The sequence below is a fragment of the Sinohyriopsis cumingii genome, unplaced genomic scaffold, assembly GCF_028554795.1.
Source record: "Sinohyriopsis cumingii isolate HCF-2022 unplaced genomic scaffold, ASM2855479v2 utg002411l, whole genome shotgun sequence".
In the NCBI taxonomy this organism is placed as follows: domain Eukaryota; kingdom Metazoa; phylum Mollusca; class Bivalvia; order Unionida; family Unionidae; genus Sinohyriopsis; species Sinohyriopsis cumingii.
Genome location: NW_028316201.1, coordinates 173,023 through 317,201, shown reverse-complemented (window position 1 = coordinate 317,201; position 144,179 = coordinate 173,023). Strand labels below are relative to the sequence as shown.

The 144,179-nt window shown below is 36.3% G+C and overlaps 3 protein-coding genes across 5 annotated transcripts; 1 reads left to right on the top strand and 2 right to left on the bottom strand.

The window, feature by feature from the left end:
- Positions 1–43,017: 43,017 nt before the first annotated feature.
- Positions 43,018–48,854, bottom strand: LOC149770761 (uncharacterized). The gene is made up of 5 exons (XM_089949159.1): positions 48,772–48,854; positions 48,060–48,221; positions 47,202–47,528; positions 45,269–45,577; positions 43,018–44,820 (listed from the first exon to the last, which is right to left on the bottom strand). The coding sequence occupies exons 2-5, from the start codon at positions 48,118–48,120 to the stop codon at positions 44,525–44,527; spliced, it is 993 nt and encodes a 330-aa protein (XP_089805285.1). The 5' UTR covers positions 48,121–48,221; positions 48,772–48,854; the 3' UTR covers positions 43,018–44,524.
- Positions 48,855–58,336: 9,482 nt separating this feature from the next.
- On the top strand, positions 58,337–107,363 carry LOC149770760 (uncharacterized). Its single transcript, XM_089949158.1, has 6 exons — positions 58,337–58,408; positions 60,574–60,733; positions 70,938–71,025; positions 76,472–76,544; positions 79,630–79,735; positions 105,923–107,363. Exons 3-6 carry the CDS (start codon positions 70,964–70,966, stop codon positions 106,132–106,134), a joined length of 453 nt encoding a protein of 150 aa, XP_089805284.1. The 5' UTR covers positions 58,337–58,408; positions 60,574–60,733; positions 70,938–70,963; the 3' UTR covers positions 106,135–107,363.
- Positions 103,114–110,084, bottom strand: LOC149770759 (uncharacterized). Of its 3 annotated transcripts, XR_016418475.1 has the most exons (4): positions 109,195–110,084; positions 107,395–107,783; positions 104,996–105,670; positions 103,114–104,242 (listed from the first exon to the last, which is right to left on the bottom strand). XR_016418475.1 is itself a non-coding variant. In XM_089949157.1 (2 exons), the coding sequence occupies exons 1-2, from the start codon at positions 109,583–109,585 to the stop codon at positions 105,153–105,155; spliced, it is 909 nt and encodes a 302-aa protein (XP_089805283.1). In that variant the 5' UTR covers positions 109,586–110,084; the 3' UTR covers positions 104,904–105,152. The 3 variants fall into 3 exon arrangements, 1 of the variants encoding a protein (XP_089805283.1); XR_016418474.1 differs by lacking the exon at positions 107,395–107,783; XM_089949157.1 differs by lacking the exons at positions 103,114–104,242; positions 107,395–107,783 and having other exon boundaries at positions 104,904–105,670.
- Positions 110,085–144,179: the final 34,095 nt, after the last annotated feature.

Sequence of the window (144,179 nt, the reverse complement as noted above, 5' to 3'; positions counted from 1 at the left end):
TAAATTAGTTCTAATGATCTTTTCTGTATGCGCGGACCAATAATAACACGATCGAAACCAAAACAAAACGTCACCACAGCCACTAGCAGTAGCCTAACTTGTAGCAAATGAAAATGAAACCCATTTATTACTGAGGAAGACAATTATCACACAAAGATAATCCAGACAATGCATTTTCTACGTCCACTCAACCCAATTAATGAAACTATTATTATAATGAAAGTAAAACCTACATTGAAAATGTATCTTAGACGTAGAAGGAAGTATGAAGTGTGGTGGTTATTTTTGGGAAACAATATTTGTGTCGTAGTGTTACTTTGATAACAGATAAATGAAATAATATCTGTTTTAGTCTTAAATAATTGTTCTATTAACGCTGTCAAAATCACCTAGAGATTATCAGTGTTACACACACACACACACACACACAGATATATATATATATATATATATATATATATATATATATATATATATATATATATATATATATATATATATATACACACACGGCGGATGGCGAAAAGTGAGCTTTTAGTGAACATAGTTAGGTTGATATACATTTGCAGAGCCATGCCTTTAAACTCGCGCAACCATTTATTTGTACTAAAAGTGTGAGGAAGTTGGGGGGGGGGAGGTAAATGTCTACCGTATTGAACAATAACTCAAAATATTAATCTTCTAAAAACTTTATTATTGATATTGGCTCCTATTTCCCTAAACAGACCGACGACAGTTTCATTTTTTTATTTGATCATAAGATTACTTTTACTGTCACGGTGTTCATTGTAAGGAACGTGTTTTCGGGAATCGTCCTAATTCACTTTGGTGAATATATCATTTGCACGTCCTTCATATAAAACGAAATTATGCATGCTTAATAATATATTGTAAATAAGTATTGAATTTATGTTATCCTAAATTTGCAGAACCAGACAAGTATGAGCTATGTAAACTTCTCAAATGTGTTACTAGAGCATTCGCACACCCCGCCGTTTATTTGTATCCCTAACCGATTTTCAAAATGTAAAGCATCTAGTATATACTAAAATACAAAAACTTAATCATTTCATTAATCAATTTATAAGTTATAACCTGAGTGTCGCCAGAGAGTACCTAACACTGTTTGTAAACAAGCAAACAGACTGGTAATGGTCCCTTCTGGAGTCCAGTAAAGTATTAAAAAAATCAGTCAGTAAAAACTGTCTTCTGCGACTAATATTTGCCGTGTCTATTTTTGTTTGTTTGTTTGTTTCTAAAACAAATATGGCCACTATGTTACTAAAGAAACTCCCGTTTGGTTCAATATGCCAACAACCTGACAGTGTCTGGGACCCACAGGCGACAACCTGGTTAAAACTTATAAATTGATGAATAATATGACTAAGTTGTGTGCATTTGTATTTCCTTGATCCTTTTCACTTTCAACAACCAAACGAGATAGTATCCGAATAATATAAAAGCTGCATTAAATGTCTCTAAGACCCTGTAGAGGAAAGGAAGGCGGCTTTCGATGCAACCTGCGTGACTTATTGAAATATTTAATGCCGAAATGCAGTGCGCCTGTCCCAGCAGCGATAGATAATCAAGTAAACGTTTCCGAAATGAGTTTTCAACTAAGCAAAAAAAGACTCGATATGAATAGGGCTAATTCTTCAGTCTGACTGAAGTTTTCTAGTGCCATTGGCCATCGTCACACTTAAGATATGTCTCAATTCAAAATTTGAACATATGATTTGTCAGTGATTGGACGTTTGCCATTGATGTGCTAGGGGAAGATAAAACGCTTGCAAGCGTTGTTGAGAGAATTTCTCTCGGGTTTCAAGGTATAAGTAAATGAGGATGTAGACAACATTGTGGTAAATATATGTATTCGCCTACTGCGGTGTGTCTTAACCATGTACTTTAAGAAACAGTATATATATATATATATATATATATATATATATATATATATATATATATATATATATATATATATATATAAATCTCGTCCAAATGACCACTCCACATATTGAATAATGTCATCCATTCTCCGAAGGAGCCAACCGGCTGCAAAATTATTCCGACATCCATGTTACAGATATGAAGTGTTAAATGATATCCCCGATAGTGAAATGGACGAAACCATCATATCACAGATTTTCTTTGAAGCTATTGAGTTTTAAAAGACCATATCAATACATATCATCATGAATCTATCCTACCTTTAAACGTTAGTGTCTTTTCTTTTTGCTTCTTCCTACCCGCCCCCACCCATGATAGATTTAGAATAAATCTGTGACACAATGTCATTTAAACTCTAGCAATTGTAGTCAACCCTTAGTTCAAATCTTTTTACAGACTTCGCCAATTGTATTAAATATTTTAACAAATGATTTGAGCGGTTGTAGATGGTGCCACTGTGATAATTAGTAACTATTTCTAAACTGTACAGCCTCAAGTGAACGTCGTAATAGTTACGATCTCAAACGGACGATACCGGGCAAAGAGGTGCAAATGTAACGTATGACAGACTGTACTACGTACGTTAGTATTGCATACTGTACTATTCATTTCTGTATTACCTACTGCACTATCTTGTATGTATTACATGCTCTACTATATGTGTATTACCTACTGCATTATCTATGTGTGTTTTACATACTGTTCTATGTGTGTATTACATACTGTACTATATTTGTATTACTTATTGTACTATTTGTGTACTACCTACTGCATTATATGTGTGTATTGCATACTGTGCTATGTGTGTACAACCTACTGTGCCATCTAGGTTAATACTACATACTCTATTAAATAGAGTGTAATACCCAATGTACGATATATGTGCGTATTATTTACTGTGATATGAACTTGCGTACTACCTATTGTACTATACATGGAGAACCACATGTTATACTGTCTACGTGCTTAATAGCTACACATTAATACTGTCATCAAAATTATAAACCACCATTTCTAAATATTTGTTATCCGTACCTATTTACAGCATTACAATCAGGTTTCAGCTGCTGAAAACAAACTCCATGTTTTTATTCAATAATTTAATTTAGTTTTTCCTTATACTTAATCGTAGATGATTTTTTAATGGAACTAGGGTAGAATCGATCAGACTCTAATTCGGCGGGACTCTCTCTCTCTCTCTCTCTCTCTCAAAAAGAAATTAAGAGAAATGGATCAGAAATATTTGAAATTCGAACAAAGAAAAACGATGTAGAGTAATTTTACTTCTTCCGACTGAATAATGAATATATCGAGTTGGAAATTTATAGTTTTCGTTCACAAGATGAAATATGTCACTAAGAACAAGCAAATGTTATTTTCAATGTATGCTCTGACGTGTTGGTTATCCAAAGTGTAACAGCATTCTAACATCAAGCAGTGACATCACTAGGGTTGGTGTCACCCAGTCCTAACACTAGCCTCCTAATATTGAGCGCCAAGCTAGTACCATTTTTAAAAGTCTTTGGTATTAGTTTGAACCCGCAACGGCCTGCATCCAAAGGGATGACTTTTCCTTAAAGTGGCTTCAAATTTTGTACTTGTTTTATTTAGCAAGGAATAAATTGTTAGTAGTGAAGTGGGACACTATAAGGTCTATGGGACTTACCATTAAAAACACCCCTGGGACACAATAGGGTATATGTAAATTTAACATGGACAAAACCTCTGGGACACTATAGGGCCTATGGGAATTAACATGGACAAAAACCCCTGGGACTGTATAGGGTCTACGTAAATTTAACATGGACAAAAACCCCTGGGCCTGTATAGGGTCTATGTAAATTTAACATGGAGAAAAAACCCTGGGCCTGTATAGGGTCTATGAGGAATTAGCATTACAGACCTTCTTGGGCCGGTATAGGGTCTATGTAAATTTAACATTAACACCCTGGGCCTGTATAGGGTCTATGTAAAATTGAAACAGGGAGGGGTTTCTATTTTTTTTTAAACAAAATAAAAAAATAAAATATAAAAAGGGGTAGGCAGTGAAAAGTGGCTCTCTTTTCGAGAAATGTGGGTGGCCCTGAAAAGAGCCTTTGGGTTTATATATGCCCTTAACATGAAGGGCATCTGTGACTTCTTCTTGTCCTTAGGCTTCGTCTCACTGTAGGACCGTAAATCAGGACTCTTTTGAGGCATCCTTGCCTCTCCACGTAATTCCTACGTATCCATAGGTTGCTGACGGTCCTATGGACAACTGTCCATTCGGATCGGACATACATCGGTATGTCCGTCCTGAACATCATCGTTGACACAAGGCTGGAAGATTCAACGTCAGTCCACATGCTGAGGCGACAAGAACAGGTAAATCAGTGCAGTGAAATGCGCTTAGTTATAGGTAGAGGAAGGATTGAAACGGATTGAGTTCATTGACCAATCCAAACACGCGTTACAAAATTCAGTCAGCTCGCATCCAATCCAAGAGAACAGTCTGTGACGTCATGTGGTCTATATAGATTCGCTAGTGCCTGTGTGCAGTCAATCTATGCGAAAGTGATTCAACATGACGGAAACTCAGAAAACGATCCATTGGGGTGCACCAGCAGTGGAGACCACCCAAGGGAACCCGGACTTACTTTCAGAAGAGGTACATTGGGATTTTGTGGATTTTCTTACCTTGCAAGAATTTGTTCCGGAACCTTCATTACCACACGTGGAGAATTTTAGACAGAGACAGAAAGAAGAATTGGAGAAATTTATACAACGACAAAAAGGAAGCTGAACAAGCTTTTCTTTTACAGCAACAACAGCAAGAAGAGGTAAGAAAAAAACAGCAACAACAAGAAGAAGCAGCAGCAAAGAAACGAGAGGGTGAAAATCAAACGGTCACGGTACTGTTAGACATTTTAGCGGAGTTAAGAAGTCTGAAACAAATGTATCAGACTTCTTTATCACGACCGAAGAGAATAAGACCTTCCCGAGCTAAACACGCCAACCCTGTGACTAAGCCTACCGTACCACCCTTAGTGATTTCAACCCAATCATCATCATCAGAAGTAGGCCTCGGCCGTGGCAAAGGCTTAAGGCAGTTAAAGTTGATTGCTTAAACTCACCCCTACACCAAAACCCAAAGGCCCTTTTCAGGGCCACCCACTTCTCTTGAAAAAAGGTAGACTTTCAATTGCCAATAACTCAAAAAAAAAAACAAAAAAAAAAAACATTTTACACCTATAGTACGTGTATATGAGTGCGTGAGTGCAGTTTCTTATATAAAATCTAAACTCAAAGACACTTATCTTTTTATACCTAATTTATTCTTTAATCAATAGTTACAATCCAATTCACAATTCATAACAGAGCACTTTAAAAAGTACATTCACTTCTTCTGTCTCACTGTTTAGTCTCTCTGTTTTTTAAATTTCTTCACCGTCAGTCTTTTCCTCCTCTTCCTCCTCACTTTCTTCCCTTCTTCTTTTCTTCTCCTATTTCTTTTTCTTCACCTGGCTGCTTTCTTCCTCCTCTTCTTCCTCTGAAGAATTCCTCTCTTCTTCTGACTCCTCTTGTTTCTTTTTTGGGCAATCTGGAGACCAATGTCCTTTTTCTTGACAATAATAACAGGTATCTTGACTTTTGTCTCTTTTAACCCCTGTTTTTCTTTCTTGACGGTCTGGACACTCTGAAGACCAATGCCCTTTCTTTTGACAGATATAGCAAGTATCTTGACTTTTATCTCGAAAAGAAGGAGAGTAGTCCGTCGGCTGGTCTAAAGAGAATTTTCTAATGACCCCTCGCAAAGCTCTGATGAAACGTTCCATCTGGGTAGTCTCTTCCATCGTTGTGCTCGGTTTGAGAGTGAAATGAATAGTGAAAGGACAAGACAAACACCCTTTTATATACGCTGGTGTGCCATGACTATAAATTAGTCCATGGTGTTTAAACTTGAGTCATTTGACGTTTTTCAGTCAAGATGAAACGATCCAATTCACTTGAGAAGAAAGAAGAAGAAAGTAAGAGGCAGAAACGTGATCTATCGCCTCGTACCAGGGCTGAAGTCTTGGCACAAATTAATGCCAGTGATTTTGAAGAGGACATGAGTGAACCAGAATCTGAACCCTCTAAACAAAGTTCACCACCCTCACGGAAAAGCGCTCCTCTAGAAAATTTAGAACCACGGCTTACAAATACACGGTGAAGTTTAAAGATTTCAAGGCTGAAGTACCGTTAGAGAAAGCAGAAGGGTTCATCACCGGGGTGTGGGATTCTTTGCTCACCACACTCAAGCGACAATGTCAACCCAAAGAAGACGATCGCTTGAGACTTTCCATACAACACGACGGTTTGAAATCCCCTGTTTGGATAGAGTTTAGCAGCCCTGCAGAATTGACTGCTTCCAAAGTCATGGACAAGATTCAACACGTACAACAATCCAATGACCAGTTTGACATCACCGATGGAAAAGCCACACTCGACATGACCCACGTCCCTCCTCCTCAAGGGACTGGCCGCAAAAAAAAGTCTTATTGGTGAACGACCTTCGCAGCACCAAAAAAAGTCTCGTCCGAATTCACAACCCTCAAGACCAGATGTGTTTAGCCAGCGCCATCGTGGGGGGACGAACCTATGCCAACAAGAATGACACGACAGAATGGAAAAGAGCCTGGGAGAACATTCGACAATCGGACCGAGCCAAACAACGAAGTGAAGCAGAATTCCTGTTACAACAAGCTGGCCTGTCCAAAGACACACCCTGCGGCATTCCTGAAATGCAAACATTGCAAGATGCCCTAGCTCCATTCTACACCTTCAAAGTGCACCCTCAAGAAGTGCGCGGACCTTTGTTGTTTCGAGGGAAAGACTTTAAGGATGGAAAATACATTCACGTCTATCATCACGATGACCATTTCGATACCATTACCAGTATCACCGGATTCCTGGGATACAAATATTACTGTGAGAAATGTGACCATGGTTATAATAATCGAGAGCAACACAAACATTGCGGATTGAAATGCTCAGGATGTTTTGCCTCTCAACCCTGTCTGAGCGAAGGACAAAAACCATTGCATTGTCCTGCTTGTCTGCGCACGTTTGTCAGCCCTGCCTGTTACCAACAACATCTGAAGACACAAGATTCACAGCAGAAATGTGCTTGTCAACTGCTGAGATTGTGCCCTACGTGTGGACAAGGCATACGTACCAATAATGACAAGGCACAGTTCAGGAAAGAAAAACTGTCACATTTGTCGCCACATCGTGGACTTGGAACACCAATGCTACGTGCAAAAATACCAACCCCCACCAGAGAAAGAGGACGGTCACAAGAAGAAAGGCAATTTCATCTTTTTCGATTTCGAATGCATGCAAGAGACCGGTATTCACATTCCTAATTTCTGCGTGGCTCATCGTGCGTGCGAGAAGTGCATTCAAGAACCTATCTTCAGTCATTGCCCTCACTGCAGCAAGATTCCTGGAGGACGTGAAAAAATCTTTCGGGGCCCGAACACGCTAGCCGATTTTGCCCAATGGGTCTTAGACCCCATCGACAAGACGTGGAGCCAAGAGGACATCGAACGTTACGGAGATTGGCATCGTCATGCCACGGTGATGGCTCACAATTTCTCCGGATACGATGGACAGTTTCTTTTGAGATACTATACGGAACAAGGCACCGAGCGTCCTAAAGTCACTTTGAACGGAGCCAAAATCATTTTCATGCAAGTGGGACAAGTACAGTTTAAAGATTCGATGAGTTACTTGGCCATGCCTTTGAGCCGAATGCCTAAATCGTTTGGAATGACAGAAATGGCTAAAGGGTACTTTCCACACTTTTTCAATACGGAAGCCAATCAACACGCCGTTCTACCCCATTTACCTGAGGCTCACTATTACGACCCTGACAACATGCGTACCGAACAACGAGAAGCTTTCTACGCTTGGTACCAGGTTCACGCCTCCGACCCTTTCGACTTTCAGGAAGAAATGTTAAAGTATTGTCGTTCCGACGTGGACATTTTACGACGTTGCTGTGGAAAATTTCGAGAACTGTTCATGGAACACGGAGGGGTCGATCCTTTGAAAGAAGCTTGCAGCATTGCCAAAGCGTTTTCCTTAGTGTACCGGCAACGATTCATGCCTGAAAACACTGTGGCTGTCATCAGTCCTCAAACGACCAACTATGTCAAACGTCAATACTCGGTCAAAACCCTACGCTGGTTACATTACTTGTGCGACAAGGAAGACAAATGGGTTCAGCATGCCCGCAACGGAGGAGGCGAAAAGACCATCGGAACGCATTCGGTCGATGGCTGGGACTTAGAAAACCCCAAGATCGTGTACGAGTTTAACGGTTACTTATTTCACAGATGTCCGTTCGGTTACCCTGACCGTGGCACTAAAAATCAGTTTTTACAACGAACCATGGAAGACTTGTACCAGGCCACTTGTCAGCGACGCCTAAAGTTAGAACAGGAAGGATACCAAGTGGTGGAAATGTGGGAACACGAGTACGATCACCGTTTGAAAACCGATCCCGAATTCAAACGCCTCGTGGAAAGTTACCAGTTCATGGACCTGCTGAACCCGAGGGAGAGTGTGTACGGAGGAAGGACCAATGCCACCTGTTTGCTGTACCAAGCCGACGAAGAGAAAGGAGAAGAATTCAAATACTTGGACGTGTGTTCGCTGTATCCCTACGTGTGCAAATATTGTCGCTTTCCTGCAGGGCACCCACAATGGTTCACCGAACACATCGACCTGAAAAACATTCGACAATACGAAGGCTTGATCAAGTGCAAAGTTTTGCCTCCCACGGACTTGTACCATCCCGTGTTACCTCACCATTGTCAAGGCAAACTGATGTTTCCTTTGTGCCGTACTTGTGCCGAAACGTGCAACCAAGATCAACCTTGCCAGCACACCCAGGAAGAACGCGCCTTGACGGGGACGTGGGTCAGCGTAGAATTGTTCAAAGCTCTGGACATGGGATATCAACTGTTAGAAGTGTACGAAATTTGTCACTTTCCCAAGACACAACAATACCACAAGGGTGACCCCACGCAGAAAGGCATTTTCGCAGACTACGTGGATGCCTTTTTGAAACTGAAACAAGAAGCCAGTGGCTATCCTCCCTGGTGTCACACTCCCGAAGACCAAAAGACATTCAAAGAGAAATACTGGGCACAAGAAGGCATTACTTTAGATCACATCGAGAAAAACGAAGGCAGGCGATCGTTTGCCAAAGTGATGTTAAATTGCTTGTGGGGTAACATGGCACAACGTCCGTGTTTACCCAAGACGGAGTATTTGACAGAAGCTTCCCGCTACTTTCACATGATTCACGACAAAACCAAATTCATGAAACACGTGGACGTCGTTCGAGAGGATTTGATCTTGGTCAATTACGAAGAAGATCTGGACTTTGTACAAGACGACCCTTTTGGAAATGTCATCATTGCGGCTTACGTGACAGCTCATGCTCGCTTAAAATTGTACGAAGCTTTAGAACTGTTAGGGGAACGTGTCCTGTACTTTGACACGGACAGTTGCATTTACATCGATCACCCGAGTCAACAGCACCCTGACATCGAAGGAGACCGTTTAGGAGCCTGGACAGACGAGCATCCCGATGACAAGATTCTAAGTTTCGTCAGTGGCGGTCCAAAAAAGTTCGGCTACGAATACCGGGACAAACAAGGAGAAGTGCACACGACGTGTAAAGTGAAAGGATTGACTCTGAATTATCGTACCAGTCCTGTGGTCAACTTTGGGGTATTGAAAGAAGCCTTGCAATCTGGAGAAGATGAACACTTTAAAGTGACCACCTATCTACCCAACAAGATTGTACGTTTACCCACTCACCACATCGTCAGTCGACCCTTGGAAAAAGTCTATCAAATCGTGTACCAGAAGCGAGTGCGACTTCCCAATCATTTCACCTTACCGTATGGACACGTATTGGTCTGTATATAAAAAGGAACCCTAGGCAAGATCGACAGTTCATTGTGACTACCAAGACCAAGTGAACACGATGAATACTTTCAGAGAAACACAAAACAAGTTTAGAAAGGCACAATTCAAGTGTGGGGCTTCTGATGTGGAATGCGATTGTGAGCCTTGCGACTTTTCAACCTGTGTTAGTGACAGTACCAGAAGAACCCGTCACCCAGGACAGGACTGTCGTGGACATCCCAGAAAGACCCTTTCGGGAGGACACTTGTGCGACCTTACCCCCTATAGAACTGGTCAGAACATTACCCAAAACACGTTGTACAGACACTTGTTTTTCTTCCACGTTGATGGTTATCATGTGCCTTTTATCGTTGTACTTAAGCCTTTGGCTTTTATGTATTTTTGTCATTCGTATTCATGTTTAAAACATTCAATAAACGTGTCCTGAAAAAAGTATATAAACTCTCATCTTGTTTCTTTTCGTGTCACAAGTGACATTCCTCACACTATGGCTACCTCTGCTGTCTCTGCTCCCTCTTCCTCCACTGTTAAAGTCATCGACGAACACTTAGATCGTGCCAGTTGGGAGGCTTTGTATCTTCGCCATCCCTTTAACATGCTCATTGCTGGACCTAGCGGTTCAGGCAAACCCGAATTCGTCAAACGCTTGATCGAACATAAACATCATTTGATCGATCGTCCACCTCAACGCATCTTGTGGTGTTACAAAGAGTGGCAATCGGCGTACAGCCTCTTGCGAGAAAGTCAAGGCGATTCCATCGTGTTTGTGGAAGGCATTCCTAAAGAAGACGACGGCATCGTCTCTGACTCCCGTCAAACCCATTTGGTCATTCTCGACGACATGTTAGGAGAAGACGAAGAAGAAATTAAACTGTGGTTCACGCGCAAAGGGCATCATCGTAATGCCAGTGTCGTTTACATCACTCAAAATTTGTTTCAACAAAGTAAAACCCATCGCACCATCAGTCTCAATGCGCATTACGTGGTCTTGTTTAAAACCCCTCGAGATAAATCGCAAGTGCAAGTCTTAGCCAAACAGTTAGGGACACCTTGGCTGACTCAGGCGTACGACGATGCCACTCAAACTCCACACGCCTATTTACTTGTCGATTTGAAACCTACGACCCCCGATGATTTGCGATTTCGTACCCACTTGTTTCACCACTGGTGCCAAGACGGAGGGCCTGTCCTGTACACGTCTCCGTCCTCGACTTAACTTCATTCCACAAACAAATCTATAAAAACCTCAGACCCTTTTCGTCTGTTTCACACATATTTTGAACATGACGTCCATTCAATCGCATCTTCCCGTCAAATTGATTCGTGCCTTGTATGGCATCAGTCGAGAAAAAAATCCACAAACACGAACTCGTGTCTTAGAAGCTAGTCTCAAAGAAGTCTTACGATGGTTCACGGTGACGGCACGTCAATTACTCCAAGGGATCATCCAGATTCCTCATCAATCCAAACGCTTTTTTGATCGAAACAAAGTCGCTTTGACCCAAGTGGCCGATCCCCGCATCAACACTCAAACCAAAAAACAAATCATTTTGAAACCTGGAGGGAGCGGTACTCTAGGAGGGGTCATCATTCGCTCTCTCTTAAGATGGGATCCTAATGCCCCTAAAGTTCTCCCCAAGAAAAAAGTCAAACGATGCTCCAAGAAGAAGAAAAAGACCAGGTCCCCAAGGAGAACTTCTCCAGTGGCGGGACCCTCCTCTTACCAGACACCACCCCGGAAAAAGAAAAGAAGCCCCCAGAAAAAGAAACAGAGAAAAAGTCCCCAGAAAAAGAAAAGTCCACAGAAGAAAACTAGTCGCAAGAGAGGCACTTCGGCCAGGACGCAACCTTACACTCGCAAACCACGACCTGCCACGGCGGTGACCGCGTCTCCGGCAGCCTCAGGTTCATCCACTTCTCTGTTGATGACACCAAGAATTGAAGAGTACTTGGAGACGTTGATCACACCAAGAACTTCTCTGTTGATGACCCCAAGAACTTCCCCTGTGGCAGGACCCTCCAATTTAGCGGCAGTGGCTACTGCTCACAAAATACCTTCTCCCAAAATCAAAGTCCAAGAAAGATCGGGCATGTTACAAAGTTTATTGGATTTGTCCAAGCAAGAACTGGCTCGATTTAGTCCGTTGCGTACCCCTGCACGACGTGACATGCCTGTCCTGAAGTTGATACGACGTAAAGACAATCAGTGGCGACGCGTTCCAGTATAAAAAAGGTGTGTGACCAAGTCGGGGTATCAGTGTTTTGGTGCTCCTGAAGATTCAAAGATGTCACCTTCCAAAAAGCATCCCTCTTCTAAACAACCCCAAGGAAAGAAAAGGAAAGGACTGCCTCCACGTTTAGTCAAACATGGGGACATGTTATCTGTCCTGTCCAAAGCTTCTCCACCCCTACGAAAAAAACTCATTCAATCAGCTTCCAAAGAGGTCATCGATACCGTGTGCGAATGTTGTTTGAACGTCTTGAAAGGTATGATCCCTTTGTCCAAACACCAGAAACAATGCTTAGGCAAACATCGTCACGTTCTTCGCCAAATGGTTCAAAAGAAAATCCCCCTTCGTCAAAAGAAGAAGATGTTGGTCCAACGTGGAGGCATTTTACCCCTCTTGTTAGGCCCCTTGCTGAAAGGAGTCTTGGGAACCATGTTGGGAGGACTCATCGGAGCAAGATAAAAAGGCCCTCTGAAGTCCCAAGATCTCAGAATCGACCCTTGACAACCCCATGGAAGGACGAAAACTAGCTTTAGTGTCTTTCAAACTATGGATGGAATACCATCGTTGGCAAGAACAACGCACCCCGCATTTACCTCCCAATCCCAATTTGAGCGAAATGTCCCAGTTACAACACGAATTGCAGTCCTTGATGGATCGCCAAGATTTGTCCGAAACAGAAAAATCGCAAAAGTACGGTCAACTCTTGCAACGACTACAACTCTTTTACCAGAAAGCTTTAGATGAAACAGCTCTACCCACTCTGAAAGATTTTAAGACCTTGATGAAAAGTTCAGCACCATCACCAGTATAACCACCACCACTACCAGAGACCAAGACAGAAAAAGAAGAACAAGAAGAAGTGCTTCAAACTCCACCAGAAAAAGTACGCAAGTTAACAACACCACCTACCTCCAGAATTGGATGGATTAAAAAGATGATGACCACCCCTTCTTCATCACAAGAGAAAAAGAAAGTGAAGACAGAAGTGAAACAAGAACCGATATCCCCTGTTCCGACATCCTCCTCTGCGACACCTATTGCTGGTCGCACACGCAAAGCATTGCAATCCAAGAAAGTACCCCAAGAGAAAAAGAGTAGCATCTTCCAAGAGTGGGTGCCTTATTAACACACAAACACAAAATGGAAAAAGTGTTAGCCAGCATTTACTACGATCCCTCGCATCCTGCAGGTTACGCAGGAGTTCAAAAATTGTATCGTGCTGCCAAAACGCGACTGAAAAGTCTCCGTTTACCTCAAGTGCAACGATGGTTACAAGAACAAGCTACCTACACTTTACACAAACCCATTCGACGCAAGTTTGCCAGAAGTCGCACCCGAGTGGAAGGCATCGATCATCAATGGCAAGCCGATTTAGCCGATGTCTCTCATTTGGCCAGCTACAATCGCGGCTACAAATATTTGTTTTGTGTCATCGACGTCTTTTCCAAATTTGCCTGGGTCGTACCCTTGACTTCCAAATCGAGCAGCGAGTTAGTGCGAGCCCTGCAACGAGTGTTGAAACAAAGCGGTCGTCACCCTCTTCGATGGCAAACGGACAAAGGCACCGAATTTCTGAACCAAGCTTTCCAAAAAGAATTAAAGAAACGTGACATTCATTTTTTTACCACCGAGAATCCCGAAACCAAAGCCAGCATCGTGGAACGTTTTCAACGCACTTTAAAAGAACGTATGTGGAAATATTTTACGCATCACCACACTCTGAAGTACATCGACATCTTACCGTTCCTGGTGCAAGCGTACAACCAATCTTACCATCGAAGCATCGGACGTGCCCCGCAAGAAGTGACTCCCGAGAACGAAGTGCTGGTATTTGAGCGCCTGTTTGGTACGTCCCCGACGAGGGCTGTCCCCAAGAAAAGTGGAGTGTTGACCGTAGGAGATTGGGTGCGCATTGGCAAAACCAAACGCACTTTCGACAAAGGTTACTTACCTAACTGGACGACCGAAATGTTTCGTGTCACTGAACAAGTGCATGGCCGTCATCCTGCCGTCTATAAATTGGAAGACATGAACGGAGAAGTGCTCAAAGGAACGTTTTACTTACCCGAGTTACAACGAGCAGCAGGGAAGTTGTACAGACCAGTCCGTTCCACCAAAATAAACCCTCCTACGAGAACTTTTCACGTAGAAGCCTCAGAAAGCAGAAATAAAGCCTCCTACGAAAAATAATTTGCCTAAATTCCCCCCCCCCCCCGAGTGCGATTTTTTGTATGCAAAATCGAACGAAAAAAGGACGATTTTCCGGGGGGGGGGGGGTCGGGATATTATTTTTGTGTAATTGCGATTTTGCAACGCGGGGCTGCCTTTTTCCAATTTTACCTCGCATTAAAATAATATACTTGAAAATAATATGAGTCGGAAAACTAGCATAGTTGGAGAGCCTCATTCTGCCAGATTAGCGCGAGAAGAATTAGCGGCAGTAAAGAAACTTATCCCGCCAAAACAATTATTTAAGAAAAAAGTTCGCGATTACGAGGATACGCAATATGGAATTACCGAGATATCGTCGAAATGGCTGAAGCCAGTCACTGGAGCAATCGAGCAGGTCGCATACGGTGACAAAAAGGAAGATAAGGAACTTAGGAAGCGCGGGCTTATTCCCATGACGAGAGACATCGAGGAACACACTCGAGTAGTGCCGGATAGACTGGATCAAATTCGTCAAGAACAAACACAAGCGCGGCAAGAACAAGCACAAGAACGAGTGCGAGCACAAACACAAGCGCTACAGGGACAATTGAGGCAAGCACAAACACGAGCACAAGTGCGAGCACAAACACAAGCGCTGCGAGAACAATTGCAGCAAGCACAAGCACAATTGCCTCAAGAACAACCACAGCAAGAAGAAGAAGAAGAAGAGGAGGAGAAAGGTGATAGAGAACCTCGGGAAGTAATAAAAGATAAATTTACCGATAGTGGTTGGAAAACATTGGAAAATCAATTCGAAATATCTGGCAAAAACATTGATATGCTTGCAGCATTTGCCGAAGATTATTTTAACGCTAGATCAAGTTTTTTAACGGAAGATGGATTAAAAAAAATTAAATCGCGAGATACTTGGCTCAGGAATATATATCGAGCTAGATTTAATATGCCCAGGATAGCTAAGGGCGACGCGATTTTTCATCGATTTCAACAATCTGCACGGGATAGATTTACATATAATATAAGCCAACCTCGGGTGAAAGGAAAACCTGAATCTCCGATGACACCACTATCTTTGAAACCAAAGAAAACACCCCAAATCATATCTCCCGACACACCTCCGGTATTTTCCCCAATAGAGAAAGTAACCAATATCTCAGGAAAATTTCCTCACCAGCATTTTGAAAAAGATGCCATCAATTTTTTCAACGAAGACGAGGATAACTTGATCAACGTTGCTAGAGTTGGCTTCGATGAAAGAGACAAATATATGAAATCCGGACGTACCGATAAATTTACTAGAGAAAATTGGATTCCCGCGGTATATTTTGCTTCAAAAAAACAATCAGTCAATCTTGACGACCCGGATTACCAAAAATTTATTGAAAAAATAATACAAAAAAGAAGGGGGGAAGAGGAGGAAGAGGGCGATATATTAGATTGGATTAGTCCATCGTCATCGCCAAAGACAGGAAGCGGATATACCATTTGCCCTGACAGCGTTGTCAACGACGTGTCTCGCCTCGAAGTATTAATCGGAGGAAAACGAGCCGGAAATAACTCTCATGAAATAATCAACGAGGCCTCAGATATTTGTCAGCGATTATTCCGCGGCGGTGTCATCGATTCTCACATTTACAAGGAACTCGTCGATGAGCTCATCGATTAAAACAATACAGTTGAAATAACAATGATTGTTCACAAACATCAACGCAGACCTAAGCAGGTCCGCATAGTAAACTCTCGATTGCCTGTATACAAATATATCCACGGCAATGGATTCGGCGACATCATTGGAAGTCTCGTTACGCGAATAATACCTAAAATCGGACCCACGATCAAACAATTCGCGTCAAAAGCAATAGGAAAGATCGGTGAGACTGCTATCTCTGGTATCGGCAATTTGGCAACTAAAGGCTTCGATGTTGTCAAAAGCAAAATATCAAATTTAATGCGTAAAAAACAGCCCGTCAAATTACCTAGCACCAGAGAAATGCCCCCCGAAATCAGCAAAGCCATAAACGACGCAGCAAATAAAAAAATAAACGACCTAGCGCAGGAAGTTGCTAAGACAAATCTAGCACAGGAAGTTGCTAACACAAATCTAGCAAATGAAATTGCCAATACAAGCTTCATTTCAGGCAGCGGTCTTCGTTTTAGATGATATTCTTAATAATAAATGTTCGCACAGGTGTCAAATGAAGTGTTCGACATGGACGAGCCTGTAGGCAGGGACACATCCGTGCGAGATTTCCAGTATTTTTCGTACGACGCAGTAACACCAAATACAATTGGTCGCTTGGAAATTCAAGTCCACGATACAACGAGATATTTTCTCCCATCTGAGGCGTATATCGAAGTTGTTGGCAAAATTAAGAAAGACGATAATACCGATTATGGCGCGAATTTTAAAGTCGGATTTGTCAACAACGGTATCATGGCTTTATTCAATAGCGCCACTTACATGATCGACGGAAGAGAAATCGAGTCAATCACGAACAACGTTGATGTAGCAACGACGATTATAGGCCTAGCTAGATACTCGGATGATTTTACCAGGTCGGCCGGTCCAAGTATGATGTTCGCCAAGGATAACTCTGATCACGCTGATCATGTCCAGTATAATATCGGTGTACCGAGAAATGCCGCTAATACAGCTAACGTTGATACTGCACCTATAATGCTCAGCACCAACAACAATTACAACCTTGGATTTGCTACGCGAAATGCCATGCTAAATGGAGATGAACGAAAATTTTCTTGCGCAATTCCACTATCTCACATTTTTGGATTTTGCAGACATTTCAGAAAAGTTATTTACGGAGCGAAACATACGATTGTTTTTATTCGAGACACCGAAGGTAATAACAGAGCCATCTGGAGAGAGGCAGGTGTGGCAGCTGATGCCGGTAAAATATTACTAACTAAATTTACTTTGTGGATGCCAGCGATAGTTCCATCGATGCTCGAGGAAGAAAAATTATTATCATTTATGAATCAAGGCGGAAAGTCCGTCATGTCTTGGCTGACAACGACCACCGACTCCTTCGACGTTAATATCAACGGAATATTTACCTGGCGAATTGCATCACAGCAGGGTTTCTCGGCACCTAGACACATCTTTGTAGTTCTTCAAAACGCAAACAGATACGATCAAACTCACAGTCATATGATATTCGATCAATTTGCGGCAACAAATGTTTCACTGCGAATAAATGGCCAACAAGAACCATCCGAGGAAATATCAATTGATTTTGCCGGCTATTCGACGGCTCGTGCATATCATCGATTACTAAGTTTCATGGGCCGCGATCAAAATATCGATACGGGATTGCAAATATCGCAGCTAGATTTTAATACTCGCTATCCTATCTATTACTTTTCACTGGAGCATCTCGACTTGGTAAAACAATCCGTTGTCGATATTCATTTCAAAGCTAGAATTAACACAGCCGGACCAGCAAGAGCCATCGCGGTGATTCTCAGCGATAGAACAATGATCTTGGAAGGCATCAGTGGCAGAATGAGAATCATCGACGCTCCTGTCGAGAAAATGTGACCGGATTTTTCCAAATTTAGATTAAGCGATTATTAATATGACTTACGAACATGTCAGCGTAACTCTCACCCCGGGTCAGATGAAAAAACTCCAATCAGCGATATCAAAGCGATGCGGTATGAAATTGACCCTGAAAAATGATCAAATTCAGGGCGGACCTAACAAACTATCGCTAACTAAGAGTCAACGTGATCGATTTACCAAAGCCAAATCAGTAAATTCCGGCGTTCATGTGAGTCTTTCCATAGGCGTCATCAGAGACATGGTCAAAACAGGCGGCATTTTCCCTCTATTTGCCGCTCTCCCAGGGCTATTAGCTGGGGCTATTCCGGCAATTGCAAAAGCAGTAGGATTAGGCGCGCTTGGAGGTGTAGGTTCCAAATTAGCACAAAAAGTGATGGGAGGAAGATACGGTAAAAAAAAGGGAAACGGCCTCTATCTAAAACGACCCCATTACGGATCCGGCCTAAGATTATCACGCCCTATTCAAATTTAGATCTACTCAGCGAAGCAAAGAAAAAAAAATAAGATTTTTCAGAGGCGTATTTATGCGAGACCAACTACCAGAAAAACCGAACCCTACCGAGACAGGAATAATTAATCTTGATGCAAATACCGGTCCTGGCACACACTGGGTTGCCTACGCGATTAATCCTCGCGAAGTTGTTTATTTTGACTCGTATGGACTAGCACCATCAAAGGAATTTATCAACTATGTGTCTTCGTTGAATATTCCGATTTGGTATTCAACTCTTCCAACGCAGACACTAGCTGATCCACCAATATGCGGCCCAGAGTCAATTAACGTCCTTGATGCAATTTCAAAATCATCCGGTCCGTATCATAAAATTGTATTTGAATACGCCGTAGATAAATATCATGGTTGACATTTATGGTAGATCCCTCTTTAGGAAGGAGAAAACAGAAGCAACCGACATCGATCTATCAAATTTCGCAACCAAGAGTGATATTAATAATCTTCTATCGCTGTCAGAAGTGGATCCTGGCGAAGTTGCTGTTTTTCAAAATACCGAAGGAAGATTACAAACAAGCAACGTGAAAATAGCTGATATAATCAAGCGAGACGAATATAACGATCACATCAGTCAATTTACCCGTCAATCGGAGATGGTAACAAAATCCATCGCTGATATTACTGATCTATTAGCGGTATTACCACTAAAGGCCAATATCGCGGATGTGGAAAAATCCGACAAAGAATTATCAGCGGCGTTGCTCCTGAAATCCGATAAAACATCACACGAAGATCTTCAGGATAGAATAACAAAAAGATTTAACAATCTAACTCGGGATCTTAAAAAACTCGAGGATGCATCAAATAAACTTAGCAAGAAAATCGACGAGGATATAAAAAAGTTCATCGATGCTTCCTCAACTACACACGACAATCTCAACGAGAGAATAAAAAAAATCAGCGATGAAATTACCAAAATAAATACCGCAATGGGTCAGAAAATCGATAAAAAATCAATCGACGATATCAACGAGAGAATAAAATCCATCAACGAGGAAATTAGCGAAGTAAATACCGCAATGGGTCAGAAAACATCAATCGACGATCTCAACAAAAAAATCAGCGAGGAAATTAATAAACTCGGCGATGTTGTTGTTCCCGAATTTACCAAGAGGGTTAACGCGTTACGTGGATCAACAGATGAAAAAATGAAAAAAATCAACGATGATGTTACTAAAATCAACGGTGAAATTAACATGGTACGTGAATTAGCGCGTCAAAAGATAGATGCATCGGCGTATGATGGAGAAATTTACAATTTTAACGCAAAAATTAACGATATTAACACAAAAATATCATCAATGAATCTTCCAAGATTAGCGCGTATTTCGATACCATCCGATGTAGAAACAAAAGATCTTCCCTGCCATGTGTCATTTGTGGTAGAAACACAAAAAGGCATCTGGACACCCGAGAATGACACATTTGAATTTACTTCGGCAATTACTGGCGTATATCGAGTATATATTATCTCCGATATAAAATTCAACGTGACGGCTGTTATTCATAAAATTCATGAATATTATCCTGGATTTTTCGTTTTTTCCATGAATGAAAATACCAAGGAAGTATATACGCTATCACCACCGGACAGAACCGTCACAGGACCAATCATTTATTATGTGATTTTCGAATTTTTATCCACGCCGACTGTAGTTGGTCAACACGAGAAGATCATAATCGGCGACCCCTAACCAGCTGCTACATGGCCAACCTAAATACAGATTCCAATTCCAATTCCAATTCCAATTGTTGAGATAATTAACTAATAATGACCGCATCTGACTACCGTTACAATCAGGCTCGGTCATGGCAAGATTCGCTAAAAAAACTCCTCGACGAGTATCAGATAAAAATAAAAAAATACCAGCGTAGATTAATTACCATTGACGTTGCCGTGTACGCGGTATCTGCGGTAGTCGCCGGTGCGGGAATAATATTATCCGCGGTAACAACAATCGCGCCAATTGCAGCAACGATAATAATCTCGTCAACAACGACAATCGCTGGTGTTCTCAATATCATCGCGAAAAAAATATCCTCGTGTACGAGTGAGAAATTATCTTTGTACAAGAACAAGCTATCAAAGGTCAACGGCGCGTATTCGAAATTATCATCGCTGCTTTCTGAGAGTCTCAACGACGGCGTTATCTCCGATCTAGAATTTTCCTCGATGATAAGCATCTACTCGGAGATTGAACAAATGAATATTAATAATGTCCGAGCTAACCCAGATCGTGACAAACACGACTCCGCCGACAACAACGCTAATATCGTTAAGCTCAACCAAGCCAGAATTTAGTATTGATTTTCCAACGCCAATTAGCGTCAAGGAAATTGCGTTAACACAATTGCGTGTCTACAACAGCTGGCCCAATGTTAGGTCGAAATCATTTGGTAGATTATTATCAAACAACTCGCTTGTTATCGCTAACAAAAACAAACCTGACGGATCCCCTGATTGGATACATGTCGGTATACCAACAGGCAGTTACGAAATTGATCAGCTAGATAAAGAATTTACCAACAGAATATCGAATATAACCGGCGATGCTACCCCGGGGATAAAGATATCCGCGCATGAGCCAACGCTGTCATCGATCATCGAGGTAAAATCACCATATATGGTAGATATTTACCAATCATCGATTAGGACCATATTAGGTTGGCCCGAAATTCCACCTCTGGAAACATCAGATGATACAACTCCAGGATTTGCCTCGAAGGATTCATCAAGGCAACCCGAACCAAAAAAAATCTGACTTTACCACGGACGAGGTATCATACGAAGTTCTCTCATTTCACTTGGATCGAGTCAGTGCAGCTATTGATTTCATTAATCAACATAAACCTGGTAAAATAATAATCACCTTTACTTACATTGATGAGGAATCTATTATGTTTGTGTCCGTTCCCTCCACACCCTCGGATACACAAGTCGTCTATATAGATGCAAATAAGCACGCGATCATAATAAAAGGCGATTGTATAAAAAAAACTATCAGTGAATTTAATGCGGAACATAAAATGTATCTATCTCACGTGCGAACATTATTCAATGAGTGTATCATAAACAAATTGAGTTCATGTGAATTAATTTCCAAATACGTGAAATATTTGAATGGGCTTGCGAACGACCTTGAATATTATCATGGTATGTTCATTAAGGCTATCATCGACGATATATCAGCTGGGTTTAACTCGTACGGACACACATTGATCAAAAACTCAGGCAATAAAAAAAAATTCATGACATTACATAAATTAACCGAGGAGACATTGATAAATTTCAAATTTCCCGGTTATGACGTCGATGCGATGAGAAAATCCGTCACTGATATCATCGATGAGTTATTTCCGAAATTACACGCCTCATGGGCAGAAAAAACACAACTAACGCCGTTTCTCAGACACAATAACGATCCGACCAAAGGAGGACGGCATATATCGCCGGGTATCGTTAATATAACAGGAGTTATCGCGATTTATCTTCACGCGGATGTTGTCGAGGGTAGCTACAATGTGGATTCGTCAGTGTCAAATCAAGCGCAGCGGGGATTCATCCTGTATTCATTTTCACCTAGCGTCTCTCCGGGTTATTTGATAATAAAAGAACCAGTGAATCCGTATTATCTGCGATGTCATAATCGATTATTGTCGAGGATAAATTTCAAACTAACGGATCAAAATGGAAATTTGATTGATATACGCGGAGAAACGCTAAGTCTCAGCCTGTTGGTGAGATCGTGAAATAATCTAAGATTCTTAAGATTTTTAAAATCTGTCCACGGGAAAAAACAGGCCAAAAAAAATAAATAAAACCCAAGGAAATTTTCAAAATTGGAAGATTTTTTTAATTTTAATGGGGTAAATACCCGTCAAATTGCGCAATTTATATAATTTCGTAAATCTGCTGGAGTAAATACCCGTCAAATTGTGCAATTTATATAATTTCGTGAATCCGCTGGGGTAAATGGTAGTCAGAAATAAGAAAATTGTGCAATTTCAGTAAAATATTAAAAAAATAATAAAAATCAGAAATTTTTGTTTTTTTTTGTGATAAAATCTTCAGAATCTTTGACGCTAATTTTGAGAATCTTAATAATCTTTGATTCTGCTTTCATCGACTAGCTTTTTCAACTGCCTGACACGCGAGCTTGTAATTTTTCTCGATTCGTATGCGTCAGATAAAATCAATCTAGCTTTTTCTACCAGCGTCGATAATTTAACGAAATCCTCGATTTGATCATCGTTAACTGTCGCAAGTGATTGATACATCGCGATTTGTATCTTTTTTATTAACTTGTATTCGGACGGCAGTGTGTATTTGTATTCGAGTTTTCCTTGAACAATCGTCTCGAATTCGGATCGAATTTTATTCGTGTCCAACTCCGATGGAAGATTTATTTTTTTTCTCAGATCATCGATGGCTTCGATGATGTTATTTATGTTTTCTTCGTTCATTATACAAATTTGTGAATCTTCAATTATTTTTTAAAAATCTTCGTCGCGCTCCGAATCGAATATTATCGGAATATAAGAAAATTTGATCCACGCATCTAATTTATATGAGAACGTCGCATTTTGAATTTTTTCTGCTGTAAGTCGCACGGAATTCGAATGAATACCAAAAAACCTTGCGGCGGCGTTCATTGACTCAAATGCAAGCTCATTGCCTGTTTTTTGATTTACCGATTTGACCCCTTTAGCAGCTGATCGTCCGCCGTTACCTTTAGAGTTTTCACCCTGAGTTACCGCTCGAAGATTAAATAATTTATTATTAGCTTTATTTCCGTCGATATGATCGATGACAAGTCCAATCTCTATTGGTCCGTTAAAACACTCGAATACGAATCTGTGACTAAGATAACTCGTCAATCTTCTCTTACTCAAATTGACGGTAAATCTGAGATAGCCAAATCTATTAAAATGGCCAACACGTTTCTTCGTTTTGATATGTCTGACAACACCATCCGATGATGCTTCGTATCCACTGATTGTAGGATGAGATTTAAACTCGTGTGTGATTGTTGTTGTAGGAATCGTTGATTCTGGATTCATATATGATAATTTATTTGTTTAAATCGTAATTTGCCTTGAATCGATTAATATAATCTTCTTCGCAAGCTATCACCGACGAGGATCTTTTTTCGTAATATCGGCGTAATTCTCGATAATTTTTCCCTCCACAGGATAAACACAACCGTGTCTTTCCTCGAGTGCCAACTTGGCAAACTAAGCAACGTTGTGGTCCTTTACTGCCACGTCGAATCGCATATATGTGAGCGCCACAATAATCACCTCTGCATGATTTGTTGCATGATTTTGTTGATCCGATTGTTATCCACGCGCATTGATTCATTATAATTTAAACATTTGTCTAAAATATAATAATGGATGCATTTGATCTTGATGAGGCAGAATATATAATTCCTGAGGTTGATCGTGCCAAGAAAGAATTTTTCGATGATGGAGCGATTCACACTTGGTCGACATGGAAAACAAATTCTGTTGATGCTAAGATGAATTTGGAACGGGCCAAGAAAATAATCGAGCATATAAAATTCGAACACTCCGAGGAGCGATTTATCTTTGGAATAAAATTTATCGCACAAATGCCTGACGATACTTGGATTATTCGCGATAAACGAGATCCCGTGCGTGGCGGTAAGAAAAATGTCACCCTCGATAAAAACTCTAAGCATGGATTGTTACTGGGGATCGATGGTCCTTATTATGCTAGGGCGTATCCATCTAGCGCTGTTGTTTACGGAATTTATCGGCTGAATAATAATCCTGACGCGAAAAATCTACCCGCGATGAAAGAATCGCCGATGATAAATTGCGTGGCTGAGCGCGTTATCGAGCACATGAAAAACGCCCGGCGTGGATCTGGTCTGACCCAGTTGAGGTTGGATAAAATTAACGCGTGGGCGAGGACGGTTGTTGATGGTGCATCGATTGACGATGTAGCAGCGTTGAGTAAGAAACTTAAATTTCCTATCACGGTGAAAACACTATCGGGAGAAATATTATATTCGTCGCCGTACAAATCTCGAGGAGTACCAATCGAGATTGTTGATCATAATTCACATGCGTGGTCGCAATCGGTAATGATATTTCCGCGGGATCGTGTTGTTAAATTTTATCCCACAGATAGTAAATCTGCGGAAAATTCTGTGGAATTTTCTAAGGATAATTCCGATGCCATGTTCAGATATATCAAAATATTATCCGCGTCTGATCCGATATCGGTTTGGTTATTCTCGAGCGAAGAAAAGTACGATCAGTTTATATTGCCGCGGTGAGATATTTACCGTGATGAAAAATTACACGAATCGATGAGAAATCTCGCGGTGAAATATTCGTCGAATCCCGATCAGCTATTGACGAATTGCTTTACGGTTCCATCTGTTGCTGCTCACGCTGCCAGAGAGAGAAACTCGTGGAAACCTACGAGGAATGAATATCTCGCTGATATTCAACTTAGCTGTATCGAGTACGGCCATGGAGGATTGTGGAATACCAAGTATTATTTCGAAGATATGATTTCCGTTGACATGAGCGCGTGTTATCCTGGAAGTTTCCTCGGATATGGCGATTGTGCAGATTATTTTGCTAAATTCGGTCATCCCACCAACGAGATGACAAGGGTAGCAATTAACGGACCGTTGCCTGATTTTGTCATGACCGGATTCGCTTGCGTCACGTCGTTCGAGTTTGCTGAAAATTTACATAAAATCTGCTATATTTGGTTCGGCAAGCATTTATCGCAGCGTCGTTGGGTTCCCACGGTGTTGTTAAGATATATGCTGGATTCGTCGATGTTAGTATCGTTGACAGTGAGTGAGGCAATTATATCATATAGGAAACAAACTAAGGTGTGGCTACCGACAGATTGTGACAACGCGAAAGATATCGGAAGAAGAATAATTGGCAAATTTACTCAAGGAGGATCCGTTGATCATAAGCACCGACACGCTAGGTTGTTTATTAATGACGCCGAGATGGATTTTATTATCGCCGATACGGTATCGCGTGGAATATTCTGCAACAGAGAGAATATTATCATTGACGGAGCAAAGTTAGGTACCGTAATTAGCTACCTTGACGGAGAATCAGCGCAGTATACGCATTTGAGGTCGTCGATGCTCCCTTATGTTAGTATAAATTTGCTGTCGATGATAAATAAATTTTCTGATATCGCGGTAAGAGTCGCAACGGACTCGTTTTATATCGATAAAAAATACCAATACAGGCTAGAAAAATTAATTGATGGTAGCTCATGGAGAACCTGGAGGATAAAAAACGAAGATATCCTAGATTATTGCGAGGACGCCGATGTCGAAGATTGCGATAAATTTCACCGAGGTAGATTTGAAGAATCTTCGATTCTAGAAACATCGACGGCGGCATCTGCATTTGACCCGATTTCACGTAACAAATTCGTCTACATGAATGGCCCTGGTGGTAGCGGTAAAACAACAAGAGCGATAAAATTATTTGCAAATTCCGATATGATCGTGCTGACTCCGACTCACAGATTAGCGCGAGAAATAAAGCAACGCGGCGTTGATTCTTGCACATATCATAGTTATTTCAAATACAGCGGTGGATTATGGGATTCGGCTCGCATGGGAAACAAATACATCAACAAGATCATAATATTTGATGAAATTTGCACGGTAAATTTAGTTGTATTAAAATCGATATTGACCTGGCTGGAGGAGAAAAATACCGCCGTGGTAATGTGCGGAGATCACGGTCAACCTGATCCTATTGATGGAGAATCTCCTCATGAATGGCTAAAAAACTTCGTTGATTATTACGAGGAAATCGACGCCGATTATAGATCCGATGATATTTTACTGACCGAGTTTAAGAAAATAATTCGATTACAACCGAATAAGATTCAATGTGACGTGATGAGAAGAATAATCGACGTAACTCCGATGGATATTTTTCTAAATTTGTGGCGTCCCGATCATCTGATTGTTGCTAGTAGGAAAATTGTTCGCGATGTTATCCAGGAAATACTATTCAAGTTGCACCGCGAGAAATTTCCAACGCTGAAGGTGCCGTTATGTTACAGGCCCGCTGATACTAGGAAACAAAATATCAGTGTTACTTTGCCCTGCGGCGGGGAAAGGATTTTGGTCTTGAATGATGTCATCGGAGTTGATATTGGTCTTGTCAATGACGCGATAAACGCAGAAAGATCGCCATGGAAACTAGGATACGCAACAACGATACACTCGTCGCAGGGATTGACTGTTCATGGCCAGGTCTGGATCGTCGATGATAGAATTTCCTGGTCAAATTTAGTGTATTTGGCCGTGTCGAGAGTAAGAAAATTATCTCAGTTAGGTAGAATTCGAATAAATCACATCAGTGACGCTGGCGGTAGTTGAGTATCTTTCGGTGTTATTTGTAATTCCTCCTTGGTAAATCCTCGTTGTGGCGCTAGCGAATCTAGGATATAAATTGCTGGTCTTCCCGATGATCTTGTTACAGCTGATATTTTGTGTGTTGTGACGCTCCAGATTGGGTCGGTTGCTCTTTTTCTGCCTCCCTCGGCCTCGCCTTGCTTGTACAAATATCTGACCGTGACGCTACCTAGCACAGGCGGAATCGTGGAATCTCGCTTTAGGGGAATATTCGATTTTGTAATTGCAATTGCAGGTTTCATTGCTATTGTTCGAGTTGTCTCGTTATTTAGCGCGTTAATCACATGAGGCAACCTTAATACCCAATCGTGAGATCGATTGTCTTGGATGAATTCACGCGCGTACTGATATCCGAATAATCGTTCTGCGAGCGTTTTATTGAATCTCTCAACGATAGCTTGATTACGGTGAACACCTACAATACCACGTCGGATTTTAACATTATTCTTTTTCATCAATGAAGTAACCGCACCAAGGAATTCTCGTCCTGGATCAACCTGAAGAAGCTTCGGTCAGGTCAGCGGGGATCGTGAGTAAATTTCGTTAAATGCCTTAGCGATCTCCGTTGCTGTTTTATTCGATAACGGCTCCGCTTCTTTATATCTGCTAGCGATGTCAACGATGGTCAGCACATATTTGTATGTGACTCCGTCAACGGTATCGTGAGGAAGAAACATTAAATCAGCCTGATGGACCTCGTTAGGGACACTGACAGAGAAACTCGCGTACGGTATTTTCTTAGGCGGGGGAAGATATATTTGCCAGATTGCCTGTTTTGATAGCCACGATTCAGCGACGGATTGTTTTACTTTAGCGGCTTTGGCGAGTTTGGCAATTGCTGATTTCCTCGCCAAAATCCTCGCGGAGAATAATATATTTGCTCCATTATTATTTACCGGCGCCGAATACTAATTTACCTTTCATTGCGCCTTTTATCAACCAAGTTGCCAATTTCTCTTTGAAATTTTTGTCGGGAATCGCGTCTATTGCGTGAATTAGCCTGATATCAGCGAGATGCCTTTGTTGTAAATCTCCGCTACGATACGCAAGATCGTGATAGTAACACGCGTTATCGATGGTGTTTACTGGATCTTCGCCGGGTTTTGGTTGATTATTATCGTTGAGTCTGATATCGAGCCTCGTTCCGGGTCCGCAGTAATTGTATCCTGGTAGATGCTTCTCTCCGGGATATTTCGCCCAGGGAGTTCCGGGTAGATTTGGCAAGGAGGCTGCAATGTCTCCTCCGGTTCTATTTTTTTTTTACAAATTTGAATTTGCGTGTGCTACAAACTTCGCATTCGCCTTTGATTGCGTTCCTGTTATTGCGGGTGACGATTTCGGTTGGATTTAACGTAGCTGTGCGAGTGCGACACTTAACACAATATAGATCCATATATTTTAGTAACATGAATGTAATTGATTTTTCCGCCACGAAGCGACGCGAGCAAATAAAACATAACGCGGTATTACCGAATTCGATAAGGATGATAATTATTGGCCCGTCCGGTTCGGGAAAGACGCAGTTGTTGCTAAATTTGATTATGCGATGGCTAAAATGGGACAAATTGTATTTGGTTGCGCCATCCGTTGACGATCAGCGATGTTATCAGGTGCTAAAGGAATTTAGCGACAATACCGACGAAGGCACAATCGAATTCATCACAGACATCAATGAAGCTCCATCCGTGGAAAATTTAGACGGCGATGTTAATAATCTTGTTGTATTCGATGATGTTATGCTGGACAAGCAAACCAACCCGGCTAGGATATTTTCGCGTGGCAGACACAAGAACACCGATGTGATTTACGTGACACAGCGATACACGCAGATTCCAAAGGTGATCAGGGACAATTTTAATATTTTATCGGTGTTCAATGGCGTTGACACTCACACGCTGAGAAATATTCACCAGACCTGGTGCAACGGCGACATGGACATAAACAAATTCAAAAATTTCTTCAGTCGCGCTCAGGCAACGCCGCATGGTTTCATCACGATTAATCTTCATGATCCGCGTAGTAGATATCGAATCGGTCTCGATCAAATTTATTCATGAAAAGGCAGCCCCGCGTTGCAAAATCGCAATTACACAAAAATAATATCCCGACCCCCCCCCCCCGGAAAATCGTCCTTTTTTCGTTCGATTTTGCATACAAAAAATCGCACTCGGGGGGGAATTTAGGCAAATTATTTATCGTAGGAGGCTTTATTTCTGCTTTCTGAGGCTTCTACGTGAAAAGTTCTCGTAGGAGGGTTTATTTTGGTGGAACGGACTGGTCTGTACAACTTCCCTGCTGCTTACAACGTGTCACCAAAAAAGAAGACGACGTGTACGACATCGAAAGCATTCTCGAACGCAGAACCCGTAAAGTGGGCAAACAACATGTCAAAGAAGTCAAAGTACGTTGGAAAAGATATCCACCCAGTTTTGATTCTTGGATCGACGCTTCGCAAGTCATCGACTATAAAAAGAAGTGACCATCATGCCCTTTCACACAGACGCAGCTACGTCGATCACTCCTTCACCTAGTTTTTCTCTGCAAGATTTACAAGAACAACCCTTGTGGGTGTGGTGTGGAGAACGTGTGCCTAAAACGCAAATCGTCTTTTTCTGACAAATCTTTGTGGTGTATTGTGTCATCGGGGCAGCCATTGCTAATTTGAGTTTGCAACAAGGAGACAAAAAATTGTGGACCATTTTATTGAGCAGTTGCATCGGTTACCTGCTTCCCAATCCCTCCCTGAAAATCTCCTCGAACGGGAACAACGGGAACCTTGTGTCCAGTGCCGGTGTCAGTCACCACTCCAATAACCACAATAATAACCCCATTTTGGGCGGAGACACTCCTTTGACGTCCAGTAATCCCTCGGACAGCCACAGAACTCTGGAATTATGAGTCACCAAAACCAATTTTACTTAACCTTACCCAGTGACAGTTCCATGCAGGTGTTTCCCAAGAACACGTTGTGCTGTTACACGGCCAAATTACCTCAGACCATCCCATTAGATCACGAAGCCCATTGGGAAGTGGCTTTAGTAGAAATCATTCACCCGACCCAAGTCCTCAATGTCCTTCCCAATCAAAATTTTTTTGATGTGGAAGTTCATGACGAACAATTGCAACAGTACTTGGATACCTATGTCAAATATGACGAGAAAACCCCTGGCACAAAAAATCAAAAGTACACCACCTATCACTTGTTCGTTCCCCCAGGCTATTATTTTAGTGGTCAACATTTGGTGAGCACCATAGCCTCCAGGTTTAATGTCGTGTTTCTGAAAGCTTTGGAAAGTGTCAAAAAAAGTGTCACCATGGAATACCACAAAGCAGCTCGTCGCTTCTTGATGAAATTTGACGGGAGTAAAATCGTGTCCATTTTATTTTGTCCTGAATTGTTTGACATGTTGGGCGGAGACATGGACATGAGAAAGGCCATGGTCAAGAAAAACGAATTACCAATCATTTACGACAACGAGTCTTTTAGCAAGTTATTTCGTGCCCCGGTAGAACTGAACCAAGGACTGAATTTGATGTTTGTGTACTCCGATGTGGTGGAGTATAACGTAGTGGGACACACCTCTGTGCCGTTACTGCGTGTCATTCCTTTCAAAGTGGATTCTGCCACGGTCACTGACGAGGAAGGTGGAAACACTTACCACGTTCACCGCGAATTTGTACATCCTCACTATTTGCCTGTCAGCAAGTCGTGTTTGGACACGGTCAACATTGCTATAAAAGGAGATCTGGGACAAAATATTCCATTCACCAAAGGAAAAGTCACGGTGAAACTCCATTTTCGAAAACGGTTCTCTCACGATTCGTAAGTCATGTATCCAGCGTACCGAGGGGTTGCTCGACAGCGAGAACACGGTTTAGGAGATATGTTAAAATCGGCCTTTCGTTCGGTGGCCCCTGTGTTGAAACCGATGGTGACACGCGGATTGCACGCCTTGAAAGATGCGGCACTGACACAAGGCAAAGAATTTCTCCAAAATGTCATCATCGACAAACAAAATCCTAAAGAAGCCTTCATGAGGGCAGGCAAAAATGTCTTGCTGCAAACGGGCAAAGACCTTTTAGGCCGACGAGACACACCTATAAGTGCCCTGCACGCTACCGAGTCAAGCATTCAGCAAGGACAAGGCAGAAAGAGACGACGAAGAAAACACCCTTTCACCAGACTTCACACGTCTAAAGCTAGAAAGACAAAGAAAAGAAGAACCGTTCGAGACTTAGACGTTTTCGATTATTGAGAAAGAGAAAAAAATGATGCACCGAGAGTCTTGCGCATGTTCCAAGTCGGAACTGGATCTGTTTGCCATGCCCCCCACCATGATGACCATGCAAGAATCCCAGTGGGTGGAATTTCATCCCGTCTCCTCTTTGACGGATTCCGCTCCCATCGAGTTTGAAATCAAAGGACAACCCGAAGATTACATCGATCTGAATAGCAGTTACCTGTATTTGAATGTGAAAGTGATCAAAACGGACAACACCAATCCAGGAGGCAATGCTAGAGTAGCTCCTGTCAACAATTTTATGCATTCCTTGTTCAGCGAAGTGGACTTGTACTTGAATAACAAACTGGTCAGCAGCAGCATGGATACTTACCCATATCGTGCCTACCTGGAAAATCTCTTGACGTACGAAAAAGAAGCCAAGAATACTCATCTGGATGCTTGCGTGGTATGGAAACCTGACACGGCAGGTGTAGCCACGTTTAGCGACACAGGCCTGACAGAAGATGACAATCCTCGCAATGTGGGGTTTAACGACCGTCGTAAGAAAATTCTGCAAGGGCGAAGTTTAGAACTGATGGATCGTTTGCATTTGGACATGTGGTTACAAGAAACGTATTTGCTGAACGGGGTGGATATCCATCTGAGACTGAATCGTAGCAGTGCCGCTTTCCATTTGATGGCCCATGCCAATGAATACAAAACTATCATTCAAGAAGCCCGACTTTACGTGCGTCGTGTGGAAGTGTTACCTAAAGTGGGAAACGACGTCAGTCAGACGCTGAGCAGAACGACCGCCAAGTATCCGATACGACGCGTAGAAGTGAAAACGTTCACCATTCCCGCTGGACAGCGATCCATGATCGAAGATCATCTGTTCCAAGGACAGTTACCCAAACGTTTGATTGTTGGTATCGTCAGGAATTCAGCCTTCAACGGAACCCACGATCAAAATCCTTTTGAGTTTCAACATTACAATGTGTCCAAGATCGAAGTCAGTCGCGACGGCAAGACCTTGTGTACCCGACCCTTTGAGCCCAACTTTTATGTCACGAAGAATTATTTGAGATCGTACTTGTCCCTGTACGAAGCCACCGGACAGTTAGGAACCAACACCAGTCACGGTATTTCGTACGACGATTATGCAGGTGGCTATGCTTTGTGGGGTTTTGATTTCACTCCAGACCAAGGCAGCGACGAGGGACATTTCCACCCTATAAAATCGGGTCAGATTCGTGTGGAACTTCAGTTTGCAAATCCACCTCCAGATCACACAGTGAACGTCATCCTGTATGCAGAATTTGACAATACCATAGAAATCAACAGTTTGAGAGAAGTCATTCTAGACTATTAGAAGCCATGGAAGACTGTTATCCCTCTTTGCCTAGTGGAGAAACTTTGAAGATGGAATGTGAGGAGACCGGGGAAGAAGAATCTCAAGACAAAGACGAAGAAGTTATCATGATGAAGTCAAGATGGCCAGAACAAGAAGCCCATTTAGTCTCCTATTTTGCCAAACACTTGGTCGAAAAAATGACGGAATTGATCAAGAAAGATTGCTATGGATGTCAAAACGATCATCCCAGTCAAATTCAACCTAATGCTGAGTCAAGAAGAAAAATTGAACGAGTATCTGGACGAAGCTTGGAGTCTCATCTCAGACGAAGTCGTGTTGCATCAGTGGTATAAAGACTTGCGTGAACATTCTTGTCCACCATTAACCACTCAAGAGATCCATGGTATCGAAGCTCTCCTGAATGAGAGTGGGGAGACGAAGCGAAGAAACGGTTATTTGTCAGACATTTTCAAGCAAAAAGTCAGGATCGAATTGATCACTTCTTATTACCTGTGAAGAAGAAAAAAAAACACACAAAACATGGATACGTGGGAACTTTATTACCTTTTGAACCACAGTTCGTACACGGCTTCTTGGAATCCTGTCGTCTGTGCTAAAGATGAACTCCCTCATCGCAAACCTAAAGACCATCTAGCTTATGTGATCAACACGGACGACAGTCATCTCCCAGGAACCCACTGGGTAGCCGTCTACTTTCCTCAAGAAGGATGTGTGGAATATTTCGATTCGTATGAATTGCCCCCTTTGGAAGACGATATCATTGACTTTATGAGAAGAAATGCTCAGACCACCCGATTCATTAATGTGAAATTACAAGGCACAGATTCCTTGGTGTGTGGACAATATTGTGTGTATTTTCTGCATCATCGCAGCCTGGGCTATTCCTTAGAACATTTAGTGACTCATTTTGATCCTCGTTCTTCTTCAAGAAACGATGTGAAAGTAGATCAATGGTTTTGTGACCATTATGCTTATCTTTTGTCTCAAGCTAGGAAACGTAGTGTCCACCAATGTCCTAATGACTTCCAACAGTGGAAATCACAATTTCATTCACAACGTTGTCAGCCTTGTCCAAAATAATGTGTGAGTTGGAGAAAAAAAAATGTTTGTAACTTGAAACAAAATGTTTGATGTTATATTGTTGGATTATTGTTAAAAATGTTATAGTTGTTTGTTAGTGTTAAGTGATTTTGAATAAAAAAGGTTGTGTTTTGAAAAAAAAATGCCTTTGTCTTTTGTTTGGCTATAAGAATTTTGATTCATGCTCTTTGACTTCTTACTATCCCTCTCATGTCACTCATTGAACGTTCCGGCTCGAAAACCGTGTGGGGGATGTTTTCCTTCACGTCCGCGCTTTGACTTTAAAAACCGGGGTAGTTTCCAGTCTAGCCATCCATTGCCGACTCATCCTCCTACGAAGATGTGCTCCAAACTAGCTAAGCTAAACGAAGCCTACGTGAATTTGCACAGGGTCAGACACAGTCTGATACCGAAGCCAGAAGAGATAGAGAATGTGAGAATGTTAAAAGTCACTGAAGATCTGATAGAAGAGCTCTTCAGAGAAGAAGTGAACAGGGAGAAAGAAGAATGGACAGAGAAGTACAGACTTTAGAAACAGCAGAGAGAGCAGCAACAGCAGCAGCAGCAGCAGCAACCTGAACCTGACAGAGGCTTTGTCGATTGTCGTATCGACACCAAAGAATTCTTCTTCTCTTTCCGAAGAAGCAGACCTATCGCCAGAAAGTCTATCGTCAGAGGACATCGCATTCTTAGAAACTAAATGATTGCCATAGCAAACAAAAAAAACAGCCCTTTTCAGGGCTACCCAATACCCTAGAAAAGAAATAGTAATCCATTTGCCAATGTGTGTATGTAGAGTAGTTCGAATATAAACACTGACTCTTTTGTGGTGTGAGTGTATGTGTTTGTGTATATGATTGTGTGTTTGTAAGCACTCACGTACGTTTCTGTGGATAGTAGATTATGATCATGTGTTTTTTTTTTTTGGTTTTTTTGTTGTTTTTTTTTTTTGCTGTTTGACGTGTGGGGAGAGTAGATTTGGGGTTTGATTGGATTGCTTTGCGTATGTGGATAGTACATTATTTGTTTAATAAAATTTTTAGAATAGTGATGGGTAGTATAAAAAGTGAGTGAGTGTTTCTTTTAGGTCCGCGCGTTGTTTGGTCATGATCTAGGTAAGATCAATTTTGTTTTAGGGGATGTTTTCCATCACGTCCACGCTTTCAGTATAAATTAAAAATCGTTCGGCAGTCTAGCTACCCTTGTTGATTGATCAACACCACCAGAATGAACGCCAGACTAGCTAAACTGCTTGAACTTCAAGTATACCTGGAATATGCCAGGCGTATAGTGAATGAGCTGGCTGCAGAGGCCATCGTAGAAGAGGGAAGGATGCAAGAGGAGGAGAGAAGAAACAAAGAAGAGGAGGAGACAAGAAACAAAGAAGAGGAAGAAAAGGAGAGAGGAAATTTCAGAATCCCAGAGACAGAAGATTGGGGTTCTGAAGCCACTTATCCCGCCTCTGCTCTCCCCACAAAAAGAGTGAAAGGAGACTGGGGAAGATGTGTGTTTGGTGCCAGGCCTGGAAGGTGCCATCATTAACCAGGTGTCACTGGAGTTCAAAAACAACCAGCCCTTTTCAGGGCTACCCAATACTCTAGAAAAGAAATAGTAATCGATTTGCCAATGTGTTTATGTAGAGTAGTGTGAATATAAACACTGACTCTTTTTTATAGTGTGAGTGTATGTGTTTGTGTATATGATTGTGTGTTTGTAAGTGCTCACGTACGTTTGTGTGGATAGTAGATTTGGTTTTTTAATTTTAATGCTTTGCGTGGGTGAATAGTAGAGTTGGGTTTAATTTTAATGCTTTGCATGTGTGGATAGTAGATTTGGGGTTTGTTAATTGCTGCTTCACTTATGTGGATAGTAGATCATATGAAATGAGAAAAGTAGGGGATGTTTTCCTTCACGTCCGTACGTTTTAAGTGATGATCTAGGTAATATAACTTTTGGGCTTTAGGGGGATGTTTTCCATCACGTCCGCGCTTTTCGTATAAGAACTCACAGTATTCGTCGTTCAAACCATTCTACAGAGAATAAAAAAGAAGATGGCTTCAAACCAACTTGATAAAATGAAAACATTGCAAGACGTCCTGGACAATTTGAGTATGATGGAGCAAATGTTAGTGAGGCTAAACGAGGATCACTATTCTTATAGTCCCCATCGAGTGAAGATGGAGATCAACAATTTAAGAAACGTAAAGGACGTGATCAATGCTCTGATGAAAGAAATAAAGGAGGAGAAGGAGGATGAAGAGGAAAGGATAAGGATGAGAGAATGAAACGAAAAAATTGAAAAAGAAGAAGAAAATGAGAAGAGGAAGAAAGAAGAGGAGGAGAAGCAGAAAGAAGAGAAAAAGAAGAAAAAGGAGGAAGAAAAGAAGAGAGAGAAAATGTAGCACAGAAAATAAGAAGCTGGTGGAGAAATAGAAGAAATTAGAAGAAGAAGAAAACCAAAGGCCCTTTTCAGGGCCACGTACATTTCTCGAAAAGAGATCGACTTTCAATTGTCTACCCCTTTTTATATTTTATTTTTTTATTTTTTTTTAAAAAAAAAAAACTGAAACCCCTCCCTGTTTCAATTTTACATAGACCCTATACAGACCCAGGGGTTTTTTGTCCATGTTAAATTTACATAGACCCTATACAGGCCCAGGGTGTTAATGTTCAATTTACATAGACCCTATACCGGCCCAAGAAGGTCTGTAATGCTAATTCCTCATAGACCCTATACAGGCCCAGGGTTTTTTCTCCATGTTAAATTTACATAGACCCTATACAGGCCCAGGGGATTTTGTCCATGTTAAATTTACGTAGACCCTATACAGTCCCAGGGGTTTTTGTCCATGTTAATTCCCATAGACCCTATAGTGTCCCAGAGGTTTTGTCCATGTTAAATTTACATAGACCCTATAGTGTCCCAGGGGTGTTTTTAATGGTAAGTCCCATAGACCCTATAGTGTCCCACTTCACTACTATTGTTTTTGACGGGTTTTCTTAAACTATGCATTTTATATAGTCCCTTTCTCTTATACTGCGTCTTTCTCTTAAACATTCATCTCTAGTTCAAACTAACGGAACTGTACATGAGTGAAAGGGCAATGTGAAAAACAAAAAGCAATTAAACGATTTTATGGAAGGAAAAAAGTATTTTTAACCATAATACTCGGTGAATACAATAATAGCACTGTTCTGTTAATGACTGCACCCTTTCCACATAAAGAGTAATAGTAAATTCAATGAACTATCAAATAATAAGGCAATTTAACCTAAATATTTACCTCAAACGTAGACCAGAATCGTATCCGAAAGGAGCCCATTGACTACATTTCATCATACAGGATCTTATCTAACCAAATTTTTACCAAGATAAACGGGACACTGTTTTCTTTCAATGCACAACTTTGTATTCGATCCATTTACAACTTTCCAAACTATTTACAGTCCCCTGGCGTTGTATCATGATTTGCAAGAAGAATATTTATTTTAGGTATATCAGCTGTCACCATGTCAGTTTTAATCAAACATATGTTTGTTTTATTACACATGGTCGGTGGGACCGTCGTTCCTCTGTCTAGTTCAATTAATATTCGGCCTAGAAAAGTGATTCACTAAAATGATTTCATAGGAAGAAAACATATCTTAACTTTAAGCAATGTATTGTCTAGCCATTTCAACAGACAGCAAATCTACAGGCGTTCCAGAGCATAATCAGATCTCGCAGCTCCCTATCTCACGATACTCAGCCGTACCCATCGGACAGTGACCCAGGATTCGTGATAGCGAGGAAACGTTACCTTGTACATAGACAAATATTTTGATCCAGAATGCAACAACTCTTCTCCCAGGCAACATACATGTCCAGGCCATGCGTTAATACTACCAAAATATCAAATGAACTCATACGAAGAAAAATAAATCTAATTCTTGTTCCCATAGCAATCAGTGTAAAGGCCATTGAATAAATTTCAATTTAAGTTCCTGTCCAAATATTTTGCATTATATTTCCAGATATATATATATATATATATATATATATATATATATATATATATATATATATATATATATATATATATATATATATATATATATATATATATATATATTTCTCCTGCCGTGCTGAAAATGGGTCTGTTGCCACATGCACCGTGTGGCTGCTTTCAAGCATATTTCGTGATTTGAATAAATAAAATGGGATTCGAATTTGAGTTAATTAACTCATCTAGGACCATTCCCAAAAAGAAAACAAAATGTTCTACATATGACGTTAATTCATTAAAACGCTCGAAGCAATAGTTTGATGCATATTACCTTTGTAAATATTTAGCTCCAAGATATAGCTAGTATTAACAATGTATTCTATTTCTCTAATTAGTTGTTCTATATATTCGTTTCCTTTATGTTGTTGATGTACATACATTGTCCAATTTGTATGCAGGTAGGATAGATTTTATTGTATCTCCTCCCTTTATATACTAGTTAATTCTTACAATTAATTGGTTTTGTTTAGAGATTTATTTGTTTGTCTTTCCTTTATCCTTTATGATAATTTACATTTTAGGCATGTTGTTTCAGCAATCGTGGTTTTTAAACTGCGTAATATTTCATTTTAGAGCTAACTGTACAAGTTTAACAAATTGGCCTCACAAATCATGGTAACTGGAAATAGAGTAGTTAGAAAAAGGGTAGTAGTCGAGATCCCCATATGAAGTTCATATATTTTATATAGTGGTTAAAGCGTCAGACTCGGATGCGGGACGTCGTGGGTTCGAAACCCGACCGTGTCATACCAAAGACTTATAAAAATGGTTCTACCAGCTGACTCGCTTGGCGCTCGTAATTAAGAGGTTAGTATTAGGACTAGTCGGCCTGGTGTCAGGATAATGTGACTGGGTGGGACATGATGCTACATGTCTGCGGCATGATACCCCAGCGCTTGATATAACTATAAACTACTACACTGCAGACATCATAGCAAAATGACTGAAAAATTGCTAAAGCTACGTTAAAAATTCAGAATACACACACACACACACACACACACACATTATAATTTTTATACAACATTATCTGCAAGTTTTAAACATTGTGTGTGCATCTGGCAGTTGGCAGTAGTTACTATTTTAAACTTTGAAACTGCCAGAAGAAGGTTACCTTCTTATGTGTTTTACTGCTCAAGTAAATGTCCCTTAGAGTCCTAATCTGTGGTGCATTTATAGCTAGGAACCATGTCTAACACATAGACACTCTAGCTAGTATATATCCCATTGTCAGTATACACATGTCACTAAGCTATTCACTATGATATTGTCACTAGTAGCATGTGGCTATAGTTGTTTACATGCTACATATATTTAAACTTAATCCGTCTATCAGGACTAGTCCGGCAAGGTTCAAACATGGACACCGCTAATTTTAAGCATCAAGTTACGGTCACTCATAAAAAATGGTACTAACAGCTGCCTCGTTTGGGGCTCAGCATTAAGAGATTAGTGTTAGGACTGGTCGGCCTGGTGTCAGGATAATGGGACTGGGTGGTACATGATGCTACATGTCTGCGGCATGATGACTTAGTGCTAGACATCACTATAAACTGCTACATTGCAGACATCGTAGCGATAGTATTTACCTTACTATGACCTGTGTCAGGAAATTGATAAGGCCAATCAATCAATCAGATCTTAACAAAATAGATTTCCTTAACACAAAATCAACCTAGAACGATTTCGTTGCTTTTCACAACACTATCTCGTTCTTCAAAGTAAATCGTTATTAGCCTGTCTTGCAACATATTGCCTGAATTGGTCATTACCATCATACTTATTGGATCCGTCTTCTTCTCAATTTACTAGGAATTCCATAATGCTTTGTAAACCACATTCGAAACAACCCTGTGGATCCTTTCTTGAACCAACATTTTCTATGAACTATTCCAATCAGCGTGTGAACCGCTCCGGTGGCCTAGTGGTTAGAGCGTCCGCCTCGGATGCGGGAGGTCGTGGGTTCGATCCCCGGACGAATCATACTAAAGACTTACAAAAATGGTACTAACAGCTGCCTCGCTTGGCGCTCAGCATTAAGAGGTTAGCGTTAGGACTGGTCGGCCCGGTGTCAGGATAATGTGACTGGGTGGGACATCATGCTGCATGTCTGCGGCATGATGCCCCAGTGCTAGACATCACTATAAACTGCCACATTGCAGGCATCGTAGCGATATGACTGAAAAATTGTTAAAGCTACGTTAAAAATCCAAATCACAACATCACCAATCAGCGTGTGAAATTGCATATATTGGCTCGATTCAGTTGAGGCTTCCGAAAGATACAATATCTCAGGCATGTTAAATAAAAGGACAAGGTTAGGTTTCTCTTTACTGTAAAGGAAATTAGAGAACCAGGTCATATATGCTTCATCATATCAAATTTTTATCGAAACCTTAACTCGTGCTTGGAATCTCTCACAAATAATCGTTAGTTTTATTTCCGTTATTATAAGAATCTGTATATATTTTTGTGAGATAAGCTGTTGAAGAGAGAGAGAGAGAGAGAGAGAGAGAGAGAGCGGTTCCATTTGGCAAAGCTATGATAAGACCTGGTTGCAACAATAAAATGTGAAAATGTAAGTTGCATGCTGAAACGCATAAATTAACAAAACGTAATATTAACACTGGGGATTTTACTATCATTCAAAATTTTCATATGTAATTATGTTGTAAATTTCGTGAAAGCCAGAGAAATCGGTCTTTATTTCCCGACGTTACATACTGCTGAAACCATTAGGTTTCTTCAATGTCAGTTACGATTGTTGCGAAATTAATGATCAAGTCAATTAATAAATAAAATATTCCTACTAAAAATGATGTATGCATATTATCACTGTAATCAACGTTTTGATCTAAGTTCATTTGATACCCGAATCTATCAATTCTAATACCGTCGACACCTTCATGCAAACTTTGTTTTCCATACTGTCTTTAATAATTATACACTGTCAAGTACTCGCTGCTCGCGCCAAGTGTTCATATTATCTACATTTATATGTTACATCAGATACTAAATTTAAGACCCGTTCCATGTAGCAGCAATAATTGCTTTAATTGAAAGATTTTAGGAAAGGTAAATTATTTAAAATCAGTGTTGTTTTCTTCCACTAGTTGTGGATGCTCACTATAAGTGTAATGAAAGTGTCGATTAAAGCTGGTATTGTGAATAACTGCATGTGTTTTTATAAAATAAGTACATTAGTCAAAAAGTATTTACTTAAGTCAAACAGTTATAAATGTAATTTGTAAATGATATTTTGAAAATTATGTTGGGCCTAAAAGCATCTACAGTTTAATTGTCTGCATCTAGTTTTGGGGGATTTAGATTGTTTTAATGAATGTCTCGTGACGAATAGTAGGGATATACAGCCGGACAAACGATTGATGCACGTACGGATGAACACACAGACAGGAACAAAATCAAAATGTTTCTGCTGCACGCAATGATATCATAATTATTAACAACTGAAAATGAAACCGCATTGATGTAAATCTTCAGCGAGTAAACTATTATAGAAGAGAAATTATCACGCAGTGACCCTCCACAAGGTGCATTTACCATTTCACATGAGCACTGTTAGTGAAACGTTGTTGTTGTTGTTGTTATTGTGGAGTTAGCGCCATTTTTAATCACAATATAGGCTATGCATGGCGGCAGTATAAATGGTGGAGGAAGAACCCGAGAAAAGAAAACCGGAAAGAACCACCGATTATTAGTATGGATACAAAAACAATCGAATTCCAACAGTGCATCTTAGACTAAGTAAGAAGTAGAAAGTTTAGTGGTTATGATATATGCATTTAAGACGTTAATTTTATAACATGTACCTTCAAATCAGATCCACCGAGCCGCTCAGAAAAATGACATAGAATAAGACATACGGTACATTGGCTATCGACCAAAAGATTGATTGATTGATTGATTGATTGATTGATTGATTGATTGATTGATTGGTTGGTTGGTTGGTTGGTTGGTTGGTGTTTCATCGCACATCAGCACATGGTGTAATTGGAGCAAAGTTTCTTGCCATGAGATACACCACATCCGTCTATCAGGATTAGTCCGGCAAGGTTCAAACATGGACTCCGCTAATTTTAAGCATCAAGTTACGGTCACTCATAAAAAAATGGTACTAACAGCTGCCTCGCTTGGCGCTCATCATTAAGAGGTTAGTGTTAGGACTGGTCGGCCTGATGTCAGGATAATATGACTGGGTGGGACATGATGTTACATGTCTGCGGCATGATGCCCCAGTGCTAGACATCACTATAAACTTCCACACTGCAGACATCGTAGCGATATAGCTAAATAATTGTTAAAGATACACAAAAAGTCCAAATCACTCACACATACACGGTCACTCATACTCAGATTTTGAAGACACTGATATTAAGCTTCATAAAACTGAAACACACTGAATTTGACATTTGTGAGCTTTTCAAAGCCTATAATGAGATAAAAGAAAACTAACAAACAAGCAATCCAATTAGAATATGCATCACCTCTCCCCTCATAAAGAAAAAGAAAGATTTATACAAGGAATATTTTTTGTACTATTAATCAAATATACAGGTTATAACAATTTGCATAAGATAAAATCTTGTGAAAAACACAAACTATACAGGAAAAAATATATCGCTTGTAAATTAAATGGCTAATTTCATTTGATAACAGCATTAACTGCCAAACCAGGAGAAGAATTTTACGTTATCGCTTGGTGAATAAAGACATGCACTGCTATCGACCTTACAATGAAGCAGCTGCGATTTTGCATGTACCAGATCTTGTACATTAAACCTATTTATTATTTTTACCATGTCATAAACTGACCTTTGAATACAGACAGAGAACCACTCGACTGCGTAGATTAACAATTTGGATATATGGTTAGTGCACTTTAAGTTTTGAATGGACTCGGAAGTTGAGCTCATTTTGAAGTGTTTATGACTGTCATTGTGCAATAAAATTATAGCTTTATTTCAACGACCGACACTTGTGACCCAATTATATCGGGGCCCGTAGTGTGCAGATAACCAGTGCACAGCTGATACGGGACAAAACTATAAAGCTACGACTTTGAAAGGATGCGGGGCAATCAGAGTTACAATATTATAATTGCCCAATTTTTCTTATCTCATTATCAACAACGATTAATTCGATATCATCGATAATTACAGATGTATAAATCTTATCTGTACCTTTCGAAATAAGTTCCTAAAACATTTTTAAAGATTGATTTCATATAATGAAAAGTTCTATGGTCCGATTTAATGAGTCAAGTTATGATTTGGAAAAATAAATAATTTTGTCTTACAGAACGTCATACATATTTGTATATACAGTACATTCAAACTATCGTGCATGAGTTGATTTTAGTTTCCAATCTGGTTATTTTCTGAGAAAATCAATTATCGTGCTAAATGAAGGAAAAACAAAATGGTACAAAATTATTTATTGAAAAAGAAGCTACATCAGTACACATTTTTAAAGCAATTTGTAATGCAAAAAAATTAAGGGAATTGAAACTTGATCAAAACTTTTATCATACGCATACAACATATTCATTTTTAGGCTGACTTAGAAGATTATCTGTCCTGTTAAGATTTTAATTGCGGAGGCTGGTTATAAATGCTTAGTAAATTGGGTTTGAATAAATACTTTGTCCTATGACGTATTGATTTTGTTGCTCGAAATTTACAGAAACAGACTATTATGATTATTCAATTTTTTAAAGTAGTGTCACTAATAACGGGTATAGATATCTCTGACACCTGGGGGATACAGATGAACTTAAGACAGGTTTTGAATCTGCGTATGTTATGAAAACTTTGGTTCCCAAATATACAGCAAACATTTTAACAGCAATGGTGTAAAACTTTAAATGAACTTTCTAAGACAGCAATCGTGTAAGATTTTACATAAAATTTCTAAGACAGCAATTGTGTACGACTTTACATGAAAATTCTATGATAGCAATTGTGTAAGACTTTACATCAACTTTCTAAGCAGTTGTGTAAGACTTTGCATAGAGTTTCTAAGAAAGCAATTGTTTTAGACTTAACATGAAATTTACAACTAAGCCAAATCACACTTAATATTAATACGACTACTTCACCAGTCGGACTGAATGTATCTAACGCCACTGGTGTGATAGCTGAAACTCTTATCTCTAAATAAAGTAACACAAGCTGACAAGTTATCATACAATTCACGGACAATGTATTGACATTAATATGATAAGAAAATAAAGAAACGCGTTGAATAATATTATACATATCTGTACAAGCTAATTTTATCCAAACCGCTGTCTTAATCATTATCCAAATGCCCTTTAGGCAGGGATTGTCAAACCGTTTGCATTTTGCAAACACAATAATCAAATAAAACAACATAAAATAGCAATATGTACAAAATTTGTTGTGAAACAAAATTAAAAAGTCGAAAGTATAAAAACCAGACACGTTCATGGCTTATTGTCATAAAGAAGCAGAAGAAATAACATAATCTGATCTAGTAAAGTATCAAAGAGGTTACCAAAAAGTATTAACTTGATACTTGACATAAATACGTATATAATGGTACATTTACAACTTTGGAATTAGTCCCTCTGTATGTTACGTATATAATGGTACATTTACAACTTTGGAATTAGTCCCTCTGTACATCCTTAAGATACATTCAAAATATGTACCTGCATTTATGTTATTGAGTATGACAAATCGTTTGTGTTGTACAACTTTACATTGTACATATATATATATATATATATATATATATATATATATATATATATATATATATATATATATATATATATATATATATGGCAATTGAAACTGAAAGATGTTATTATAATTAAATTCTGATCCATATGTCTGTAAAATTCACAATAAATCAGTTTGTCAGAGATATGTTTATCAATCTGTGGACTTAGATTTTAATATTTATGTTCTTTCATTTTCTAGCCTAAGTCTCTCGGTTTCAATGGCAAGTCTCTGTTTTTCGACCTTTAACCTTTCTAATTCAGCCCTTAGCCTTTCCCGCTCGATGCTTAAACGCACCATCTCAACATTAAACATTTGGTCAAAGGCCCCATCTATCCCAATATCTGCTTTAAATTGACATTTGTCTGAAGAGGATGGTGGTGGTATTGTGTACGATGTCGAGGAACCAGTAGACGTTACAGTCTGTGTTGAAGGGAGTTCGTCTTCTGCATTACTTAAAAACGACTCCGACGAATCTGAAATATGAATTAGGGACTTATAAAAAGCTTCAGTATTACTTCACATAAAAACACACAAAAATAAATCTGAGGAAATTTAATATTTATGAAAGTGATTATTCTGAATTTAAATATGGAGAACAGGAAGAAATGAAATGATATTAGCATGGTTTGTATCTTACTAATATTGTATGGCAATTGATGTTCTGTCTTCGTATGGCTCTGTGAATACTATATCAACACACTGTGGTCAATGATTGCACAGTATCACATTATGCACTGCAAAACAACTTTCACGAATACATTATGTTAACGTCAACGGGCCAATTGAGGTATACAAATAGTTATTATAAATTCAGAACTTATTGATTTATTTTTGGAATAGATTAAACAATTTGAAATAGAACATGAACAACTTTACAAATTTAAATATCGGATAGAAAAGCAACGTAGCCTCAATAATTACCTTCAAAGTCGACCATAATCGTATCTAAAATGAAACCCTTGTCATCCCAGGCAGCGTAAATACCCTTGTCTAACCAAGATACGTCTCGAAAAGTGAAAGAGAAACGGTTTCCACTCAGCAAACAGTTTTGTATTCGAGCCATGTACAACTGTCCAAAGTTTGTACAATTCTCCTTCTTCACATCATACATTAAAACAGGAAAGTTAATGCTAGGGATATGCATTTCGATTTGAATTGTAGATGTGTTGAAATTAGTATACTTGAACGGAAGGACCATCGGTGCCTTGTCTTGTCCAGTCAGTTTATAACCTAGAAAAGAATGAAAAACATTAAATGTTGTCATAAGTAGAAATCTTTTTTAAGCGTAATTTATGTAAGCGCCAAAAAGAAATTGATTTCGGTTTAAAATCTGTGCACTGTTTATTTACTTTTATGAATATTGGCTATCTCCCGCATCACTGATCTAACGAATTACCATATGCATTATATTTTTCATACATGCAGAGGATTTGTGACCTGGTGGTGGATACGGCACAATCCGGATTGATGATCGTGGAATACAGCCTAATCCAGTGGTTCCCAACCTTTTTTTTTCTTTTTTTTTCCGCAACCCTAAAACATAGATTTTCTGAGCCAAACGATCCCGTTTCCACATTTTAATAAGTTTTGCCACCCTAACGCGAAATTTCTGGCCACCCTCCAGAACGTCCTCGCGACACTGATTTGGGTCATGACCTGGGGGTTGAGGTAATATAGTCTAATATATGGTACTGCTATACATCTTTCTGAGGGGACCCCGAGTGGCCGAGTGGTTTAAAGCGCTCTCCGTTACGGATCACTGCCATCTCACCTCTGTCTGCGTGGGTTCGAGTCTAGGATTCGGCTAATGTGGGTATGTGAGAAAGCTTGTCAGTAGCTTCTCGTGGGTCGGTGGTTCTTCAGGGGTTTTCCTGGGTTCTTCCTCCACCATTAACACTGGCCGCCATGCATAGTCTATCGTGTGCTGAAAAATGGCGTTAAACCCCACAACAGCAACAACATGTTTCTGAGCTGAGCAATTAACCACGCCGAATAGTCGTTCCAGTTATATATAGGCACCAGTATCTCGTGTGTGATTAATATTGCTGTATTCAGTTTTTCCAGCTGTAAATAACTACTAGTATCAGCTACAGAAGGGAGCTTTTTGGAATTCAGTTGACCCTGCTGTACATGGCTACCAAACTCCGCTAGGTGGTTAACAGTGTTCGCTTCAGTTGTCCCAGCTGTAAACGAATACTAGTATCCGCCAGAAGGTTAACGTTGCTGGATTCAGTCGACTCAGCTGTGAGTGGGTTCCAGCATCCGCATAGCGCATACCCTTGCTGAATCCATTTGTCGGAGCTGCAAACGGGTACCAGAGTCTGTAGCGAGTCTGACCTTAATCCAGCTGTTCCAGCTGTAATCGCAGACCAGCGTCTGCTGGACGGTTAACCTTGCCAGATCTATTCGTCCCAGCATTGAATTGGTACCAGAATCCGATGTTAGCCTTCGATGGACTGTGTCCCATCCAGAAGGATTAAGCACTGTCTATAGACTCACTCCATGAAACGTAGAATGAGCTCCGCCATCGTGCTCTATTTGAGATACTTTGTCCTTTAACGTACTTGCATTGGAAAAAATATGTTTCTTTTTTGCTTAATTATAATGTGTTTTTATACGAATCACGGAACAAATTAGGATTTTACAGTGATCATGCAGTGGTTCTGAATGAAGTATGTAGATTGCTAATCATTGTAGGTGGAATGATATGTGTACAAATGTATATCCTTACAGGAACATGGAACCGATGGAGATGGATTTTCGAGTGCAGGGGAATGGGTCCTAATAAAATTAGTGGGGCTATCATCATTATGTATACTCATGCAATGCAGTCAATATATTTAAGAAAACTTACGTGCGACAAGAATGCTTGTTTTCCCATTTTCGAAAGAATCTTCGAACATTGTGTAATTTCCGCTGTCCATGAAAGTTACATTTAATAGCAGAAAACTTAGACTATTGTGGCTCCTTTTGACGTTCTTAATTCGGCTGGTGTAATTTCTGTTAATAGATATGTAGTTATGATGTTTCTTGGTTGTGTCGTACAGCATCACATTCGTGACATGTAGCTTACTGGCGTAACCGGAAAAATTTATTTCCAAAATCGTGTTTCCAGTCATTCCAAGCTGATCAATATGTAAAGTTGCAGTATCTCCTTGAGTATACAGATCCGGTTTTAAATCTGAATAATTAATGTTTGAAATATCAGTGAATATGGGATAATAGTAATATGGTTCAGTTTATTGAAAATTTAAAGTGATCTAAATCTTAAATGCAAGAGTATACGTAAATAGTTATGTCCATCCATCCATCCACCTTCCATCCATCCTTCCATTCATCCATCCATGAAATGTTATGAGCCTACAACATTATTCTGTTTTGTTTGATATGATTATCTTTTATTATCTGCCAGTCTGTTTTTAAAGTTTAAGTCTAGACGTTTTTAAACTCCTTTTAAATTCATTGTATCCTTTTTAAAACTTAATTTTATATATTTATATTAATTATATAACAAAGGTAACTTGCGCTCATTTTATGATTGCGTCTTGGCTTTGCCGTAAAATTACCAACCTACCAAACTACATATCGTGATTTAGCTTTCTCGCTTTAAATATCTACGTTTAAAATTAAATCCAACACTTAGTCTTACGTTATGTTATACATTCAAAAACATCTGTAAACTACATTATATTAGATTATTTCTTATACTTACCTTTTGAATGACCTATTCCACACAACATGAGAAAAATGCATAATTTAGCTACGATTGCCATGATTTTGCACTCAGACGTAGCTCGCAAATTTTCAGCAGGCAATAAGCTAGTCAAAGCTGAAGCAGGAATTGAAGTTTACTTGAATATTGTCGGATCACTGTCTAAAGGAAAAGATTGTGATGGAATATTAAGTTTGCCTTCGTTCCAATTTAACGAAACCGAATGTTAAGATGTCGAGATATTACCAACGTACAGGAAAAGATCGCTTTGTGAGTTAAAGACACAATTTCGAAATATTAACATAGGACATGTTGAATGATAAATAGGAAGTGTGAGGAAGAAACGCTAAGCTTTTTGTTGTTTTATTTCATTCAAGGGTTAGTACATCGGGGATTTAATAAAAACGAGAGAGTGGTGATCAAGAAGTTGAGCGCAAAGGTCAATATCTAACTTACATTGCATTGGTGCATATCGTTAAGTCTGATACCTTGATCACTTACCATTTAAGTACTGAGGAGTGACAGAAATAGGAAACCAGACTATGCTTCATCAAATCAAAAAATTAATTCAGTCGTATCTTGTTCTATGGATCTTCTACTTTCGAAAAGATCACACACACACACACACTATTTAAAAACCAAAAAGCAATTTATCAATAAAACAAGTACATTGAACCAGAAATAAAGTTGCAAACCGTAACGTGTATTTCACCTTGCTCTGCATACTGTGTATTGATTAGATAACGTAAATGGAGTAAGTAGCATACTGAAACTGTTGACTACACACGATACTATTAAGAATGTGTCTTCTGTCTCCTTAAAATGACATTTCGTAATCCCTTTATCAAGCTCATGAAGACCATGTGATTTCGGTCTGTATTTGCCATGGTTACATAAGGAAACTAAGTAAGGGATTTTCTGTGCTTAATCATAAAAACCATGTGATTTCGGTCCGTTTTTGCCATGGTTACATACGGAAAATAAGTATGTGATTTTCTGTGAATAATCATGCATACTATGTGATTTCGGTCTGTATCTGCCATGGTTACATACTGAAGATAAGTAGGATACTTCATGCGATTAATCATGCAGACCATGTGATTTCGATCTGTATCTGTGATTAATCATGAAGACCATGTGATTTCGGTATGTATCTGCCATGGTTACATACTGAACATAAGTAGGATACTTTTTGCGATTAATCATGCAGACCATGTGATTTCGATCTGTATTTGCCATTTTTTACAGATTTAAGATAAGTAGGAAATTGTTTTCATTAATGATGTTTTTCCCTAAATAAATAAATGCATTTAAAAATAAAATGATAATATTTACTACATATGTGTAGTCAACGTGTTGTTCTTATTTCATTGGTACCATAATTTATAAACTCTTTGATTGTCACAAGTTAACATAACTATGCCTTATATTCTAAAGTACAGTCAATAGTTAATATACATTGGTCAAGTATTCACCTGCATTTAAAGTTTATGTTATCTAGATTTCCTTTTTATATACTCTACTCAACAAAGAAATTATCCATTTAACCAAAGAATTAATTTGTAATAAGAACTGAATATTTTTCGAAATAGTATTCTCTTTGGGAAGCCGTCGGTGATCATTACACAATGAGGAATGCCGATTAAGAGTCATATAAAGGAAAGATCCTGAAGCCGAACTCTTAGACCCCTACAATACCGCAATTTATTTGTTAAAAATCCAATTTTTCTGTAAGGGCATGAAAACTTAATTAGGTCATCAACATATGCATACAAACATGTATTCCAAATTTAACTTATCTAAATCATGTAGCTTTAGTGAAATTGTTAAGTTGAACATCTCCAAACGGGTGTACGAACGGATATGAAGATTGGCGGACGGGAAAGATCAAATCATAATATCTCTGCTGCAAACAATAGTAGCATAGCAATAGTGAAAACCCAGTTGATTCAGTATTCGGTGAGTAAACTATTGTGAAACACGATAACAAAACAATGACCCCAAAAACAATGCATTCAACGTGTCACCTAAACCCCGATGCTGAAACCATTACAGACAGGAAGCGAAAACGTTCGAGAACAATACTGCCTTTTACACGAAACCGAAAGTGTGGAGTATACAGGCTGACGTACTAATGCGTGCCTTGCGAGTTATTTTGTGTCAGAAGTGTTAATATCTCAATTTAATTCGAAATGTTTGTATTAAACGATTTATCATAATTATATTCGACGTTAACTACAAATGTAATATTATCCATAAATATTAAACTGATGATTGTAAATTTGATATCCGTTTGATAACTCGCTGTGTTGGAGCAAAGTGGCTCAGTGATTAACATTGCCGACGTCATATTCATGGGGATCCATACTCGAACCCCATCCAGATCAGTCTGACAGACTGCGATTTTGTCCCTCGAGGCAAAGACTTTACTCCAATTGCCTCAATGCTAAACAGCATTCCATGTGGTTTTGCGCCGTTCAAAAGCAACCATCAATCTTTTTCTTTTATTTCTTGTCTTCTGCTTCCGAACCAAGGACTTTGGGGGGGGGGGGAGGGGGAGCCTGACTGTGAAATTGAGAATCTGCATGGCTTATCTTATTTTCAGTTTCTAGAGGCATTTCGATCGTTTTAACAACAGTGGCTGTTCATGTAAGAATTTACCTGAAATGTACAGTTACGCAGACCTGGCTGGATCAAAGAGGGCTTTGGCGTGTGTATTTTACACCGAAATGTTAAACTTGTCCTAACCATGGAGCTTACTAATTTGATCACGGAGTGTTAATTTGATCATTTCATTTAGCGACCTTCTATATGCAACGAGGCGTTTCTCGGTTATTATAGATGACAATTCCTAAGTGTACTGCCCTTGTCACCATTCAGTTTTTAATGTGCTTCATTTAAATACATTTTTCCAGGAAATATTTTTAAACTGCGCAAAACATTTGTAAGACTCTTTGAAACAAAGGGGCAGCAAATAAATACTTTATTTTAGTTTATTTGTCTTTTTTGTTACTTTTTAAATAAAAAAAAATCTTTAATTTGTTTTCAAACCTTTTGGAAAGAAACTTAACCTATGGTGAGCTGGTTCTAATTCGGATATATCTATAATACTATCTAGAAAAGTAACTGATATAAGTGTAACCACCACACTAACGTTTCGATCTCCTTTTACTATTATATTTGTTGAGTAAAACATTTCACATCATTTTGTACTTTGGTTTTGCTCAAGTTGTTGTACCTCCGTGAAGCATTGCCACTTGCGAAAATATTCAGTCTGCGCTACTTTCCTGTTCCTTTAGACTTGCTTGCTAGATGTACCAGATTTCATATTACATTTATTAGTAGATCATCTAACATGCATAAGTAAAGATCACCCTAATTTAAAAATTTAAAGAGTGATTCATCTCAGCAAGTAGTCGCATATTTGGAAATGCGGTAACTATCATTTATTGGTGTATATTTTTTTTTAAATAGTGAGCCTGTGCAAAGTTTCTTACAACATGCAAGAGAGAACTTATGGTATATTCTGCATCCCTTAGTCCGCATGAACCGGGTGGGGTGAATTGTCATAGGAATAGTCGAGAAGAAAATTTAAAGTACATAAATAAATACATTACATTCAGAAAACTCCACAATGATAAAACAACTGTTGGACATATACAGATATGACCGTCGGAACAATACATTCACAGTACATAAGAGTCACGCTTAAGAAACCGTAAAAATGGGTATGGGGAACAATTATCTAACTTACACAATAGCTCTCCAACAATGTATCAGGAAGTGTGGAGTGTAGAGGTGATTGTACACTATTATTCATTCGTGAGAAGAGTATTAGTATTGAACGTGATACTGCCACTTCATCTCTCCCATTTCATCCTTCTCATTCTCCTCCTCACCTCTACTCAACATCTTGAGATTAAACTTTACTTAAGCCATTATATCTACTGTCATGTCTGAGTTAGACTCAGTTTCTAATTTATTCAGTTATGTCCATTTAGATAAGCATGTCCACCACCACCACCACCACCACCAAAAAAGAAAATTACGGATGGTATCTTAAGAGTGTTACTGACATTTGCCACATTAGAGCTGGAGGCAGTCTAATTAACATAACTGGCTGGGGTCTACAAAATCAGTTTCCCATTCATGAATAATTATTACACGTCTTAATTAAATAATTAATTTTATTCATAGTTCACATTTCTTGCTTCATGTTAAAGAGTTGTTTTGTTATTTTGTATGTAGTTAATATTTATTGGCAACGAATGCGATTTATTCTAATCATAGATAAATCAAACTGCATCCACGTCGGGGTTTTTTCTCCCTCCTTGCTGTTGCTGTTGATGTATTGTTTGTTGGTGCTGTTCGTTTATTCATGGCTATTTTTGTTGCTGTTGTTTGTGCTGTTTTCATATTATTTTTAAATAAAACACAATCCGAATGGACAGAAAACTCTAAAAGAAATTTTAAGTGAAAATACTGGGTATTCTTGTTGTATGGTTTAGTAATTATCTTAATTAAATTATTTATGTTTCATTTCATTTCGTCTGTGTAGGGGTTGATTGGTTGTCAATATAAAGTCTCCCTGTACATTTTGTTAAAAAATTAATTATACAATTATACTCAGGATTTTAAGCTAAAATAGTCCATCTCATGTAACTGTTAAAAATTGATCTTCTGTCAAATCAGCTCTACTAAGTGATATCAAAACATAGGAGGACACGTCCTACATATGTACTAAAAGTAGGTTCGACCCATTTACAATGTGTATATAGATAGATAGATAGATAGATAGATAGATAGATAGATAGATAGATAGATAGAGACATACATACATACGTGTGTGTGTGTGTTTTGGATTTTTAACGTTGCTTTAACAATTTTCTAGTCATATCGCTACGATGTCTGCAGTATGACAGTTTATAGTGAGAGGTACCATGATGACCCACCCATTCACATTATCCTGACACCAGGCCGACCAGTCCTAACACTAACCTCTTAATGATGAGCGCCAAGCGAGGTAGCTGTTAGTATCTTTTTTGTACGTGTTTGGTATGCCTCGACCAAGGATCGAACTCACGACCTCCCGCATCCGAGGCGGACGCTCTAACCACTAGGCCACCGCAGCGGTCAAACATACATACATACATACATACATACACATACATGCAAGCATACATACATAGATACATACATACATACATACATACATACATACACATTGGTAAGGGATTAAAGGTCACGCATTCGTGACTATATTCAGTTTTAGGTTTAGGTTTTCTAGATAATGATCATGGAAGACAAGATAATTTTTATGGATTTACTTTTCTTTAAAGCTTTCAAATTGAAGAGAACTTTCCTGGCTAGTGAGCACGTCGCTAATGTAAATATCATTATGTTTAATCCATTTCTTGTAGATGACGGGGACTTTGTTAACTCTTATTAGTATTTTTATCCATACGCTCGTGGTCGTAAGACCTACATCTGTATAGATATATTTATTTGTAATAATAGATTCCAAGCCAATAAACATCACACCAAAACATGCCTTTTATCAATGATCTGTAGAGATACATCTCCTAATATGGAAATATTTTGATTTGGCATATTTCATATTCAAACAAGTGAACAAATTTGGTTTTTGTCGTAAGAAGTCTACGAATCCAAGTTATGTTTAGAGGTAATATAAATGTTAAATATATTTCATTACTAAACCTCCTTTGTAGATTCTCGAAAATATAGCTTTTGATTCTATCCACCTTTGACTTCCATATAAATGTGAAGAATATTTCCTTTCATTCGCTAATAAAATGTTGTGGAGGGATGGGAGGGAGATGAGGAAATGGTTTAATGTTGTTATCACTGGAGTTTTCGTGACTGTTATTTTACCAGTTTGTTTTTTAGTTCGTTTCGCCCAATTGCACAAAAACTTCTTTATCAGGTGTGATTTTTATTCAAACTTTACCTGTATCATTTTTGTAAGTCAACTAGTAATCATATATATGCAATACACTGACAACGAACAGTGAGAAACTAGTATCTAGCTAGCCTGAGCGCTTTCCCTTGCTGAATCTTATGCACTTGAAAGGATTGTTATTCGCCATATGATTTGTATTATATATATATATATATATATATATATATATATATATATATATATATATATATATATATATATATATATATATATATATATATATATATATATATATATATATATATATATATATATATATATATATATTATACAGTACTGACATTATCCTGTTGGCAATAGATCCTAATGCTAATTGTTTGGATCAAATATGTATTTATTGATTATGTACACAATATAAAAAATAATGATACGATGAATTCGGTTGAATCAATTAGTTAGCTCGAGGAGTGTGATATTAAGCACAGAAAAATAATGGTAGTGACCAAATATGAACTAAAACTAAAAAACAAAAAATTGCAATAAATAAAAATGAATGTGAAACTTAACAGTACTTTGTAATTATTGTTGTACTGTGACGTATTGGGAAATGCAAAATCAGAAAAACCTAATCAGATAATTTAGTTGATTATAAAATACGTTTCTTACATAGCTGAGCGGTCAGTTGTGGAGATGCAAATCAGTTTTCATATCAAATCCACCACATCCTTAATGCTTTTCGTCAATCCTTGGAGCATGGCCTAATGTGTTTAACTAAACTGTCCAAATAGGTTTCAGCGATAACATTTTTGTATTTGTAATCTGTTTAACAAATGTCAGCTATATGATAGAAAATAGTCAGTCTTCTGATAACAATAGATTTACGTGGCTGTTGAGGGACTTACTGGAATTGCAGGTAATCCTATGTTAAAATTATCCTTAGGTATGACATGGGATGATATTATTGGGACAAAAGTATTTACTGGAACAAAATGAAATGGTAACGATAAAAATGTCAGGGGTCAAAATAGTCGAAAGTTTATGGGTACAAATCGGAATGGGAACGTTCAATTTTTCATCTGCAATCCAACACACAATTAGTTATTAATCAAAACATCAAATTCTCTGCCAGTTATTCTTCTCCTTAACTTTTATTTTTTTGTTAAGCATGTCTATGAGGTCTGAAAATTCTTCGTCGTCTCTTACAGCCTTGTCCATTCCTTGATGTAAAGAGAAAGTAATATTTGCTAAACCATGTTTTTCATTATCAAGCGACACCTCGGTGCATAGGACAAATCGTTGTTGAGAATGTCTTGTTCCACTTAGAATAACAAACAAAATGGGAGAAAATCTGATAGTATTTTGCCATCGGAAAAAAGTACATTTTAAGACTGTGATCAATTTTATGGTACGTGGCCAGTAAACCTTGAGAGGTTTTCTCCTGTGCTTTTTCCAAACTGATTGTTGAGAATACCTGAAATCGTTTGGATAGGATGTTGAGAATTAAAATAAAATCCTGCAGGACTTTTCATAGGAATTCAGTTGGGGACTCGCGAAGCATATATAAAGCTCATCCTGACCAGTAGAATAGACAGGTTTATTAAATGTTAAACCTTACACTGAATCTTGTTATAGGTTACCCACAACACTAACTGTTCATCAAACATTTGAATCAGTTTAGGAATCAGATAACTGGAACGTATCTTATACGAAGCCTTTGCTGTAGTGGCTAATGGGTGTCATTTCGTATGAATTAAATATGCTTGTAAGTGTGATCATACTACCTGGTACACATGTGTTACTCAAAGCCTGTTATTTCCACTCAATTAAACCCTGACTAGTATGGCTGGACAGTGATAACAATTTCTGAAGCTGAGTTTAAGAACAATGATGTATTTAAAAGATACAAAGACGAAATTAATTTCTTATTTTTTCTCAACTCACTGTGGTACCTTTGCTTTTCACATAATATGCTAGAATGCGCCTTTCATTGTCCTATAACTAATATGCATTGTCACTACGTATGCGTCTGTATAGTTTATGCGTCTGTACGCACACTACTATATACGTGTCTATTTTAAGTAAATATTTATTTTTTTTCAAAAATTCAAAAGATAACTTGTAAAAATCATAAAATTGCAAACTAATAAAATTGTTAAAAAGGGCAGCATTTACATCGTTTTATTATGATTTTTTGTTTTATGAACTTTATTGGAGACTACTACAAGCTTCGCAGAGGAATATAAGTAATCACTGATTACGCCATTGTTGTGGAGCTGGCGGTAATTGTCCTAAACTAATTTTATCAATGACACTTTTGAATCAGTTAAATAAACAGCAACGTAAGTTTGGATCATAGTATAACAGAACCTCTGCACACGTTGGTGGTATTTGTCCTACAGTAACTTAGTCACATACTAGTTTATGTCGAATATCAAATAAAAATTGCTAACAGAGCTATTGCCAAAAGGTACGTATGAATTGCTTAGCACTGGAAACATAAATGCATGAATGTAAACATAAAGAACTTAAAGACAGAACTAAAAGTATACGAGAATGTATAATAAGCTTTCAATTCCTTTATTTCAGAAGCATCTGCATATTAACTCAGTAATATTTTTAATTAATATTACTGACAGTTATCTCCCTTATTCGTTATGGTTCATTTACATTTCTTTTCACTCATTCGTTTGCTCAGTTTCGTTCTTATTACGCAGTTTATTTTTTGTAAGACGAATTGAACGATCTGTGATTTTCGGAAAGGGATCACTTAAATGATGAAGTACCAGCATCAGTTTATTATTATTATTATTATTATTATTATTATTATCTGGAGCACTGGGTTTGTCAGGTAGTGCAGACACGCTTGCAAATATTTCGAAGTTTTGAATTCTGGAAGCAAGTTAAATAACATGCTGCAACCAGTTCCAATACGTTTCCAAAAGTAAGAATCGCATCATTAAATCTCTGTGATGTTCGATTTAATTATCAGATTAGTGATAGTTCGAATAAATTACTTTTAAATGTCTAGCATACCTTTTTAAACAACGAGAGAAGCATTCAGTATTTGTATGTACTTATGCATATGCGAACTCTGTATTTTAATCCTTAAAATGCATGTACATCGTCCGCGCGCGCGTATATATATATATATATATATATATATATATATATATATATATATATATAAAGGGGGCTAGAAAACAGACGTCGTATCTATAGATATAAATACATATATATATAAAGGGGGTTACAAAAGAGACGTCTTATCTTCTATTTTTACTACCTAATAACAAACTATATACGTCACCTAAACATTGGTGGATTCTTGGGCTAAAAGAAGTTTTACAACTTTTGTAACATTTCATTTTAAATAAAAAGAGTGAATACCAGACATTATCTTGCAAGTATTAAATGTTCAGGCTTCAAACGCAGAACTGTTCATACATAGAGGGTCCTACACCAGTAATACTTAAGACTAAGAGGTAATACAGTCTATGTGAAATGTATGTAACGTTGCTTATTGCTGGCCGATTCCATGAGATTTGATCTACTTTATTTTGACCTTATGTAACCTGAGTCAATGCTTTACTTTTAGTCACTTTGGTAATGCACGAGCTCTTAATACTGAAACGTGATGAGTTCAGAAATAAATCCATAACAAAATTATATTTACATTCTTATTTACAATTTACAATATATACACTCCTTTAATTTTGTGTTGCATTACACAATTACACAAGCAAATACATATTTCTCTGTTATACAGCTATCCAGTTAAAATCCCTTTACACTAAAAGTTACAAAATCCCCTGCCCCCTCGCAAGTCTGTGAATCTCATTAAAAGCTACTTTCCCAGTTCATAATTCAGTCTCGTTTAAACCCAATGTTTGACACATAAAAACGGGTGAGGGTTCTCTCTTACACTAGGATCACTGCTCTCAGCCAGACAGTCCCGTTTAGATAGACAGCTCCAACTGTTCAAACTGGAAAACAGCTGTCCCCATCATTAAAGCATAACACTCACCCAGTACCTAATTTCATTACAATATTGCTTGTTTTGTATGAAAGAATAAACAAACTGATAAGCCTTGAAGTATAGTCGAAGCCTGTTTGACCGCATATATGATTTGCTAGTTGTAATATTTATATTTAGTTTTATCTGATAAAATTCTTCACATGATTTCACTAGCTGTAAAGAGAAAAGAAACGAGAAACCAATGCAGGTTTCGTTTCGCTGTTATTAAAACGCTTAAATTGGATGATGGTGACTTTTCAAGCCTTCTTTTGATTACGACCTCTAGACGACCAAGATGGTGGTTTTCCAGACCGATCCGTGCGGGATAACCTGCATCATAGTGACATAATGTGCTATATTTTATGCAGATTATGTTATCGTCGTTCATCTTGTTATTCCGACCATGTCAGACACGTAATGTCATCAAATAATTTCATAATAAATCAGTTGTTTTCATACATATAAAATATGTAGCGAATAAGAACGAACCTCTCAGTCCACCCACCCCATGAAAAAATATTACATGGATCTGTTTGCTTTTGCCTTGTAGAAATACAGTGAATACGTAGTCTAGTACACTGACATAATATGTTGTATAGTACACTGCCATGCCAGTGGTTTCTCAGTGTCATCAGTATACTCCCAGCACTGTCGCATGCATATGTGTATCTGTTTGCATTATTTATGTGCGACTTGTCTCCCTTTTGTAACGATTGCATATTTTGCCACATAACACATGTATTTGAAAAGACAGAAAGCATCATATATAACGCGAAATAAATAAATCCTAAAAATGCAAGCACAGCAGATTCATTATGGTGTGTATAAGTTGAATGACATTGCATGTGACATTCGAGCTTTGTTGCACTTATAATGGCACATCTTTTACTCAGATACACCCAAATATACTCTAAGATAGATATATATATATATATATATATATATATATATATATATACCGCTCTGGTAGGTGGTCATACCAAAGACTTGTAAAAATGGTAATAACAGCTACCTCATTTGGCACTCAGCATTAGGAGGTTAGTGTTGGACTGGAATGGGCTGGTGCCCGGATAATGTTACTGGATAGAACATCACACTGCATGTTTGTGGCATGATGCCCAGTGCTAGACATCACTATAAACTGCCACACTGCAGACATCATAGCCATATGACTGAAAATTGTTAAAGCTACATTAAAAATCCAAATCACACACACACACTATATTTATACATTGAAAAGTTTTCAATCATGCTTTCTGTAAGCATTTTAAGCCTACACATTCTGCTATTGACATATCTGATTTACAATTAAAAATGGACTGGACATGCTATATTGTACATGTAAAACTAAAATGGAAGGATACAGTATTTTAATATAACTTTATTTCCTTCATACTGAATATTTGAAGATTTTCACATCGAACGTTTTTTCAGTAATTAGTGAAAATATTTTCATTGCAACCTTAATTTTTAGTTTTGTAACTCACTACATTGAATGGTGGAAATACGTCAGATAATTTTGAGTTTCATATACCATATTGTCTGTTTATGTGCCTGTCTTGTCAGTTAAGTTTTAAATATTTAATTTGTTATTTATTCAGTTTGTTTGGATAGCAATGAATTAATTATGTATTTATCATGTGGCAAAATTGGTTTCTGCCAAAAACTCTGACTTTCTCATGAATACTGTTCTGTCACAAACTTCTCACAATGCCTCATCCCAAAATAGCCAGAATATCACATTGGTGTGAAACCTGCCAGAAATGGTTTAATTACAGCTGCCAATATTTGTCCTGCAACACCATAAGTTTTTTGGTGGGATAGATGACTCTTTTCAGTCAAACCACTTCCAATCTGGACTTTTATGTCAGTGTACACTGCTTGAGATAGGACCATATATGCTATAATAAATCATCAACATCAAATTCTTTTTATGTTTATGTTGAGATAACTATATCTGAACATAATAGTTACATATACTCAGGTGCAGTCATCACTCACAACCATAATTATAGTCCGAGATGTATTTAATACACTTGAAATCCATGTTTAACAAAAGTAGATGATGATCCTGTATGTACACATGTAACAATAAAATTCAAACACCAGTGAGTAATGAAATTCATGTTGATAAGGATAGAAAATATATTTTTTAACTATATCTTTTAATATATTAATTACAACATATTAACTTTTCAGTAGAGTAAAATACAAAACAAATACTAGATCGCAAAAACAGTTAATTACAGTTATTTTGTGTTTTTTTAAGATCCAGATAGTATTCTCTCTGTTTGCAAATATCAGGTTCAGGAATTCCACCGGTAGTTGATGGCGTCCACGGCATGGTTGGTCACTCCATCTTGAGCGTCACCATTTTCCTTTACATATGCTTTCTAAAGAATTTGAATGAATTAGGCTATGTTTTAAAAACTGTCTCTTAGTGCTTAAGTTTTGTTAGTCACTGTCTGCGACTCTTAAACAAAATTGTATTATCCTGTCAGAAACAAAATGAGCTATAATTCTCAGAAACTATTAATCATCTGCTATTATGTGTTGAATTTGTATATTTTTATTTGCAGTCTTTGGGGTGCATTTAATGTGCTGGTGTTCAACACAATTGTATTTCTGATGACGGCTTCTCACCTGAGGGCAGTTTTGTCAGATCCTGGAATTGTTCCCCCTCCAGCAACAAACTTGGACTTTTCTGACATGCATAGCAACAAGAAACCACAAACTCTGGTAATAATTCTCAGTTCAGTTTAATTTTTAAATATTACCTATATTGAAATTCTATGTTGTGAAAAGAGGGCATCAGATTGATTGATATCTAAACAAAGATTTCATTGAAAAATGTGTGTTGCCTTTTTCAGAATTCTGATGACCTTTCATTACATTGGCTTGCACAAAAAGATCAGTACATCTCTCAAATTGATAACTCACACCTGCATAACTTGTGAACCTGCTAATAATAGATCCCATTTTATTTCCTAGAATATAGCAAAATTATTGGCTGCACTTGTCAGAGGTGTAGAAAATACCAATCAAAACTGGTAAATGAAAGTTTGATATATTGTTCCTTTTATCAGTAAAAATGGTGGTAAGTGCACAGGTATTTGAACCAACATCATTCACAACTTTTAATAAGAAGTTTTATGTTGGGTTTAATTTTCCTTTTAAAAAGAGTAATGAGTACACTATAAATAACAATGTTCAATACAGGAAATTTATGTAAGACTACTGGTTGAAGCACTTTGCCAATTAATTATGTTTTGTTATGTGAAATTTGTAGTGTAGAGTTTAGTTAACTTGGTTTGAGCATAATCATAAGTATGATGTTTCCTCTTGTATTTAAACATGAATGTCAATCAAACTTCACAGCTATGCCTGCAAGCATTTCTGAGATCCTAATTAAGTGCTGACAGTGCATGTTGTAATGTTAAAATCAGCTAAAAGTCGACCTGCTTTGTATTATTGTGTTCATTGCATTCTTTTGTATCAAAACAAATAAAGAAAGTGGAATTATTTTTAAAAAAGTTAGAAATCATGAAAATCATTGCCTTTTATAGGTGTGCCAGATCAACTCATTTCAATTGACCAGTTGAATACGGTTTCAAATATTAGTATGCGGGTAACATTGATCAGTGTATTTTCCTACTTTTTTGGCAATGTTATCATGAGCAGCAAAATGCGAAAGGAGTCCTCGGTGCATGAAAAGCTTTGTTGTACAGGCACGTGTCATTATGGACAAATGAGCTCCAAAGTTTGTAACGAACTTAAATTGCCTAAATTAGTACTCAGCAGTTTGCTCAAAGGCGAACAGAAATTTCGCTATTACTTGCAATGAATTTGCATCATAAATATTTTACTAAAACAATTTTAAGAAATCGAGTTTTGATGTTGAAGTTGTCATGAAATAAATGTTCCTAGTTTTTGAAAACAGAAAATTTTGTTTTGTTGTGAATTAACAATGACACTAATATATCCACATCCACATACAAAAAGCAGTGTTGTAATACACAATGTTTATGCAGGTATACATGTAAGATACAGTGTGACCCCACTATCGTGCACTCCGTTATAACACAAATTCGGATAGAACGTTGTTTGTTGCATGGCTCCTGAAATTTCAAATAGATGTATTTTAATTGTGCAAAAAAATAATCTTAAAAAAGTACGAAAAAAACGTAAAATGTTACTTTTCATTTTGGGGAAGAGACCACGTATGAATAATACAAGACGATTGTGGCCTGGCTCCTGAAACTTTATATGTATTTTCAACGCTCCAATTACGGTCTCGTCTTTAATAGCTTAAGTTTGGTAATTGTTCCTAATTAATCAAACCTCAATGTATTGTTGAAATTAATAATAAGGCAGAAATTTTTCAAATCTTAGATGCCAATGCTCAGAGATTTTAATTTGCAACAAATGTACGGCATTCTGCATGGATATCTCCACGTGTATTCAATTATTTGTTTATTCTTGTAAGGGAACAAATACAATAACTATTCTTTTCATCATATAAAAAGTAGTTGTATGAAAAGGATGTGTCAGTATGCAGTTTCCCGTTTGTGACTGTTGGTGAGTTTGGCTAATGAGCCAAAAAAAAAACCTTTAAACATACATGAAAACTCATTTCGTTGAATAGTTTTTGTCGTGTTCTTTTGTGTGGTATACCGCTTTGTATTTTGTTACTGTGGTCGAGTGAGTAAAGTGTGATACCACGTCATTTTTCATTTAATTCGTTATAAGATTAATTAGGATCAATTACCAAATTTCCATTGTTAATGACGGGACCATAATTGGCGCTGTTAAGCAAAATGCAAAAAATCGGATGGTTTCTTCTTATAGAAACGCACCTTTCCGAGGCAGAAATTGACTTCATCTTCTCATCCTAATATTTTATGACTGTGTTTACAATGGTTACTGCTTTGAGTCTACATTACATCTGTTGAAGTAAAGTCTTTATTTGGGAATGGCATAAATAAACGCTGACTGTTGACAACTGAAATTTACTAGCCCATCGGTATATTAACATTATGAAAGTTACTAGTCCAACAGGAAATCTACTAGCCTTGGGCTAGCGAACTAGCGCTAATTTCAAGCCTTGCATATATGCCTACCCATGATGCACCTGCAATTTAGGGTATACACTATTTTCTTGATATTATCAATATAGTAGATTGCATAGACCCAGATCTGCAAGCCCCAGTTTCACCAAATTTCTCAATTTTGAAACAATGTGAGATTTCATATTTATCTTCATATGCCTGACAATGTTGGGATGTTTTTTTCAAAGGTAGGGATGGTGCAAAGGATGAACAATATCTCTGTAATTAAAATTGTTTCTGTATGTTTCTATTGAACAGAAATCAAACAAATTTCAAAGTTTATAAAGCCTCTTTTCTATATAACCCCACTATTACTGTATGCTAATCCTTTCTGCTTACTCGATTCTTTCAACAGAATTCCTTGTTGCCAATCAAGCAGTGATAAAGATATTTAAAAATCTCCATCAAGAAATTTATATATATAGATTTTTAGTGAAATGGGAGCATTGTGCAATATTTAACTATGGGTCTTGCAACATTTGGGTTGATTTTAAGACAGTTCCTTGGGTTTTATTCAGGAGCATACTGTAGATTTTAACGTAATTGTGTGGATGCTGCACAGGAATGTACTGTAGATTTTAACATAGTTGTGTGGCTGCTGCACAGGAATGTACTGTACATTTTAACACACTTGTGAGGATGCTGCACAGGAATGTACTGTAGATTTTAACACTTGTGTGGATACTGCACAGGAATGTACTGTAGATTTTAACACACTTGTGCGGATGCTGCACAGTAATGTGCTGTGGATTGTAACACATTTGTGTGGATGCTGCACAGGAATGTAATGTAGATATTAACATAGTTGTGTGGATGCTGCACAGGCATGTACTGTAGATATTAATACAGTTGTGTGGATGCTGCACAGGAATGTACTGTAGATTTTAACACAGTTGTGTGGATGCTGCACATGAATGTACTGTAGATATTAACACAGTTGTGTGGATGCTGCACAGGAATGTACTGTAGATATTAACATAATTGTATGGATGCTGCACAGGAATGTACTGTAGATTTTAACACAGTTGGGTGGGTGCTCTGCAGCAGCTTCTGTAGACTTAAACACAGTTGGGGACAGGAACTAACTGTAGATAAAAATGAAGTCTGAATATGAATATTTGACAAAGAGGTCTTATTCTTGCATCTTTGTTGTGATTTTATGTGGCATTTTGCATCAAACTCCATAATATTGCAACATAAAGCCAGCTAGCATTCAGTGAAGTTAGAAAAAATAAATCTTATTTGTTTGCAAAGTAAAGTTGTTTCCATATGAGATATGTTAGTTAAATTTCTCAGTTTTTGTACCTGTTATTTATATAATAAAATAACCTGTTACAGACTTACATTATTTCACAAATGCTACAGTGGTTGAAGCATGCACATCATATGTGGAAGATTGCAGGTTCAAACTCTGACTGAGTCATACCAGAGACCTATAAAAATAGAACTAATGGCTGCCTCACTTGGCACTAAGCTTCAAGAGCTTAGCATTAGGACTGGTCAGCCTGGTGTTAGGATAATGTGACTGGGTGGGACATGATGCTACATGTCTCCAGCATAATGCCACAGTGCTAGACATCACTGTAAACTGCCACAATGCAGTCATCTTAACAATATGACTGACATTTTTTTAAAGCTATGTTAAAACTCCAAGTCACACACACACACACACACACACACACACACACACACACACACACATTATTTCACTTGTAATTGTTCTTATTTTGTAAAATCTAAAATTACTTCATTCCTACAAAGACAGACGATCTTCTTCTTAGGATACTTGCGTCTGTCCCAAGTAAAGTTTGCATCTGCAGGAAATACATGACAAACATGGTTTCTTAATTTTCTTTCTCCTTTGACTACAGGATTAATAATTGTGTTGGGGAACTAAATCAGAAGTTTTTCCTTCAGTTTCTCTTCTATGTTGGTAAGTCTGGAGAAATTTTTAAGTGACAATATATTTATATATATATATATATATATATATATATATATATATATATATATATATATATATATATATATATATATATATATATATATATATATATATATATATATATATACACTCACATTTTATTGAAGTCCAAATGCAAACCGCATACCGTATTTACCATATGTATTGGAACACGATATAAAAATAAATTCCTGTCCCAGTTGTTGTTGTTGTTCTAGAGTTTAACGCCATTTTTTCAGCACAAGATAGGCTATACATGGCAGCCTGTATAACTGGTGGAGGAAGAACCCTGGAAAACCCATGGAAGAACCACCGACCCATGAGAAGCTACTGGCAGGCTTTCCCACGTACCCACGCTAGCCGAGCCTTGGACTCGAACCCACGCAGACAGAGATGAGATGGCAGTGATCCGGAATGGTGAATTCCTCTCCCAAAACATATAGTGAAACTTTTCTTTCACCTAGGTCTTATGTCCCAAGACTTAAGAGATGAATTAAATCTGTATTGCATTTGTGCCCCCCTCCCTTCCCACTGTTTGTTGCAATAAAATAGATAAACAAAACACCTATTTGATAATAGAAAGAAAGAAACTAACCTTGTAGTGTTATCATTAATTCCTTTTTTTTCAACGTGAGCATTAAAGAATAAAATATATCCACAAAATCCATATGTGTGGCATAGGCTTCGATGCTGTAGTGTGTACTGCTAATGTCAGATAACACATGCCACATTGTTCATTGACATGAACATTGAGAAACAAATTGTGTTTGTTTCTGCTCAAAGGTTTGGATGTGTTATCCGACTGAAAACTGGATCCAACAAAATCGCAGACAAGAAGGAAATAATCAACCGATATCTTGAAGACAACTGTCGTTCACACATGATATGGTGTTAGGTGCAAAATAATCAAGATTGAATTATATCCAGGTCTACTGTATGACAGTATCTCGCAAATAAAAATCATTATTTGAAAACACAGTCACTTGAGTGTAAGTGACAATCTTTTTGCCAGCACAGATTACAGAAGTATTATTACTATTTACCCGCAGACATCAATGCTCCTTTGTATTAATTATAACTACAGATGTCAAGGATAATTGATGCCCAGGTGGTGAATAAACATAGCTGGCAGCTAGCAGTAAACTCATGTGAACTTACCGACAGGACATCAAACATAAAGTTTTTTTTTATTACAGAGCAAAACGACCTCAAAAGCTGATTTGGGTTATTTTTTAATTATTTTCTTTTAACGATATCAATTCAATGTTATTGTATTGCAAAGCAAGTCGACATCTGAAGCAGACTAGATTCTTTTAATTGCTGTGGAACACATAAAGATGGCCAAGATATGGAAGCAAACATTGGTTTCTTTTCACTGGTATTCACGGGAATTTTGAAAATAAACTGAAACATTGAACAAAGTGACACAATATAGTGAGTGCTTTGTGATGGACATCGATGACCCATCGTCGCCCAGAATATTTGCAGAAAATAAAATCATGTGATGAATTTGTGAAAGCCAGAAGAAAAGCAGATGATTTCACAAACAAGATGAAAATAATCAACCAGTATATTACAGACAACTGCCATTCATGCATGACAGTGTGTTAGGTGCAAAATAACCAAGACTGAATTATATCCAGGTCTACTGTATGAAAGTATCTCGCAAATAAAAATCATTATTTGAAAACACATTCACTTGAGTGCAAGTGACAATTCTATCGTCAGCATAGGTTACAAATGTATCATTACTATTTACCCGCAGACATCAAAGATCCTTTGTATTAATTATAACTACAGATGCCAAGCACATTGAAGCCTGGGTGGTGAATAAACACAACTGGCAGAAAGTAGTAAACTCCTTCTTTGAACTTACTGACAGGACATCAAAGACAAAACTTATTTTTTATTACAAAGTAAGCCGACCTCAGAAGCTGACTTTGGATATTATGCAGCCGTTTTAAAGGATATCAATACAAAGGTTATTTTATTGTAAAGCATGCTGACCTCAGAAGCCGACTATGGATTATTTTAAGTGTGCTGATTTTTTTTGGTGGGGTATACAAAGACGGGTCTAAGATATGGAAGCAAACTTTGGTTCCTTTTCACCAGTATTAAAGGGAATTATGAAAATAAATTGAAACAATGTAACAATTTTCAAAGTGACACAGGATAGTGCTTTGTGCACGGATATCGATGACCCAGCATCACATAGAAGATTTGGGGGTAATAAAATCATGTGATCAATTCGTGAGGGCCAGAAGAAAAGCAGATGATTTCACCAACAATATGATCATTAACATGGATGAAATTCTAGTGTACTTTGATTGCATTCCTGATGATAAGATGGGGGTCAAAATTAGGAGAATTAACAAGACTGGTGCAGATTTTAACAAAATCTGACTTTAGTCCATGCGCTTTTCCGCTTCAGGTGTTGTGTTGCCTCTAACAATTTTTCATGGTATGAGAAAGCTTTAAAAAAATATTCATGCACCAAAAGAACAGATCGTACATGTGCAGGAGAAGGACTGTGTTGATGAGATGTTGCTCAGTGGATTAAAACGTTTTATCTCAAATACAGTTTTATATTTTTTAAATAACATTTCAGTTGGAGTTCATTTTTTGACATGTAATTCTCAAATGATTTTAAAGGTGTATAACAACTTAAGACTCAAAATAAACAATGTGTCCCAGAACATACAGTGCACAAAAAAATACTTTTAGAATTAATTTATGGTGTCCCAACATGTATGGTAAATACTGTAGTCCCTGATCTGCCATCACATAATCTGCCAGCATATCAGGGTCTGTTTGTTTGTTCTGCTCATTAATAACTGCATAGACCCATATCTATGAATGCACTATATGCAGGTAGATCTGGGTCTAAGCAGTTTTGCATTTGGACATGGCTTACAAGGGTATATATACAGTATTAACAATCACTAGGAATTATTGTGTTTTTTATGCTTTTTTGAAAGAAAATCAGCTGTTTGTTAATCTAATTTACTTCCTGTTGTGACAAAAATCTGGAGATATACACTTTCACCCTGTGGGACAGAAATATTTTAATCAGGGAATGAGGTTTATATATTTTATATAACAAATATTGACCTTATGTCTTAAGAATGTTATGGAGTCTTTTTTACCTTTATCTTGAGTATATTTTTGCAAAATGTTAGATGGTGCTCTACAGTTTTCTATTTTGCATGGGTTAAATTTTCATAGAACTAGAATTTCTCAGGTTCTCCTCACTGGTTATACTGGCTATTTAAAAATGACCTTGTATATCTTAGGTACACCACTCCCTCGATAACCCCCGCTCTGATAACTCGCGAACCAGCTTATAACGCGGTGTCAGACATAAATCCCATTTTTTTAAACCCGAAAATACCCCTAAAAAATGTACTTGCGGAAGTAATTTTGTATTGTTGCACTAAATTAAAAGCTGGCCTGCTTTTTATTATCATGTTAATTATGTCTTTTGAATAAAAAGAAAGGAGGTGAAATAAAAGAAAAGTTAAAAGGCAACAAAAATCGTACTAGCTTAAAATCTAGCGGCCTCGGTCATATGTTGGGTGAACTCACTTCATTTGATCATTTGAACACTGTAATAAATGTTTTTGTGTATGTAACAGAAACTACCTTAAATTAACCGACTCTTTCATATCTGATCAAAAATAACAAGACAGCAAAGCGAAAAGAATACTTCGCAAAATAAAGAGCTTGATTTCACAGATACATACCATTGTGGGCAAATGAGTTTCAGAGAATTCTTGAACTGGCATTTAGAGATATCCTCAGGGGTGAAAAGAAATTTCATTATTACTTCCAATGAAAACAGGACATTAACATTGCACTAACTGAACAATAAAAAATTGAGTTTCAACATAGACATGTCACGAAATAAATGTCGTGTGTTTTTAAAAAAAAAAAGGAATCTTGTTTGGTGGTGTATCAACAGTTAGTCTAGTTCCCAAATTGTGGACTCCCGATTTGGCAAGATACTATTAAATACCACTATGGGAACCAGACTTATCAAGAAAGCAAAAAGCAGTGACGTAATACACAGATGTTTCTAGTACACATGATGGATGTTCAAACCAGTTTGAATGATCTTTCATATGTTGGATATTCTGAGAGAGAGAAAAGATGTTATTTAAACAGAATAACGAACAACTTCATTAGAAAAAGCGTATTATAAAAATTATTATCGATGTGATCGTAAAATGAGGATTCAGTCATTAAACAACCCAGTTCCCTAACGCCCCACCCCCACCCACCCATTGTACGGTTTTCTTGATGTCAAAGTGATTTTTTTCCCTCAATTTTTGAGGTCTCTCTGTAACTTGCGCCTCGCTTATAGTGCGGTCTATGTTTGTGGATCCTGTTGTGCACGAGTTATTGAAGGAGAGGTGTATTGTTAAAATAGCTTTTAATTTGATTTATTTAGGTGTTTGATTTATGGGTGTATTTTGGGTTGTAGAATATACAGCTTAGCTTTGCTTCAGATGTGCACCTTTCAAAAAACTGCTAGCTCTGCTTGGTCATTTTCTCTTCACAGACTTAAGAGGTAAATTGTAAAAAGAAAGAGCTGATATCCATTTTATATTCATTGCACTTTCAAAAACTGGTACTGTCTGGCAAAATTCAATTTCCATATTTTAATAATTCGTATAGATTTGAGCAAATGTGAGCAGTCATTTTGATCAGCATCGTGTTTAAATCTTGCACAAATTCCAATGAAATTTCAATTGAAGTACACGAAAGTAGCAGTTATGTCGTATGCCAAAATTCTCCTCATTGTGCATTTCAACTCTTTCCACATGGGCTCAAGTCTCAGGTTCGGCCGATGTGGATATGTGAGAGAGCTGCCAGTAGCTTCCCTTGGGCTGGTGGTTCTTACTGTGGTCTTCCCAGGTTCTTCATCCACCACTAATAGTCTATCTCAATCAGAGAATTAGCATTAAAAAAAAAAAAAAAAAAAAAAAAAAAAAAAAACATGGCCTTCTCAGTATCTGCAAAGATGTATTTTAAAATGAAGTTTGGGAAATCGGTATAATTGAGCGTGTACTGTTTAGGCACATACTTAAAACCCAATGCACACGGAACATACCCTGATGTTGCAAAAGCTAAGAGAGAGTAAATATCCATCTAGAAGGTTCATGGAACTTGATGTTTTGAAAAGGTCAATAATTCAAATATTTCCACATGGTAACATTTTGGAGAAAGACATTGCTTCCATTAATATCTATCTAGCTGGTGCATAGAATTTATTTTATTATGTGACTAGTTGATATTATCTGGGATAAGTATAGTGTTGGTTGAAGTTATTCAGATATAAAATGTATATTTTGTTCACACACACACACACACACACACACACACACACACACACACACACAAACACACACATATTTGCTCACAATCTTTATCATGTAACTATAAATAGTTTGATTTCACTAGGTGCATAAAACCTCGGTGTATGAATCACAATACATCTTTTCATTATCTTCTTCAGATTAAAAATCTATCAATGATACACAATAACTATTATTTTGGCACCCAGGTTTTGTACGGAAGTGCAATGCAACAGAAAATAAATTTTATATCTTTTGTCATGATAGTGAATTGGTATTTAGAAGTACAAAAATTTAAACAAGTTTTAAGTACTAGGAGTTTACATAAACTACCATCTGTGACTAGGGGTTCCTCAATTGAGGTTTATTTGACATATCTAAAACAAAAGACCATGAAGATATGGCAGCTTAAGATGTGACTGTTTAATAGAGATGACATTTTAGGCAGGTTTGGCTGATAAAATAAGTGAGAGAGGTGTTGGATTATATGTTTGACATGACATTTCTGTTTGCAGGGCTAGCCAGTATTTATGCCACAACCATGGTAATAGTTTCATGGATACTAGATCCAGGTGTCAAGGGCGAGGGCAAACACTTAAAAATGTGAGAAACTTTAATGTTGCTTCTTACTAAGTACCATATACTTTCATAACTCAGACTTCTGTTGATTCAGCTACTCATTTAGACAAGGACATGAATGGGATTTATTTATATGGACATGAATGAGATTTATTTATATGGACATTGACATGAATGGGATTTATTTATATGGACATGAATGGGATTTATTTATATGGACATGAATGGGATTTATTTATATGAACATTGACATGAATGGGATTTATTTATATGGGCATAAATGGAATTTATTTATATGGACATAAATGGGATTTATTTATATGGACATTGACATAAATGAGATTTATTTATATGGACATTGACATAAATGGGAGTTATTTATATGGACATTGACATGAATAGGATATATTTATATGGATATTGACATAAATAGGATTTATTTATATGGACATTGACATGAATATGATTTATTTATATGGACATAGACATGAATATGATTTATTTATATGGACATTGACATGAATAGGATTTATTTATATGGACATTGACATAAATAGGACTTATTTATATGGACATTGACATAAATAGGATTTATTTATATGTGATGTGATGTGATTTCGATTTTAAACATAGCTTTAACAATTTTTCAGCCATATCGCTATGATGTCTGCAGTGTGGCAGCTTAAAGTGATGTCTAGCATTGGGGCATCATGCCGCAGACATGTTGCATGATGTCCCACCCAGTCACATTATCCTGACACCGGGCCTACCAGTCCTAACACTAACCTCTTTAATGCTGAGCACCAAGCGAGGTAGCTGTTAGTATCATTTTTGTACGTGTTTGGTACGCCTCGACCAGGGATCGAACCCCCGACCTCCCGCATCCGAGGCGGACGCTCTAACCACTGGGCCACCGGAGCGATCCTGATTTATTCATATGGACATTGACATAAACAGGATTTATTTATATGGACATTGACATAAATAGGATTTATTTATATGGACATGGACATAAATAGGATTTATTTATATGGCATGGACATAAATAGGATTTATTTGTATGGATATTCACATGAATATGATTTATTTATATGAACATTGACATGAATATGATTTATTTATATGGACATGGACATAAATAGATTTATTTATATTGACATTGACATGAATGGGATTTATTTATAAGGACATGGACATAAATAGGGTTTATTCTTGTGGACATGGACATGAATAGGGTTTATTTATATTGACATTGACATGAATATGATTTATTTATATGGACATGGACATAAATAGATTTACTTATATGGACATTGACATGAATGGGATTTATTTATAAGGACATGGACATAAATAGATTTATTTATATGGACATTGACATGAATAAGATTTATTTATATGGACATGGACATAAATAGATTTATTTATATGGACATTGACATGAATATGATTTATTTATATGGACATGACATAAATAGATTTATTTATATGGACATTGACATGAATAGGATTTATTTATATTGACACTGACATGAATATGATTTATTTATATGGACATGGACATAAATAGATTTATTTATATGGACATTGACATGAATGGGATTCATTTATATTGACATTGACATGAATATGATTTATTTATATGGACATTGACATGAATAGAATTTATTTATATGGACATTGACATTAATAGGATTTATTTATATGGATATTGACATGAATAGGATTTATTTATATGGACATTGACATAAACAGGATTTATTTATATGGACATGGACATAAATAGAATTTATTTGTATGGACATTGACATGAATATGATTTATTGATTTGGACATTGACATAAATGGGATTTATTTATATGGACATTGACATGAATAGGATTTATTTATATGGACACTGACATGAATGGAAACTATGGGAACTACTTATTTGAACTTGGTAATTAATGGGAACTATTTATTTGGACATTGACGTGACTATTTCTATTGTGGTCTATTTCTATTGACAGTGACATGAATGGGATATATTGATGTGGACTTGAGTGTGATCTATTGATTTGAATGGAGCTATTTAATATTTGGACATCAACTTGAGAGGAAATTTTATTTGGACATTGATATAAATTGAAACTATTTATTTGAACATTGACATGAATGGGAAATATTTCTATGGACATTGACTTGTCTGGGAACTATTTATATGGACACTGATATGAATGGAAACTATTTATTGGACATTGACATGAATATACAGACACTGACATGAATATGTTTTTATTGACATTGACATGTATGGAGTATATTTATATGGACAGTGACATGAATGGAAAGTATTTATATGGACATTGATATGTATGGGATATATTTATGTGGACATTGACATGAATGGGAACTATTTATAAGTAATGAATGTTAGTTAATATCAAATTCTCAGCTAAGTTTGTGATGTTCATGATTGTCATTGGTTTTACTCATGATAAAATTTTATTTTTTGGTCCAAATCTTTATTCAGTTGCATTTCTCTTGGGCTTCTTTTGTATTTCGCATGCTTTTCAGAATTAATTATATCTGTTTTTCCTGTGATTATTCTGCAGTATTAGGGCCATCTGGTGGCCACAATTTCCATTGTTTCCATTGTGGACCCTAGAATGTTTGTTTTTAAATGTATCACTCATAAGTTAGCAAATCTTGCTTACCAGGTTCTCTTCACATTTCATTCATATCCATGAAGTATGTTACGGGATTGGAACCATAATTTTACGATTCTTTCATGCCAGAAGTCATCATCGTCTCACTTCTGTCCTCTTATGTTCGAGTCTCAGGCTTGGCCAATTTGGGTATGTGAGAAAGCTGCCAGTGGCTTCCCATGGGTTATTGGTTTTTACCATGGTTTTCCTGGATTTTTCCTTCACCAATAATGCTGTATGTATCTTGTGGTGGGAAATTAAACCCAGAACAACAAACAGAAGTCATCCTGATCATATAAAACCTTGACAATGCTTATTTAAATGACTGAAGGCATAATAACTATTCTGATTCTTCAAAATATTCATCTTGCTGAAGAGCTGACAATGAAACAGATAGCTATGTATTCATTTCTTAATTAGATCAATATTTCTGAATAGCTGTTTCAAATAGTGACAGTGAATATGGGTAATGACTGATAAACATATTGTGTGCTTTGATTTGGTTAAAATGGACACGATTTCAGAATTGTCTGCCATAGTTTGATTGAGGTCATTTGGTCAACTGGTCATAGACTAGGCAAGCTTACTGGATGATCAAATGTTTGTCATCAATCCATCATCCATCCATCCATTGGCATAAGTTTCTCATCATCACTTTTTAACTACTTGTAACTTGACACACATTCATCTCAAGGTCTAATTGGTCCTAAATGAAAATGTTCCTGGTCAAGCATCCACTTGGGCTAGTGGCCATCTTGGAAATCCTCTTATTGCCAATCAGTTTGAAAGGGTGGTCACATCAACATGTAGCTTTCAATTAAAAGACCTATTATGAAATCTAGTTAGTTTTAAATGAAAGTGCTGCCCATCTGACATCCATTATGGCACTGCGGCAGCTGTCTTGAACTAAAATTCATACTGCCATGGGGTTTTCACTAGAAGACTTTTTATTATGTTTAAATTGTCCTACAAGAAAATGGTACTACTTTGGTGTTCAGTTGTTTGTCGCAGCAGCCTGCTTCAGAATCTCGTTATCACTACTACTCCAGAATCATAATCACATGGAGTTTTCACCAGAAAACTTCTTATCATGTCTACTTGGTACTTCTGTTTAGCCATGGTACCTTACTTGGTACAGAATATGACTCATAATCGAGGGGTTACAAGTTCAGTACCCAGCCAGGCTAGTCCAAGTTGGCTGCTTCTGTGTGTCCTTGGGACATTTAACTCCCATTTGTTCAGAATGCTATAACATATAATGTGCTCAAAGTGCAGTTAAAAACAGAGCAACGCTGTCTTCATTCCCCTTTGTTTTCCTGATTTGGAATAAAATAAAATTGTATTTACCAAAATTGGGTTTGTCATTTTTAATGTGTTAAAAGGATAGTTCTGCTGCTTTCATTTCTTGTCTTATTAAAAGTTCTTTGATAAAAGAGGAAATGCATTAAATGCCAAGAGGGTGTTACATTTACAAAATATAGCACATGTATAATTTGTATATGATTCTGAAACAGTTATTGTACAGCATGAACTGATATATAATTTAGTCTCAAATTTTACTCTTCTGCGATATAAGCAATCTGGTCTCATGGCAGGAGTGTTTTAGCCTTCTTTAATGTTGATTTAGACAAAAATAAGCAGTATGTATTGATAGTAATAATTTCTAAGATTACCTTGCTTTTTATTATACCTGCCTATTGAAAAAATAATGTTGAAAATATCAGTTATGTATTAATCATTTTGGAAAAGAATTAAGTCACATTTAATTTTGCTTCATTAAGGCCCAAAGGATAGACTGTAATAGGATAGCGAAAAGTGGCCCTGCTTTGATAATTGTTGATGGTCAGGTATGCATAGTACTGATTGAATCTTCCTTTGTTTCAATATACCAGATTATCCAAACTGCAAAACCAAAATTGCGGCCACATGAAATCGCTCATATTCGAGTACCTTCTCAAAAACCCTGACTACATAATTGGGGACACATGAAATCGCTCATATTCGAGTGCCTTCTCAAAAACCCTGACTACATAATTGGGGACACATGAAATCACTCATATTCGAGTGCCTTCTCAAAAACCCTGACTACATAATTGGGGACACATGAAATCACTCATATTCGAGTGCCTTCTCAAAAACCCTGACTACATAATTAGGGACACATGATGAATCGACATGAACATTACCTTCTGGCAGATGCAAGGTGAAGTTTTACACCAATTGACAAGTTCAGATCAAATCTACAGATCAGACATTCCCGGCAGACTCAATGTCCTGGTCAACATTCCACCCACTGAAAGGGTCAGATTACTGAGTAGAACGAGAAATAGCCTACCTTTGTCTTACTGGTTCTGGACTCAGAAGCTTGCCGTCGATGCACTGTCAGATGGGAAGAGTTATGGGCCCTTGGTAACTCCCCCTGTGGTCTTAGTACCAAAAATAATAGAGAAATGAAGGGGTCATAATTGCATGATAATTCTGTAGCCCCTCTCAGATATGACTAATCCTGCAGTTGGGTAAATATTCAAGGAGAAACATAATTTACTAGAAAAAATTCCCTTCTTATGGCAAATTTAGAAGTTTTATTAAGTTAAAATATTGGTCAAATTTTCATTTTGTGTTTTGTAGCTCTCACCTCTGTCTTGATGGGTTTGAGTCTTGGATTCGGCCATTGTGGGTATGTGAGAAAGCTTACCATGTGCTGAAAAATGGCGTTAAACCCTACAACAATAACAACAACAACTTTCTATAGCAATTGACATAATTTCTCTTGTCTGTTGCAGGATAAATTCCATTTTGCTTGTGATAGAGTCATTTTTGTTTGGCCTTTTTGTGATAGCCATAGGCTGTGATCAGGTAAGCTGACTTATCTCATGAAATCAGTGATTTAACATTTTGAAAAGCCATTTCATATGTGTATTTTTAAATGATGTATTACCTCACATGAGGATGCCACATGTGGTGTATTTAGTCTCTTTGGTTTCCGAATGTGTTTCAATTCATAGCTCTTAAATTCTAATGTTTTAATGAGTTCAACATCACCACGTTCTGTGGTGATTATGTTATATAGAATACTGTCAGTGTTATATGACCGTGTATTGGTCTAAGAGGTTAGAGCATCTGCCTCAAATGCAGGGGGTCACAGAGTGAAACCCCAGCTGAATCATACCAAAGACATAAAAATGGTACCAGCACCGGCTTTGCTTGGCACTCGATACTAAGAGTTTACTTTTAGGACTGGTCAGCCTGGTGTCAGGATAATGTGATTGGGTAGGATATGATGCGGCATATTGCCCCAGTGATAGACATCCCTATAAACTGCCACACTGCAGAAGCATAACGATATGACTAAAATTGTTAAAGCTACATTAAAAAATCTAAATGACACAGAGTGTTATATTAGTCAAGGCTCACATAGAAAAAAGAAAAGAAATTGTTCAAACCATTTCATAACTTTTATATGAAGTGAGCACCCATATAAGATCATCAGTACATAAAGTAACCACTCATTTAATATCCTCAGTACATGAAGTGAGCAGTCAGTATGATCCTCAATACGTGATGTGAGCACTCATGTAAGATTAATATATATAGTGAGTACTTGTGTAAGATCTGTACATGAAGTGAATACTTATGTAAGATCATCAATACATGAAGTTAGTACCTATGTAAGATCAATACATGAAGTGAGCACTCATGAAAGATCATCAATACATTAAGTGAGCACTCATGTAAGATCAATAGGGGAAGTGAGCATTCATGTAGGGTCATCTGTACATGAAGTGAGCAGTCATGTAAGATCAATACATGAAGGCAGCACTCATGTTAGATCAGTACATGAAGTGAGAAGTCATATAGGATCAGCAATACATGAAGTGAGCACTCATGTAAGATCAACAATACTTTAAGTGAGCAGTCTTGTATGACCATTAATACGTGTAATTCTTTTTTAAAAGGCTTATATCCGTACTAAATGGTGACTTAAGAATCAACATTGCTAAATGGTTTATGTGACATACTTGTTGCCCTTGACCAGAATGGTGTGAATACAAATCCTGTCCAGACCAGGCCCGGTTGGCCACAATATACTTTAGGGGTCCTATATTAAAAGTCAAGGTCAAACCTCAGTAGTTTACCAACACTTCCTTTCCCCTCCATAACTTCAGAGGTGTTTGAGATTAAGAAATGAAACTAGGTATTCTGGTACTTGGATATTGTCATTGGAACGTGCATCACGGTCCTGTTTCAAGGTCAGTCCCGATATTTTAAGTTTTCTATCACATTTTCTATTCCACTTTATGATGTTAAAGCTTTTTTGAAAGTGAGGGATAAACTTAAATATACTGGTACATCATCATTTGTTGCATTCCACATATTGGGACACAGGTACATGTATCTGTTTCATGCTTTATCCCCACATGGATGAAAGGTGTACACTGATGTTTCACCCTTTCATGGCATCTCGTGCATCACCATGAAGGTTTTGTTTTCAGTTTCAAGTTCTTCATCAGTTTCATCTCTTTTTCTACATTTAATGCCATTTGAGATGATGAAATGAGTTTTTGTTATATTCCATGTCTACCCAGTAACTCTACAGCCTGATTTTTTTTATGGTATACTTTTTGTTTACCTCACCATTTGTAGGTATGGGACAAAAATTTGTTGAACTTGTATGATTTTATAATAAATATTATGATTTTTTATACACCTGTAATAAAACGGCTTAATATATTATGACGATATCTGACGAAAAACAGTTTCTGCATAATAAATTAATTTCCCCACCATCTAAATGCATCACGCTTCATGAATTGTTTGCACTTGGCATAAGAATGAACCCTGTCAGCATCAGGGTCGAAGGTTCGGGTCACTGAAAGACGAAAAATCGCTTCTTTACAGTAGACTGAGATCCCCATCATATGACATACCTGGACTTGGTGGACAGCTTACACTTAGTATAAATAATAACCTTATTGATTGTTGGAGTCTAAAGCACAAAGGTCAGAGTCAATGTCACTGAAAGAATACAAATGGTTTCCATACAATAACATTAGTTCTACAAGACATACCTCAACCATACTGTGTGGATAGTTTGCACTTGTAGTAAGGAGGAAGATTATTGACTTTGAGGGCAAAGGTCAAAATCACTGTCTGACAAAAGAAAATGCTGTCAACACAATAACATTAGTTCTACATCACCACCAGGACAAGCTTTTTGTGATGACTTGCACCTAGGGCAAGGACAAAGTCTCTTAATTTCAGAGCCAAAAGGTCAAAGATCAGGGTCACTCTTAGAAAAGGAAAATCCTATTACTCCTGCTGTATTGTCAATGCATCTTGTTCACCCAGCCCTTTGAAACTTTTCTACTCCTCCATTGCTTCGCTACTTCCTTGTTGGGGAATATTGACTCTAAATTTTTAGTCCTAGTTATGATCTGCATAGCAGAGTGGTGACATGCTGGCTGCTCAAGGTTTAATCAACAATTCTAGCATGCTAGAATAAGTCGTGTCCTGGTTCCTATCCAATTTTGCTATTTCTTCTGGATTTCCCAGTGTTATCCATCTCAAAGATCACCTCACTGAAAACCCATTGGACCTATATGGTGTTACTAATTTTAGCAACATCATAAAGTTTGTTACTGTTATTAATAAAAACATACTATTTTTAGTAAAAGAGAATGGACACTATGCCATAGGGCTGGAAGAAATTCAATCACTCTAAGCCAGAAAGGAGTTGACAAATTCCTTTAATTCCTGAGAGATAAAGCAGTACACTTTTCAGGAGATTTAATTTTACATCTTATTGCCTTTTCAACAAAAAATCTTTGTCAGCCAAGCTATAAAATGGAATTTAAAAATCTCATCTGAGGAACAATTGTGAAATCTTACTATTCAGTCTGTATTATCTTTAAATCTGTTGCAAATCCTGCAATTCTTCCAGCTGTCAGCTATATTTAGTGATGAGACTGCCGTGGAACAGATGAAGAAAGATGGACCTAGAAGGAACAAATCCAAAATGGCCTTGCTACAGGAAGTCTTTGGCAGAGGTGAGCCATACATGCTGTTCTGCATAATAATGATATACAACTTCTTGTTTAGTATTCTAACATAAAGGGGTTAGTTTGATATGGTGTTAGATTAGACAGGATTATGTCTCTAAAACAATTAAAATGTTGTATATGCTAACATTTTGATTGTTTTACTTGTTTCTTTAGTTGTTTAAGAAACTGCTGTGTTTAAAATCCATATTGACTTTAGTGTCCTTTTAGTTTACAGTAAGCTATGGATATAATAAATCCCAAGGGACTCTCAACATGATTACAGATTTTGTCGTAACTATGGGAAAACATTTTAATTACAGTTGTTAGGAATTGGCCACGTTTTCTTATTCTGATTGACCGCTCCGGTGGCCTAGTGGTTAGAGCGTCCGCCTCGGATGCGGGAGGTCGTGGGTTCGATCCCCAGCCGAGTCATACCACAGACTTACAAAAATGGTACTAACAGCTGCCTCGCTTGGCGCTCAGCATTAACAGGTTAGTGTTAGGACTGGTCGGCCCGGTGTCAGGATAATGTGATTGGAAGGGACATCATGCAACATGTCTGCGGCATGATGCCCCAGTGCTAGACATCACTATAAACTGCCACATTGCAGACATCGTAGCGATATGACTGAAAAATTGTTAAAGCTATGTTAAAAATCCAAATCACAATCACTTATTCTGACTGGATCAAAATGGCCATGTGATACTGATCTAAATATTTTACAGTTCAATAAATTCACCAGACTACTTTTTTCCCAGTTTCCAGATCATTTTATGTGAATCTTTATACCAGCAACTTCATCATCAGCAGCCTCATCAAACCCTTAACCCAAGAGATCGTTGGGGCACCACAGTTGACTTTACAACAAATTCTCTCCTTCTTTTCCTGTACTCTACCGCTCTTTAGGAATCTCTAAATCCCATGCCTGTCCAATCCTTAATATTGTCTTCCCACCTCTTTTTCTGTCTGCCTCATCTTCTGCACCGTCACACTGCACCTTGCAAGATTTGTTTTGCCAGTCCAGATGATCTTGAGACACGCCTGTACCACTTCAGTTTATGCTTTTTTGCAGTGGTCAAGAGGTCTTCATAGGATCCAATGGCTTGTTGGATCCTGGATCCTGTTGTGGACTTCTTTGTTGGTTACATTGGTCAGTGTATGAGATGCCCAAACTCTTGCGGTATCCTCTCATTTTGAAGGTTTGACTCCTTCTTTGTAGGTCTGATGTGCGCGTCCATGTCTCACAAGCATACAAAAAGATGGATATCACAATGAAGCACATCAGCCTGATTTTGGAACCAAAAGCAATGTTGGTATCTTTCCATATTGGTCTCATCCTTGTTTTTGCTGCTGTTGTTTGGGCAATCCTGCAATGTAGTTCTGGTTTGGAGCCCTCGTCTATGATAACTGATCCCAAGTACTTGAAGCTTGTGACTCTTTCCAGCTTCTGTCCACTGACCTTTATTTCTGCACTGGTGCCATTGTTCTTGTTTGTCATCAGTTTGTCTTTTTCTGCGCTAATCTTCATACTGTATGCTGTGGGGGCTGTGTTGATGCACTCAACCAAATCAGCCAGTTCATTTTCCTCTCCTGCAAACCATCAATATCATTTGCAAAGTGAAGGTTTGTGATTGTTCTTCCTCCAGTAATGACAGTGCCCTTATGGTCATGCAAAGCATTCTCCATGATCCTTTCCAGGAAAATGTTGAAAAGTGTAGCTGACAGAATACTTCCCTGTCTGACTCCAACATTTGTTCGAAATCAATCTACTCTGCTGCCATTGATGAGGACAGCAATGGTGGCTTATTCATAGAAGTGCTCAACAACCTGCACTAGGTTTGAGCTGATATTATACTTTCTGATATTTAGTTGCCCATAAGGCCGCTTGCCATACCCTATCAAATGCCTTTTTGGCTAATGAAGATATTCTGGCACACTGAAGTTAGCTAATGATAATTCAACCTACCTAGCATTGAATGTTTGTTGATGAAATCCACTGATATGGTGACATTAGAACAAACATTGTGGGGTGCTTTGAAATATCTAGCATTTCACTATATGTGTTTTAATTAGTGTGATTGATACAATTTATCAATCCTAACATATATCAAACAGTTCACTTGAGTAATAAATCTGTGACTAACAATTGTTTATTTGTATTCATTTAAAATTATGCTGTTCCTTCTGGCTGTTAAAATTAGCACCTCACTGACAAAGTGTACTTTTGTACTTTCTACTATTCATTCATGACACCCTCATTGTCTTGGAAACAACATCATTTATGCTCATGAAAACATATATGTGGATACATCAGAAAGACATTAACTCAGCTGTCAGAAATAGGTCAGTGTGATCTATCTTTTATGTATTTTTATTTTTTTTATTATACTGACAATGTTTTGGACCATGTAAAAACTGGGATAATATGACCTAATTTTATGATTGAGTGACTTTTGTATCAGCTGCAATTTGTTCATTACACCCTGAATATCTTGGACTTAATTGCTTCTCCTCTTCTTTAAATTGGTATGTAAATGCAACTCAAAGAAGAATAACTTTACATACCAAATGTTGATTACTGTGATGTGACTTTCATGCTTGATTTACAGTTGTTATTTCAACATCCAGTATTGAACCATCACTACCTTAGACCCCCTTTTGCCAGTACACTTGAAAATTGATATTTGTATGCATCTCAGGAAAAGTAACACAACCATTCCAAAACTCTCGATGTGATCTGATTTTCATGGTTTAATGGCATTTGTACTTTAAGCCATTTGATTGTTATATATTTTCTAAGTCTTCTAACATATTACATCAAGTCTAGTCAAAGTTTGCTTCACTAATGAAGCTGCATGTTGATGCATCTGAGCATACATGCCAACAATTATGCTTTAGGCGTAATCATTACGCTTTTTTCACTAAATTACGCCTTACGCATAAACGTATATGGATTATGCTTTTTCAGTATATCCACCTTCCCAAAAAAAAAATTGTTTGTTTTCTCTTTTTTATTAACATCCCATTAATCCCACAGACCGTATTTTAGAAAAGACGGCTTCTACGTAACTACAATATAAGAGTACGCTTGTCCATGCACTTTCCTAATAGTATTATGTTCTATTTATAGCAACTATCCTATTACCCAGAAACATGCTGGTTCTACTTTCAAACTTTCGACCTCGTATTCTATTTATAGTAGCTGTATGGCTTAGTGAGGAGAGAACAGACAGGTTTTCTAATTTTTAATCTTTACTCGCAGATTTATATTTAGTACAGAACCAGTATATAAGTATTTGGCACTAAAAAGTATAATTTATTTTAGTCGATGCGTGTATGACAGCAAAAATATCTCCTTTCAAATAATTTCACAGATAGATTAGAAAATGGCCAAAAATAAACGAAACAAAAAATAACTGAATCCTCCAAAGATGAGGACACGAGGTCACCATCACGTGTCGTCTATTCAAGACCGTGTGGAAATAATTTTACTATTTGGCACTAAAAGTCTTCAGATGTATCTAGTCGATGTTTGTGTTAGAGCACATATATTTTTTCAAAGATTTTCGCAAGTTGATCGTAAAAAAACGGGGAAAAATCCTTCAAAGATGAATTCATGAATGACATAATACAGCGTTCCATTCTCTTGCACAGGGGCTCGTATCGTTTCTTAAAATTGACCTGTCGTACATGTATGACAGGTCAGTTTTAAGCAACGATACGAGTCCCTGTATTCTAGGGCAGCATCATGTTCATTGCAGTCTGTGCAAAAACTATTTTAATATTGGGCATGGTGGTAAATTTTATGTGGAGAAACACTTGAAAACAAAGAAACATTAGCCCGTCTTACGAACTCCAATACTAAGTTAACTTTTTATCTGCAGCAGAACTAAAGCGCAGACATGACTGTTATAAATGCAGAGGTGTTATTTACAGAGTTCTTAATAGAAAGATAACAAAGATCTTGCTATTGGTGCAGAAGCAAGAGAATTCCTAGAACACAATTCTACTCTAGCTGTGAAGGTGTTTTATGATAATGTTAGAGAGTATTATGCTACAGCCTGTGATTACATGCTCCAGAAATTCCCCTATGGAAATGACGTGCTTTTAAATGCTTCAGTTGCTGATTTAAATGAGAGACAGTCAAAAAGCTTCAAAAGTGTTCGATTCTTTGTCAAGAGATATCCCTTTCTATTACCATCCTTGTCTACCTTGGATCATCTGGAAGGAGAATTCCTGAAGTATAAAATTGGGATTCTACTTGATAATATACTTAATGCAGATAGAGTTGAAGTGCAGTGGCACCTTATTTCCCAGCTAAAAGACACAATCACTGGAAGATATAAATTTCCTCTGCTTTGTCATGTTATGAAAGGAATATTGGTTCTTTATCATTCTAATGCTGACTGTGAGAGATTGTTAAGGATTGTTATCAAACATAAAAGTGAATTCAGATCCAGGCTCAGTAACCCAGTACTTTGTGCTCTACTGGTGTGCCAAACATTCATAGTCTCAGTTGGCACAAAGTGTTTTAAAATGCAACATGAAAATCTGTTGCTTTCGAAAGCTAAAAGTGCTACATATGAAAACTTTAAGCAGTAAAGGATGTTAAAAGACGAGAGGGGCAAAAAATCATTGTTCATTGAATTTTTAGCATGTTATATGTGGATTCCTCTTTTTCTGCTTGGATTCCTCTTTTTGTCCACTTGGATTACACTTTTTCCTCGCCAGGGGTTGGCATGTATGATCTGAGTGTTATCTTGGAATAATATTCCCTCCTCCACCTAGTGACTGAGTTGTTAGTTTAGACTAGCAAGCAGTGATTAATAGATTTAGTAGATGTTTGTTGAAGTCTCTTTATGCAAGGCTTGTTACCACCGTTGGCGTAGCATCAATCATTCACACTGGTCTGCACATTGATGAATGCTCAAAATGTGCTACTGTGGACAAGATCATTTATGTTCACAAGACCAGTTCGGTGGCCTAGTGGTTAGAGGATTCGTCATGGATGCGGGATGTTGTGGGCTCTAGCCACAGCCAAGTCATACCAAAGACTTATAAAAATGACACAAACAGCTGCCTCGCTAGGCACTCAGCATTAAGAAGTTAGTGTTAGGACTGGATGGTCTGTTGTCCGGTGTAGCTCTATGTTGATATACATAAATTACTAATAAGTCGTTAAGTTACTCCCTCAGACATGACATTCCTTTAGTATGGGACATTAGTAAATTCAATCCAATATAAAATATTTCATAACACAAACGCTAATCTTAAATACGTACTTTAAATGGCTGATATAAAACATAGAATCATGCAGTCAATGTAGTTGTACCTGTCCAAACACAATGAGGATCTAAGCGATGGCGTGCATTGGGACTGTAATGAATATGGTGCAATCAATCTTCAGCGTCAAGAAATTACGATTAATCTGGAACATAAATTTTCACATCTGCATCAAATAGAAAAGAATGAAATAAACAATCTGTTACGTGAATAGCTTTACAGACGTTCATACACAAATAACACTGGACAACAAATTTTTACAAAAGTCATGTTACTGAAATAAAATTAGTCAATTCTTATCAATTTTTATGTGCTGAACACGAATATGACAGTCAAATTGCAAAATTGGCTCTAGTTTTTTTGTAATCTGCAAGAAATTAATGTTTACATAACGAAATGCATTCCAATAGTAAAAGGTCAACTGTAATAGCCTACCTATAAAAAATCAAGTCATTGACTACATCTTAGATTTCTTCGCCTGTCTCTTGTACAGCTGTTCGGGAGCATCTCTGAGGAGTGTCCAGCAATAGTCAGCCAGCATTGTAGTGGACCATTTTCCCTGGTATCTTTGTTCCATTGTTGCGATATCTTGATGAAAACGTTCGCCGTGTTCATCACTAACAATACCACAGTTGCTAGGAAAGAAATCCAAATGGGAATGAAGGAAGTGAATCTTTAGAGACATATTGCAGCCAAGTTTCTTATACTTCATCAACATGTCTTCTACTAGTTCCTTATAGTTTTCTGCCCTAACATTTCCGAGGAAGTTTGTAGAAACTAGGCGAAAAGCATTCCATGCTTGTTTCGCGTCACCTTCCAGCAAGTTGTTGAACCGGTCATCTTTGAAAAGCTCTCGAATCTGAGGACCCACAAAAACTCCCTCTTTAATCTTTGCTTCGCTGAGTCGAGGGAATTTTTCATGCAGGTATCGGAATGCTGGCAAAGTCCGGTCAATGGCTTTCACGAAGTTCTTCATCAAACCTAGTTTGATGTGAAGGGGTGGTAGCAAGATTTTCTGAGCCTCAACCAGAGCTGGGTGTTGGATATTCTTCTCTCCAATGGCTACATTCTGCCTGTGAGTCCATTCCTTCCTCATGTAGTGCATTTCCCTTGCTCGGCTATCCCACTCGCATAAGAAACACATGTATTTTGTATATCCTTGCTGCAGTCCCATTAAAAGGGCAACTACCTTCAAATCACCACAGAGGTGCCAGCTGTACTTGTTATACTCAATGGAATTCAGTAGCTGCCTTAAGTTATCGTATGTCTCTTTCATGTGGACAGCATACGCTACTGGAATAGATGGAAGAATGTTTCCATTGTGCAAAAGCACAGCCTTGAGACTCAGTTTCGAAGAGTCCACAAATAGTCTCCATTCTTGTGGGTCATGAGTGATTTTTAAAGCATTCATGAGGCCCTCAGTATCGGAACAGAATATCAGATTACTTTCCTTTCTGAAGAAAGGCTCCAATTGCTGGTGGCGCTTTCGATATGCAGTAATTGTGACATCTTCTTCTAGAAGATTCCATTGTTGGAGTCTTGATCCTAGCAATTCTGCCTTGTTCTTTGATAAGTCCAAATCACGAATCAGGTCATTTAGTTCTTCCTGTGTTATTCTGTGTGGGGTTGATGATGCACCACAGTGAAAATCTGGATCACTGCATGCTGATGGACCAGGAGAAGAACAGGTCGACTCACCTTTGTCTTCGTCAGATGAATCAAGAGAATATTCTGCTGGAGGTTCTGGAATAGGAAGTCCCTCACCATGTGGAACTGGTCTCAATGCAGACGGAATGTTTGGGTAGACTATTCGCGACTTCTTTCGCTTCGTTATTCCGCCGGAAAGAGGAGGAACCAAGCAGAAGTAACAGTCATTTAGGTGGTTGCTTGGCTCTCTCCACACCATTGGGACTGCAAACGGCATTGATGACCTTTTGCAATTCAACCACTGTGAAAGCTGTGTTGTACATGTAGCATAGCATATATGCGGAGCCCAAGGCTTGTCTTGGTCACCAACCTTGCATCCGAAGTAAAGATGATATGCCTTCTTCACTTGAGAATTGATACTTTTCTTCTGGTTGGCAAATGTCACTTCCCCACAAATATAGCAAAAATTGTCCGCGGTATTAACACACTTTCGAGGCATTACTGTTCTTTATTGTACGTAAATGGATAAAATAATAAGTTTTATGTAACAGTAGCTTGAACTGTCTCGCACAACGTCTAAAATATTTTAAATGCTGAACCTATCTGATTGGGCTTTATACAGTACACTGCTTACGTTAGCTTCAGCAGCCGCCTGGCATTAGTATAATAGGCCTACACATGTATAGTACACTGCTGACGTCAACTTACTTCAGCAGCCGCATGGCATTAGTATTGCATTGCATCAGAAAATGATGCAATCAACTGTGGATGATGTGAGCATGATGGTATTATGCAATGTTACATCATTATTCTGGATGTTGCTGCAGTCCTACTGGAGAAATTTGCACAGTGAAACATAGAAAATGAGGTATATGAATATCTTCAAAACGAGAGCCAATACAAATTTTTCACGGTTATATTCGTGTTCGGCACACCAAAATACTACAGATTAGGGCCTTTTCAAGTCAGTAATGATTTCACTGTTGACCAGTGTAAATAAAGTCTACCATGACGTTGAAATTCTAAATTCTACACGTATGAAACAGCATCAGTACAGGATGAACCTACTCAAACAGGAATGTTTAAAGAAGACAGTCAGTATTTGATGAGAATGATGTTATAGAACCTAGTAAACGAAGTTCATCCTATATTCTCGTACCGACCTAGATAATACTTGGTGACGAAAACCAATTCCAAGAATCAATGACTGCATTGATAAAATTGAAAACGCAAAATGTTTCACCAAGTTTGATGTTTTGAAGGATTTTAGAAAATTCTGCTGACGGAATTGCAAAAGAAATTTCGGCATTCGTGACTGAATATGATCTGTATCTGTATAAAGTGATGACTTTCTTTGCTCAAATCTTCTCTTTTTACTTTTCAATGTTTAATGAACATGTCATCTCTGGCCTAGATAACTGTAATATTTACGTCGATGATGTCATCGTCTACAACGTAATAAGGAAAGATCCTTTTAGCTAAAAGTGAGTTTTGTCGTGCCTATTTTACATTTCTAGTACTTATCGTGTTACATGGACAAGCTAAACCTACTGATGTTAAGGTCAAGGCTATCTCTGAATTCACTGTGTCTATCAGTAAAACGCAACGGATCCAATTTTTGGTATTCCTGGATACTATCTGAAATTCGGTTCCAGTTTACCATAATTGCCGAACCCCTGACACAAACTTATTGAGTAAGAAAAGAAAGTTTAATTGGTTTGAAAAATGTAACGAGGCTTTTAATAATTTAAACTTATACTTAACAGCTTGCCAGTTCTTTCAGCTACAACTTTCCGTCAATCATTTAAATTTGATGTTGATGCAAATGATGTTGCATTTGGTACAGAACTGATTCAAGAAGACAAAGATGGTATAGATGTTAAAGTGTGTTATTTTTCTAAGAAATTAAATATGCATCAGAGAAACTATTCCACAATGGAGACGGATTGTGTGGCTTTGATATTGGCATCGCAAGAAATTAAAGTGTGTATTAGTTCAGCTCCTTCTCCAATTATTGGCAAGAGATAAAAGAAAAATCAGATATTATTAAGATGGAGGTTGACTATTCGAAGAATACAACATTGACATCAGGCACATCAAGGGAAAATATAATTTAATATCAGATGCATGTTTAAGTGTACACAAATATATTGTTTTATGTATACCTTGTGTCATTCATACGATTTTATCATTTTGTAAGTTTTATGACGTGTATTCGACTAATATTGGACATGATTTTGTCCGAAAACAGATTTATTTTCTACTTGACTGAAAAGTTGACTTTTTAAATGTGTAGACAATTAATACATGCATACAATAATTCTAAGTGTATCAATTTAAGATCAGGAACATTATTGACAGAAGTAAATTTGTTTGTTTAGGTCTGGGTCTAGATTATCCGACTTCCCAATACATTTTCATAAATTATTTATTGTTTCTCACTCGTTTCTATTACTTATTTTAAGGTCATAGAGTCGTAATATATATATATATATATATATATATATATATATATATATATATATATATATATATATATATATATATATATATATATATATATAGTCCAACAGTTATTATGATCTTCATAGAAACGAAAGTCAACCTATATATTTTCATATCGTAATGCACTTGTGATGTCTTATTTATTCTTTTATCTTGACAATGAAGTTAGCAGTTTGAGCCAAGTCTTATTTTTATCTCTTACGAATTCTATATTTATTTATATACTGCATTGGAAACATTCTACTGTTTAATTACTTACCTTTTGTATCACATATTCCAAACAACGTGAAAACGTACTTTGAGATTTGGCTCAGCAAATATTAACAAGGTATTCAAAATATCAAGAAGCTCTCTGTTATGCTATCTTATATATTTTTTTCTAAATTTCATTTGAAGTAGAATTTTAAAATATCTGGGGGGTATTACCTTTTGTGTGGCTTAATCCAAAAATCATCAGAAAAATGCATATCTTCGTTATATTATCCATGACTTTGATTCATCTGCGGCACCACAAAATTTCAAACGGTACGAAGGTATTCAAATCCTAAGAAAGTGCTTGTTCTGTAATAATGCATATACTTATTGTAATTGCACTCCCTAAACTGAAAGCAATATGAATCATGATACAGCCTCGATAGCAAAGAATGTTCACTTGCATTAAATACTTATTCAGCATCACATAATGTACAGATACAGAGATATCATCATAATAAGAGTAGTCACCAAACTGACACTGAGACCTCTCAGAAATTGGGGAGACAAACAACACGAACAGGAGCATTGACCCACGTTTCTAAAAACTCTATTAAGCAGAAACTCTAAGGACGAATGGATGTAACACTATCACATCAGTTGCAGAAAAAGTGTTGAGAAAGACCTTGGTCGTAATATGTAATATCTCGTTTAATCTTTAAAGCATGCGATTTGGTGAAATCTAACTTATTTCTTAATTGATTATTGGGGCTTGGAAAGACAAAACGGGAGTCAGGCTATATATGATTGGTCAAATCTGATCAGGACTATATTTCTTGCAGAAAATCCCATATTTTTTACATGAAATTGATATTATTATCCTTTTAATTTTGTTTCACTGAGGATAAACGCAAACTAATAGATTTTGGTATGTATTTGAATACATTACACGTGCTACAAACAATATTGCAGTTGCAAATAAAAAATGTTCAAATACCCATCCAGCCATTCAAGGCTTGATCCCATAAGCGATAAACTCTAATATTATCGATAATTCTATAGAAATCTTACAAGGTCACTCTATAACAAACATACACCGGGAAAGTGCTTCCTCGCACTTTAAGTTTATGTTACCATTACCAAAGAATGGAAGCTTCATACTTTAATCAAAACCTTCCAATCCCAGAAACGTACATTTGAGTCGTAAATTATGCAAAATAGTTGGGGAAGGTTCCTAAAACAAAAATAATGGGATTCTCGCGTAAACTTACTATAAGCAACAACTGGATCTCTGTTTGTAAAACACAGACCGCAAGAGAAAAAATTAAAATGGCAATTATTTTCCAATGTAAAAATATAATCGTGTTAACTTCATTTGCATAACCTAGAATTTTTGTTTTTGCTGCACCTAGTTTTTTTGGCAAAATCGTTTTCACTAATGAACGCAAAGATATAGAGAATGGTAAAGCACGTACCTGCAAACTAATACACATGCAAACAACCCAAAATCAAGATGTCCGCACTGCAAGCGGTTTTAGTGTAACTAGCAATGAACTGAGTAAACTATTGTACAAGAATCATACAATGGCCCTCAAAACAATGTATTTACCACGTTGCATTAGTGATCTGGTTTTATCGAATTGTAAACTAAAACAATGCGTCCTAGATAAAACAGGAAGTGAGAAGTGTAGCAGCTGGCCCAGTAAACATCGTTTTTTCTGAATAGTGTTTTTGTTATGACACGTATTTGAAACTATATCCACATTAATTTAACTATTTGTTTTATAAACGCTTTCCACAACAGTTGGAGCTAGCAAGGTATAATATGTTTCGCAAAATCCATAAATTATAAATCACTCTATTTGAATTTCGTTGAAGATGAATATCAGTTTGTTTAAAATGTGCATTTTGACCCTTGTGGCACAGTGATTACAATTCGTGGGACCCATGATGAAACCCTACTTAAGGTAGCGGAAGCGACTGAGGTGGTTATCTCGAATTATGGCATTTCACTAGAATGACCTTATCACGTAAAGAACCTTTCATATGTTGATGAGCCCTTAAATATAGCTTTGATAATAAACTTGGTTCCAATTTTAGCGTTAATAATATAACATTTTAAATTCGTTTACCGCTCGTAAATTAAATTGTCCACTGCATTAGATATTAGCTATATTTGACAATTAAAGGCGTAAAGATGGATTATCAGGACGATATATCCTGAACAGTTACTTATGTGCATCTGTTGACTCTAAACGTATACAACTTGTCATTATAAATGTGCGTGATCTTCTTGCGCATAATTCTAAAGGTATTGACCAGTTTGTGTATTGATGGATGATTACATTCAAAAACTCTGTGAGGACAACACTCAATTAGATACATGCTTATTGCAGTTCAAACTATAATTGCATTCCGATGTTGAGTTTATGTTGAGGACTTTATGGCTGTCCTTGTCCCTGTACATTATTGCTTAATGTCAATGACTGGACCAGTGACAGTGCCTTTCTTCACAGGAAAATGGATTCTCCACATACTCGGTACATATCTGATGAAGGACATAATTTTAATATTTTATGTAATTTACTGAGATTGCGATTTTTATCCCATGTTGATAATTCAGAATTACGATACTGTTCTTTTCCCTTAGAGTGCTCTCCTTTTATAACTCTTGCTGTTTCCCCTCGTATTTGCCCATGTTTTAGTATACCGATACAAAACATTATGCATATACCGTAGATAATTGGGGACATATAAAACTTTTCGGCACATTTAGAAAATACTCTACGAAATTTATATTAACATCATGGGCTAACAAGTAACGTTCAAGCTCAAAAAGGCTTTAAATTTTATATAAGAACTGTGGATGAAAAAATTTGTTTTACATATTGTGGTACAAATTTTAAAATTACACTCGACTCAAAATTCTGACATCCGACTGTTTATTGATTTAACCGTTTTTTGAACTACCAGGGAATAATACAACGCGTGCTACCATTGTGGAGAGAGTCCACTCTTTTTGGAATAATCTTTCAGATATCTAGGCAAAAGTGGATTAGTATTTCAAAGTGTCTATGTAAATGTCTAGAAATGAATGCCGTAACGACATGTTTTTTGATCAAATAAGTCTGACTTAGCCATAGACTTCTAACGACAAAAAATAAAATGTACGCGGAACATAAAGTGTACGCAAATGCATTGGATCTAGTATGAGCAATGCTATTTAACAATTATGAACTGCATATTGATAACTGACACACACCCACTCCATTCATTTAATTTTTCTGCATCCATAATAGCCGTTGTACTTGAAAAATTATTCCGGCGCCCTAGGTATATGAAACATTAAATAATATATCTGCGTTTCCGTAACCCACCACCAAGAATATGCAATTACAGTTTATATCTATAGCTTTGTCATTGAATCCCTGTTATTTTAGTTCAACAAGATTAATAGACGTCTATTAAGTATTCGTTCAAAATATATTAGAGGCTCTAGATGACCCAAATGTTGTCCTTCGTAGTGAGTGAATGTACTATCTACTTGCTTGTTACCTACTGTAATATATTCGTACTTATTACCTATATATGTGGGTATTACCTACTCTACTATCTACGTGCGTATTACCGACTGTTCCATCCACGTGCGTGATGATTGTTGTACTACTTGTGTATTACATACTCTTTATGACTACTAACAAGTAATGAAAACATCGCAACCTAAATATTTACCAAGGTAACTTTTGACAGTATTATAATCAGGAGCGAGCTGCTACAAACAAATTACATTTTGTCTTTGTCTTATTCTTTATTTTTTAAGAATAATTGCAATTTCTGAAGGTGACTGAATAAATTAAGTAATTGTTTCTTCTGAAATAAATGTGTTGATCTAAATTAATTCCCTCCCAAAATTTCTAAACTCTAGACATATAATATTTTCATCGAATCTGTGGTCTACTGGCTGAAGGTTAATTTGTTTATATTTGTTATAAATATTGTACTGGAAGTAACCCATTAGTGTATCATTTAGACTACGTCCACAAATATTCTTTTGTATCTGTTATAATAATGTCAAAGTTTTATGAGTTAATCAAGAATCCGAATTCGGAGCGCTCGACTCGGTGCTCAGCCGACCGGGCTCGTAATCAATTAATAAAGTCCGTGTTCGAACTGTACCATGAATAGGCCGGATCCACCGAGGTGGACTATCTCGGAGTAAGGTACATTACTCCCATTACATGTGCGCTTTATTGTGCTGATGTGTTCCTAAACACCTCTCATTGAATCAATATTTTCATATTACTATACAGGCCGCCGATGGCAGAGTAGATATATCATGTCAATCTGTGTGGGTTCTATTCTCGGGATTGACTGCCATTCGACTTTGCTATTGAAGATGTTTCGATTGATTTTAAAAGAGAACCAATAATGTACTAACACGGTAAAGTCAATTATGCTTCACTATGCAATTACGTTTATGCATATTTCTTTTATCAACATGTCTGAACTTCTATCAAGGACTGTAAAATAGCAGCCATCATTGAGTGTAATTTGACATACGGTGCAAAAATAGTTAGGCCATTTAAATTTACGTCGCAGAAACATCTATTACTCCCATGGAAACTTTTCTAATAATTTTCTTCGCTGTGAGAATAATTGTATTAAATTATTTAGATTTTGTAAGCAAATATTGACGACATTTAAAACAAATTGTTTTCTGCTGAAAATAGCTTAGTTTACGACTAATGTCCAAGTGTGTTGCAAGGTGAACAAAACATTAGTCCAAAGAACCCGTTGTGTATGGAAAGAAAAATTACTGTATTTCTGTAAAAATCATTGAACACGTCCTCGAAGAAAACAATTTTAATATGTCTTCGAAGTTAAATTAATTTGCGGCCGTCAAAATTTAAAATGCACCAACAGCAAACATTCATCGTGAATTACTTTATATATATATATATATATATATCTTCACCTAAGAAATATTTATTCTACTATCAATGATAATTTCTTTGGCGGAGATAATAACTTTACATCGAAACATAATTATTTTTTAAGCCACAAATTAAAATGTCATTGTTGGCAAAATTGATATTTAAGGTGAACTTTATTTTGTTTTTGTATTTTCCTCATATTAAATTGTAAATGAGGGTTATAAATCTTTGTGGTACATGACCGGGACAATAGGTCAATCAATAATGTTATGAACCACGTAGGAACAATGAGTTCTCATTTCAGTTTCCTGACTTCCTCCGCATATATGAGAACCTAGAAGCAATACACTAAGGGAACGCAAGTGCAGACTTCAACGGCCAAGCCGTAGAAATATGTGTAATATCTTTATATTCTTTTGTCAAAGAAAAAGATCAAATCTTAAAACTTTTGAAAACTGTGTGAAATCGACTGTACACAAAATGGTTCATTTAAATGAGAAAAAAGTTCCATCTCAGGTACAAGTGACAGTTTTCTAAAAGGGTATGAGCAATCTGGACATCATAATGAAAGCATTAACCTACTACATGTTTCACGCTCAGCGGAATAATTGCTGGGTTAGTGAAATTATGAAAACAGAAATAGTCAAGATTCAATGAAATGGTAAATTTAGAAATAAGGTTTTCCCTAATGTTTGTGCAGATACAACACAAAATAACATCAAAAGATTATTACATTACTCCAATATCTGATTGAACCTCCATCTGCAAGTCCGTCGTATGGAGTTCCCGACAAGGATGACCCCACGGGGGGTGGGGGCTAACCAGTGGAAAAGGCGTCATATCGGGGGTTATTTTCTTTTATTCCACAATTGAAATAAATAATTAACAGGTTATTTCATTAAAATAGCTACGTTTAGTGGTTATTCTCCAGACTATAAATTTTAAAAAATACATATTTGCGATATTTTTTTCCGTGGGAGTGCGCACCAAAACAACGCCCGCAATAGGTACCATTTCGTCTATCCCAAACTTGAAACGGCCTTGTTCATGAGCAGTTAATGTTTTGAGAACAAACATAAGTCCTTGTTATATCCAAACTCAAAACTGTGCATGTTTCTTCTGGATTTGCATAATAGTATGTTTGCCTAAATAATGTCGTAAATTATTTATCTTACCTAAAACGTTTCTTTTTCTCCCTCTACCGCATACTTCCTTTCTTTCTTTCTAGTCCATAACAAATGTGTAAAACAAAATGCTATTCAAATAGGAAATAAATCGGTCTTAAAGTATCAAAAAAATTACTGGTTATTGTAACCTGTTCTCCTTAGTTCCACTTTCCTTTTTACTTTATCTTGTCTCTTAAAGATGATACCATGAATGCTTAAACGGAATCGTAGCAATCTGTTTTAAGGTAAGAACAGGTTGATCTTCTCCTCCACCAACGGACACAGGCGATATCCATCATAACACTATGCGACTGGTTCCTCCGATGTCCCCTTCCCAGGGTAGCCTAATGGTCAAAATACATTCGAGAATAATCATAATTCAAGAATTGGGCCACATTTTGACTTTCTGAGTCTGCTTAAGCAAACAAAATAGTTGTGAGGACAACTTATCAATTAAAATGCAGAATTTCCAAGTGTCTAAAAGTTTACATATTTATTGGTAATATGTAGTAAAAATACTTTTGTGTAAGTAGTAAGTACAGAAGGGAAGGTAATATCTATTTTCACAAAAACAAGAGACCCAACTTAGCAGGAGGACAGTTACTCTGTTAAGCGAGAGTTGTTGACTGCTCAATCTAGATTAGATGAACCGTTTCTGTCACATTTATTGACAATTTGGAAGTATTTTTCCAACCTAAAGAAAAGAAGTTTAAAGTTTATTTCTCAGTACAGCTATATCATCTCCCATTTAAAGTACCAGAATGATAGCACTTAACAATTTCCTCTGACAGTGATGCTTCCCGTAAAATGAACAATGCTTTGCTTCAACCAATTTACAGATGTTTTATTCCTGAAATTAATGTGTCTCTACCGAACCTTTTTGAAAACTTAATCTATGAATACACCGAGGCAGTATCGCCTATGATAGACAATTTAGACAATGGAAAGTAAATGGTCGTAGGTTGCAGTTGGGCCCAAGCCGCTGCAATTCGATAATTAGATGCTTGTACTAACAGCGCGAACTAGCTTCATTTACCATCAGTCTGGTAATGCTAATCAGCATCTACTTTGCATTAAAATTTGCGAAAAGGAATGACCCAGTTTTAAAAGGACACCAGCATCGGCTGGGCATGTAACGTTATTTGATAGAGTCTAACAATATAACATGGCACCAGCATCAACAGTGAGACTGACGCTTCGTTATGACTTGCGGTTTCAGTATGATTAATAAGACCGTAACCTTTAACCAACTCGCAAAAGAAAGAGGTGTTTTGTGATGGACTTTGATCGGTCATCCTGTGTCCGTAATCAAAGATCATAGCATTGTTAATACTTCAAAATGGATGGCTAAATCAACAGGGAGGTTTCACTAAAAGATTCCTTATGTAGTGTAATCTGAAATGAAGTTTTCAGCAGAATCCTTTTTATGATGTTTTGTTGGTCCTTGATGAAAATGATGCCAATCTAGCATTTAGAGAATCAAAAATGTACTGAGGTATTGTAGATATTTCAAAAACGAGCTCCAAACTTCATGTTGCTGAAGATGATCGTTAAACAAGGAAGAATGAGTCCATTATTAATTACATATAGAAGACAAGATTTGTGTTTATGAAACGTACTTGTTCCGCTACAGTCAAAAACGTTCTGTCGCAAAATCTTCTATAATGAATTCTAAACAACTTAATAAAGACCACATAGCTATAGCATTGAGTTGTAGACTTGTGTTTCTGTCATTGTTTTTTTTTTCCATTGAGGTGCAAGCGCACGCACCCACAAGTATAAAATATTGAGAGATATGTTCCATAAAATTACTCCAGGACTGGTTATCGATGAGACAAAAAAATATGTTTACAACATTATTCCCCTCCAGACATTAAACATAGTAGGACAGATATAAATAAAAACGGCTGGTAGACACTCAATGATCTTGATGTCCACGTTTGTATATGTTATACAGTGATTCATAACATCAAGCCTAATTATAGTGTCTATTTTTAAAATATGTAAAATCAACACCAATTTGATAATCCCGATATAAAGATATACAATTACAATAGTGTCAGTATATACGTGTTTTAAGCTGATTTTGTAAACAGAGCATATACATTTCTTATGTGAATAGTACATGATTTATTTGCAAATGACCTGCAGGTGCAGTGTTTGAATGAACATGTCGATTGGTTTGGAAAACATGAAGTGAGACGATTCAGAAGATGTTTTGAGTTCTGGCTGGCTGTATCAAAGACAAATGGAGAGAGTCTCATGTGACTCTAGGGCTGAAAGATTAATCTACTTTAAACAGAAGTAAGAACATTGTCAACACAAGACACCTATTTTATCAAAATGGAATACCAGGATGAATCATATTATGAATATTGATGTGACTGGATCATCAAGGTATGCGTCAATATGTCCCAGGCCTGACCTAAAAATAATTTCCTTCTTTTTACGTGTTATAGAAGGCTCCGATGCAACTTAAATTGCATTTTAACATTGTATATGTCATTTTCCGTCTCAAATTCCATCGCATTTTGAGGAGGTTTTTCATCCTACTCTCAGTGTGATTGGGTGCCGCCTTTTCTTGTCTCGGTGTGATTCGGTGTCACCTTTACTTGTCTCAGTGTGATTGGGTGTTGCCTTTGCTTGCAGACTGTGCAGCTGAACCTTTAAAGTTCCTGTGATATAATTATGATGAAGTCAGCGTCGTTGTTGTTTCCATATGTGTCCGGACAACATTGTAAAGGGAATTAAAAAAAGGTTTATATCGTGCTTTAGTGTGTAACGGTTTATTTGGATGTTTCTTGCAACTCTAGGCATTATTAGGTATTAAATAAATTTTACATCGTTGACCACAAATAAGAGTTCACATGCCATATCATCAAATGAATTTTTAATGATTCAATAGTTTCTTAAAGTTTTCAGATTATATGATCGACACTTTTAAGGTTCCTCAAAAAGTGTATGGGTACGTTTTAGATATAACTGAATTTATTTAGAATTGTCTTTTAAATCAGATGGTGATGATATTATTAGAGTTGGAATTTTCAAAATAAATTTCGCTCTTGCTTATTTGTTTTTGGGGGTTTCAGTCAATAATGTTCCTCATAGTATTTATATGCGACAATGACTTAAACAGCTTTTCGTTTGTGTGTTTAAGCTCAAGGAATAATTTATACTTTTCAAGAATATCTATTCTTTGGCGAATGCCATACACATGTAAATTCAATGTAAAGAGCTTGCGAACTAAACCCTTGCATTAGTTAAAGTGTCTATTGTTCTGAAGTAATGCATTTAATTTAATGTTTGTATTATAAAACCCTAATTTAATGAAACCCTCGGCTTCCTTTAGCACCTCAGTTTCGAAGGATATCACAATATTTATAAGAATATAACTCTTTATTTTATTTATTGTACTGTTTGATGTAGCACTAAATTGCGTTTTGCTATTTTACCTAATAATTGTATATATTGCTTTTTTTCTTTGATTTTAATTTATTTCTTTATTTTTTATAGTTTTGTGTTTTGGAAATTTACAATAGATATAAAAGCGGGAAATTGTACATAGATAGACGTACGTGCGCATAGCCGGATATATAAGTATACAACTCAGAATACATGGTTAAATGAATTTTTTGATCAATTCATTGGTAGTGAGAAGATAATAATCTCAGATACAAACTGTTCATATGAAACTTTCACCTGAATGAGACGAACACACGAGACAGACACTATCGGAGAGAATAGTAGAGACTGAAAGAGAAAAAGTAAACTTATGATAATGAACTAAATCATCATCTCAACAGGGTGCTCTCATTGCCTTAAACCTAGCATTACAAAAACAGATACAAAGACAATCAATGTCGCTATATCTTACATCAAATAAAACTGTCATCACCTGTTAATCAATGCACTAATAAAATCAAATGTAAACCATTGTGAAGAAAAGGGTAAGATTTGTTTGTCTTAGCAACGAAAATCTTATATAAGATTTTACAGTGCTAACGTTGAAGAACTCTCTATTTTTCTTCACAGATCCGATGTTTATGTGCATTTCGATCATGACAAAATGTAAGATTTGTCTGTAAGGTTCAAACAAATACCATTTATATACAATTTTACAGCGTTTTCTAGCAACTACGAAGCATACATTTGCCTGACACCAGAGTCTTCAGAAAAGGACAAATGTGAAGAGATGTTATATACAGAGCAATACGTATCCTTTGACACTTTAAAGAAGATAAGTTGAAACGTTTTAACGTCATAAATGTTTATGTACATCTTAGCAAATATACGTCTATGGACAGGAGAGCAAGCAACAGATCTTATATGATCTGTCACATCTATTCGTTTTGTTCTCCTTCACCTTCATTCGTTGTGAATATATATGTAAATAAAATCAATTTAATAATCCTTAGAAGGCACCTTTTATGTTCTATCAAGCTATGTTACGGTCTTTCTTAAAATCTAATTTATGTTATATCATCGATTACTGAGACCAAGATGTTTAATCAATTTCTCATCAATTGTGTGACAAAACTGCTCATACGAACTCATATTAATTTCACTGGACAACAAATTTTTACAAAAGTCATGTTACTGAAATAAAATTAGTCAATTCTTATCAATTTTTATGTGCTGAACACGAATATGACAGTCAAATTGCAAAATTGGCTCTAGTTTTTTTGTAATCTGCAAGAAATTAATGTTTACATAACGAAATGCATTCCAATAGTAAAAGGTCAACTGTAATAGCCTACCTATAAAAAAATCAAGTCATTGACTACATCTTAGATTTCTTCGCCTGTCTCTTGTACAGCTGTTCGGGAGCATCTCTGAGGAGTGTCCAGCAGTAGTCAGCCAGCATTGTAGTGGACCATTTTCCCTGGTATCTTTGTTCCATTGTTGCGATATCTTGATGAAAACGTTCGCCGTGTTCATCACTAACAATACCACAGTTGCTAGGAAAGAAATCCAAATGGGAATGAAGGAAGTGAATCTTTAGAGACATATTGCAGCCAAGTTTCTTATACTTCATCAACATGTCTTCTACTAGTTCCTTATAGTTTTCTGCCCTAACATTTCCGAGGAAGTTTGTAGAAACTAGGCGAAAAGCATTCCATGCTTGTTTCGCGTCACCTTCCAGCAAGTTGTTGAACCGGTCATCTTTGAAAAGCTCTCGAATCTGAGGACCCACAAAAACTCCCTCTTTAATCTTTGCTTCGCTGAGTCGAGGGAATTTTTCATGCAGGTATCGGAATGCTGGCAAAGTCCGGTCAATGGCTTTCACGAAGTTCTTCATCAAACCTAGTTTGATGTGAAGGGGTGGTAGCAAGATTTTCTGAGCCTCAACCAGAGCTGGGTGTTGGATATTCTTCTCTCCAATGGCTACATTCTGCCTGTGAGTCCATTCCTTCCTCATGTAGTGCATTTCCCTTGCTCGGCTATCCCACTCGCATAAGAAACACATGTATTTTGTATATCCTTGCTGCAGTCCCATTAAAAGGGCAACTACCTTCAAATCACCACAGAGGTGCCAGCTGTACTTGTTATACTCAATGGAATTCAGTAGCTGCCTTAAGTTATCGTATGTCTCTTTCATGTGGACAGCATACGCTACTGGAATAGATGGAAGAATGTTTCCATTGTGCAAAAGCACAGCCTTGAGACTCAGTTTCGAAGAGTCCACAAATAGTCTCCATTCTTGTGGGTCATGAGTGATTTTTAAAGCATTCATGAGGCCCTCAATATCGGAACAGAATATCAGATTACTTTCCTTTCTGAAGAAAGGCTCCAATTGCTGGTGGCGCTTTCGATATGCAGTAATTGTGACATCTTCTTCTAGAAGATTCCATTGTTGGAGTCTTGATCCTAGCAATTCTGCCTTGTTCTTTGATAAGTCCAAATCACGAATCAGGTCATTTAGTTCTTCCTGTGTTATTCTGTGTGGGGTTGATGATGCACCACAGTGAAAATCTGGATCACTGCATGCTGATGGACCAGGAGAAGAACAGGTCGACTCACCTTTGTCTTCGTCAGATGAATCAAGAGAATATTCTGCTGGAGGTTCTGGAATAGGAAGTCCCTCACCATGTGGAACTGGTCTCAATGCAGACGGAATGTATGGGTAGACTATTCTCGACTTCTTTCGCTTCGTTATTCCGCCGGAAAGAGGAGGAACCAAGCAGAAGTAACAGTCATTTAGGTGGTTGCTTGGCTCTCTCCACACCATTGGGACTGCAAACGGCATTGATGACCTTTTGCAATTCAACCACTGTGAAAGCTGTGTTGTACATGTAGCACAGCATATATGCGGAGCCCAAGGCTTGTCTTGGTCACCAACCTTGCATCCGAAGTAAAGATGATATGCCTTCTTCACTTGAGAATTGATACTTTTCTTCTGGTTGGCAAATGTCACTTCCCCACAAATATAGCAAAAATTGTCCGCGGTATTAACACACTTTCGAGGCATTACTGTTCTTTATTGTACGTAAATGGATAAAATAATAAGTTTTATGTAACAGTAGCTTGAACTGTCTCGCACAACGTCTAAAATATTTTAAATGCTGAACCTATCTGATTGGGCTTTATATAGTACACTGCTTACGTCAGCTTCAGCAGCCGCCTGGCATTAGTATAATAGGCCTACACATGTATAGTACACTGCTGACGTCAACTTACTTCAGCAGCCGCATGGCATTAGTATTGCATTGCATCAGAAAATGATGCAATCAACTGTGGATGATGTGAGCAAGATGGTATTATGCAATGTTACATCATTATTCCGGATGTTGCTGCAGTCCTACTGGAGAAATTTACACAGTGAAACATAGAAAATGAGGTATATGAATATCTTCAAAACGAGAGCCAATACAAATTTTTCACGGTTATATTCGTGTTCGGCACACCAAAATACTACAGATTAGGGCCTTTTCAAGTCAGTAATGATTTCACTGTTGACCAGTGTTTCCATCGACTATTCCACTGCATGCTTTCAATTGGCTTTCCGATGGAGCACAATGAACCATCAGGAGGAAAACAGGACAATTCAATGGGCTGTCAACCAACCTTGAAGTTGCTGTGTACCGAACCTGGCCTAGTGATATATATATATATATATATATATATATATATATATATATATATATATATATATATATATATATATATATATATATATATATATTACCAATAATAGTCACCCTTGACTGTCCTCCGACTTGCTGAAGATGTTTCGTTTGATTTTAACAATAAGAACCAGTATTATACTAAGAGGGCAATATCTTTCATTATTACACTTTGCAACCAAGTTCAGATAACTTATTTCTGCAGAACGGCTAAAATGAGAGAGAGAGCCTTCATCAAGTATGATTCTCTGCGAAACATACGTTATAAACATATGTTACTGAAATATTATACTATCAACCTGCAGAAGTCTTCATATATATAAATAAAGTGCCAAGTTTAGTTCTCGAAAGGTATAGAAAATTAGAAAGTTTAATTTCCTAGGTGGAAAAAAGTTTTACTTCCCTCAGAAAATTATTAAATACATTAAGAACTTAACTATTTTACGTTTGTCTAAATGTTGGCAGAGAAGATAAGTTAATATGCGTTCCAGACTAATTTTCTTTGAGACTAGCAAACTTTTAAAAAAATACTGATCACTACTTATGGAATATGTTTACCGTCTAAAGAATTGTTTCCTACACTTGTAAAAATATATTCGTTCATAATGGGAACAAGTTTATTCGGGCATAACATTCAATGTTCCACTTTCTGCGACATGAAACAATTATATTTGACCAGTAATTGCGGTCATTCTTGGCGAAATTGAAATTTGCTTTGAAATATCTTTATTTTTCGTGCATATTAAATTATATATGAGGGTTATAAATCTTTCTGAAGCATGCCTCACAATAGATCAGTTATTATGTTTAGGTGAGAAGTTGGATACATTGATCTCGTTTCAATCTCCTGACTTTGCAGTAAAATGAGAAGCGAGGAGCAATTCACCAATTAAGGTAGCACAAGAGAAGTTTTAATTGGCAGCTCATACAAATATGCGTGTGTGTTTTGAATAATTTTATTTTACAGTCAAATATACGACATTTAAAACTTGAAAACTGAATAAAATCCACTAGATTGTAGAAAAGTTTCATATCTGAATTAAAAGACAAGATGTTACATACTACATATGAGTGACATTTTAAAAATATGTTTGGTTGACATCCACATCATAAAGGAAAAGGAAATCTCCCACAATTATCATGTTAAACTTCCAGGGGCAATTAACATTTTGAGGAAGCACTTGATTCGTCCATCCATACCCGAAACTGTATGCAATTTCCTCCAATTGTGTACAAAAATGTATTTGCTCATCCAATGTCGAAAGTTTCTTTATCTTCTCTTCTCTCATTCTCTTCCTTTGCCGCATTCGCTCTTTCATTCTAATCCATTCACACTAAACAAGGAATCTTTGTGCACGATCTGATAGTACAAAGACTCGGTCATTGGCTATTTTAATCCTTTTTCCTTTTCCATCCGTTTTTGTATTCACTTATTTTTTCTCGTAACGATTATACGTTGAGTTCCTATAGGGAATCGAAACACTTATTCTTAACGTAAGTCCTGGCAGATTTTCTCCTAGCCCATCGGAAGCTGGCGATATCCATCATTTCGCCAAATGACTGGCTCCTTCTATGTTTTCTACCCGTGGCAGAAGAATGGTCATAATATCTTCGAGGATTCTCAAAGATGAAGAACTGGGCAACATCTCGACTTTCCGAGTCTGTTTAAGCAAAGTAAAACAATTGTTCAGAAACTTCAAGAATGAAAATACAAAATTGCACATGTGAAAACGTTTTCATATTTTCCCCTGTCGAAACTATTGATTAAATTGATAATATTTAGTGACAAAAATTGTATTTCTTGTATATAATAAGCACAAAAGGGGAGATAATATTGCATTTAACAAACCAAAGAGACGCAACTTAGCAGCAGTCACCTCCCTTGCTGAATTCAGCCTAGCAGATATAAGCAAAAGTTTTTGACCGTGCCATTTTCACTAGTAGGAAGAAAACTTCTGGAAATTATTAAATTATGTGAAGTATTCTTCGTAATTTAAGAAAGGCCATTTAAAGTTGTTCTTTTTTTTACTTACCAGTCTTATATGTTGGCAGATCTGCATCAATATACAATTAATTCATGGTGCAAACATGAAATATGGCCAACATGTGTTTGAGTAGATGTAGAAAATAGCATTATAAAAGACGCACGAGAAGGCGTGGGGGGGGGGGGAGGGATGGCACAACACAGAAAATTAGTTGAAAGTACTATTTAGTTTCTCTACAGATTTTCTTCGTTTTAGAAAATTAATTACGGTCTTGCTCCATCGCCATTATTTTTTCTTTCTTCATTATTACATTTAACTTTACGGCTGAAGTATTTTCTTCTAACTTGTATGGAACAAAAGGTACACTTATAAGTTCATAAAGTAATATAATGTTACTGTAAAGAAATGATATAATATATATTATTCTACCTGGAAGCTCCAAAAATTCTGGTCTTGTAGCTAACACACTGGAGTCCAAGTTCTCGGCGTTCCCCCTACCTCGACCTCCGTCATATGATAAGCAACAAGATGATGTCATATTGCTCGCTGCTTGAATGTCCTCTAAGTCGAAATAACCTGGAGGAGCTCAATCGTTGATAAATTTTCGGCTTCCTAGCTCTGAGCTAGACACTATGCAATGACTACCTCTAGCTCTCTTTCTGTTGGCATTCGCATATGACGTTGACAGATACACTATTGATGATACCATTTCGTTTACTATTTTATACCAAGATATAGATTCGGCAATTGCAACTTCTTCCTTGGTCTTTCTGGTTACAACAGGGTCCGGTGCTGGTGGCCGTAAAGTCATAAAACTATGCTGAACCACGTAATCGTATTCAAACCAAGATTCCGCGATGCTTTCTGTCGAATTCGTTATTGATAATCTATGTACATGTTTTGGTCTGCTTTTGGCCTGGTCTTTATTGTTTGTGATATCTGTTACATTTTCTGAATTCTGGTTCCTCGCCGAAAACATTCTTGATTCTTCAAAAGCATCTGCTTCCTTGACGTTTGGGTACAAATTTCGCGAACCTTTAGCAGTCGGTTTTCTCTTATTCCTGTATGTGGCATCATTTGTCTCAGAAGTTGGTATTGCATTAGCTGAAACGTAGGTTAATGTGGAGAATCATATATTTAAACTTATCACATGAATACAGTTGAGCAGTTTTCATGCAACCTTTTACATATTTGTGTTTGCAATTTTAAAATAATTATCTTTTTAGCTTAAAAGTTTGGCCGTAACAACCGAACCATTGGTGGCACTCACTTTTGCTATGTGATGATATATTTTATTTAAATTTTTCAAAACAAATGCCTTCGTTAACATTCTTTCTTGTTTCCTTCTTATTACAGAGGGACACGGTTGTTCTGGGCCGGCAGCTAGAAAGGTGGTGCTCGGAATTATTCCAAGACAAGACCGGATCGGTCGCCGCGTTGTCTTTATGGAAAGACACTTTATTTTTTATCCCTCTACAAGATATAACCTATCACGTGATGATGTGCCGTTAAACACATATCAATCATTAAGTCAGTCAATCATATTTTTTCCTATATTAATAAAATAAAGATGTGGGTCCGCAATAAAGAATTGCAGGCGTTGGAGCTGGAAAAACTGTGCGAAAATTAAAGAAAGGCACTACATCCAAGAAATATAGATATTAGGGAAATTTACGCGAAACATTATCCTCGGTTTTCTTCAAATACAACACTGAGGTAGTATCAATAGACAATTTTACCTTTCATTAAAAACAGTGTTTGCAACATAATTTCAATTTCAATTTGCAACCATAACTATTACTTAACATTTGTTATGGCTTAAATCTTAAAAGTTGTTTTTCTTTCTTTCAATTTGTCTAAATATTACGTATTTTAAATACATAAAAATTGTTGGATACCTGTGAGTCATTTGAGGCTATTATTTTCTAATACGATTGAACATAATGTGCTTTAGTTATTTAGTGTTAAACTGTTTTTCTTTTGTATTCAGTAGATTCTTAGCAAATATTCTAGGCGCTAGGCGATCAAAAGTCTCCAGACCTAAATACTATTATTACAGGGACTTTGCATTAATTACATAGATATCTCAGCTTTGAAAAGGACATCAAGGATTCTTTTTTTTTTTACATAATCAAAATTTAAAAAATTGCATCATTACAAAATATGCATTACCTCCCCTGTTTCGAAGCTTAGTGAAAGCAAATATCGCCATGCAAGTTGACACAACTAGAACCACTACTGCAGAGATCAAAAGCCATCGTGAGTTCTTTGTAAAGCACAAAATGTAATATAAATTGGCATTTGAAATAGACTAACACAGATCGAGAAAGAAATAGGCAGACAGGCCTACGTAACTACCCACGTATATTTGTGCATACAGACAGCCAGACAGGTATATAGATCGATAGACATATATTTTATAGACATATAGAGAAGTAGATATGACACAGATATAATTAGATTTATATATGCAAAAAGCACTTAGAAGTACTAAAACAAAACTTATCTCTACCTATAACGTATGGTTGTCCCCAAAAACAATCATCCGGAAAATAAACAAAATGTCATGCATTGGATATACAAATCGCAATTTGGGGAGAGGATATATATTAATTTAATCTCATTTTATTATACAATAAACGTTCCACGAATGGACGTGATGATATATTATCATTTCTGAACATAAAAAGCAGTAAAACGGTACGATATATTTTCTGAACATTGAAGGTAATCGGTCAGACCCTTTTCATACATTGATTTATTTCAATTGCAAATTTGGAAAAAACGAGATTAGTCTACTCCATAATTTGCATTTCGTTCCTACCTACCATTGGAGCTTGATGATTCATGGGTGGACTTTGGCCCAATTGATAACTTGTGATACTCCTTTGTAGTTTCCAGGCTTGAACCTTGAATATCGATAAATATCGAATGCAAAATAAAGCCTTTGTCATCACAGGTAGTAAATGTAGCGTTCTTTAACCACGATGTTTCTTGAAAGATGAACGAAACTTTGTTTCCGCAAAATACACAGTTTTTTATTCGAGCCGAGTAGCTTTGTGCAACATGGGTATAGTTTCCCTGTGTCACATTATAAATTATCACAGGACAGCTAACATAAGTTTGTATCACATCGTTCGTATTCGAAGATATATCGGTTTCGTTATACATGAAGGGAGGTGTCCCCAAGTTTTCGCCTTGTTGAACTAATCTGCTTCTGCAAAAGGAATTAAATAAATTCAGTCTATAGTAAGGACAATATTACATTTGATTTTGGAACTAATCACCTAAACTTGCTGGATCTTATTGCCCTTCTGTTCATAGGTACCAGCATCTAGTCAATCTTGCCAAATAATGTGGTCCATCTAGGAGTGGGTACCAAAACGGCTGGGTAACAAGCTTTACTGGATACAGTTGTCGAAATTGTCATCGAAAACCAGCATCCTCTGTAGGATTGTCACGTTTCCATAAGCTACTACATGATCAATTATCAATATATATAATATGACTTTAACCATTAACCCTCTCGTTTAGAATAGCGATGCCTATATTTAGCTTATCTATTCATAAACTGTAAAAGCTTATATGATGGACTTTCATCTTCCATCTCTCCGTCGCATATCGTCCTGTGTAAGTAAGTGAAGTTTGCTCCCCTCTTAAACTATTGGAGGATTGAAATGAAGCTTTACACAAGCAATCATCTCGTTCATACTAAATGAAAACAGTGCTGCTCTAACATGGCAGCCATAAAAACCATCTTGTCACCGCTAATACGTCTGAAAGGAAGGCCAAATCAACATGGAGGCTGCACAAAAAGAGTTTTCTATGATGCTTTTTTTCAAGACAGAGTTTTCAAATTAAAGCTTTGTATGATGACTGTTTGGTCCTAAATGCAAACGATGTCGCTCTAATATCCAATATGGTCACAACAGAGGACTTATTGTAAATCTTGTTATCGCTCCTCACACTGTTCAAAGATTCATGTCTACATGGGATTCCCACCATAAAGATTTTTTTCTGGCAAACCGTAAAATTATCCCTCTGCGCCTGCATTCTTATTTAGTATAGTACACTTGGGGGCTTACAAATGCTGTAAATTGAAATCAAATTAAATTAATTGTTTACTTTCGAAAGGTGGTGTCATTCGAAATATGTTTGTAACGTTGTTTTAAAAATCTTGATATGAGAACTAGGTACAAGACTGTAAAAACGTAACATTCAGGGAAAATCTCAACTTAATCAAAATGTCTCAAACACTGCAAAACTCCATTTAATCCAGTGCACAATGATACCAAGAGGGTCATAAATTCATGTTGTCCCTAGTAACAAAACTAGTTTATTGACTATTGATTCTTTGTTTCATTTTCAGGAACTTCAAATTATTCTGAAACTATATAATATATATACAGAGAGAGAGACAGACAGACAGACAGACAGAGAGACAGAGAGAGAGAGAGAGAGATGCTCTGAACGTAGATTAGCCAATTAATTAAAGGGTACTGCATTTGTCTGTTCCCCTGAAGTGTCCTGTGATAAATAAAACTTACTGCAACACAAATGTCTCCGTACATCTAGCTATATACAATTGTTTTTTCTTGTTATTAAAAGAAGGCGATATGAATACTTACGTTTTACAATAATGCTTGCATTTCTTTTCTCGCAGGAATTTTCAAACTCTTTAATGTTTTCAAAAGCTTCATTCAATAGCTGAAAACTTAAACTGTCCTTGGTTATCACAATCTCTTGAATTTGACCAGTGTAATTTCTATTGATAGATCCTCCGTCATGTTGGTCATTCTTTGGGTCACTTAGCATCACATTTGTGACATGTAGCTTACTGCTGTAACCGGAGAAGTTCATCTCCAAACTACTGTTTCCGTCAGATTGACGATCATCGATGCACATATTGGCATTATCGTCCTGAACATGTGTCGTCAGATTGGAATCTATAGGGAAAAGTAATACTTGTCTGAAATCAGCTTCATTGTAATGAAGGTATTCCGATTCATTTATTGACATTCCAGGCAAATGAAATAGGTAAATAGGTTGGTAGGTACGTAGGTAAAGGAAAAGTTTGAAATAACATATATTTATCTATGCTGTTGTGTGTAATTTAATTTGCATCATTTATTGGCTTTTCTTAAAGTTTATTTGTTATATACATTTGTATTTTGTACTTGATCGTGTCCAAATTTAATTTCATTGTGTACCTCTCTCACGGAATTGTGTATGGTTTATATCAATATGTATATGTGATCAAAAATGTACTCGGGTATCGTTGCTGCGTACAGCGTCACCCGAGGGTGGTTTATATTTTTCGGTTCTAGTTATTTCGGAATACTGAACGCAACTCAATCCATCCTGCATGTGCAAATTTCCTGCAGTGAAAACCTAAGTACCTAGCTGCGCATATCTGTCACAGCTAGTATACATATAGAGCAAATTATCTATAAACAAATTACACTACGACGAGTTTTGTCAGAAGGATTACTTCTTTACGGGAGCAAATCTTCAGCTGTAGAGGTATTGAAATTTAAGATTGCATTCTTTATCACTATTCGTTTTATATGACAGAATTGTTTCATATATTAGATGTTTTAGAATTTATTCTAAATACTACAGAGAGTCAATACCTAGGTTATACAACGCCATGATATTAGAAATACTATAGTCTGGTTCGACTTAGGTATTTGATGTACCTGAACAGACAGATTGAATTTAATTATACGCTGCATGCATTGAACGATTCGTGTAATGGGCAACGAATTCATGTGCGCTCATGCGCAACATTATCAATGCAGAAGTACTTGACCTTGTCATATGTACTACACGGTTTAGTTGTTATACTTTTAGCTGCCTTATATATGGTTTGGTAATGTGTAGTCACAGAACTCTGTGTGGTTTCTTGTGACGTGTACGCTGTGTCTGGTGACGTTGGTTTGGAAGAGTGTACTGGTGTTCTCAATGCGAGGGACCAAGGCTTTGCGACCATCGGGTCTGTGTTGAATGTGAGGGCTCTCGAGGGATCTTTCAACAGACAGGGAGGGGTGTACCATGGATGGGGGTTATGTGACCATTGACTAGAGCGGGTGGAACCGGAGATACATCTTGGACGTCAAATGGGCTTCACGATAGTTATATATATATATATATATATATATATATATATATATATATATATATATATATATATATATATATATATATATATATATATATATATATATATATATATATATATATAGATATGTTTAATAAGACCTTGTTTATATTGGGGTGTTGATCATATAATTTTATTTATTGATCGGTGATAGGACGTTATTCACGTTTGTTTAAAATTGCATTCGTTAAATTCATCTTGAGATTTCTCGTTGAGTTACTTGTTGTTGATAGTTCCATGTTAGGAACTTTATAATTTTCCTGATCTTTTTGTTTATAATGGTGTCAGATTTGTTCATATTTAATTTGCTTTTATAAATAAACATCTTATTAACGCAGTTGCTTTCGGTGTCTTCACTAATCCAGTCCCAACCCGGCTTCATCGTGTTACACCTCACTATGGACATTGATACATAAACTACATATTGGTTTGCGAGAATAGATTCAATATTAGGATTAGTATCGATGGAAGTAATAAATATCATTATCTTAATATGATTCTAGAAGACTGATATTCCCCGTGGATAAGCCTGTTATATCTGATATTTATCATGCTCTTTATTATAATGTTATTGACACTTGTTATTTTTTACATCTATTTTTAACAAAGATGCTATTTTCCTGTTGCAATTTTGACGTTTTATATTGTCTAGCTGTACAATACTATTATAGAAAATGTAGCATAACGTAAAAGTCATGGAAATTGTCATCTAAATTAAAGATCTATGTGCAATGCAACTAATTCCGTGCATTAAAGTGTAAGGGAATAATTCACATTGCTTACAATATACTAGCTTATTGTTTGTCACCGCGAAGCATAAATCACGATCACTCAATTAACTCGAAGGATAAAATGGCTATTGTAGTGTAATATTTTATTGTTTTTCATTTCCATTGTTTTTTAAATCTTTGAGTAAGACAAACTGATCGGTTATTAGAAGATGCTGATATATAGCTAAATTGATCAATGCACTTAATATTTAAAAGTCTGATTTTACCTCAGTGTGGTGAATCCTCTATCACATGATGTAATGTGCAGGTTTTAAGCTATGGGACATATCATCTAAAGCAGGTGTATGAATCATGCTATCCATGTGTTCGCCAATTACCCTGTCCTTTTTCGAGCTTCGATGAATCAGCGGGTTCCGATGCCATAGAGGGTAAGGTGATATATATTTTTGAAGCTTCTAGGCTTGAAAATTTTGCGCCTTCTAAATGAAAAAAAAGATAATCAAAGTGAAGATGAGACACGAATTCCCAAAAGATTCGTTCTAACTCAAATCATGAAGTACACAGTCTTAAATAAACTCGTTTGCAATGCAGCGAAACACTTCCATTTCCAGCTCATAAGTTTGCTGATCATGAGGAAATTCAACGAATTAGGATACTGCATACAAACTTGCTTAACGTTATACAACCTATTTAACACTGAATAATGATACAACATACATCTGTAACACCCAACCTTTATTCGAAATATATACATTAACTCACTCTTTCAGTTCTCATTGACCTGAGATTATGTCATGAAAATAGGCAATAAAATTCGAAAACCCAGGATTTCTTTATTCCTTCTGTAGACAAATGAATAAAGAGACAATGTGATATAAGCGACTGATATACGTACAGACATAATTAAAACATGATACTGCACATACTAATTACAAGTGTACCGGACATGTAATCAATTTAAAGAATGCAATTAAAATGAACGTGTTGAAAAAAATATTGGTTCGTGAAGTAAAATATAAATTTATCGGTATGGTCCCTGAAAATATATCACACCATTTTGTTTTCAAAGTTCCATTATACAATCTGAGAGAGAGAAAGAGAGAGAGAGAGAGAGAGAGAGAGAGAGAGAGAAATTGACAGTGTGAGTGATGGGCATAACCATCAATTGGTTTTCATTAATAGCAATATTTTAATATTCACACATTAATTATATTTATTATTTGACCCTGGTTTGTGTGATATATTTGACCACTCCCATCAGCCAGAAAGAAAACAGAAAAGAGCACAAAATAAAATAACTTATTATGCGGGTCAGTTAGCCCTTCCATAATTGACAGCAATCGACTTTATATTGGAAAGAAGTAACGTTGAAAACCAATAGTCGTGCTCAAGACGCTTTCAGAACAGTGGACCTCATATCCCGAATATCAAGCATGCGTTAATAATTACAAAATCGTAATAAACCTTTGAAATATTTACCTTTGATGATATTTAAACATTTACTTTCATTTCTTGATTACCTGACTGACTTTTGATGCATAAAAGAACATTTAGGACTATTCGCTAAATTTTCATTCCCTCTATGGGTCTACCTCTAATCAAATCAAAGTATCTTCCAATGTTTCATGATCAAGATAATGCAGAATCTCAATTTCTCGTAACAATTTTGTGGCATCCCTACCGTAGGTTGTATGTTCAAGTTCACGTCGTCCTGGTTAATGTATTGAACTTTACCTTGTTATCATATCTTCCAATAACTCAGTACGAGCAACCAACATGCTTTATAATTCAGATAAGAGAGCGCTGTTCAGCCAACGGAGGCTTAAGTAATGAAAATGTGTAAGTGTCCAAAGACCATCCCCTTTCTAAACTTACATTTTACCACAAGAATTACTATGTAATATTCCTCGATTAAAGAGTTAATAATTGAGTCATTTAATTTGCAAGACAAATTCACCTTGAATGCCGAGATCTACTGAGTCTAAAAGGAACCTCTTGTTATCCCAGGCAACATACGCCCTTTTCTAACCATGATACCTTTTTCAAGGTGAATGAGAAACTGCTTACTTTCAAGGCACAGCTTTCCATTCTATTTATATACAGATCTCCAAATTCTGTACAGTTTTCCTGTTTCACGTCATAGATTACAAAAGAATGAGGCGTAGGATTGACCATCTCAATTTTAATCGAAGATATGTTCGTTTTATTACACATGAACGGAAGACTCGCAGATCCAACGTCTTGTCCAAGTAGAACGCGATCTAACAAAAACAAATAAAATGTGTTTTAAGAAAACAGACATCTTCACCCGAATATTTGTTTTAATAGCAATCAATGCAAACCTTCAAAATGTTTTCAATATCTGTTCACCTCTGTACACATTATTTTGTACTAGATTATGCCTTTCTCCCACAGCTGAGTGATTCAATTATCATCATGATATTCAAATTTAGGTTGTATTTAAACATATTGTATTTATTATTTTTGTTAGACAATAACTAACTCATCTGGTTCATTTCCCAAGTATACAAAATGCTCCAATAATGAAATAAAATTGAACATATCGCAATGTTATGCCATGAAAGCAACGAAACCAAAGCAAAAGAAACCTAAATTTATATAACTAAGTAAATCATCAGTTAACAAGTAAGAGTGAAATTAAGCAAAGAAATTTCATTGCTTATAATCACGATTGTCAGATGCTAAGAAAATTTACGAGGAACAAGAATGCTCGTCTTCCCTCTTTCCAGAGAATCTTCAAACACTGTGTAATTTCCACTGTCCATAAAATTAACATGTAGTAGAAGAAAACTGACACTACCTTTCTTCATCTTGATGTTTCTTATTCGGCCAGTGTAATGTCTATTAACAGATTGAGTCAACTTGTTTCTTCATTGGGTCATACAGCACCACATTACTGGTATGTAGCTTACTAGTGAGGCCAGAGACATTTATTTCTAAAACTTGGTACCCATTAATTTGAAGCTCATCAATACGTACAGTCACATCTTCTCCCCAAACAAATATCTCAGGTTTAGATTCAACAAAATGCACCTTCCGAAACATGTCTGAAATGTGGTAAATATATTGATATTCATTTGTTGAAATCTTGTAGTGACTGATGTCTTATATGCAAGCATATGCTGGACATAATACGAATTGACATGCATTAAATTCTGTATTTTATTGATCTTTTATTACCTGCTCGAATGTACTAATCAACCTAATTAATCACAAAATGAAACAGCTTTCATCAGCAGGCAAATTCTACTGTCCCCAAATAAAATTGATTCCCTGTCACAATTGCGTCATTATAAGTAAAACTCCCCATCTAACTACATATCGTAAAGACATTGTTGATGTCTTATATACCTTTACATTTAATTCAGCATATATAATGAAGTCTTACTCCCACTTTATTATGAGTCCCATATTTCTTTGTAGGTATCATTGAAATACATTCTACTTGATCATTTAATTACTTACATTTTGCATCATCCATGTCAAACAACATGAGAACAAAGCAGATCCTGATAATAATAGCCATGATTTTGCACCAAAATGTGGCTGCTCGAATGTTAAGCTCGAATGTTAAAATATCAAGAAGATGTCTGCTGTGTTATATGTTACTTGAAAGTCTCTAAACTATTATTATTGGTTCACTGCCTATGAGGAAAAGCATCGTGATGGATGGATGATACATTCTATATAGCAGAAACATGTACTAAGCAGGCAGTGTCAGGAGGAATGGAAGTGAATTGATAACTTCGGCTGCAGTAAGAGGGATGACATAATTTCTGATGGCGACTTCCAATATCTTTGTTATCGGTACAACGGGATGTGTCTGTCTGGTAGTTTGCTCTCTTCACTTCCTTATTTAATATTGTGACGTGTGAAGAAAGTTAACTGATCAGACAACGAATGAATCATCAAATCAAATTCTCATCCGGGTCGTAGATCTATATGAGAATATCTCACATAATTTCAGTTTTATAATGATGTTCATTTCCGGTAAGGGCATCCTTGTTTTACTTCGGAAGGATAGACAATGCAGAGAGAGAGCGAGATAAAGAAAATAAATGTTCCAATACACAAAGCAATTCTAGAATCTGGATGCAACAATACAAAAGTATATGAAGCGATAAAATAGAAATGATTCGTAAATGAATCTGTGAAAAGAATAATCAGGACGCTGAAAACATTACATTAAGACCTAATAATATGAAGACTTTCTTTTTTGCTCCATCTGAGGATTTTTCAGCGGCCGTGAAGCTATGCAATTCAAGCAAAACACCTGATTGCGTCCGTATTTGAAGAGTGTACAAATCCATAAAACAATTAGATGATGTGCTAATTATGATTTTCCCCAAAATGAATGTAAGTTCATGAATTAATAAATGAATGTCTCTCCTTCATGTATATTCAGTCATCGTTCACGCAATCCATGACTTGGACTATGTTCGATTGGTTCTATTATCTATGGACTCTAAGCATATTTAAAATTTAATAGAAATAAGTGATACATACTTTTATATTAACCATTCTACTATAAACATATATTGAAGAAAGCTCTAACTTTCAATTTACACTGATATTAGCTACAGCTATGTTACATAATATAATAAAGTTGAAACTGACAAGATGAGCAAGAACTGATACTTTAATCAAATGCATCTTCCAGAAAAAAGTACATAAAAATGGTCCATTATTCAAATACTGATATTTTCTTGGATGATCATGAAACCAATGTTAATATTAAACCATAGAATAACTAAATTTGTGTTTGCGAACCAGCTACTTTAGCAAACCTTGCAAATATTTTTATAAGAAATGAAACAATTGTTTGGTGTCATGAAAATATACTTGATATCATTACATTAACCACATATGCATATAAAACAAGTTTTGTTTGTCTACGTTTAGTTATAATGAATTTATTGGGATAGGTAGACGTAAGAATACATAGACGGACAGGGTATATACATGCAAACTGATAGACAGGCGCATGAAACCAAATCAAAATATCCCTACTGCAAGTTGTATTAGCAGCAAATGTAAATAAAACACATTGTGTTATTGTGAAATATAATTATCACACAAACGCACGCAAAACAATCAATTCGTTGTGTTAAATGAGCGCTGTTGCAGAATTCCTTAACAGAATTGGATTAAAAAGTATCTACGTCAACCAATGCATCTTACACGAAGCGGGAAGTATCAAGTGTTGAGGTTATCCAATGAAACAATAATTTTGTCGTAGCGGGAATTCGATGACAAATCAAATGCATGAAGCTATCTCTACATTCATCTAAATAATTTTTATATTAATGATCTCTAAATATACAGGATATTTTCTCAGTGAAACATACCTTATGTTAACAAGATTGTAGATCTGGTGTGAAGGTTTTGGATAAAAATATGTATACATATTGGTATCCGTATTGTATCTAGACTTGATTTAAAAAAATTTTTAGGCAGATTTCACATGTACATTCAGTTATTTATGGTACAATATAATTCCATCCTTATTGAGCAAAGTGTAAGGAATGTTAATCTTTAATTTAGTTAGGTCAGTTTTTATTTGCAGAGCCATTCATTTAAACCTACACAATTTCAGCTATAATGAAGGGCTGAAACAATAGAGGAGATGTTGCTTATTTTTTATCTGACATGTTAAAACCTGGCACAGAATATTAATTTTCTGCCAACATCGTGAAAGGTGCTCGGCTTTTTAGATTGTTTCATATGACTAATTGTACTATCAAGATATTTATTGAAGAAACGGTTTTTCGGGAATTACTTGCATCTACCTGACTGAATAAATCGTATACGCGTCCTTTATTTAAAACACCAATAGTCAATACATGCCAGTAAATATATATTACATTTATAGGGCCACACCGAATGTTTGCAGAACCATGAGTCATGTGATCTTCACAGATCTATTACTAATCTAAAATACAATCCTCTGAGATCCGGTAGTGGGTAAAGATGAGACTTTTGCGCCGCGATATTGGGAAGTCTGCATGGCTCATCGAAATCCTTTGTGCCTATCTGAATTGCTACTCTATCCGCATCAATACATAATCGTGTAAGACTTTTGATGCAATTTTCAATAAAGTCAAATAGCACTCGATACTTAGAGAGATGAATTGTTCTTATTTCACTCTCTGTTAATATACTTAATGTCGGCCTCAGATCTAAATTCTAAACATCTTATTGATCAGTGATTTGACGGTTGTTAATGAAGGGTTGGCGGATGGCAAAACAATTGCAATTGTTTTAGAGAGAAATAACGATATTGGGGAAAATTACTCACGAGTTTCAAGATAAAAGTCAATGAGTATTATAATATTGTACATGACTAGACATTATTACGGTAACGATAAAATGGATGCGAAAACCAATTATTTGCAACCTACATTAATGTATATAGTATCGGTATATAGTATCGGATGACCAACATGCGAAATCATTAAGATTCCTGATTACATATATGAAATATTAAAAGATGTCCTCAGTCATGAAATGGATGAAACTAAATGATCACAGATGTCTGGGAAGCCAGAGACATTTAACACACAGCATCAGTTAATTTCATTGCAAATCTGTCATCACTTTAGACGCCAATATTTAGACTCTTTGCTCTTTCCTAACCCAACCGAAATACATTTCGAATTCATCTGTATCTCAATATAATTTTAACGTAATAAATGTTAGTGAAACCTTTTTAAAAATATTTCATCAAAAGTCTTAGCTTGTATTAACTATTTATGAAAAGAATACTAGGGTTTGTAATGGCCCAAATCCTGGTGCTGAGTAGGCATTCCAAATTGAAGATAAAAACCAAGAGATGCAAAATAAATTACCGTCTCAGACACACGATAGAGATAAATAGTTGTAAATGTAACGTATGACCTATAGTACTATTTACATACATAGTAATACATGCGTATTACCTACAGCACAATCTGCATCAATAGTATTTACTATTGGATATATGTAATATCTTCGTGTGTTTTACCTGCTCTTTAAGGTTGTCACTAAAAATAAAACCACCATTTAGAAGTATTTGCTATCAATATCTGCTGACAATATTATAATAAGATGTTAAGAAGCTACAAGTTCTACCTTGTAAGTTAATTATATTATTTAATTTTAAAGTATAATTGATCCACATTCAGTCTTTATTGAATTGAGGCAGCATCTGTCAGATTACGAGCCAATCATATTCTCTCTCACTCTCTCTCAGTTCACGCATATATGTGGTGAAGAGGTTGTTAGCTGTTTACTGCTTATCATTTGTTATATCTTTTATGACCACTAAATCTTGTTCCAATTAAAATGGAGATAATGAATTTATATTTTCATAACTTCTGTCCAATAGTTAAAATTAGTAACGATTATGAAGAAATCAAGTACATACTGCTGTATTTGTAATTATTTCGTGTAAGCGCGGAATGAAATACTGAATAAGTTCCGTACAAATTTAACTGAGAATACTTCTTCAATGTTAAAATCAGCTAGAAAGTATGAATGAGGGAAGCTGAATTTTACTAAAACAACAAGACTATGTAAACAGGTAAGAAATATTTTAGAACTTGTATGAATCATCTACTCAAGTCTTTAAGTTTATTTTAGTCGCTGTTGGTGTCCATCTAGCTGGAGTGAACACAAATAATTGCAAAGTAACTAAAGTGAATTATCAAATTTAGTTTACTTAGAGAATCCGCTAAGTGATGAAATTCTTCAAAAATCAACGTTCATATCTTCTCCTAATGTATCTTGTATTAAATACTTATTTGATCACACGTCGATGATATTATGATTGACACAACTGTTATATATTTATTTCCATCGCATGGCCTACTTGTACAAAAAATTCACAAAAAGAATACACTTTGATCAACAGAATATTCTTAAATACCTTGTTCTTGATATGTTGGACACGAATACATCTTTGTTTATTAAATATTCGAGCAACAGTCTGAGTAATATCTTAGCCTTAAAAGTATATCCTTTCCATTTTTAGTTATAACAGTTAGGTATTCTTGCATTGTTAGGCAGAATGCTCTACATGTGCTAATTTTATCACTTATATATTCTTCTTTAGAAAACGTTCCTATTCATGCGTGTCTACTATCTCTAAGAGAATATTACTATCGAAGATTGTACATTGGGTTTTATTTTCTTCATTTTAACACCATGCTTCTGCAAGTTGACCTCGGAAATAAATATTTTAGATTACTGTTATTTTTACCTCACATCTCTGTTTCAATGATAGGACTTATTGTTTTTAAACTCTCCTTTAAAAATAGATCTTCCGTAAACTCTTAAATATGATTATTCTATCGTAGGAGACCTCTGTTATTGGGAATGGTTTTATAATCCAAAACGTCTTATTTAATCCACATCATGATATACTTAGGCTATAAAAACGGACAAGGCACCAATGCACGCAGGCATGGACTGACTGACAGGAACATAATCAAATGTCTCTGCTGCACGCGATGGTTCTATGATCAGTATAAATTAAAAATCAGACCATGTGATTTCAATCTTCACTGAGTGAACGTTTATAGAATATAATTATTGCGCAGTGAAATTCAAAACAATACATTCACCAGGTTACATGAGCCTGTACTTGTTACATAACAGGGTCGATGTAGTTCATAATTTTAAATATGCTCCTTTTAATGCTGGCACTTCCTTTTCTGTTCACTGTTTGAAGAAACATTAAAATTTAACATTGCAAATATTGGATTCAGATGATACAATTTATAATAATAATAATAATAATAATAATAATAATAATAATAATAATAATAATTATTATTATTATTATTATTATTATTATTATTATTATTTATATATATGCATAGTCCAAGGAACCTCACCACTTCACTAAAAATGGACATTTCTAGAAACCAGAAACGGTCCGTGAGCATAATTTCTGTTGGTTTTTGTTGTTGTTGTTGTTGTCGTTGTTTTCGGGGAAGTGGGGGGTTGTTTTATTTGCTATGAAACCTCCTTATAGGTTGAATCGCAAACAAGATGACAGCGTTAGAGTCCATGGCAATAATAATATTAGAAATAAAAACTTGATGAATGAAATAAATAAGATTTGTGCACTCTTTGATGCCTTTCATTTTTAAAATCACTAGGGATATAATGTGCTGGGAGGGTATGGAAGACGATTACAACAGTTGCCACCTTAGTTACTAATGTAACAATGATTGATCGAAAAGTTGCAAATGCATGGAATTTTATTTTCAATTGAAACTTGTTTATCAGGCCAAGAACTTAAAAACTCTGAAGGCGTCAGAATATATTATGGTTTAGTTTTGAGAAAATATTTGCAGCGAACAAAATGCATGATTTTTCTGTACATTATTTGGGCCGACATATATTCAAGGCAAAATTTGCATCCCAGAAATGAATGAGGCAGTCCGAATGTGTCACCTAAGCTGCTTTGTCTACAAATAAAAGACATTTTAGCTAGCTATAAGAACCTGACAAGTAGGTCCTAGTAAAATGTATGGAGATCTCTGCTGGTCATAAAGAGTTACATATGTCTGTTAGAAATAACAATAATAATAATAATATCACCCACAATTATTATGACGATTCCGAAGCTGAACAATTTAGAGTCTTATAATAATCTATGTTCGTACGTCATTATGTACATGCTCTACGTTTATCTATCTATCTGTCTATCTATCTATCTATCTATCTATCTATCTATCTATCTATCTATCTATCTATCTGTCTGTCTGTCTGTCTATCTATCTATATGTCTATCTATCTATCTATCTATCTATCTATCTATTTATCTATATATCTATCTATCTATCTATCTATCTATCTATCTATCTATCTATCTATCTATCTGCCTGGTGTATTCAATTTAAATTTTATACCGCAACTTAATGACTTTATGTATACAAGTGTGGGCCAAAATTGCACGCGGTTCCTATTGCACTCGATTAATATCAAGGTAGATATTTGGGAATTTTTAAAACATGATATATTATAATGATTAGTATATATATATATATATATATATATATATATATATATATATATATATATATATATATATATATATATATATATATATATATATATATATATATATATATATATATATATATATATATATATATATATATAAACCCTAAACCGGATGAATTAGGTGTACAAATCAATTTCGGGGATTTTTTAATCTTTTTTTACTCTGGTGGAAAAAGTTATCGGGTCGGCAGCATAACACAGAGTCGGTTAGCCGACAGGTTTCGTTTTTGGCCTTACATGACTGCAAGCATTCTCTACTATTTTCCGGTCTCACTAGCAACAAGCAGAGGGAGTTGAGATGTCACTGACATGCACTTACAGACATTCTAGCTTTATCATTCAATAAACATCCAGAATGTATACTGACTGAGTTTTTTTCTCAACTGTAGCGTTTTCATTATCATGATGAAATGGATGCAGCTTCCAAGTATGTTGAATTGAAATGCGGTACACAACACTACTGGTAGATTTCTTTCTAGCGGATATCCCTTCCTTCTGATATTGTGGATTCCTAATATTGATTCTATGATATTATGTCACCTTAAATCTAGATAATAATAATAACAATAATAATAATAATAATAATAATAATAAAATAATAATAATGATAATAATAATAATAATAATAATGATGATAATGAGGACTTTGTATAGCGCCTAATCTTTAGAAGCTCTAAGCGCTTTACAACATTAGACAACACCTATAACATAAAAATCATATATTATGATATGATTGCAAAAAACAAACACCATGAAATTAGAAAACATAAAAAACATGCTGAAATATTTAAGGAAAAAAACATTATTAGGTCTTTAAATTTGTTCATGCAGTCGAAATAAGTGCGTTTTAAGAGCACTCTTGAATGGGATCACTGTGTAATTGTATCTAAGTTCAGCGGGCAGTTCATTCCACGTTGATGGGCCCTGGTATGCAAAAGAACGTTGTCCATATGATTTCGCTTTCATAGTGGAAATAATGAGTATACGATTGTCAGACGAGGAGCGTAAGTATTTTGCTGGTGTGTACACAAGGGTGAGGTCGGATAGGTGTGACCCACACTAAACCGCCCAACAACCCGCATTTACTATCAAACACGCCGTATGTCGTGACCAGAATCCCAAACCTAATACACAATGAAAAGGGTATGATACAATCGATGATGAGACAATTATTCACTGTCACACACACTCCGCTTACTTACAAAATCATACTAGCACATGCCAAAAGGTGAGAGTATTAATATATGATATATACTAATATACACACTATCACAGTCCTTCACTGCTGCCTTGGTATAAAGGAAAAAAAAATCTCCGCTTAGTATAGCCTCATGAGAAAGCGTAATATGAAATGCCGCGCCCTTTATGATATTCCTACTCTCCCTTCTTGGAGCAAAACTACCATCCCCTTTACTATTTTCATGATCCGTATGGTTTTACTGGAAGCGTGAAAAAAGAAACAAAAGTAGTAGGCCATTTATTACTAATGTTTGCAACATTAAAGGGAGGTTGATTTTGTTTAATACTTTTACAAACCTAAATTAATCTGCTTTGTCTGCAGAGAAACGACATATTAGCTAGTCATCAAAACCTGAAAAGTACATCTGAATAAAAGATATGAACCTTGTACTGGCCTTGAACAGAATTTCATGAGAAACATAAGGACAGAGTTGTATATGTCTGATGACGATGTCAGCGACAAATGTATGACGGTTCCCAAGCTGAACAGTTTAGAATATTATAAATAGATATGTTCAAATGTCTTTCTGTACAGAATGAGTGTCCATCTGTACATATATCCATACTCTAGATAATATCTCCGTTGTTTTGTTTTAGCTTTCCTTTGATTTCAATACCATTTTTTATCCTATCCTCTTTGAATTGTAACATAGCTTCAGTATACAAGTATCCCTATGTAGCTAAATAGTTGCCCGCATTATCGGGAATGGTACTCTGAATTTTTAGCAAACGAGGAAGGCTAAGGCAGTTATGTTTATGACAGGATACGTCTGGTATACAAGGATGGTCAATGCAATTTGTGTCTATCAGGATACTCTGGTTATTTCTTATACAGGAAACACCAAGGCAGTTGTTTTTGGCCAGAGCACTCTGGTTACCTTGTATCAATGGAAGGCATTTTTTTCAGGTATATGCCATGGTACCCTGATTTATCCAGAGTTCACCTGAAAATTCTGGAAAAATTATAGGCTGAAGTTTGAATGGCTACTCCAAATGTAAGGGTCTTTCCTGGGTCGCGAGTATTTGAAAGGAACAGACCGGAGGCTTGTCGTAAAATAAACGTTTTATTTCAGTGTTTTACTTATACTATGATTCAAGAAGTATATGCTTTTTATTATCAATAGATCTAATTGCTAATACTGTTTTTAGAGAAATTGATAGCTTTGGGTTTTTTGTTTGCTTTTATATATTGTGACATAATTGAAGCTTAAAGATTTTCTGACACAATTCAATTTTTGTAATCGGATTTAACTGATTAAATTTTGGTGAGGTCTTGTTTTGATTAATTTTCAAATGTAAATGAAAAACTAAATCATCCGTGTAACCAAGAAAAGGATCTTAAATGATGAGTATCATTTGCTTAACTAAAGTGAGAGGAAAGATGTATTCTTTTTGAAAATATCATTATAGTGTTTCGTTAGTAAAGAAAAAACACCACCAAACAATACGAATTCTCCTATCAATGATTAAATATATTAACTTTGTTTTAAATGGCTATTTGTATTTTTCAATTCATATAGACAATCAGCAAAATGTTAACATTAACCATAAAGCTTTGACTTATATAAACATTTTGTCCAGCCATTCAGCATTAAACTCCATTAAACTCTGGGGATGAGTGTTAGACTAGGTGTTTCCTGCAGCCAAGCTTAATTTGAATTATAATATGAGGTTTAGGTACCAGTGAAACGACCTTTCGAAAGTATTGCCATTTGTGATTTATGGAAACAAAATCAAAGGCTCAAATGCCAGCTGACGAGTTTTATAATATCCAGACCTGAGCTACCAGATAATTATGTGACAGTAATTCTAGATCAAAGTTTTTCAAATATTGTTGCTAGACTAGTTGAACCAGATAGTGTGGTTCTGTGATAGCTCGACCTTATTATAGTCAGGTACAAAACAAATGTGATTCCTTGTAATGCTGTTACTCCTAACAGCTCTATACACCCAGCACTGCTGGTTCTTTATGCGGTGGCATATCTGGATCTTTGCAGTTTGCATTCGGAAAGCAAATTTACCGGTATACATAGACGAAACTCTTCAATTATTGAAGTTCTTATTTTTATTTCAACATACTCTAAATTCCCTTTATAGTATGCAAACTGTTATTGGGTTTGTGATTGCTGCAAACAGAAAATATGAACACCAAATAAACGTCGCTTTTCTGTGTATAATAATCAGCCCCATCCTCAAAACTCTGAATTTAGGTACCGGTAAAAATGCCTTTTTCGTTACAACAAATGTTGAAACATAAAATAAAATAATTCATTCATAGAGCCTTATTGTAAAATTTTGTGATTCAAAATTGCAAATAAAACTGCTACTGACATTTGTTCACATGTCTTTGGGAAACGTGTAAAAATTCCGTTGAAAATACTACTTTATATCATAAATCTTATGTTTATTGAATTGAATTAGTAACCATCTTGACCGCTCCGGTGGCCTAGTGGATAGAGCGTCCACCTCGGATGCGGGAGGCCGAGTCATACCAAAGACTTACAAAAATGGTACTAGCAGCTGCGTCGCTGGGCGGTCAGCATTAAGAAGTTAGCGTTAGGACTGGTCGGCCTGGTGTCAGGATAATGTGACTGGGTGGGACATCATGTTACATGTCTGCGGCATGATGCCCCAGTGCTAGACATCACTATAAACTGCCACATTGCAGACATCGTAGCAATATGACTGAAAAATTGTTAAAGCTGCGTTAAAAATCCAAATCACACACACACAAACACACACACACAGTAACCATCTTGGTTCATTTTGATCTGTCTAGAATAATGTATCCTTCTGTGAATTCATTCAGGTGCATCTTTTTGCAAGTTCAACGATTTAATTTATCTTGATTAAATACCAGTGAATAATTGGGACAAATATCTTTCTTTTCGGATGGTATGTATGTATTCAAGCCAAATTAAGAAATATGCTAGTAGATTTACAAAATTTGCTTGGTTTCAGCAGACCTTGCATTGTTATGACATGCTAAGGACAAGACCGTAGCCACTAAGCTAGCTCGTTTCACTTTACATTATGTAATTTTATTTTATATTGTGGACAATTGTGAAATGTGAATTGTTTCATTGAATGGTATTCTTATTTAAGTTGTACGTATAAATTTTATATGTTTGTACTTTTAATTATTAAGTGATTAATATACTTAAGTTTAAATTATCTATTTTCACGTATCAATTAATTGTTACAAATGTATTCAGTTTGATTTTTATAGGTATATTTTTTGGGGGATAAACTGACATTGTGCATCATAGACGTACAGTGTATGTTTGGTAGGCTGTTTGTATATTTATTATGCATGCTGTGTTTAATATAAAATAAACAATTCAACTATTTAAATAAGACTTAAAGAAGTAAATTTCAGCAACTCTCTATTTGTAAGTCATTTGTAATAGTATATCCATTGAATTAAAGTCCAAATATGTTTCAGAATAACTTGGAATCTTCCATACATGAAAATCCAATCTTCTTTGTTCGTGCAAAATTCTATCAAATAGCATTTAAAAGTGTTACCTTCCATGAAGTTGGACCATGCAGTACCTCCTCCTTAGTAACTATGCATAAATGACTTATTCTCGGAAAAGAACTCATTAAAATATTGATTTTACCAAACTATATTCAAAAATGAGATGACTAGTGATCCGGTAGAAACTAAGTCAGTACAGTCATTGATGGCACTGAGATGGCTAGTGACCTAGAAGACATTTGATCATACAGTCATTGATACCACTGAGATGGTTAGTGCTCTGGTAGACATCGAGTGAGTATAGTCATTTATATCACTGAGATGACTACTGTCAGGGCTAACTTTAAGTCAAAACGGTCTCCAATTTTTTACGACAAATATTAACCTAGAAGATATTAAGTCAGTATAGTCACCAATGGCAAAACATGAAGAAACAACTGGATGAATAGAAAACCCATTTTATTCAGATAAATATACCACTAACTCTCTTGCATCAGACTCCTTCCCTTATAATGGAGATGAATCCATGGTATAAAAAGCAACCGACTGTTCCGAAAACAGTGGGTACAATGATTGTCCAACGTGCACTATTCAACAATCATAAAATACATATGTAAATGTGTTCTCACATAAACTAAGGCTGCAAACAGCATCACCGTAACAGATTTATATTAATCTATCATCTAAATTAAATCATTTGCAATCGGTCAAAAATGTCCCAGCTCTCATTGTTTGTGCACAATGACAAAACGCCAAGTTGTTTCATTAGGCTTCAAAACAGCTCATCACAGTTGAACAACTACACAGACTACAAGTTACACAACCCACCGAGATCATAACATAGTTGGTTTGCGTAAGAGGCATGAGATGACGAAGGAATGAAAATAAGCCTTAGTTTGCTTTAGGTATTTGGTTGTCTTTGATCCGTTGTAGTGATTCAAGTATAGCCCATAATTCAGTGATGTAAATGGAGCAATACTCCGGTAATCTGGATCCCGCTTGTATATTGAAATCAGGGATGACTATTGCTGCTGCTCTTCTTGGTGGGTTGTTTGTTTTTCATCCATCGGTATATATTTTAACATAGTCCTTGTATTTATGGTTGATTTCGTTTACCAGTACAGGTTTTAGTAAGTTTTCTTGTCCTTCTTTATTACCTAATTTGGTAGCTTCAATGTTAATCTTTGGTGGTTTTTGTAAACATGGTGATTTGTTCTAGTGTGTATTGTTTGTTACCCGTTTTTTTTTTTTAGTAGAGGTATCTTTTCTCTTAGTTCAATGATTATTTTCCCACTTCGTGTGGTCGGTATGATTATATGTTTGAAGACATCTTTACACTTATTTATAGATATTTTGGTGGGATGGTTGTCTGGGTGGGTATCTAATCGAATTGAGTATCGGAGGAACAGTTCTTGCCTACGTAATTTTACGGGTAATTCTCCTGTTAGTGTTTGTAGTTCTTCTAATGATGTTGAGGGGAGTGTTACTGCGCATAATAGTAAGGTTTTTCTCTGGATAGTGTCAAGTTTTTGTAGTACAAGTTGCTTAGCCGAGTTATATGCTTGGCAACCGTAATCCAGTTTTGATCTAATTAGGCTTTTATATATCGTGAGGATGGTTTCCTGGTTGGGTCCCCAGTCAGGCCCTGTTATGTTCCTGAGTAAATTGAGATCTTTGTTACAATTCTGGGTGAGTTGTTCGATGTGCTGTTTCCATGTGAGGTGGTTGTCAAAGAACATTCCTAGGAATTTTACTACTGTTACGTATTTGATTAATTGATTTTGTATATAGAAGTTTGGATAGAATAGGCTGTTATTTCGTTTATGGGTGAATATGATTGCCACAGTTTGTTCATGAGATATTTGAAACCCCATTTGTCCGCCCATCTCCCTGTGTTATCTAGGCTCTGCTGCGTTTCTTTAACTGCTGTGTTATTGGCTGGATTTCCATTCCTCCATATGCCACTATGATTTGCAAATTGTGACAAATTTATTTTTGCGGAGGCCACTTTGAGGTCAAGGTCGTTTACCATTAGGTTAAATAGTAGGGGACTTATTACATTGCCTTGCGGTGTTCCATTTTCAAGTGAAAATGGGTGTTGCCTACTCTTGTGGTAATTTTCTGGCCTGTGAGGAAATCGCCAATCCAGTTGAACAAGCGTCCAATTATTCCAAATTGGTTTAAATTGGTCATTAGTCCATTGGTCCGTACTAGATTGAACGCTTTTTCTAGGTCTAGAAAAACCGCTATCAGGCTGCAACCGGTTTTCCTATGTGCGTTAAAAGCGAGTTTGATGTCTGTTTCCAATATGAGAAGTTGGTCAGTCCTGGACCATTTGTTCCGAAAGCCACATTGATTTATGGAGAATAGGTTATTGGTTTCTAGGTGGTGTTTTAACCTATTTGCGATTATTGTCTCCATTATTTTGCAAATATTGTTTATAAGGGAGATGGGTCGGAACGAATTGATATTGTTGGGATCTTTTTTCTAGCTTGGGTATTACTATGGCCTGTTTCCATTTAGTGGGTAGTTGGCATTTATCCCATACCCTATTAAAAAGTTTGATTATGGCTATTGTTATATTGATAAGTAGTTTTTTGGATCGAAGGGCTATCTCCCATTCATGTACTGTGATGTCGTTATTTAGGTGAGATTATTTTGTTCCTTGGTCTTGAAACATTTGAGGTTGGGTTTCCTCCATTAGTTTTTTGTGTTCTTGAAAGTTTCTGGTGTGATTACTATTGCTACTCATTTTCAAAAATAATTCGCTAGGAGGTCTGCCTTATCTTTATTTGTTATGGCATTTTTAATTTTTGGGGCTGAGGTAGTTGCTTTCCCTTTTATGGCTTTTATCTTGTCCCATATTTGTTTTAAGTTTGATTTTAGACTCAGTTTAGAGCAAAAGGTTTGCCATATATTAATTTTAGCTGTTTTTATAGTTTGTTTTAGTGCTTTTTCTTTATCTTTTTATTGCTGGAAGTAGATAGAATTTTTGGTGCGTTTATATTTACTTAAGGCCCTTTTTTCTGTCTTTATGTGCTATAGTGCGCTGTTTAGTCCACCATGGTACAGGGTTTTTATTTTGGATATTAGTTGTATTTGTGATGCATCTGTTAGCTGCCTCTATAATTGCGTCTGTTATGTTATCATAATACATGTCAATACTTGGGCTTTCTAAGTTATCTGGATTTACTCTGGCTAGTAATAATTGGAACTGGTCCAAGTTTGCCTGTTGGTACCTCCATTTAGGTGGGATTTTGTTTGGAATGTGTTGAGGTTTTGTTTGAATATTTATACCAAATACCTAAAGCAGTCATTATAAGCGATTCCCTAAGAGTTATCCAATCGATCCAAAATCGCAATACACACTCTAGGGAACAATTCCTTGACAGAGCATGCCAATTAATCGACGATATGACCACAGCACATCAATGAGTCGAGCTCATGTGGATACCGTCGCACATTGGAATCTCTGGCAACGAAACAGCAGACAAAGTTGCACATATCAAACTATGAGATCAAACCTCTATCAAGCTTAACTATAGCTCTACAGAAGCATTAAGCTTCGCAGAAACAGATATAGACCAAACATGGCTAGATTTTTGGAATTTCTCCACAAAAGGTAAAATACACCATGAAACCCAATAAAACATAGATATGAACATACAGCTACCTAAGGGTACCTATTTAGAACAGAAAACCATAAACAGGATAATAACTGGAAAAACTAAACTAGCAAGCAGTTTTGGAAGCATGTGTTCAATATATGCCCAAAATATCGACCCGCTCGGAAAATATTTATCAAAAACCAAAAAAAAAAGATTGGATCACCACACAAATACCCAGAGTTACCTATGGACTCTAAAAAAATAAACAATCAGCATATAAAAATAAAAATAAATTCATAGACTCAGCAGGCCTTAGGAACAAAATATAACTACTATCCCCACAAAACCAAAAAAAACAGTAACTAGCTAAATAAATTTAGAAGCCACCACATAAAAACCCATAACATATAATTCAATTTTATAAAAGTATTAATAAATAATTCACTTACGAAGCACCTATAAAAAACTAAGGAAACCTCAAAATCGGATGTCCTAGATGTCCTTAACGAACCGAGTATTCAGCTAGGACTCCGGTCCTAGATGTCCTTAACGAACCGTCTAATAGGCTAGGACTCCGGTCTCTTGCTAAATAAAGTATAAATAACATTCAGTCTCTAAAGACATAAATAAATAAATAACTTAAAGAGGCAATATCCAAAAACTTATAAATGACATAACGTAGGAAGCACACCCTAAACACCTCGACTAGTAATACCATACTAACCTTGAAAATCTCTCTTCATACATGATTTATGCTAAGAACCTCTATAAACAGGATAGAACATCCACCCCCTTTTAGAACATTTTGAAGAAGAAAAAGAAAAAAAAAGAAAAAAAAATATTTTTTTTCGCAAGAAACACCAGGCAAATGCAAAAAGAAACCAGCGATGTAAAGCAAGCAGGACCGTTCCGGAGCTCTCCTTCCCACTAACTACAGCCAACCATTCAACTGTAAAGGACCTTTAGGGACCCACAGATTGACGCCAAACTATCAGGGTTCCTTGAATCCATAAAAGCCTGGGGGAGGTGGCACTATTCCCTTCCCCAGGAACAACTAGCAGGCTGCGATGCAGTCAGAAAAAAGTGACACATGCACAATTGTGCGCACGCCACTATAATTAAACTCAACAACAACAACTTAGTTTGATGTTGTCGATAACACATGAACAGAAATATTGCCTGTCTTTACACACAAGTTTAAAGATACTGAATGTCCCTGACCCTAAAGAAAAGGCATGTAAGTCGTATTTCTCCTCAACGATGAATTTTGTCATCAGAGGTAGGTTTCATTCACAGACAAGTAGATGAATATATTGACCTATGCACGTTGACCTAGTACACACTACCTCAAATTATATTAGTTATTCATGTAAATGATAGTAGATACTCCAGAAGTCTCAAATCGTAATGTTTAACAGACTTTTTAAAAAAGCTGACAAAATATTAAAGCACCTAGATTAAATTAAGGCCTGAAATGGACAATACTAGAAAAAGATGTGAAAAATAAATTATTACCTACCGTACTATCTTAACTTTTATTACCGACTCATTAAGGTTGTCAACAAGTAATATAACCACCATTTCTAAATATTTACCATTAATACCTACTGACATTATTATAATCTGGTCTCCGTAACTAAGAATAGCAACTGGTTTTTTTTAAGTGTAATTAATTTTGCTAAGTTATAAAATATCCGAAAGATCAAACATTATATGGTCAACACTTGTTTAATGTCCATGCGGCGACACATATGAATAAATGACGGTAAAAGTGGCTAAAGCAGCAATAATCTATAAACAGGTAAGCACTTTATAAATTTTATGCAACATCAAGCGAACACTTCAAGTGTAATTTAGTAACTGTTGTTGTCACTAGAAATATTTCCTTGGCGATGAAGCAGTTCCTGCAGATGCAATGAAAACCAAATATTTGATCATTCGCTACAACGAATTATTAAATTTATTCCGATTGAAAATAAATCACATCGTTCATGAATTAGGAAAAACTTTAACTTCCGGTAATTTCTTTTTTTACATACCAATTTAATCCCAAAAGGTTGATTTGGCGTGCGACACAAATGTTCAGTAACTATTTACATTTTAAAAATCCATATTGGGACCTTGTAAATCTTTAACAGGACGACATCTAAATTAAAATTTAAAATATTGATGGTTCAAATTTTTTTAAATAACAGTTTTGTTTGAATTATATTCGCGCTAAAGATCTACAGTAGTTAATAGGCGTAAACAAGGATATGTGTAATAAATATAAAACTTTATTCCTACTTTTTTCCGGAATGGGTAAGGAACTTCTTTGACATGTCTCATGAACATGTTTTGCTTAACCGACCCGACGTATCACTGTGCCTCTCTAATTCAGCTCCTGGTCTTCTCCGCTCAGTACCTAAACTATCAGTCTCAAATTTTGAAGTTCCACAAGAACCCAAGCCAGCTCCATATCTGTCTTAAGACGACATTTGTATGAAGATAATGCTGGTGATGGCGTGTTATGTCAAAGATATTACCATGCTACCATCTGTGTTTAGGAGAGTTCGTCTCCTATAGTACTCATTTACAACTCTGAAATATCTGACATATGAATTGAAAACTTTAAAAGCCTTCAACATTATGTCACACAAACATTTTCAAAAGAATTCAATTTTCCAGGAACATATTAATTGTAATTTGAATCTCTCACCAAGAACTTGGAACGTTTCATCTATAGCGCATACATTCACTTTTTTATGAAGTAAATTTGAGTTTTATACGAGTTTTATGCCGCAAGGAATAATCTATTTGAAGGTACTGTCATATTCATGGATGACCAGTCGTCTCCAGTACAAACCAACAATAATAATTCTAAAAACTCAAAATGTATGAAAGGACAAATACGTAATATGAATATGAAATAATTGAAGAAATGAAATATTATTAAGGTCGATTCTTATTATGAGTTTACAGAATTGACATATTGTATTAGCAATATCCAGTCAATGAGTGCTCAGTATCGATTTGGTGCGTGAGAAAATACCTTCACAAACACATTATGTGCACATTGACGCGCCTTTTAGAGCGAACAAACAGTAATGGTAAATTCAACAAATATTATTTTCACTTCAAATACATTCGGACGGTTTGAAATGGAACTTAAGAAATTGGTAATAAATTATCTTACAGAAGAGCCTTTTTCTCTACAATATTTACCTTCATCGTCAAAAAGAAATGTATCCAGAAAAAAACCTTTGTCATCCCTGACAATGTACCTACTCTTGTCTAACCATGATACGTTTCGATCTGAGAAAGAAACAATGTCTCCGCGCAATACACAAAATTGTATCCAACTCATATCATGGTTTCCAAAACTCGGTATATTCCCTTTGTGTCAAGTCCTGGATTAGAGCATGACATATTTTTAGGGGAATGTTTTATGCTAGCATCGTGTCAATTATAATTGAAAATATGTTACTTTTTTATTACATATAAACAAATGCATCATCGAGCCTATGTCTTGTCCGGTTATTATTCAGCTCTACAGCAGAATTAAGTGGAACAGGAGAAAATATCTGAACCTGAATGAATATTTTAAATAAATTGTTTTCAATAGATCGTTATAGCAAATCTCCAAGATTTCTACTGCATACTCAAATCATCCTGCTCCATATTACCCCACCGCTCAATAACAATGACCCAGAGTCAAAATAAAAGTTTTCCTTGACTATAAACAAATACCATCAATCCCGAGAAACACACATGTCCAGGTATAACAATGGTACGTCTAGAATTTTAAATGATGCCGTCACAAAAACAATTCTGACTTCCAATTCTTGCTACGGTCCCAATAAGTGTAAGAAGTATTAAAATAAGTTTAACTTACCTTCAGTTGCACCCTCATTGCATTATATTTTCCCAATCGATTATTTCTTCTTATGCAACATGTGATTATCTTTACATATATATGTTGTCATTTGAATAAACAATATGAGATTCGACAAGAGTTCAATAATACATCTGGGCCTTTTTCCAAAACATAATGGACCAAACATGATATCAATATATAAAAATAGTTCGAAGTAATAATTAGGTATAAAATACCCCTTTAAATATTTAGCTGCACCATAAATCTAGTCTTAATACGGTTTTCTTTTTCTATATATCAATGCACAATGAATTTATTCCTTCCTTTAGTTCTTTCAATGAATTATAATTTGATCTTTTAATTGTATAATGTGCATTCCTTCTTTGATGGCGTATAGTGGTTTGGTTACAGCAATAGTAGAAAATGGGTCAAAGAACACATACCCTTGAATCAAGCCGAATATCGGATCCAAAAGGAACTAACAGTACCAGAGACCATACTGTGTATACCCGCTGAGAAGCTAGCAGATCATATTCTTTAGTGTTTATTCAATTGATTATTCTGAACAACTGCATATATCCATATCTGCTAGGCATTATTTGATGGTAAATCTGGGACTCAGCAGTTTGCAGTTGGACTTGACTTTAAGCTAGTATTTTTGGTACGTGCCCACGTTTTAAAATGATTCTTCTAGAATGTAAAATGATGTAAAAACAAGAAAACAATGTCTCACCTTCAGTAATTTTCATAGCAAGAACCATTTAAACAAATTTTAATATACGTATCTCTCCACTTTTTACGTGACTTGTATTTTCTGATCTTCTTTTTCTCATGCAGTGCTGTATGCTTCATATTGTATTGCCCTTTCACTAAGCAACATGAGATTTCGCAGGAAAAAACAACTTATATAGGATCTTTCCCATCAATTCAAAATTACCCTGAACATAATATTCATTTAAAATTAAAAGCTTTAGCATATATATAGCACGTTTGAAATATATTATTTTAAAAACCTCTTGAAAATTATTCCCTAACTTATTTTGTTCAAACAATTGACTTCACGGGCTAACAAGTGCACTGGTCTGATTGAATGAGCCGAGTTCTGATTTGGAATAATACATGTTGAAAATAATTTTGCTTTGCAGGCTAACATACATTTTTTGTATATGCATTTCATTGAAACTATTTTGTCTGGTTGATTTTAGATACACGTTCCGTTCTTTTGCGAGAAACTAAATTATCGTGTTAATAAAAATGTTGCGACAAGATATTTATTGTTAATCAGGTCTGGTCAAATATTGTATCGTTACATTCTTTGAAAATGATTCCTTAAGGTCGATAATAAACTCTGACGTCTATTTATTTCTAATGCATTAATGAGACGGGTAGAGAGGGTGTTTTTATATGTTTATCTGCATGTTTATAACTTATATAGAACATTAATTTCTGCCTAAACAAGTAAAAAGTATTGGCAATTAATCGATGTTTCTTATCAGACACCGAAAGATTTGCCCCAAAAGATTATATTTTGTGACAAGGATGTTCCTGTTAGTAGCTAGCTCTGCAAAGGAACATGCTTTCAGGAATTTATTCTTTGATACGTGTAGTAGATAAGACTGAATAATAACAAATAATCAGTCAAATCAATTTAGTATATAATACTGTATAAGTACGAATCACCAGAAAATATTGTTTCTTCCAAGCTCATATTGCACAGCATGACAAAACAATCTCCCGATCTGCGGATGATAATGGGTTTCTTACTAATAATGGAATGGATATCTCAGACAATCGGGGGATGGAAGGGATATTGCTTGAGAGCAAGAGTAACAAAATGTTGTATCGTTACTTTCTTTGAAAATATATAACTCCTTTTTCAAAGTGCCACACAAGTGAAGAACAAACGCTTAAGAGGCATTGAATCTCCATAGTCAGATAACACATTATGCATAGGAATAGATATCTCAGACAATCGGGGGATGGAAGGGATTCTGATTGAGAGGTTGATAGAGTAACCAAATATTGTATCGTTACATTCTTTGAAAATATATAACTCCATTCTATTTTCAAGGTGCCATACAAGTGACGAACAAAGGCTTAAGAGGCATTCAATCCCCTTAGTCAGATAACACATTAGGCAAAGTAAAATAACGTTTCCTTTATATATCGTAGCCTTCCTATATAATGACTGAATCAACAAACCTTATATACGAAAACAATAACTTTCAGAACCAATGTTGTGCTCAAGACAAGGTAAGAATAGATGTCCCCATATTGGTTTAGGTAATTAGTGTCAAAGAGTCCTCTTCCGCAATGTTCTTTTTAGATAAAACTGACCTCTTAGATAAAACAATATATAGGCATACGAGACAAACAACACTCCTTAGAGCATTTACATATAATCGACTTTGATGATAAAGACGTTAATATCAATATTTAATATTTTATGTATCTTAAAAAGCATGGAAGGTTGTGAAATCTAGTGTTTACTTCTCTACCGAGTATAGTGGTTTGGAATACAAAATGGTTGCCAGACTATGTATCTGTTCACGACTATTTCTTGCCTCGCACTGCAGATGTTTTCGATTCTAAAAGGATGTCATTTTCCTGCAGTAGTTAAAACCTTTCAAGGTACGAAGCAATTATAGAACTTGGTTGCAACAATGCCATAAGGATATGAAAAAAGTAGACACAAATTCTTCGTATATTTCCAATTGAATGTTTCAGTAAATTACATCCTAAAACTGCTAAATTAATACAGAACAATATACGGCTGTTGCCGTTGCTCTTTGAAGATTTGTCATAAGTAATTATGTCTTAACACTTATATAAACCATGTGTTTTCGGTCTGTATTTGCAGATGTTACATGTGCCAAAAACCAACTGGATACCTGCTTTTAGGTATCAAATGTAAATTATTCCCGTAAATACTAAAAAAGTTTTATGTATATTGATTTAATCAACGCATGCTTTGCGCCAAGTTTATTTCGTCCATTAAGTGATACATTATGAATTTGTCCATAATTTCATATGAATTTATTTAAATTCGGTGACGTTCAGTCTATAACAAATATACACCAGGTGAAGTGCTCTCTCACATTTTAAGCTTATGTTATTGTTTATTAAGATGCTTAATTTAAATAAATCGCAATGGGCAAAGGTTGATACATTAATCAAACTTTCTAACTAAAAACGAACATCATTAGCACAATGATGAAATTCCTGAGTAAAATTAATATAAAAAAAATCTAGATTTATGTATATAAAAATGTACTTCAACCAGAAAATTAGTCATCTATCAATAATTGTACTTTTTGCTCCGTAAAAAGCTGTTAATGTTCATTAAGTATGCATAACCTACCAATTTTATATTGCTATACATCAAATGTTTTGCTGAAAGATCGGTCTTACAAATGTGCGTCTGGATTATACTGACGGGTCAGGTCACGTACCTGGAAATGGATAGAAAGACAGACAAGCCTAAATGAAAATGTCCGTGCTGCAAGAGGGTTCTGGTATAATTAGCAATTTCTTGAGTACATTATTGTAGAATATAATTATTACAAAACGAAACCCAAAGCAACGCATTTATCATGTTGTATGAGTGACATCATGTTAGGTAATTTAACAGAAAGACAATGCAACTTTGATGAAGCAGAATGTACGAAGTGTAGTAGTTAGCTTAGTAAACATAATTTCTTTCGTAGAGTTATTTTGATGACACATAAATGAAACTATCCATACTTTAATTTACATATTTGCTTATACAAAATATACAACTGTACTGAAGATTAGCTACGTGCATATTTACGCATTGTATACATATGTTACATTAAGTCTGTTTGAATTTTAGTGAAGTTTAATATCAGTTAGCTTTGTATTTTGTTTTTGTTTTTGTTTTTGTGTTTTGTTTGTTTTTGTGTTTTTCCTTGCTTCAAAATCTGCGTTTGAGCCGCGGTGACTCAGACGTGTAATTCATGGCGTCCATGTTTGAACTCTGCCCAGACTGAGGTGGTTATCGTGGAGTAAGGTGCTTTACCACAATTACCTTATAACAGAATCAAATTTGCTGACATGATTCCAGCCTAAGCGTAAAGATATTTAAACTTTTTTATTTATTAATAGCTTGTAAATTAAATTATCTATAGCAGTTGATATTAGCTAAATCAACGCAACTAATATACGATTTCCACTTCATATGTTACTATAGGAATAAAAAAAATATATGCTTAATTTCCCTTTGCATAAAAACTTAAGACACAACCAGGATGTGGCTCAAATGTTCATTTCTAGAACATTCTAAGTTGTAAATAAGATCAAATACATTACTAAAACATTACAAAAACAGGTAGGCCAAGAGTTCCCAAGGGTAAAACCTATCTTCTGAATTCAAAAAGAAGTTCTTTAGAGGTACCTACATCAAAGTGGATGAAAATTGTGTACGTAATTGTGCATATATCGTTGTTATAATGATATGTCATGATCCAGTACATTATGTATTTATCATGTACTTTTGACCACAACAAAAACATAAATGAGGAAGATGTCCTTTACACAAGAACGTCGGACTCGCATTCAGATAGTCATTCTACCTCGGAAAGAACAGCCCTACTTGAGAAAGTATTTCGCCGACCAAGGTACACATATGAAACACTGAATGATGGCCTTGGCCATGTCTATACAATGGGTGAAATGATCTCACCACAGATATTCATTAAAACCATGCAGTGTTAAAAGAAAATACCAAATAACTGTATTATGAATCCATTATCGCGTCTCTTTGCGCTACCCCAACACAACAAATGAAAACAGACTTACAGTGCATATCAGTATCATTTAACCTCCGTTATGTTTTTCTAAAGGTAAGATAAGCCGAAGCATCCAGAAGAAACCAGTCTATACGATTCTGGACAGAGATCTTTAAAGCGAGCGTTTTACCTCCTGTACTATCGACGTGTTTACCACCTACCTTAACAGGTGCTTGCTACCTACTATACTTTCTAAGTGTTTAATACCTAATAATTTGGGCTAACAGGTAAATGACACCACCGTTCCCAAATATTTACGTTCCGTGCCCACTAACAGAATTATAAATTAGGTCTAAGCAGCTGCAAACAAAATCCATGTTGTAATTTTATTTCATAATTTAGTTGTTGTTGTTGTGGGGTTTAATGCCATTTTTCAGCACACGATAGGCTACACATGTCGGTCAGTATTATTGGTGGAGGAAGAACCCGGGAAAACCCTGGAAAGAACCACGACCCACGAGAAGCTACTGGCAAGCTTTCTCAAATATCCACATTGGCTGATTTCGAGACTCGAACCGACGCAGAGACATGTGAGATGGCAGTGATCCGTAACGGAGAGCGCTTTAGACAACTCGGCCTCTCGGGACCCCCACCCATTCCATAATTTAGATTAAGATTAATTCATCGTTTGTAATTTTGTATGTATCTAAGGCAGGATTAATGGAATAAGTATGTATGTATGTATGTATGTATGTATGTATGTATGTATCTATGTAGGTAGGTAGGTATCAATGGATGTTTGTATGCATGTATGTGTGCATGTATATATGTATGGTTTATGTATGTATGTATGGATGGATGCATGTACGTACGTACGTATATATATATATATATATATATATATATATATATATATGTATATATATATATATGTATATATATATATATATATATATATATATATATATATATATATATATATATATATATATATATATATATATATATATATATATATATATATATATATATATTTATATTTATATTTATATATATGTATGTATGTATCTAGTTGTGTATATATGACTCAGTTGGATGAACAGACAGTACATCTACTTAAGTTAATTTGATGATTGTTTCATCGATTGTGATTGTACCGAAAGTAACTAAATAAACTGAGTATATATTTTTCTTATTTGTACAAGTGTGTGAAACAGTATTGACCTGAAGACATTTTGTCCCAAAGTCTGTCAACATATTGATTGCCCATAAAAATATTTAATTGTATTTGCCAGTCACATATCATGTCCATATATATATATTCCTCCCGGAACTATGCATGATCATTAGAAATGATCAACAGCGTCGATCAAAACTGAGGAAATGAAAATTACATTTGTGTTTTTAAAACATGAGAATGATCCTGCGTTTCTAAACCTTACAAATTCCAAAATGTAATGAATTAAAAATAAAAATTGATTTAATATATATCATCAGCTCCAATCTACATATGCAAATATATGAGTTTACAAAAAATTGTTTTTGTGGCATGATGCTAATGATTGTATCAGAATGTATACACATATGCATATGCCAACGTGTAGACGGACAGGTGAATATGACCAACTCAAAAATACATATATTGCAAGCAGTAGTAGCATAACTAGCAATAGAGAAACTGAAACCAAGCTGATTCTATTATTTTTGTTTTTGAAGGGTGCTCTCCCCGGTTGATCTTCACATAGCATTTGGGGATGACCTCTTGCCTTACTTGTGTTTGTGTACATGCTATATTTTGGGGATGTTATTATTATTATTATTATTATTATTAGAGAGAGAGAATTTTTTAAAATTTTAGTATTTTTTTTAAATATGTTTAAAAACATCTGTTTCAGGCACTCATCGTCGAACAATATGTACGTTTCATTCATCTCTGCATCTTGTCTTCTTTCTTGCTTCTTTGCTGCTTATATATGCCTATCTCTCTCTACTTGCATCTTCTATTGAAATTCATGACTGTAGTTCTAGCTGATCTTCCATCATGTATTCTTCGTATCTTTCATAGTTTTCAAAATCTTGTAGATGCTCATTGCTTTGATTGTATGTCCATTGTGCTGGTGTAGCTGTGGTTGTATTATTTGTAATATTTCTTGTAGTGTGCTTCTCTTCTTTGTGGTCAGCTATGTTTGTTTCTTGGATTCTTCTCTTTGTTTTCTCGGCTAATGTCTTTTTGTTTCTGTAGTCCTGTTACTTTCTTTTGTTGTTGTTGTTGTTGATACTGTTGGTCCAATTGTTGTTGTTCTCTTTGTTGGTGTTTTAGGGATTTGACTTCCTTTATTTGTTTGTTTTTTTTTTTTGCTGTTTTGTTCTCAGTATCGTGTTTCTCTTGTTGCTCTTGTTGATGTTGTTTTTGTTGCTACTTATTTTGCTGCCGCTTTTGTAGTTGTTCTTTTTGTCGCTCCTCTTTTTCTTTCTGCTGTAGTTGTAATTGTTGTTTTTGTTTCCGTCGTTCTTGTTTCTCATTCTCTTGCTCTGTTTGTTGTTGTTGTGTTTGTTTTTGTCCGTTCAGTTTCTTTGCTATTTTGAAATCTGCGCTTCCTCTTGTTCCTGATTTAACTGTTTTGGTTGTTGTTATTGTACTGTATATTTTTATACTGTTGTTGTTCCTACTGTATTGCAGTTGGAGAGGTTTCCTTGCTCTCTTCGTGGATCTCAGTTTGATTTCCCGCTGATTCTAATGTTCACCAAGTAAACATCCGTAAAGCATAATGATAATACAATGTCCCTCAATCCAATGCATTCACCATGTCACGCTTGACCTCCCAGTGAAACCATTACATACAGGAGACAATTCGTTTTAAAGCAAACAATGCATCTTAGATATGGCAGCAAGTATGGAGAGAATAGACTAGTGTAGAGTATTGTAAATGTTAAACTATTGTGTCCGAAGCATTGTTTTGACGACACATACCTGAAACTATCTCATCTTTACTCTAGATATATGTTATGAACATTTTGTTATAGTAACATTTAACCAATGTACACAAACTGCAAACTGTATCTGTTGTAATGATGAGAAAGTATGATTTCGGTTTACTCGAAATCTGCGTTGGAGCCGCGTAGGATCATTGTTCTGCCTGCATGTCTCATAATCTATCAGAATGGTCAATGTTTGAACCCTGCCATGACTGAGGTAGCGTGTCTCGGAGCAAGGTAGTTTGCTACAATTACTTATGTGCTTTAATTAGCTGATGTGCCAGATAATGTATTTTAGTTAATCAATATTTGCGTCGATGGACAATGCACAAGATTTCCCAAGAACAGAGAATGAGACGGAATCAAACTGAATTTAGATGTTGTGCATTAGTTAGGAATTTTCAAATTACTACACAATGTTCCTGTAGCTGGATGATAACGAGGCTTGATTAGTGAACAGTGTAAGCCTTTAAGATATCTTGAAATATCAATAAAACAAAGGTCGAAATTTTGAAAAGTAAAGGTAGAGTTAAAGTTGTATCGTTGTTTTGATAGAACATCAATATAAGGATTGAGTATGCATGTCTACATTTGGTAATGTCCTTGATTCTGAAAAATGTATTGTATAAAATGGACTTTAAAAATTATTTTAATCTTTTTGCAAACAACGAATTTTAACTAATCTATGAATTCTATTCATTTACCTGAAAATTATCTTCACTAAACAATTATTCCAATGATATTATATTGTTGAAAAATTTGGGATTAAAAAAAACACATTATAGTTTTTTGACATTTTATTGTTCAGAGAAGCAACGTTAAATGCTGCATAGGACACTTGGCAGAAACCATTTGAAAATTCCTGTTAACATTCTTATGATTGCATGCAAGTTTAGGCCTATTGTAAGATAAACGTAAACCAAATGCAATATTTATCATCCAAAGGCATGCACACATACATAACCAAATGATCGATTGTTTAAACAATATACATTTGACAATTTCGTGCAGAAAAACATTTGGACTTTTCAAAGTTATATATTTAAACAACAAACAATGAACAAGTAAAAAGAACAGGGAAAATTCCTAGAAAATTAGCTAACCAGTTTGTACAACCTTAGCCTAGAAACTTGACTTAATCCTCTGTGTGTTATTTAGGACTGATTTCAAATAATCATTTGGATCTAAACAGTATCCGCTAGCTAATCTTAATAATTTAAAAATTAAAGTAATCGATTTTCGTCATCATATCATGAATCACCAATTGAGAAAGGAACATGAGAGGAAAATAAAAATAAAAAAGTGAGTACGTATTTTGTGTTCAGATTGATATATCCTAGATAAAAATTATTGTATTTTTGTGTGTCAAATGTATATGTCGGAAACGGTATACAATATGAATTCATGCTATTTTCAACGGCCAAACTTTAATAAATGTAACAACTTGTGGCATCAAAAGCCTATCTAACTCTGACGTGTTTGGTTACGGGAAGCCTCATTCCAATCCAACAACTATGTACCAAGTGACTAATTGTTGTCTTTATTTAATATTGACTTGAAACGATCACATAATTGCATGTGTGATGTTTAAATAATTATTGTGCATACAAAAATAAAGATAGATAGACAGATAGAAAGATAAATAGATTGATATTGAATGTGGATCATTTCTGCGATCAGCGGGGGTGGTAAGTTAGCAACATGAGACAGGAGGCTTAGCGATGGAGAAACTTGCTTTCTTTCCTCTCCTGTAATGGTGCCCTCATGACTGGTTCGGCTGTTGTCTGCCGGCATAAGGTTAAGATCTGAAATGCAATTGGCACATCTCATTTGCGTGGCTCGCCTAACGTCCCTCCTGTGTGGCAGTGACGGCTGGTTTTCAAAATGAGGCTACAGGTGGAGTGGCAAGTTGAACGGGTAGCTCTTGCGCTGCCTGTCTCTGAACGTCTTCGATTTTACCGCCAAACAGCGATGGCGAGTCAAATCGAGGGATCCTTAATGTAGAAGGTGACGCGGCTTTGGCGACTTGGAGCGCGAACACGCTTAACGAATTAATAAATCAAGATAAGCAGAGGCAGTCAAAGCATTCGCTATTAAATTCAAAGCTTTGTTAATGACCCGATCCATTCGTGCAGCCGTCTACTAAGCGTATTGTTTGGCCGTAGTTTTATTTTTCCGCTAGTGGGAAAATCAATGACAAAGCTAAATCTAACATCGAAGACGAGGTGACAGTATAGTCCGAAATTACTTCGATGTGGCGAAAAAAATATTTTTATCCATTTATAAAATGTGGTTAAACATGACAACCAGCTATACAACTTTATCTACCACTTGGAGCTCAGTATCATAAGTGACGGAATGTGTCTTGTACCATCGGGATGAAAAGGTCGCTCGTCCTTGGCTCTCAGAAAAAAGGAGAAACATTTCCCGGGTCACAGATACGTCCAGACTTCGTATCGCTGATCTCTATTAATGAATTTTGTTGACTGGGGAAGCAGCCGTAAGGATGAAGACCTCTTCATCGTTGATGTCCACCAACGCTTTAACACTTCAATCGTGCGTGGTGGTATGGGGTTGAGGTCATTCCAAAGCCAAGGGCACCATTGAAACTAAACTCCTCTCCACGGTCGGATTAGTTCATTGCTGTTTGCTTAGAAGTGTCTTCATACTCACTGTGGGAAGTGTCCTGTTCATGGCATGTTTACACTTCGGGAAAACCATTCACTGTCATATTCTCCAT

What these genes read in the sequence shown, in the direction of transcription:
- LOC149770761 (XM_089949159.1), bottom strand. Translation starts at nt 48,120, where the DNA reads ATGGCAATCGTAGCTAAATTATGCATTTTTCTCATGTTGTGTGGAATA. An exon ending in TGGAATAGGTCATTCAAAAG is followed by an intron (nt 47,529 to 48,059) that starts GTAAGTATAAGA and finishes TTAATTATTCAG; the next exon opens with ATTTAAAACCGGATCTGTAT. An exon ending in GATTATGGTCGACTTTGAAG is followed by an intron (nt 44,821 to 45,268) that starts GTAATTATTGAG and finishes TTCATATTTCAG; the next exon opens with ATTCGTCGGAGTCGTTTTTA.
- LOC149770760 (XM_089949158.1), top strand. Translation starts at nt 70,964, where the DNA reads ATGGTAATAGTTTCATGGATACTAGATCCAGGTGTCAAGGGCGAGGGC. An exon ending in GAGGGCAAACACTTAAAAAT is followed by an intron (nt 71,026 to 76,471) that starts GTGAGAAACTTT and finishes TGTCTGTTGCAG; the next exon opens with GATAAATTCCATTTTGCTTG. An exon ending in ACAGGAAGTCTTTGGCAGAG is followed by an intron (nt 79,736 to 105,922) that starts GTGAGCCATACA and finishes TTCTTATTACAG; the next exon opens with AGGGACACGGTTGTTCTGGG.
- LOC149770759 (XM_089949157.1), bottom strand. Translation starts at nt 109,585, where the DNA reads ATGTCAATAAATGAATCGGAATACCTTCATTACAATGAAGCTGATTTC. An exon ending in TGCAAGCATTATTGTAAAAC is followed by an intron (nt 105,671 to 109,194) that starts GTAAGTATTCAT and finishes CCTACGTTTCAG; the next exon opens with CTAATGCAATACCAACTTCT.